At 52.5% G+C, this 111,811-nt stretch overlaps 3 protein-coding genes across 7 annotated transcripts in view; 2 read left to right on the top strand and 1 right to left on the bottom strand.

Moving 5' to 3' along the window:
* The first annotated feature begins 45,187 nt into the window (after positions 1-45,187).
* On the top strand, positions 45,188-97,770 carry ACOT11 (acyl-CoA thioesterase 11). 4 transcript variants are annotated; one of them, XM_046662569.1, is made up of 17 exons: positions 50,705-50,908; positions 52,094-52,285; positions 79,511-79,721; positions 80,634-80,703; positions 84,433-84,493; positions 85,075-85,173; positions 85,640-85,775; positions 87,463-87,619; positions 88,831-88,950; positions 90,250-90,394; positions 91,610-91,665; positions 92,440-92,506; positions 92,856-92,939; positions 93,596-93,729; positions 95,800-95,931; positions 96,619-96,745; positions 97,601-97,770. In XM_046662569.1, exons 1-17 carry the CDS (start codon positions 50,876-50,878, stop codon positions 97,754-97,756), a joined length of 1,980 nt encoding a protein of 659 aa, XP_046518525.1. In that variant the 5' UTR covers positions 50,705-50,875; the 3' UTR covers positions 97,757-97,770. The 4 variants fall into 4 exon arrangements, with proteins under 4 accessions (XP_046518528.1, XP_046518525.1, XP_046518526.1 ...); XM_046662572.1 differs by lacking the exons at positions 50,705-50,908; positions 52,094-52,285 and adding an exon at positions 45,188-45,446; XM_046662570.1 differs by lacking the exon at positions 52,094-52,285 and having other exon boundaries at positions 50,709-50,908.
* Positions 97,771-97,899: 129 nt separating this feature from the next.
* Positions 97,900-110,766, bottom strand: FAM151A (family with sequence similarity 151 member A). Of its 2 annotated transcripts, XM_046662573.1 has the most exons (8): positions 110,479-110,766; positions 109,252-109,395; positions 103,738-103,890; positions 102,515-102,674; positions 100,885-101,109; positions 99,991-100,130; positions 99,024-99,167; positions 97,900-98,585 (listed from the first exon to the last, which is right to left on the bottom strand). In XM_046662573.1, the coding sequence occupies exons 1-8, from the start codon at positions 110,603-110,605 to the stop codon at positions 97,912-97,914; spliced, it is 1,767 nt and encodes a 588-aa protein (XP_046518529.1). In that variant the 5' UTR covers positions 110,606-110,766; the 3' UTR covers positions 97,900-97,911. The 2 variants fall into 2 exon arrangements, with proteins under 2 accessions (XP_046518529.1, XP_046518530.1); XM_046662574.1 differs by lacking the exon at positions 99,024-99,167.
* An 864-nt stretch (positions 110,767-111,630) lies between these two features.
* Positions 111,631-111,811, top strand: part of MROH7 (maestro heat like repeat family member 7) — a 51,468-nt gene continuing 51,287 nt past the window's right edge. Inside the window, exon 1 of the mRNA XM_046662568.1 lies at positions 111,631-111,663. The gene's annotated coding sequence lies outside the window, so the exon portion shown is untranslated. The remainder of the gene's footprint in view (positions 111,664-111,811) is intronic.

The following is a 111,811-nucleotide window of genomic DNA, read 5'->3' as shown; positions in this document are numbered from 1 at the left end:
GCCCCCTCTGTCTCTTGTGGCCTTTTCCCTCTTGCTGTGGACTCGGCTGAATGTTGCCTGTGTCACCACACCTCTCTGGGCTCCCTCATCCAGATTAGTTTTCAAAGCTCTGCTCTGTCATTTCCTCAGCCAGAAAACTTGAGGGGTGAGCCCCTCCCCCATCATCTGAGGGCTAAAGCCCCAACTCTTGCATCCCCAAGGCATGGCGCCCCAACACCTAGCCCCTGGCCACTTTTGTAACTATCCCCCACCCCGCCCCATGCTCCATTCATTGAACGTTTGAATATTTGTTGAGCCCTTACCATGCGCGGGAATTGTGTGGGGTAGTCAGGAAATAGTTGAGGCACAAATGCCCAGAAACTAGTGTGTTTTGAGAGCTCGGGGGTTCAGGGGCTCTGAGGAGGGGCAGTGAATTGAGAGAGGGACTGGTTTCCTGTTTACTATTTAACAGCTGCCCATCCCGCTCAGTGTACAACCGCCCAAGCAAACCGTGCTCTGTTACAGACCCGCCGCTCTATCACAAACGCGAAGCAGGCAACTCGAAATTCGCCTTCAGCTGCCTCGGAAATCTGCAGGGGAACCCCTTTTAATCCCGCCCTTCCTACCCCATGCTCACCCCGACTCTGCCTTCCTACCCCCCTTTGGAGGACATATGGCCCCTTGAAGTTTTTGTTTGCTTGCAGGGAAAAAAAAAAAAGCAAACCCAGCTTCAGTGTGCAGGGTTTTTCCTTTTTTTTTTTTCTTTTTATTAAGCATCGAGAGACATAGCAATCTGCTTGCAGATACTGTACGTGCATAATTAATAAAATCTCATTATTTATTTATAAAGAGACACACGAGGAACTGGAGAATTAGGGCTATCCCCATTATCTATGAAGAGAGAACAGTGGGAGAGACAGGCAAATACTTTTTGAACATTAGATTCTTCCAGAGAAGTGAATCTTTGAATATGCAATGAATAAAGAGGCATCTACTCTTCTCCGAAGTGGTGCTCCATGCCCAGGAGGCATCAGAAAGCAAAACCTGGTTCAGGAGCTTAAAAAAGGAACCGGACCAACTCAGTGCTCACAGTGCCCAGCAAGATGGCTTTGGGCAGTTGGCAGGAGAGCAGGAGGGACGGTGGGTGGAGTGCCTGGCCGCAGGGAAAGAGGCTTGGGAGCCTGTCCGGGGTTCCTAGAGGAGGGGGTCTTGGGCACAGAACCCCGGGTAGGTGGGGGAGAAGCGGGCACAGTCACCCCAGGGGTACCACATGAATAACCCAGACGCTGGCCGATAGGAGCCCCTGGTTTCTCGGGTCCATTACAAGGCAGGTAGCATTAACTGGGAGGGGGAGGGGGCGGGGGGAGGCCGGGGACGAGGGGGTTCTAAATGCCAGCTCTACCCTTGGACCAGATGCCCGGCCAGGACTGCCAATATCAATAACTCAACTTATTATGTAACAGCCCCTGAGGCCAGGCGCGCAGGGGTCAGAGCCTCCCAGGCTTCTTCAGTCGGGGTGGACCTTCGCTCTTCTCTCTTTTTCCTTGAGACATGCTTTCAAATAGAAAACAGGCTTGTGCAGGAACCAACCCCATAGAAAGGGGTGGTTTGGAGAGATTTGCTCCCCCACCTCCTTCAAGCGCAAGCAACTCATGCAGCCGAACGCTCGGCCTTCCTGGGGCGGTGGGCTCCGGGAGGAGGGCGGGGAGAGGGCTGGGGCGGGGGCGGCCCAGGCAGCAGCCCCCGCAGGGTTACCCGGGCGCGTGCAGGGAAACGTCTCAGCAATTCCAGCGCCCGAACGGAGCGCGCGGGGGGTGGGGGCGCGCGGCGCGGGGCACCTTGAAACCGCCGGCGGCCGCGCGCTGATTGGCCGAGCCGCCGCCTCGGCGTTCCAGCCAGGCGCCCCTCCCCCCGCCGTCCACCCCGGAAGGAATTTCCTCCTCTGGCGGCCGCTATTGTTGTCCGCCTTCGCTGTTTGGGTCGGATCGCGTAACCATAGTATCCAAACTGTGTCCGCGCGGGGCCCCAGCCCGGGACCCCATGCCCCGAGCCCCCCAGCCCACCCCCCACTTTTCTTTTGCAGCCCAGTTATCATGACTTCATCGGACTCGAGGGAGCGGGGCGGGGGCGGGGGCCGGGGAGCTGGCCCGCTGCTGGCGGCCCTTACTTCGAGATGTTTTCAATTATAATATTTTAAAGTCTGCTTTGTGGGTTCGGGGCTTTTAAATCTCCTCCCCCCCCCGCCTTAAACCGTTGGACCAAACCTGAATGGGGTTTTCCCTTTACCGTCTTCACTGAATTCAGCCCCTGACTTTGCTCCTCATAGTTAGGGAGTGGGGGTGGGGTGGGGTGGGTGTGGGTGCTTCGCAGGAGGAGTCGTCCCCCAAACCCAGCCCCTCAGATCCCAGCCGTGTCCCGGCCCCCGGGCCTGGGCTGGAGCTGGGGAAGGTGAGGCTGGTGGTGGGGTCGGGGACGCCGGACCCTGCAGCTCCCCCGCCCCCCGTCCCGGTATCTTCTTGGCAGTGTTGGGGGCTCCCTAGAGATGGATCTGGGGAGGAGATGCGGGGTGGATGCCGGCCAAACGGGGGGGGAGTCAAAGGGATAAGGGGGTGACGGGGGAAGCAGCTGACACGTTCTTGGAAAAACAAGCCCCCTCGCCCCTCACATTTCTCCCTGGGATCTCTGAGCAGGTATCCCAGACCGCGCGAGCAGCCGGAGCCCGATACCTGCCCCCCACTCCTGCAAAAACAAAAACAAAAGCCCCGTCCCCGCGAAGTGCGCTCGGCCGGGCGAGGTGCGGGAGCCAGCAGCGAGTCCGCCTCGGGCGCGCCGCGTGCGGTGCGGGAGCCGCGGGGTCGGCCGGCGGCGGGGGCCGGGGGCGGGGGTGTCAAACATTCCCAGAACTCGAGGAGCTGCCGGCGCCCGCTGGGGCGGGGGCTGCGGCGGCGGCGGCCCAAGTTCGGGGCAACACTGCCCCCTAGGGGCCGCCGCCGGAGGTCTGTAGCCCGGGCGGGAGGGGCGTGGAGGTGTGGGTCTGGTCCTGGAGCCCACCTGGAGTACCTGGGCAGGGGCTGCAGTGTTACCCGGCGGACCAGTGACGGGCCAGAGGACGGCTTGCAAGCGCCAGATCTGGGGGTTGGGGGGACGTGTGTGTGGTGGGGTTCGAATGCTTGTTCTAGAATTTAAAACTTGGGCAGACAGCAGGCTCCCAGTGATGGACTGGACCTTTAAGATCAGTGGATCTAGTTTCCTCAGTGTGCGTGCGGGGAAAGTGAGGCCCAGAGAGGGGAAAGTCTTGCTCAGGGCAAGGACGTGAGGTTTGAGCCCAATCTTCCTGGGGTCCTGTGGCTTTTGGATTCCCCAAGTCCTCCTTCACCCCTGACCTGAGTGGCTCCTTGTCAGGCAGTTTACAAATGAGAATCAGAGAAGTCTTGATTTGCTCAGTCACACAGCAGAGTGAGAACTCAAGTCCTCTGTGTTTCAGCCCTCCCTCCGGGGCCTTGAACCGTGGGCTGTGGTAGCTGGCCCTTCCACTCTGGGTCCCAAGGGGGCTCTACACCCGTCCCTGCCAGCCAGGGTGGAGGTGGCTGCTCCAGGCTGAGGGAGCCCAAAAGAAGGGTGTGATCTGCTGAAACTTTGGCTCTGGGTCCCTAAACTGCTGCCGTCTGTGGGCCTCAGTTTCCCCGGCTCTACAGTGGGGGATGGGTAAGAGGCTCAGGCAGGCATCTCGCACCTCCAGTGCTTGGTGACACTGTACTGCTCCTCCTCTTGCGTCTGTCGTGCCCTCTCTTCTGTTCCCTCCTGCTCCCCGGTTGGGGTCTGCTGGGCCGTTTCGTCCGCCCCCCGCCCTTCCTCCCTCCCTGCAGGGCTTCTGCGGCCGCCCCTCCCCTGCCCTGCTGGCAGACGCGGAGCTGACTGCAGGAGGGAGCGGTGGGCGAGGAGCCAGCGGAGCGTCAAGTCAACCCCTTGGGAAAACGGGGTGGGGAGGCTGCCGCCGTCAGAGGGTGCAGCTCGCGCTGGAGGGGGCAGGGTCCCTGGGGGTTATGTGTGTCCAAGGTAACGATGTCCGAGCTGGCTGCTAGCCTCCTTCCTTTCTCCCTAGAGACAGGGGAGCTGCACTGGGAGTTGTTTCGGCTCCTCCCTCCCCTTGCCGCCCACGAACAATCAGGCACAAAGTCTGGTCCTTTTTCCCCTTACATATCTCTCCAGTCGTTCCCTTCTCCCCATTCCTCAGCCAGCACCCTAATCTGCAGGACTGCTTGTACCCCCCCCTCCCCGGGGGAGCTCTAAACAGGCCCCTCTGAGCCTTCCTCACACTGCCCTGCGCGGAGCTTTCTGAGTCCCAGAGCGTGTCCTTCCCTGCTTCAGTCCCTGCCGCGCCTTCCTTCTGTTGCTCTGGAATCAACCCTAGGCTGCCCCGAGTGTCTGTTGAGACCCTGTGTGACCTGAGCCTGCCCGCCTCTCCAGCCTCATTTTGGGCCTCTCTCTGATACATCCTTTGTGTCCTAGTGACATGCATGTGACTTCCAGAGCCTGCCCTGCTCCCTGGGCTCACACATGTCGTCACTGTCAGGTCCTTCCAGGCCTTGGGGATACTGAGGGGATCGAGACCACCTCTCCCTGCAGAGAACTCACAGACCATGGCGGAGACAGCCTGCATGGTCATATAATGATTGTTGGCAGAATGGGATCTTAAGAGGACCCTCACCCAGCCTGGGGGGAAATCAGGGAAGGCTCCCTGAAGGAGGTGATGCTTGTGCTGAGTCCCAAGGGAGGAGTAGGAATTGGTCAGATACCCAGAGACCGTGCAGGGAGAGGGAATGACAGGAGCAGGCATCAGCGTGGGCAGGCACAGCTCGTCAAGAAAGAGGATGACTCTTAGGGGCAGTGTAGCTGAAATGTAAGGGGAGAGGACGGGGGGAGACGTGTAGCTGGAGAGGGAGCCAGTGCCAGGTGGTCCTTGTGTGCTGGCCTGAGGAGCCCGAATCTCCTTGTGCGGGCCGTGGGGAGCCACAGCAGGCTTCTGAGTGCTGGCTGGGGTGCTTGCCAGGAACACCCTCTCTTGCAACCAGGCCCCGGGCATGCAGAAATGACTGTTTTTATTTACCCAGTCCACCTTCTTATTCCCTGCCTCCTTCCATAAAGGACATGAAAGGATCTAAAGAAAAATCACATATGGTTCTTGCCTTCAAGGAGCTCGTAGACAGTGGTAGATAAAGAATGAACTGGGTCAAGGCAGAGGGAAGAAAGCGGAGAGAACTTCCCAAAACACACACCTAGCGGCCCTGTTAATCCCTCCTTTAAACTCCTCCGAGGCTCCCTGGTTCCCTCAGGGGCAAGTCCCTCTCCTTTGTGTGGCATTCAAGGCTCTCGTGGTCTTCCCTGCTGGCCTCTCCACCTCATCTCAGCCTGCCCTTCACACTCCCTTTACTCCAGCCAATTGAGTGATTTGCAGTTCCCTCAGTACACCAGAGATCTGCGCCGGGGCTGGAGTCCTCTTCCCCAGTGCCCATGCTCCTTGCCTTTTCTTCATTCAACTGTTGGCTCTTTTGGGATGCCCTCAGGCATCACTCCCTCCAGGAAGCCCTCCCAGATCCCTGAAGCTGGGCTGCCTTTCTCCTCCGGGCTCCCATTGTGCCTGTGCTTTCTTTGATCGCACCGCCCATCCCAGCGTAGTTTCATCATCTGTGGGAGACAGGCGGCCTCTCTCCCCCTGTACCCCTGGGATTCCTGCAGGTCCTGCGTGCCGGGCACAGAGCAGATGCTCAGTCAAGTTCTTGTTGTTGAAGACTGTGTGCCAGCTGCCTGTGAAGAATAACAGTGACACATTTACTGCCTGCCTGCTGAGTGCCAGGCATGGTGCTAGCCACTTGTCATATTACTTTCTTCTCTGACAACAACCCTACAAGGTTGACATTATCCCATTTTATGGACGAGAAAACTGACTCAGAGAGGGGAGGTGACTATCAAAGTGACAAAGCTGTTTGTCGAAACTCATTGAATTCCTCGAAGTTAAGATCTGCACATGTAAATTTCACCTCAATTTTTAAAAGTAAAAAAGCAGGCAAGAAAACTACCATAGCACGTAATACTTATGTCTGAAAAAACCCTGAGAAATAGTTTTTTGTTATGACAAAAGAAAAAAAGAGAAGGCACCGCTGGCGAGAGGCAGGGCCGGAAGTTGATCCATGTACCTCGTCTCTAAGCCCTTGTTGGTGCGACATCACTCTAGTCCACTAAGCCAGCTGGAGGGCCCCAACAAGCTCCCTGAGAGCGGGTGGTCCTTAAAGATTGCCGGAGTCCCACCGACAGAGAAGGGCTGTGAGAAGGCCTCCAAGGTGGGTGTGAGCGTCCACGGCAGGTCAAAGCCAGAAGCTCGGGCTGATGGAGTCCCAGCATCAGAGGCGTGTCGGGAAGGATGAAGAGGAGGCTACCCAGATCAGCTGGGTCTGACTGTGGAGGGCTGAGATGCAGATAGAGCTGCGCTTGGTGTACAGGCGGTGGGAGCCATCGACCCCTTGAGAGCACTGACCCCAGCTTCTCTTGGAAGAATCCATTCTGGGGGGTGGCTGAGGGGTGCTGGTTGCTGGCTAGTGTGAGGCTGAATTTGGAGGGGCCAGAGCTGGGGGTAGGGGGGAATCCCAGAGCATGGAGACATACAGGAGAAGGGTAGTCTCAAGAGGAAGCTGGGGTTCAAATGCCAGCAGCCTAGTAGACACCCCAAGGCCACAGTACCACGGGAGCTGTGGAGGAGCAAGGCCAGGCTCATGGAGTTTGGCAGAGCTGCGACTGGGGTGAAGTCAGGCAGGGCAGTGAGGTGGCAAACCACAGCCGAGGCCTGGGGTGGAAACCTGATGCTCCCATTCGCTTCCACAGCGGCGTGACCTTAGGTAACACAACGACCTCTCTAAGCCTCAGTTTTCTCATCTGAAAAATGGGAGATATTAATAGTACCTGCCTCATAGAATATTCCAAAGATTAAGTGAGATGATGCATACAAAGCTGTGAATACTATGCCTGGCTCTTAGTGAAAACATAATATGTGCTGGTTTTGTTGCCTCCTTCTTAGTCCCTTAGCGCCCCATTCGTAGTCACTTCTCTGTCTCTTCTTTCTGTGAGCACCCACTCCAGTGAATTCCATAGATGACCCTAAATATGCAGTTATCTTTGTAAAATATGTAGCGTTGTTTTGGGTGCTGGAGGTCTCATTCTGCATCTTTCATTTTTACCCCCGCTCAACACTACGTGTTCGAGGATCTCTTTCTCTCTGCTTCCAGTGGCTGAGCAGGTTTCTAAGCAAACATCCGCCACATTTTACTCATCCATTCTGCTGGTGATGGGCTTCCCTGTTGCCTTGAGTTCCTTCCTCTCACGAATAATTCCTGGGAAAACACTCTTGTACACATGATGGGTGTGTCCCCTTGTGGACTTGTGTGAGAATTTCCCTGCGATATCCAAAAGTGCAATTGCTACATTATGGGACATACGCTTACTTGATTTTACTAAATATTGGTAGATTGCTTTCTAGAATGACTGAACCACTTTGCACCCCACCAGCGGTACACGAGAACTCCTACCTCTGGGCGTGCCTGTCAGCACTTGGTACTATCCACCGTTCTAATTTTTGACAATATAATGAATTTAAAGTGCCAGCACATTAGTTGTGTTTCTTGGGTTACTAGTATAAGCAGCTCTTCATGCACTCGTCAGCCATCTGGGCTTCTCCTTCTGTGAACTGCTTTTGTCCTTTGCACATTTTTCTGCCCAGTTTCCTGGTCTGTCTTCCTGTTGGGTGCTCCGTAGTCCGCATTGAGGGCAGCCTGCAGCACCTTCCTCAGAGCAGATCTGTCCTCTGGGGTGGGGTGGTCAGCCTGGCTTGAAGGGCCTGAGCTATGGCAAACAGCTCCCCTAGGTCCCTGGTGTCATTGCCATTTGAATTGCTGTCATTTCATAAACCTTTCGTGAGTGCTCACCCCGTGTGGACTCCAAGGACACACACAACCCAGGCTGCTCCTGCTTCTAAAGACTTGTTGTGCAGTGAAGGAGGCAGACTGGACAGAATAGAGTTATTCCAAAGACAGAGATGACACGTGATAGTCTTCCCCATTAGAACACGTCCCACTTGATGGTTCTGGCTTGGGAATGGAGGAAAATTCCGTCGCTGCATCAAGGAATCCATGCAACCTCTGAACTTGGAAGGCCCTTCATTTGAGCCTCCAAAAGGATGCCTGGGGGCCAGGTTTAGGGCAAGGGATCCTGGAGAACTGCTTAGCTGAGCTGACAAACATTTGGGTGGGGGCGGAGTTGCGAGGAAGGGGTGAGGAAGAGAGAGGAGGGTGGAAGAGGGGAGAGAGGAGATAGAAGAGTGAGGTATGTAGAGGGAAGAGGCCCGGGCATAAACCTCAGTTATAAATGGGGCTGTCTGATATTCAGTTTCGAGTCACCAGAGTTGCTCCTCTGTCTCCTTAAATCCTTGGCAAAGCCCACCTCGTCCTCATGTGCCTTAGGTGAGTGTTTTGTGGAAACTGAGGCAGGGGTTGAGTTTCTGTTGAAGCCTCACAGATTAGGACAAAGTTAGCACACACAGGCCAGTGAGATAGTCCAAACATTGATCAAATAGGGCAGAAGCAGGAATTTGGAATCAGAGGTGAGCCTGGAAGTGTAAGTTAGCCCTGGGGAGTTTGCAGAAATGTGCAGTGTGGAGGGGTTGACTCCCAGGGGTGAATGGAGGGTCTGCCATCTTACTTAAATCCGAGTGAGTTTTGTAGCAGATTGTATTTTCCAGAAATGGTCACAATAATTCTCCCATCCCATATGCTCCTCTTTCAATGTGACTTGACACCCTCCCATCAAATCAAGAGATGGGGTCTGTGTGTCCTCTCTTTGAAGCTAGGTGGACCTTTATAGCTGCCTTGACCAAGTGACTGTGTGAAGTGACACTACTCTCTTAACTAAGGCTGGGTCACACAAATGCCAGCTGTGTCTGCTCTGTTCTCTTGGGGAATTCATTGTGGTGGATGCCAGCTGCGGTGGCTGCCCTCACACCGCCATGCTGTGAGGAAGTGCAGACTCATTCACACAGAGAGATCATGTGATAAAGGAGAGTCCTGAGGTAAAGGGAGCAAGGGTGCTCAGCTGTCCCCAACGGCTCAGCCCTGTGCGCTTCCATCTCCAGCAGCCGTCTGACTGCCACACACAGAGGCCCCTGCACCAGAACTGCCCAGCTGCCAAATTCCTCACCCCCAGAAATCATGGGGGGAAGAATATGGTTGTTGTTATGTTGAGCCATGAAGGTGTTTTTTTTTTGAGGAAGATTAGCCCTGAGCTAACTACTGCCAATCTTCCTCTTTTTTGCTGAGGAAGACTGGCCCTGAGCTAACATCCATGCCCATCTTCCACTTACTTTATACGTGGGACACCTACCTCAGCATGGCTTTTTCCCTAGCAGTACCATGTCTGCACCCGGGATCTGAACCAGCGAACCCCGGGCCTCAGAGAAGCGGAATGTGCGAACTTAACCGCTGCGCCACTGGGCCGGCCCTGAGCCATGACGGTTTGATGTGATTTGTTACATAGCAGTAGATAATCCAGACAGGTTGTCCTTTATTGTCAGTCTTCCTTGGTAGACTCTAGTTAGTTTTTGTTTTCAGCTCTGTTCCTAGCACTTAGCCTGGAAGGTCCTGTGCTCCACGGATGTTTGTTGTATGAATGAATGAAAGTTAACAGACAGTATCAACATGGTGCTTGGGGAACCAAAGGGGTTGTGGGAGCCCAGAGGAGGCTCCCAACCCAGCCTGGGAGATCTGGGCAGGCTTCCTGGGGGAAGTGGTGCTGCTCTGAGGCCCTAGACAGGGCTGGACATGCAGAAATAGCTGTTTCTCATCTTCGGGTGCTGCTTATTTGTTCGTGGACCAAATGAGGCTTCCTGGCTTGGGGTGTGTCCGTTCTGGGGGTCCCTCTTCCCTCTCCCTGTTCCAGCTCTTTTTGCTCCCTTGCTCCCTGGGCCTGCGGGCTCACTCCTCCTGCCTCCTCTGACTCTGGGTCTGGGAGAAAATTAAGTCAATGGGGAGGGAGGAGTTGACAAATAGATGGTCTGGTAATTGAATTTTTTTTCTCTAGCCCTCTCTCCACCCCCCAGAGAGCAGGAGGAATTAGCTCTCTAGACGTGGTTTTCCCTGCTAAGGAGCTCTGGTGTTTCCGCCCCTCCCTGCCTAGACCAGTAGCGGCGGGGGGGGGGGGGACGCGGAGGGAGGGGAGGCCTGGGGGGGGGGGGGTGGCAAGCAGAGGCCTTCTTAGCATCCTCTAGGCTAAGCCTTGTACAGAGGAGGAAACTGAGGCCCAGGGAGGGGCAGGACCTGCTGCAGGTGCTAAGTGGGTTAGCACCCGAGCCAGGACCATAGGGGAAGGCCCACGGGGCCAGCCCTTGCACTGCTGCGGGAATGCGGGAGTAGGGGCTGGGGAGGGTTTGTGTGTAGCAGGGACAAAGTGGTGGCAGGCGGCAGGAAACCTGTGGCTCCTGGGTCCCTGGCAGGAGTCAGTCCCTTACCGTTGGTTGGGGTTTCCTTGGCTGGGAGGGGGTGGTGTTGGTAGGGTGGCCAGCCTGCTGGGCCCCCAGGAGGTGAACCTGCTGCTCTGCAGGCCCAGCCCCTCTGCAGGACCTGGCTGCCCGGCAGGTCAGAGGCTGGGCCATGGGTTTGGTAGTGACTTTGGGCAGAGGGTTAGCAGGGCTGGAAAGAACCCAGCCACATGCTCTAAATCTCACATTCTGAAAAATGGGATGGCCTCCCAGATCTCCCGGGGCTGTGGTGAGTTATGGAGGGCACGGGCTTGTGTGGGCCCTCCATCAATAGCGTCTTTTATTGCCTCAGTGGAGAGCTGAAGACACAGGCTCTGAGGAGGCCCTCATTCTGGGTCGTGGCTGGCAAGCAGCAGCAGCCGGATTCAAACCCCAAGTGGCCCTGGATCGCAAGCCCTCTCCAGCCACAGCCTTCTGGTCTCTGTGGGAGAGGTGGCCATGTGGGGGATGTAAGCCAGGCCTGTGGGGTGGGGTGCAAGCCTGGCTTGCTTGCAGGAGGGGGCGGGCGGGGGACCGCGGTTGTTCTGGGCTCCAGCCCTGGGCCCAGCGGGGGCGGGCGCCACGGCTGCCTTGCTGAGCAGCGGTGGCGGCTGCGGGGCTCTGGGAGCACTTGATTTATTAAGCTAATGTTCTAGCACATTTTCCCCATCCCGTAATGAGCTGTTTCCACCAGGGGGTGTCTGCAGAGCGACTGCGGGCTTCCGGCCGCTCCAGGAGGGAGGCAGGGCTGGCTGGCTGGCGGTCTGTAGGGGGCCGGGTGTCTGGCTGCCCAGGGAGGGGTGAGGTTGGAAAGTCTGGGTTGAAAAATCACCCCCTGATCGGCAGCGAGGTCTGGGAGGCTGCTGAGAGAAGTGCAGCCTGGGAGCGATCCCACATTTCTCCCTGTGCCATCCTGGCCCAGCCTCCACCAACCCCAGGGGCCTGGGAGGGAACCCTGCCCCAGCCTTCTGGCCCGGTTCCTCCCTGCTTGCTTGGCCCTCCCTCCAAACTTCTGAGAATTCTGAGCTCAGCCTGCCTACTGCCTGCATGTTGCCCCCAGAGCTGGCATTTCTGTGGCTTGATGGGAAGTTATGTCCTTTGCAGCCAGACAGATGTAGGTTCAAATCTCAGCCCAGCTGCCTTCTCACTCTGTGACCTGGAGGCGGGAAATCCCTGACCTCTCTGGCCTTCAGTTTCCCATTTTAAAATGGGCATAAGAAGCCATACTTTGGGGGGCTATTGTGAGGATCAGTGATAATGCATGGAGAGCTCTGCCCAGAGTGATAAGCCGGCCTTGACCCCTGGCCTGCTGACGCTGGGCAGACCTACAGTGCCTCAGAACTCCGGCCCGCCCACCACGTGCACGGCAGAGGCGCCTGGCCCCCCGACCCTGGGAGGGCCCCGCACATGCAGCAGTTACCTCTGGCAGGCCCTGCACTTGTCTGCTGACAAGCCCGGGTATCGCTGGCCTGTTTAGAGGCTTTCCTCACACGGGGCAGATGGTACTTGGTATTTTGGCTTTAAAAAACTGAATTCAGTTTTTCCTCAGCAAACTTGCATCCCCCGGAGCCTGGACTCTGTGCCGGATTGGGTGGCATGCTCAGTAGTAAACAGTTCCACATGGTGCTCGTACTTTGTGTTTGAGTCTTTATTGCCTCCTTTTTCTTTAGCACGTGCCTGGCGCCCAGAAGGCCATCATCAAGGGGCAGCGATCAGTGCTCTTCATGCTGGAGACGATGCTGTCCCACTGACCCCATTCCCCAGGAGGGAAGATCTCTTTTGATCAGTCCCCCGTGGCGTGGTCTGCAAGGCCTGCTGGCCTTCCCCAGGAACCGGGATCCCATTTTACAGAGCAGGGTGGGTGTGTGACCTGCCCAGGTGTCTGGGACATATGTGGCAGAGCAAAGACTGAAACCCAGTCTGCTGGACTCCTAAACCAGTGCTCCCTCCTTTCCTCTCTGGAGGTCACCGAGGGCGCCTCCTGGTCTCCAGCAGGTCCTCAGGACAAAGGTGACTTCTCTCAGCTTCTTCCTTGCAGTGGGCTCATCAGCCTTGGGGTCTGGGTGAATAGGGAAGTTCCTGGACCTTCTTTAGGAAGGGCTAAGTTTGGAGGAAAAGAGCCTTGGAAGGGCCTGCCCAGGACCCTGCTGGGCACCTGCACCTGTTGTCTTGGTTTTTGTTCCTCGCTGAATTCAGAACCTCCCTGAAGCCCCCACCCCCGGGAGAACTGAGCCACCCAAAAGCATTAACGAGCAAGTGGGATGGACTGAAGGCTAAAGCGGAGAAGGACCAGGCCGTTTCTGTTATGCTTTATGGCAAAGAATCTAAGCGAATCGGGCTGGATGTTCTGCTCCCCCAGGCCCCTCCTTGGCAGCCTGTGGGGGTTCCCGTCCTGCCCTCTCACACACTGCTCCCCGCCGTGGTGGCATCTCCCTTCCCTCACCTTTGGCAGCCTTCGCACAGGCTGTTCCCTCCTTGATGACCTCCCTCCGCACGGCTGGTGCCTGGGAGCGTTTAGTCCTCTCTCCGTCACCTCTCAGAGAGGCCCTCCTGCCACCCCATCACCTTCCCGGCTTCTGTTGTCCTTGCCTCATCATCTGAAGGGAGCTTGTTTATTGCCTGTCCCCCTCTGGAACTGAGGCTCTGTGAGAGCAGGCACTCGGGCTGCCTCGTGCCCAGAACACCCCCAGGAACATGTTGGTGAAGAGTCCACCTTAATTTCCTTTCTTCTCCGCTTCGCCTGTGCCCCAGCTCCTGCCTTCACATTTGCACACTGAATTCGCCTCAGGCCTCCAGGGACTTTCCGACACGGCATCCACTTCTCCCACTTTTGCTAACGCCTGTTGGTGTTTGCCGGTAACAGGCGCTACTGAGTGCTTTCTGTGGGTTACCTCACTCACGCCTCACAGCAGCCCTTGAGGTGGTCCTGTTATTGTCAGCAAGCCCGTTTTACAGATGAGGACACTGGAGCCCTTACAGTCCAAGTGGCAGGGCTGGGGCTGAAACTGAGATGGTTGGTTTTCCAGAACTCTCACCCCCGTTCGTCCAGGCCTGCCTCATGCTAGCCCTGCAGAATAGGGGCCTAGGTCCTCTCTCTCACCCCACGCCTCACCCCTAAGTAATTGTGGCTGCTTCTAGAACCAGCGTGATGCTCTCGCCTGTCTCTCAGAGGGCAGCTTCCCCACCACCTTGTGGAATGTGGACCAGCTCTTGGAACCCCCACATCCGCACTGCACCCCAAGTGGCTTTTCAGAGTATTTCTTCCAAACACTTGTGATGTTTCTTCCAAACTGTACGTGTTTGAATCAGTAAGGTTTCCTCCACCTTTTACACATTTAACAGAAACAAAAGTAAGAAAAAGGACAATGTTTAAGGAGATGGGAGCCTCTCCTGGAAGCCGATGGAACTGGGCCTGGACGAGGGACAGGCTGGCGTATGAAGCTGCCTGGGACCTTTTGTCTCTCTGTGCCTCCTTCTTTCCCTTCCTCACCCTCGTCCCTTTTATTTGTCCTCTCTGGGCTCCAAGTGGACGATGACCTCCCGTGGCTCCAGAGCCCTGATACACCTTCTGTTCCACATCCGGGAAGCCCAGTTCCCAGGGGGAGAGAGAGAATCTAACCAACTGAGCTTGGGCCAGTTAGGTCCAGCTGAGGCCCAGGTATCTGCGACCGGGGGAGGGGGTGTGAGGTACAAACATGGCTGTTATGGCCTGGGCTGAGGTGTGGGGGTGGTCGTGAGCCATGCAGGCAGCACTAAAAGTGCCTGCTGTGGTCACGAAGAGCCTTGAACGCTCAACCATCGAGGAACTATCCTCGAGGGGATGAGGGCTTTAGGTCAAGGAGCAGCTGAGTCCCACTGGAGGCTTTCAGGGCTTGCTTTGGGCTGCCTGAGGGTGGAGGTGGGCTGTGGGGAGACCGGTCAGGGGGCTATGACAGCCAGCTGCGTAAGGCAGTGAGGGCCTGGACCAGGGCACAGGACCCCCTGAGAGGAAGCTATGGCCCGCTCCGCCCTCTTCCCTAGGCTGGTTTTATTTCCTCCCAACGGGGTCAGCTCTAAGACTCATCCTTTGCTTCTGAGCACTTCCTTCATGCAGGCCCTGCCCTTAGACGCTCACTGCTGTGGGAGAGTCAGGACATGGACTTGTCCCTCAGTCAGTCTGGGGAAGTGATATGTGAGAAGTCAGGGTCAGATGAAGTGCTTTGGGAGATCCTAGGTGGCCACAATTACTTAGGGGTGAGGCGTGGGGTGGGAGAGAGGATCTGAGCCCTATTCTGCAGGGCTGGCCTGATGCAGGCCTGGAAGAACAGGTGGGAGTTGAATGCGTGGAGCTGTGAGTGAAGGGCTTTCCAGGTGGAGGGGATGGCATGGGCAAAGCATGGAGCTGGGAAAGTATGAGGGAGGGCTGGGGATGGCAGGCCATTTTCTCAGCAGGGCGTGTGGAGTTGCATCATGGGAGATGGAACTGGGGGAAGGCAGGAACCTTCCTCCGTGGACCATTTAAACACCGAGCTACGGGGTCTGGACTTTGTGCTGGCAGAGAGGCTTGCCACTGACTGAGCAGATGGTGGTGTGGTCAGTGCTTCCCTTCAGGCCTCTGACAGCATGGGTTCTATAAGTTAAACGGGGGGGAAAGGACTCAGGCCTTCAGAGTGCCAGGGCCTGGGGGACACACTGGTGCCTTGAAATCCCCACCAAAATGCCCCATATCCCAGGGCCTTTGGGAGCACAGCAGGGCGGTCCGTGAAGCCAGGAGAGGTATGTGCAGGCACAGGGTGGCCGTGGCAGCCGCCACATGGCTGAGGGCCTGCAGAAGCTGCTCATGGCTGGAAGGTAATTAACAATCGTAATCACGCCTGTCATGACATCATTAAACTCTGCTCGCACCGGCTGGGCGACCGATGGATGGGCCCAGAGTCACGGCTCTGGGGAAGGCGGCATCATTCGTCACTTGGTGGAAGAGCAGCAGTGGGAGCTCAGGTCTTTACACGTGGGGTGCTGGTGGGCTCCAAGGGACTGGCAGCCATCCTGGGCCGGTCAAGGCAGGTGAGGCTGGGCCTGGCCTCTGATCAGGTCCAGACTCTGTAGCATTTGACAAAAGGTTTGAGCTGGAAGATCTTGCAAATCATGCAATGGCGGTGCTCTGAGGTGGGGGCGGGGTGGGGGGGCACAGGCTATGGGGCTCCAGGCTTCCCTCTCCTCGCTTCAAACCTCTTTTCTCTCTCTAAACGGAAATTTTCTTATTGTGGCTTATACATGATTATTGAGAAAGAAAACCAAACAGTGTGGAGGAAGCATCTCTTCCATGATTCCATTCCCTGGATGTGATCATTGTTAGAAGTTTGGTTTACGTTCCAGCTCCCGAGGCTCCTGGAGCCCCACCCAGGTTCCTGCCGAGATTCTTCCTGTTCTGTCGGCTATCCTCGTGACCTCCCAAGAAATCCCCTGTTTTGCTTAGAAATAGTTTGATGCTTTCCTTCCAAGTGTGGTCGAACTCAAGAAAGATGAAATTCCTACCCCCTCCTCCAACCTGTCCCCCCCCCCCCCAGGCCACGCCCCGGGGCTGGTTCCTAGGGTCGCCTGCCACTTCATCCAGTGAGCTGAGGAACAAGCTGGAATGTCCCAGCCTCTGCTGGTTCTTTGTGTTGCCCAAAGCAGAGGCTGGACTCGAAGGCTCTATTTAGCCAGGCCCTAAGCATTTACAGATGCTGGCTCAAAGCCTGGGGGGTGGAGGGGAGAGGAGGAAGAGCTTAAGTGCTGGAGAAGGCAGCAGGAATTGAGGGGCCGTGCAGGGCAGGATGGGCACAGGGCTGTGGGTGTGGCCTGCACGGTCTCGCCCGTCTGCATTTCCCCTCGGGCTGAAGTTGAGGATGTGTCGGAATGAACACTCTCGGCCTCTCTTCACTCCTCTTGCGTGTTCCATGTAGGAGGAGAGGAGTAACCCATTTGATTGATAAAATTGCAGGGAGCCTGATATCCTTGAGCCAGGTTAGCCTGGGCAGAATTGCCGATTTAAAATGTGATGTATTTGGGGGGCCGGCCCCTCGGCGGAGTGGTTAAAGTTCCCTGCGATCTGCTTTGGTGGCAGGGTTCGTGAGTTCGTGGGTTCAGATCCTGGTTGTGGACCTGCTCCACTCATCAGCCATGCTATATGGAGGCATCCCACATACAAAGTAGAGGAAGACTGGCAGAGATGTTAGCAAAGGGCTAATCTTCCTCACCAAAAAAAAAAAAAAAAAAAAAGTGATGTATTTGGGGATAGAGGGTATCTGGTTACTTAATGCTGCATGGCAAATTGTCTGCAAACTAAGTGGCATGAGACAACCCTGTATTCTGCTCACAGCTTCTGTGGATCACAGCCTCGGGAACTTCTGGCTGGGCAGTCCTTGTTCAGGGTCGCCACAGGTGGAGTGCAGGCGGCCTCCGGGGCAGAGTCTGTCTTTTTTGGTGGTGGTTGTTGGGGTGGAGGCTGTCGTCCTACGGTATCTGCCAACAACTGGGGGTACGTGGAAGGCTCCCCACCCCATTCCCCAGTCTGGCCTCGCCAGTAATAAAGCTGCTTCGCTCTGACCCTCCTGGGGTTTCTGGTGTCCACAGGACGGCAGCGATGGCGGGCTCCCCGCCCTGCCCCAGTCCTGTGAGCTGGTGAGAGGAGTGTGGCCTGAGAGAGAGACACCGAAGGGCATGGCTGCTGAGCTTCACCACAGGACACCTGACAAGGGCTTTGGGGACATTTCGTGCTCGGGCCCCGTGCCTCCGCTGCCCTGAACTCTTGGGACGCTCTACCACACACTACAGTCTCTCTCGTGTTGGGGATTTAAGGCAAGTGACGGAAGAGGGGTGTGTTGGGGTGGACAGGAACACACCCCTCTGAGGCCTGAGGAGGCAGGCAGTGTGGACCGCCTGGAGGTGGAGAAGGGTCCAATTGAGCTTCCTGAGGTGGACAGCCTCCAAGATGGCCCCATGACGCATACCTCCTCGGGCAGTTCTCTCCAACGCTGACTCAGGACTGGCCTTGTGGAGCAAAAGAACAAAATGGAGATGATGATGGGGCTCTCAAGCCTGATCACAGAAGGCACTGCAGCTTCGGCTGGCATTCTTTTCTTTCTTTTATCATTTTTTCCCCTTTCTTTTCTTTCTTTTTTTTGGGGGAAGAATCGCCATGGGCTAACATCTGTGGCAATCCTCCTCTATTTTGGATGTAGGATGCTGCCACAGCATGGCTTGATGCGTGGTGTGCAGGTCCGTGCCCTGGATGGGAACCTGCGAACTCTAGGCCACCGAAGCAGAGTGCACAAACTTAACCATTACGCCACCGGGCTGGCCCCTTCTGCTTGGATTCTTGGCTTTCTTGCTCTGGGGGAAGCAGCTGTCGTGTCATGAGAACACTGTGGCAGCCCCGTGGAGAGGCCCATGTGGGGAGCAGCTGAGGCCCTTGGCCAGCAGCTAGTACCTGCCTGCCAACCATGTGAGGGGTCACCTCAGGGGTGGGTCCCTGGGCCTGGTCCAGCCTTCAGATGACTGCAGCCCAGGCCAGCATCTGACGGCAACCTTGGGAAATCCTCACCCGTGGAATTTGTGTGGATAATGAGCATCGTGTGGGGTTGCTACGTTTTGGCGTAATTTGTTACACAGCATTTGATGACTGATTCCTCCTACCTCCAGATACTGCCCAGGAAGATGGTCCCTGAGAGGGAGAAGGTGGGGGGCAGATGAAAGGAGACGGAAGGACGGCAGAGTCTCACACCCCCTCCTGGAGCTGGGGAGACACCCAGGACTCCCCACTGCTGGTTAAGGTCAGGGGTTCAGTAAAGTTTCCTGCGGTGAGAGCGGGCCAGGAGTGCTGCAGCGCAATCAGGCAGTTACATCTGTGTCACATGAGGAAGAACACGCAGCCTCCATGAAGGTCTCCAGCAGGAAACCAGCTCTGCCGGTGTGGAATGTCTCTCGTTTTTAGAGCTGGGGATTGGGGCGGGGGAGTGAACTGCCGCCACTTCCACTGACCTCCCCCGTCCGTCACCAGGGGATGCAGAGTCTCCACCTCCCCAGCACACAACTAGGCCCAGGAGAAGGTGCCTTTGACTTTGAAGATGCCAGGACTGAGGCCTTCACGAGATTCGAAAGGGGTTGTGGGACACAATGGGGCAAGGAGGAGGGAGGGAGGGAAGAGGCCTGGATTTCAGGAGGGGGAGGGGGTTGAAAGCTAGATAGAGAAGAAAAGCATTTGAAAAAAGCATTTTACCAGGGGGCCGGCCCGGAGGTGCAGCGGTTAGGTGTGCATGTTCCACTTCGACGGCCCAGGGTTCGCCTGTTTGGATCCCACGTGCGGACATGGCACTGCTTGGCATGCCATGCTGTGGTAGGCATTCCATATATAAAGTACAGGAAGATGGGCATGGATGTTAGCTCAGGGCCAGTCTTCCTCAGCAAAAAGAGGAGGATTGGCAGCAGTTAGCTCAGGGCTAATCTTCTTCTTCTTCAAAAAAAAAGGCATTTTACTAGAAAAATACTTGAGAATCATCGATCTAGTAAACCCCTTCGGGCTTCCTGTGCCCGTATTTTATGGAATAACGTTTGGGGGGGGTTACCCTTAAGTTGTATTTTCCCATAAGCAGATCCTGACACAAGGATTCAAAGGCAAGCCTGTTTGAGAGGTGACCTCAGGAAGCAGAGAAAGGAGGGGGCGGTGAGACTGGGCAGGGCAGCAGGAAAGGGTGTGGTCTCAGGTCAGTTACTACTGTGGGCAACTCAGGCCACTGGGGAGAACAGGCCCACCTTGTCTCGCCACCCTGGGGCCAGGAAGCCAGCACTGATCTTCCAGCTCCCATTGGCCGAGGCTGGGGCTGCTCCTGGGCCCTCCTGGGCTGTCTCCCCACTGGCCTAGGCAGGGAGAAGCCGGGGAGAGCTGAGCTGCAGGCCCTCAGCTTGTCCTGCAGTGAGCACAAAGGACATGGGCGGGGCTCTCCTGGGTCCCCAGCCTTGGAGGCCTTTCCCAGGCGGTCAGGAGGCCCTGCTGGCCCCGACTTCTGGCTGGTGGACAGCAGAACCTGTGGTCGGTGGTTAGTTCTAGACTGGATGCCTAGAGCGTGATGCCGCATGCTTGCTGTAGGGCCGGGAGGGCATAAGGTGGGAGTGGAGAAGAATTGGTTCAAACCCTGACTCAGTCCCTTACTCAGTATACACTTTTTATTAGATTTATCTCCTTTCTCAGCATCAGTTTCCTTAGCTGCAAAATGGAGCTGATACGTCCTACCTTGCCTACCTTGAACGCTTAGAAGAATGTTGTTGTGGGCGTTGGCAGCTTGTCCTCCAGCCCTCTGTCCATTTGCCCTTCTTCTGATAACATTTGGGGACCCACCTACCCCTATGCTCCGTCCAAGAGGGCTGCGTGGGCCCACCCGGGATCCAGCCAATCCGAGCGTGGCATTCCCCTGGCCACGTGATTGGTTCAGAGGTGGGCGTGTGCCCTGAGCCTATCCAATCAGAGTGGATCCCAGAGCTTCTGCAGGGGCTCTTGGGAAAGCTCCTCTTTCCTGGTGGACTTGAGTCTGAGAGAAGGGAAGCTGGTCATCTAGCGAAGCCACCACACAGGAGAGAGAGTAAGAACGCCCGCGAGAGGCGGGTCCTGGTGACTGCCGAGCCCCTGAGTCCAGCTGTGTCTGCAGCTGCACAGGACCCCTGACCTCTCAGTTGTGTGAGCCAAGGCATTCCCTCTGCTGAAACTGGTCTGTGTTGGATTTTCCGTCACCTGCAACAGAAGGGGTTTGACTGTTGGGAGTACTGGGCGTCATGTTGATGTGAGCACCTGTGAGCTGCGATTGTTTTTTTTTTTTTTTTGCTTAGAAGAATGGGAGCATCCAGTCCTGGACCAGAGGAGTGCTCTGGAGTGTTTGTTGAATAGGTGGATAGATGAGTCACCTCACTGTGTGCCCTAGCACCACTTTGATGTTGGACGAGGGGAGGTCAAAGGAGAGGCTGAAGAGGAGTGTTGGAGAGTTTTGTCTTTTTTTCCCTACAATCGGAGAAACTTTCATTCTTGTCTTGTGGGGGAGGCCAAACCCTGCTGTCATTCTGGCGATGGGGAAGGGTGTGAAGGGCCAGGGGGGCCCCAGGAGGGCCAGGAGGGCCTGCAGGAGGAAGTGGGAGTCGCTCAGCGAGCTCAGGGGGGTCGCCGTAGGCGTCTGAGCCCAGCCCCTCCAGAGCAGGGAGGAGGAGGGGGCGTGGAACGCGGGGGAAGGTGGGCTCTCCATCCGGACAGCCGGCTCCGATGCTTGTGTTTCTGGTGACAGCCTGTGTTGCTCTGCCTGCCTCGCCTGGCCATGAGCTCAGACCTGGTCCACCCTGCGTGCCGAGTGCCGGGCCTGGCACAGAGGTGCCAGGAGGGTGGCCCAGGTGTGGAGCAGAGGCTGACGGACCCTGTCCTTGAGAAGGACGATTTGTGTAGAGCCCCAAGCGTGTCCCCCGCTCCTCCCGTCGGTCCTCTTCTCGTCAGTCTTCAACTTGTCTTCTTGTCTCTGTGGCACAAAGCCTGTGAGCAGCCCATTTTCACTCCTTAAGCAGTTGGTCCCTCATCAAAGAGGTTAATTTCCCAAAAGCCCACCAGTGCAAGAAAACCCTGCTTCCCTTCCCCTGCCCCCTGCAGCGTGTGGTCATGTTGCTGTGTGGATTCGCCCCACCTTTGCCCCTTAGCAGCTGTGTGGCCTTGGGCAAGTGTCTTGGCTTCTCTTCAGCTGTAAAGTGAAGATAATTCATTCTTTGTGGTGGTTATGTGAAGATTAAATGAAATGACGTATGCGGAAGGGCTGAACACAGTGCTTGGCACAAAGTTGCATGCAATAAAAGAGAACTCCCTTCCTCCAGTCTCCACTGAAGGTAGGCCTTGATTGAGAACATTTCTGTGGATTAATTCCACATGACCTCATGTGTCCACGTGTGTGCATGTGCACTGTGCTCATGGGTATGTGCGTGCTCTGTTTGTGAGCACGTGAGTGTGTGCGAGCAGAAATGTGAATGTGCTACGCATGCTTGTCTGTGTGCACGCGTGTGTTTTCCCAGCACTATTAGTGGAAAGCCATAATTATGCTTTATGGCCGCAGCAGCCGCCACTCCGTCCCCCAGCCACTGAGCTGCCTCCCTCACTCCTGGGGGTGGGAGGAGCTGCAGCCGCGCGCCCTCCCTCCCTGGCCCTGCATGCTGCCCGAGCACCCGGCCACCCCATCTCCTGCCATATGCCTGTCTTTTACAGTTCTTTGGTGCGTGGTGCTCATCGAGTGGTTAATTAGCTAAATGAATTAATTGACATCCATACGTGTAATTAGCAAATGGTTATAAACAGCTATTCTCCTTGGGATGTCTAAAACTTTTAGGGGTCAGATGCTTGGGGTAAAGAAGAGTAAAGAAGAGTGACCAGTGTGAGTGCTGAGGACCAGCCTGGGGGGTCTGCCAGCTCCATAGCCTGGCTGTGGGGAAGAGGTGCCGGGAAGGAGGGAAGAGGTGCCGATGAGCCTGGTAGGGGGATGCTGGCTCCTATCACACGGGGAGTCAGGAGGCCTGGGTTCTCGCCCCATTCATGTGACTTTCTCTGTGACCTTGGGTCATTCTCTTCCCCTCTCTGGGCTGCAGTCTTCACTTCTAAGAGGGGTGAATGGGACCAGCTGGTCTCATCCCAGCTCTTAGGACTCTCCCAGCTCTGACATTCTTCCTTACCTAAGGCAAACTTTCCAACAATAAACGGGGCTGTGTAAAGACGGGGTGATGAGTCCCCCTTCTTCATTCCAGAGCACAGCGTCACCATGCTCTCCCACACCTGTAGGCTTTGGTACATTTTGCCCTCTGCCCCAAATGTCCCTTGTCCATCTTCTCTGCCTTTAAGACTGTCCAGGGCAGTGTGGTCCCAAAGAACTTTCTGCAATGATGAAAATATTCTATATCCGTGCTGTCCCGTATGGAAGCCACTAGCCACGTGCAGACGTTGAGCACTTGAAATGTGATAGTGCAACTGAGGGACTGGATTTTAAATTTATTTACTTTAAATTTATTTAAATTTAAATAGCCACATGTAGCTAGTGGTGGTTGTGTTGGACAGCGCAGTTCTAGATCCTTTAAGATCAGGTTCATTCATTTATTCATTCACTAATTCCTTCATTCATCCAACAAATATTTATTGAGTGCCTGTGGTGACTGGGCACTGAGGACACTGTTGAGAAGAGGCAGAGGTGACCCCTGCCCTCATGAAGCGTTTATGATGGGAAGGGTAGGTGGGAGGGTGGAGAGAAGAGCAAAGAAGAATAAGTCTGAAATCACAACAAGAGCTATGAAAGAAAGCCACAAGGGGCTGAGACAGAGAACGGGAGCCCAGGGGAGACCTGTAGCTGGGGTGGTGTCATTTAAGCTGGAACCCACGGGATGAGAAGGGGCCCTCCAGGGAGAGAGTGGGGAAGGGAGCTCCAGGTACTGAGGCCAGAAGGTGGGAAGAGCTGGTGAGTACAGCTCACCATGGGTTTGGGCTGTGAAGAGTGTGGGGAGAGGCAAGGGGTGAGGGCGGGGCCTGACAAGAGGCCATGGGAGGACTGTGGATTCTGCGGTAAGAGCAGCGGAGGACCCTGAGGGGGTCTAGGCAGAGGCGCGGCATAGCGAAGGTGCATCTTCAGAAGCTGACATGGCTGCCCCACTGTGCAGCAGGGAGTGGAGGAGGCACTAAGAGGAGAGTGGAGGGGAGATGTCTTTTGGGGAGGGGTCCTGGCCAGGGTGGTGCAAGGAGAGTTCACGATCACCTCTACCAGAAAGCCATCACTGGCTCCCCTGGCTGGACCAGGCACCTCTCCGTGACTATGGCACCCCCAGGCCTAACTCTGCCATGGCATTTCACCCAGTGGTCATCATGCAGATGTGGGCTTTCCTCCACGGGCCCGTGTCTGACTCTGTGTCCCCACTTCGACATGGGGCCTGGTGCAGAGTGGGTGCTCAGGCAGGACAGCCCCTCCCCAGCTCAGCCTGGGTGTCCTCCATCTCCTGGGAAGAGGCTGCCTGGGAAGCTGGCAGCGGAGGTGGGAGGGTGGGGAGGCTGCCTGAGCGCCTGCCTCCCCTCTCCCCCTCCTGCCTTCACGGGCTGCACTTGCATTTACAGAGCCTCCTTCCCATCCATGGCCCCAGGTGCTTCTCCAGACAGCCCGGAGAGGTAGGGGGAGCAGTAATCCTCATCTACCCACTTTACAGATGAGCAAACAGGAGCCCCGGGAGGCCACGTGCCCTGGCCTGGAGCAGGGGGCCTCAGCCTCTTTGGAGGTTACAGATTACAGAAGTTCAGTGTGTAGCTTTGGGGTCAGACAGCCTGGATGTGAATGCTGGCTGTTAATTTCTTAGCTGTGTAACTTCAGGCAAAGTACTTAATCTCTCTGAGCATTGGTGTCCTTATCCATAAAGTGGCGGGAAGAACTGCCTCTATTTCCCAGGGTGGTTGTGGGGCTGTAAAGTGCTCAGGGGCGTGCCTGGCACGTGGGAAGCATTAATACTGTGAGCAGTGGTTATTCGGGAATCCGATGGAAGTTCTGTACTTCCGCAAAGTGCCCATGCAGCTTCAGAAGTTTCCCAGAGCTCCTGGCGCCCAGCCACGGAGGCCTTGGTAACCACGGAGCCCAGGTCAGGAAAATGGAGTAAGAAAGACCCTAGCAGCAGAAGAAGTCTCTAAGGGATAAAGCGCCTGAGGAATCAAAAAAGTGCAAGACTAGAGTGGAAAACATTTAGCCCTTAGCCAAGGGCTTAAAAAAATTACAGAAGGCTTAAATAAATGGAAAGACTAACACTGCTAAAGCTGTCAATTCTCCCTAAATTAGTACTATATTAATATATAAATATATTTAATGCAATTCCAATCTAGTATTCCAATGGAGATTTCTTTGGAATTTGACAAATTTAAAAAAATTATTTTATTGAGGTCATATTGGCTTATAACATTGTGTAAATTTCAGGTGTACATTATTATGTATCGGTTTCTGTAAGACTACATGGTGCTCACCACCAATAGTGTAGTTTTTTCTGTCACCGTATGTAACTGCCCCTTTACCCCTTTCGCCAACCCCCCACCCCCTTCCCCTCTGGTAACCACTAATCTGTTCTCTTTATCCACGTGTTTATCTTCCACATATGAGTGAAATCATGTCGTGTTTGTCTTTCTCTGTCTGGCTTATTTCACTCAACATAGTACCCTCAAGGTCCATTCACATTGTTGCAAATGGCACGATTTTTGTCTTTTTTTATGGCTGAGTAGTCTTCTATTGTGTATATACACCACATCTTCTTATGCATTCATCAATTGATGGGCACTTGGGTTGCTTCCATGTCTTGCCTGTTGTGAATAATGCTGCAATGAACATAGGGTGAATAAATCTCTTTGTATTGTTGATTTCATCTTCTTTGGATAAATACCCAGTAGTGGGATGGCTGGATCATATGGTATTTCTATTTTTAATTTTTTGAGAAATCTCCATACTGTTTTCCATAGTGGCTGCTCCAGTTTGCATTCCCACCAGCAGTGTATGAGGGTTCCCTTTTCTCCACATCCTCTCCAACACTTGTTATATTTTGACTTGTTAATTATAGCCATTCTGACAGGTGTAAGGTGATATCTCATTGGGTTTTGATTTCATTTCTCTAATAATTAGTGATGTTGAATATCTTTTCATGTGCCTGATGGCCATCTGTATGTCTTTTTTGGAAAAATGTCTGTTCATATCTTCTGCCCATTTTCTGATTGGGTTGTTTGTTTGTTCGTTGTTGAGTTGTATGAGTTCTTTTTATTTTTTGGCTGAGGCAGATTCGCCCTGAACTAGCTTCTGTTGCCAATCTTCCTCTTTTTGTATATGAGCCGCCACCACAGCATGGCCACCAACAGATGAGTGGTGTAGGTCCACGCCCAGGAACTGAACCCGGGGTGCTGAAGCGGAGTGTGCCAAACTTAACCACTAGGCCGCCGGGGCTGGCCCAGAGTTGTGTGAGTTCTTTATATTCTTTGGAAATTAACCCCTTGTTGGATATATGATTTGCAAGTATTTTCTCCCTGTTGGTGAGTTGCCTTTTCATTTTGTTTGTGATTTCCTTTGCCTTGCAGAAGCTTTTTAGTCTGATGTAGTCACATTTGTTTATTTTTTCTATTGTTTCCCTTGCCTGAGTAGACATGGTATTTGAAAAGATACTGCTAAGACTGATGTCAAAGAGTGTACTGCCTGTATTTTCTTCTAGGAGTTTTATGGTTTCAGGTCTTACATTCAAGTCTTTAATTCATTTTGAGTTAATTTTTGTGTATGGTGTAAGATAATGGTCTACTTTCATTCTTTTCTATGTGGCTGTCCAGTTTTCCCAACACCATTTGTTGAAGAGACTTTCCTTTCTCCCTTGTATGTTCTTGGCTCCTTTGTCATAAATTAGCTGTCCATAGATGTGTGGGTTTATTTCTGGGTTCTCAATTCTGTTCTGCTGATCTGTGTATCTGTTTTTGTGCTAGTACAATGCTGTTTTGATTACTGTAGCTTAGTAGTATATTTTGAAATTAGGGATTGTGATGCCTCTAGCTTTGTTCTTTTTTCTCAGGATTGCTTTGGCTATTCGGGGACTTTTATGTTCCATATAAATTTTAGGATTCTTTGTTCTATTTCTGTGAAGAATGTCATTGGGATTCTGATCATATTGAATCTGTAGATTGCTTTAGGTAATATGGACATTTTAACTATTATTCCAATCCGTGAGCATGGAATATCTTTCCATTTCTTTATGTCTTCTTTGATTTCTTTCAATAATGTCTTATAGTTTTCATTGTATAGGGCTTTCACTTTCTTGGTTAAATTTATTCCCAGATATTTTATTCTTTTATTCTTTTGTTGTGATTGTAAATGGGATTGTATTCTTGACTTCTCTTTCTGCTAGTTTGTTATCAGTGTATGGAAATGCAACTGATTTTTTTCTTTTGGTGTTGTATGATATATACATATTTACTTTTTATTAAGATTATGATAGTTTACAACCTTGTGAAATTTCAGTTGTACATTATTGTCAGTCTTGTTCTTGGTGGCCCACTTCACCCTTTGTGCTCACCGCCCATCCCCCCTTTCCCCTGGTAACCACCAATCAGTTCTCTTTGTCTACATGTTTAACTTCTACCTATGAGTGGAGTCATGCAGCATTCGTCTTTCTCTATCTGGCTTATTTCACTTAACATAATACCCTCAGGGTCCATCCATGTTGTTGTGAATGGGACTATTTTATCCTTTTTTATGGCTGAGTAGTATTCCACTGTATATATATATATATATATATATATATATATCATATCTTCTTTATCCAATCATCAGCTAATGGGCACTTAGGTTGCTTCCATGTCTTGGCTATGGTAAATAATGCTGCAATGAACATAGGGGTGCATGGGACTTTTGGAATTGCTGACTTCAAGTTCTTTGGATAGATACCCAGTAGTGGGATGGCTGGGTTATATGGTATTTCTATTTTTAATTTTTTGAGAAATCTCCCTACTGTTTTCCATAGTGGCTGCACCAGTTTGCATTCCCATCAACAGTGTATGAGGGTTCCTTTTTCTCTACAACCTCTCCAACATTTGTCACTTTTTGTTTTGGTTATTTTTGCCATTCTAACAGGTGTAAGGTGATATCTCAGTGTAGTTTTGATTTGCATTTCCCTGATGATTAGTGATGATGAGCATCTTTTCATGTGTCTATTGGCCATCCGTATATCTTCTTTGGAGAAATGTCTGTTCATGTCCCCTGCCCATTTTTTGATTGGGTTGTTTGATTTTTTGTTGTTGAGCTGTGTGAGTTCTTTATATATCATGGAGGTTAACCCATTGTCAGATATATGACTTGTAAATATTTTTTCCCAATTAGTGGGTTGTTTTTTGTTTCAATCCTGTTTTCCCTTGCCTTGAAGAAGCTCTTTACTCTGATGAAGTCCCATTGGTTTATTCTTTCTATTGTTTCCCTTGTCTGAGAAGACATGGTGTCCAAAAAGATCCTTTTGATACTGATGTCAAGGAGTGTACTGCCTATATTTTCTTCTAGAAACCTTATGGTTTCAGGTCTAATCTTTAGGTCTTTGATCCATTTTGAGTTTATTTTTGTGAATGGTGAAAAATGTGGTCAATTTTCATTCTTTTACATGTGGCTGTTCAGTTCCCAGCACCATTTGTTGAAGAGACTTTCTTTCCTCCATTGTATGCCATCAGCTCCTTTGTCAAAGATTAGCTGTCCATAGATGTGTGGTTTTATTTCTGGGCTTTCAATTCTGTTCCATTGATCTGTGCACCTGGTTTTGTACCAGTACCATGCTGTTTTGATTACTGTAGCTTTGTAGTATGTTTTGAAGTCAGGGATTGTGATGCCTCCAGCTTTGTTATTTCAGTACTATGTTGAATAAGAGTGGTGAGAGTGGGCACCCTTGTTTTGTTCCTGTTCTCAGAGGGATGGCTTTCAGTTTTTCACTATTAAGTATGATGTTGGCTATGGTTTGTCATATTTGGCCTTTATTATGTTGAGGTACTTTCTTTCTATGCTCATTTTATTGAGGGTTTTTATTATAAATGGATGTTGGATCTTGTCAAATGCTTTCTCCGCATCTATTATATCTTTTGAAATGATCATGTGATTTTTATTCCTCATTTTGTTAATGTGGTGTATCACATTGATTGATTTGCAGATGTTGAACCATCCCTGCATTCCTGGTATAAATCCCACTTGGTCATGATGTATGATCCTTTTAATGTATTGCTGTGTTTTGTTTGCCAATATTTTGTTGAGGATTTTTGTATCTATATTCATCAACAATATTGGCCTGTAGTTTTCCTTCTTTGTGTTGTCCTTGTCTGGTTTTGGTATCAGGATAATATTGACCTCATGGAATGAGTTAGGAAGCATTTTGTCTTCTTCACGTTTTTGGAATAGTTTGAGAAGGATAGATATTAACTCTTCTTTGAATGTTTGGTAGAATTCTCCAGAGATGCCATCTGGTCTTGGACTTTTGATTTTTGGGAGGTTTTCGATTGCTGTTTCTATCTCTTTACTTGTGATTGGTCTATTCAGATTCTCTATTTCTTCTTGATTCAGTTTTGGGAAGTTGTGTGAGTCTAAGAATTTATCCATTTCTTCTAGGTTATCCAATTTGTTGGTGTATAGCTTTTCTTTCTTTCTTTTTTTTTTAAAGCTTTTATTTTTCCTCCCAAAGCTCCCTGGTACATAGTTGTGTATTTTTAGTTGTGGGTCCTTCTAGTTGTGGCATGTGGGATGTGGCCTCAGCATGGCTTGATCAGCAGTGCCATGTCCACACCCAGGATTCGAACCAGCGAAACCCTGGGCCGCTGCAGCAGAGCGCGTGAACTTAACCACTCAGCCACGGGGCCGGCCCCGGCATATAGTTTTTCATAGTATTCTCTTATAATCTTTTAGATTTCTGTGGTATCCATTGTAGCTTCTCCTCTTTCATTTTTAATTTTATTTTTGCACCTTCTCTCTTCTTTTCTTAGTGAGTTTGGCTAAGGGTTTATCAATTTTATTTTCTCAAAGAACTAGATCTTAGTTTCATTGATGCTTTCTATTGTTTCTTTAGTCTCTATTTCATTTATTCCTGCTTTAATGTTTATTATTTCCCTCCTTCTGCTGACTTTGTTCTTCCTTTTCTAGTTCTGTTAGGTGTAGTTTGAGATTATTTATTTGAGATTTTTCTTGTTTGTTGAGGTGGGTCTGTATTGTTATGAATTTCTCTCTTAGCACCACTTTTGCTGATTCCCATAAGAGTTGGTATGTTATGTTTTCATTTTCATTTGTCTCCAGGTATTTTTTGATTTCTCCTTTGATTTCTTCATTGATCCAATAGTTGTTCAGTAGCATGTTGTTTAATTTCTACGTATTTGTGACTTTCCCCAGCATTTTCTTGTGGTTGATTTCTAGTTTCATAGCATTCTAGTCATAAAAGATGCTTCATATGGTTTCAATCTTCTTAAATTTATTGAGGCTTGCCTTGTTTCTCAACATATGGTCTATCTTTGAGAATGTTCCATGTGCACTTGAGAAGAATGTGTATTCTGCTGTTTTGGGATAGAATGTTCTCTAAAGATCTATTAAGTACACCTCCTCTAGTGTTTCATTTAAGGCCACTGATTTCTTATTGACTTTCTGTCTGGCTGATCTATCCATTGATGTAAATGGGGTGTTGAGGTTCCCTACTATTATTGTGTTGCTGTCAATTTCTCCCTTTGGATCTGTTATTACTTGCTTTATATATTTTGGTGCTCCTGTGTTAGGTGCATATATAGACATAACTGTTATGCCCTTGGTGGAATGTCCCTTTTACCATTATATACTGCCCCTCTTTGTCTCTCTTTGTCTTTTTCATTTTGAAGTATGCTTTGTCTGATATAAGTATGTCAACATCTGCTTTCTTTTGCTTGCCTTTTGCTTCGAGTATTATCTTCCATCCTTTCACTCTGAGCCTATGTTTGTCATTTTCCTGGAGGCAGCGTATTGTTGGGTCTTGTTTTTTAATCCATCCAGCCACTCTGTCTTTTGATTGGAGAATTCAATTCCTTTACATTTAGAGTGATTATTGATATATGAGGGCTTAATACTGTCATTTTATCTCTTGTTTTCCAGATGTTCTATATTTCCAGTGTTTCTTTTTCCTGTATTTCTGACTGCCATTTCAGTTTGGTGGTTTTCTCAGTTTTCTGTCCACTTTTTTATTTTTAAAGGATTTTATTTTTCCTTTTTCTCCCCAAAGCCCTCCAGAACATAGTTATGTATTTTTAGTTGTGAGTCTTTCTAGTTGTGGCATGTGGGATGCTACCTCAGCATGGCTTGCTGAGTGGTGCCATGTCTGCACCCAGGATCTGAACTGGCAAATCCATGGGCTGCCAAAGCGGAGTGTGTGAACTTCACCACTTGGCTATGGGACTGGCCCCTCAGTTTTCTCTTTATTTATGATTTGTGGCTCTGCTCTGATTTTTTGTTTGGTGGTTACCATGAAGTTTGTATAAAAGATCTCATAGATGAGACAGTCCTTTTCTGATAGCCTTTTATCTCCATTAGCCTAAGCCTTCCTCTTCTCCTTCTGAATTATTGTCGTCCAAAATTATTCTTTTTTTGTATTGTGAGTTTGTGACTAAACCGAAGTGTTTATAATTATTTTTGATGCTTTCCTTCCCTTTATCTTGTATGTTATAACTAAGTGTTTGCTAACTTGTTCTGATAGAGAACTGCAATTTTCTGATTTTGTCTGTCTGTTTATCTCCTTACTCAAAGCTTTGTAAACCTTTGCCTTTTTGTTGTAGGTAGGAGGGCTTCCCTCATCATTTCTTGAAGAGAGGTCTCGTGGTGATGAACTCCCTCAGCTTTTGTTTATCTTGGAAAGCTATTTTTCCTTCATCATGTCCGAAGGATAGTTTTGCTGGTTAGGGTATTCTTGGCTGAAAGCTTTTCTATCACTATTTTGAATATATCATTCCATTCTCTCCTAGAATGTAAGATTTCTGCTGAGAAATCTGCTGAATGCCTGATAGGAGTTCCTTGTAGGTTATTTTCTTCTGCCTTGCTGCCCATAATATTTTTTCTTTGTCATTGACTTTTTTTTTTTCTTGCAGGGAAGGATTCGCCCTGAGCTAGCATCTGTTGCCAATCTTCCACTTTTTTTTTCTGCCCAAATACCCAGTGCATGGTTGTAAGTCCTTCTAGTTCTTCTATGTGAGCCACCACCACAGCATGACAACTGATAGGCAGATGGTGTGGTCTGTGACTGGGAAGTGAACCCAGGCTGCCAAAGCAGTGAGAGCACTGAACTTTAACCACTAGACCATCAGGGCTAGCTCTCTTTGTCATTGAGTTTTGCCAGTTTTACTGTTATATGCCTTGGAGAAGGTCTTTTTTCATTGATGTAATTAGGAGTTCTATTGGCTTCATGTACTTGTAAGCCACTTTCTTACCCAGATTTGGGAAGTTCTTAGCTATTATTTCTTTGAACAAGCTCTCTGCTCCTCTCATCCTCTCTTCTTCCTCTGGAATACCTATAATCCTTATAATCCTTTTCCTAATTGGGTCAGATATTTCTTGAAGAATTTCTCCATTTTTAAAAAATCTTAGGGGCTGGCCCCATGGCTGAGTGGTTAAGTTCATGTGCTCTGCTTTGGAGGCCCAGGGTTTCACTGGTTTGGATCCTGGGTGCGGACATGGCACTGCTCATCAGGCCATGCTGAGGTGGCATTCCACATGCCACAACTAGAAGGACCCACAACTAAAATATACAACTATCTACTGGGGGGATTTGGGGAGAAAAAAAGCAAAAAAAAAAAAAAAAAAGACTGGCAGCAGTTGTTAGCTCAGGTGCCAATCTTAAAAAAAAAAAGAAAAGAATCTTAGTTCTCTCTCCTCCTCTACCTGAAACATTTCTGTATTTCTGTCCTCTGATTCACTAATTCTGTGCTCTATAACATCAGCTCTCTTTTTTATGATTTCTCAATTATTTTTTATCTCATTAGTTGTGTTCTTCATATCCAGAATTTCTCTTTGTTTTTTTTCAGAGTTTCAATCTCTTCGGTGAAGCATTCCTTCTGCTCATTAATTTTGTTCTTGAGCTCATCAAACTGTCTTTCTGAGTTTTCTTGTAACTCATTGAGTTTCTTTACAACAATATTTTGAATTCTCTGTCATTTAGATTGTAAATTTCTGTGAGTTCAGGATTGTTTCTGGAGACTTGTCATTTTCCTTCTGCTCTGAAGTGTCTCTGTAGTTCTTCATGGTGTTTGATGAACTGATCCTTTGCTGGCAGAGTTGTGGTAGTACCAGGTCACAGATGCTACCTGCCACTGCTGGGGGGTGGGCAGGAGCTGTGTTTTCTGATCCTGCCCCATCTGCTGGCAGTTGGGTGGGTGAGGCTGCTTTGTGTTTGCATGACCTGGCTGCAGCCGCTCTACAGGTTGTGCTCCCATGGCAGGGCCTCTGCACTGGGTGGGCAGGTTGCGCACTGTAGGCAGGGCCTCTGTGCTCAGTGGATGGGTCACTGTCATGTGGGTGTGGCTGCTGCTCTCAGCAGGGGACCAGCTGAGTTGCTGTGCTAGGCAGGAGGGGTGCCTACGTGGGGGCTGAGCCACCATTTGATGGGTCCCACGGATTGCTGTGCTCTGCAGACGAGGCATCTTCTGAGTGGGCAGGGCACTTTTTGCCTGTGCCATGCTGTCAGTGGGCACCTTTGTGGGGGCTGAGCTGCCACAACTTGATATAGAGTATTCCTACCAGCAGGGCTGCCACGGCACAGTGGGTGATCCTGCAGGCTGGGCTACAACTGTGAAAGCATTAGCATGGGCCAGGCTTCCCCTGCCTCCTCTTACTGTAGTGCTGGCCACTGTGTGAGGATTCATAACCTAGCTTGCTCCTGCCAGGGAGGGGGAGGTGTGTGCTCACCTAGTTCCACTACCTCCTGGGATCCAATCTGCCCACTTTCAGATGCATGGCTGCATGAATCTCTCAGATGTCCTGCTGTGCAGGGAATCCTCTGCTGGTATGAATGCTCATTTAGTCGTCACTTGGGAGAAACAAAGGGAACAACTCACTCTGCCACGATGCTGACATCCTGGAATTTGACATACTGATTCTGAAATGTATGTATAAGAATAAATATCCAAAAATTAGCTAAACAACTTCTGAAGATGAATAGGGTGGGTAGACTTGCCCTACCAGATGTCAGTATTTATTATAAAACACTAATAGTTAAAATAGGGATTGGTACAGGAATGGACAGAATGACCAGTGGAACAGAATTGAGAGCCTAACACAGACCTCTGCATTTAATTGATGTGACAGAAGCAAAAGGCACTCTAGCAGGCAGTTAAAGTGACGGCAGGTTCTGGAGGCAGACTGCCTGGCTTTGAGTCCTGGCATTGACACTTACTAGCTGTGTGATCTTGGGAAAGTTGTTGAATCTCTCTGGCCTTGGTTTCCCCAGTGGGGAAGAAGAGGCTACTCATTACATGGTAGTGGATGACTTAGTTGCAGATACGAACAATGTAAGGTGAACTGTGGACTTTGGGTGGTTATGATGTGTCAGTGTAGGCTCATCCTTGGTGAAAAATGTACCATTGGTGAGTGATCTTGACCACGGCGGGGCTAGGCATGTGTGGGGGCAGAGAAATCTCTGTACTTCCCTCTCAATTTTGTTGTAAAGCTAAAACTACTCTAAAAAAAGTCTTAAAATAGATAAATAAGTAAATAAATCAATCAATGGATGTCTGTCAAAACCAGTAGAATGTACAACACAAAGAGTGAGCCCTCACATAAACGATGGGATTTGGTTAATAATAATGTATTAGTATTAGTTCATCATCTTGCCCTACTAATGGAAGATGTTAATAACAGGGGAAACTGAGGGAGAGGAGTGAGGGGGCACATGGGAACTCTTTCTACTTCTCACGTAGTTTTTCCTGTAACTCTAAAACTGCTCAAAAAAGTAGTCTCATATTAAAAAACAAATAAGTGGATAAACAAATGAAGAGTAAGTGAATAATAAATAAATGTAAAAGATAGCTGTGGATGTCTTGAGCCAAGGATTTTCATTAATCCAGTTCTGTGTATCTGAGAGTTATTAAAAAAACAAGCAAGTAAATCAAAGACAAATAGATTCCTGGACTAGAACCCAGACAAATCCAAAGCAATGAAACTAAACAAAGTCCTCCAGTTTGTGCCCACTGTCAACTGCACAAGCAGAACGCGGAGATGAACAGGGGCGCAGAGAAGGCTGGTTTTCGGAATTTCCACCGGCTGCAAGCTCAGAGGGAAACAGCAGTGTAATGTTTTTTTTTTTTAAAAGACAACAAAAACATAATCTTAGGCTGTTTTGATAATATTATTACTAACTTTGGGTTTGAGATGGTGGACTCACCATTTTTATTTATTTTAAAAATGTTCCCTCCTTAATAAGAGTCCATTAAAACAACAGTAAAGGAAATTTAAAAAGTACAAACGCACAATAATGAAGAGGCTGGAAGGGATAGGCATCAGCACCTACGAAATTTTCGCCATCAACCAATATAAAAGACAATTGACGATATAAAAAGACATAAAACAGGTGGAGGAAGAGGTGTTGCCTTGTGCACCATGGAGGGGGACATAGCCAGGAGGGAAGCCTGTATGTCTCGCAGAGCCCAACAGAGTCCACAGTTCAGAAGTGCCAGGTACGACTGAAGGTGGGCATAGGACATGGGTGGAAAATGAGGGATTTCATGAAAATCCTTGTTGCCTCAGAATGTCCAGAAGCTAGGCGTCTACTGTACAGGGAAACCATGGGAAGACTCTTCAAGTTGGATGGCCCCAGAAAAAAGATCTTTGCAAATAGGTATCTGGGGTCTCGATCTGCACCTAGGCACAGCATCGTGGCTTGTCCCTGTCCAGAATCCTGAAGTCTGTCTATCACTAAACCCCACCCAGGTTCACACCCAACCCATTGTCTCGTTCTTAGATGTGAAGTGACCACTCATCAGCAGACCTTTGAGGAAAGTCTGCATGTGGCACAGATCAGAAACAGTCCTAGAGGAGAACAGAGGTCATTCAGGGCGCAGAAGAGAACTTTAAAATGCTCTAGTCAGTGTCCTCAGACTCAAAGCCATATTGGAGTCATAAAACAAGAATAGGCCACTTTGGAAAAGGAACAAACTAAACAGCAACAACAAAAAGAAAGTGTCCTTGAAAGATAAAAATATGATTGTCCAAATAGAAAAATAAAATTATTGGGTTAAAATGAAATGAGGGAAGGCACATATCATTTTCATTTTATTGGTTAAAGCAAATGACATGGTTCCACTCAACTTTGAAGTGGGTAGAGACGTGCAGTCCATTCGTGTATCTGGAAGTTTTTGTGAAATAATTGGGAGTAGTTATAAAAACAACCACAGGCCACCCTTCTGGTCTCCAAAATCCATCTCAATTGCCCCAGCACACAAAATACAGCATATCCTCCCTGAGGCAGATAACTCCTAAGTCCTTTTCAACTGTAGCATCAAGCCCAAGGTTTCTGGTGATGCATGGAGTTCTCTAAGTCAGGTCCAGAGGTGGCTCATCTTATTTTCTTGCTGAGGAACATTCATCCTGAGTGAACAACTGCTGCCAATCTTCCTCTTTTTTTGTATGTGAGCCACCACCACAGCATGGCCACTGACAGATGAGTGGTGTAGGTCTGCGCCCGGGCAGCAAACCCAGGACGCTGAAGTGGAGCGTGCCAAACTTAACCACTAGGGCTGGCCCCAGATGTGGCTCATCTTAGCCTGAAGAAATGAGATAGAGAAATGATGACATGGTACCTGCTGCTCCCTCAACCCCAATATAAATGGTGGAACTGGAATGTGGTAATTATAAGAAACACTCTTATTCAGAAAGGGAAGGAATGGGAGACACACAGCAGAAGACAGTGGTTCCCAGCAATTCTGAAATTCTGTTGAGCAGACATTTTTAGGCCGCCTTCCATGGAGATGGAAAATATTCTTTGGGTGGGTCCAGCTTCTCTCCCCTGGGAACTGCTCTTTTATGCATTGTTCTCTGTGTCCTCTCCAGGGCTCTGTAGGACGTCCTCTTCCATCATCCTCCTTGGCCACATCTTGAAAGTATGTTGGGGAATATACCCAAAGTGGGGACTGAATCATTTTCTCAGTGGACTTTCTGCCCATAGATGGCTAGGGACCCAAGGGCCATTTTATTACTTGAAGAGTTATGGTCTATTAGATCAAGCTGGTAGTTCTTTTGAGACTAGAATTCTCTTGAAAGCTTAGCTGACTTCTCATCTGTTTGTTTCTGGTCAGTTCCATATGCCAATAAGCCACCCCCACACTTCTTTTCTAGACAGAGAACATACCGATTTGCTATATTTCTTTGTTTTCTCACCCCATACCTCCTTGATTTAAATGTGGGTCTTGGGCCAGCATGCTTTGTTGGGTGTGCTGGTTGTTTTCCCATTGAGCTCCAAGCTCAGCTCCAAGCTCCCCCTTGTATGTTTTGGTCTGCATTGACTGGAACTCAGCAAGCCACCGTTCCCCAGGTGTCATTGCCTGTTGGCTTCCTGTTGTGTTCTTCCAATGGAAGGAATTGGCAGGAGATGGGAAGGTAGCAGAGGGGGAAGCGGGCCTTCCTTCCTAATTTCAGCACTTCCCAGCATGCCTCCAGGGGCAGAGGACAACTGGGCTTTAGCCTCCAGCTTCTTTCAGCACTTTCAGCACCAGCTACCTCATGTCCCCTCAGAAGTTTCAGTACCAGCTGGTCTCTTACTGGTGTGAAGACCAGTCCCCCAGAGGTCCCATCACCCCCTAGTTGGTGTCTCCCTGAGATGTCCACACACAAGTCATGTGGTACCTCCTCAGAGATCTGAGTAGTAGTCATATGGGGCTCCCCTCAAAACACTCAGGTCTGGTAACCACCTTCTTCCTTTTTATTCCTCAGTCCTAAAGATGAGAGCTGCCTTTGGCAATTAATAGTATCTGATTATCTCAGCCCTGGGAGTGGTAGCTGCTTCTTGTATTTACTAATATCTGAGTTACATCAGCATCTTCTTTTTGTTATTTCAGACTTCCAGCACCACATAACGCTAATTTCCTAAATGAAACCCCCATCCCCTCTGTCTGAGACTCCTAGTGTGGTTTCTGATTTTCTAACTGGACCTGATAGAGTAGAGCCACATCTCTAGTTCCCTTTTACTGGGTTATTTTGTCCAGTAAAGATTTACTGGGTGCCACGCCCTTGACTGGACCTTTACTGTGAGATGCCATAATAGAGGTTTTAACGAGGAGGTGATGGCAATGCTTCTCTTCTCACTTAGCCTTTTCACTCAAAATTCTTCTCGGGGTTTCACCCTTTATAGAGTGGGGTTGAGAAGCAATCCTGCAGGTCTCTGAATGACTTGACTCTATTCTATTTCATTCTTACTTGCAAATTGGCCAACTCTTTTCTTCAATCATATCTTTCTTGGAGTATCTTGCCAATTACAGCCAACAGCAACCAATACACACTACTGATGGCCTATTTCCAACCTCTTTCATTGAACTGCAAGTTTATTAGGTCCATGATCTGCCCTCCCACTTATTTTACCAAATCTTTCACCACTGCTTCCAATAATGATTTATTTGCTCTTCCCAGCACTAATGACCATCATACCAGTAAGCCTAAAGAGCAAGCAGACTAAACTGAAACAGGAGGGTGGAAGGCTCTGTGAAGAGAAAAGGTGGATCTGATAGATCATCTGAAATGATGGAGCAGTGAAATAGACAGCCACAAGTGTCTTAAGAGCACAGAGAGGTGTGCCTGTCCAGATGTGCTGAGTGAGAATAAATGAAGGAAAACAGTACAAGAAAAAAGAAAAGTAACTGCAAACTCCAGGAAAAACAAACAGCTCCATAAGAAAGCAAATGTGATGGTACTCAGTTGGCTCTGAAATAACTAACATTCTCCTAGCTGATAATAATGTAAACACTGTGTATTAGAATCAATCTAAAATCTTTGAAGACTTAATTATGGTTACAGAATGGAATTTAAAGTTAACAACCTCAGCAATTTAAAAATTCAGACAGGGAAGCTGAGAGGTGGAAGAGGGAGAGGAGAGCTAAAGGGGAAAGTAAATTCCCTAATATCTTCATTTTACAAAGTGAGGAGTCAAGTACTACTGTCTATAGATTCTGAAACAATGGAAAAAGTGTATGTGTATTACTTAACTTTACAAAGAGAACCATAGAGGAGCTAAAAACATTGACGGAACACTGTTGAGGTGAGGGGAGAGAAGAGTTATGGCAGTGGTATATGGTAATTCATCACCTATCATGGAAGGACATTTATAGATAATGTTTAAAACTGATAAAGCAAGAAATTGCTGTATAAGCACATTATTTATAAAAATGTAGATAATAACTAAAAGAAATAGCTAAAAAAGTTAAAAAGTGGTTGCCTCTTGGGGGCAGGACTGACGCTTAGGAGGAGAGAGGTAGAGTACAATTGTTTTCCATTATAAATCTTTCAGTATTATTTAATTTTTAAACTATATGCATATATTTCTTAGGTAAAAAAATCATTAAAATACAATTATGTTTTTGAAAGAGGTTTTACAAACAAATGAAGAAACTGAAGATCAAGGACATTAAGTGACATTCTCAAGGTCATAGAGTTTATTAGAGGCAAAGCTGGATTCAAACACAGATTCTTTGACTTTCAGTCTAGGGTTCATTTCACTTGCTTACACTGCCATTCAACAAACATTTGTTGAGCACATACTTTGGGCTGGCTGTGATGTCAGGTGCTAGGGCCGAGATGAGTCAGTCCTTACACCGTTCATAGCTGCATACAGTCCAGTGCAGGAGGGCAGACAGTTCAACTAATCCTTACAAAGCAGTGTGATTACATGATCATGTGATCGTGTAAAATTTGATAAAGTAAGCTATTTTAACCACAATCAGTTGAGATTGCTGTCTCTTTCCACTTTGACTTCCCCTTCATAATACTTCTTTTGTGTTGGGTGGTGTTGAAATGGCTGTGGGCTTTTGTAATGTGACTAAAGGAAAGTTGTGTCAGAAATACGTTTAGTATGGGTTCAGTGGGATATATTTATGTCGTTCTCAGTCATTTCTGCGTAGAGTTAGGTTGTTGTTAGTCATCCTAGTGTTGGAATGAAATAATAATAAATGCTCAAGTAATTCAAAAGAAAGCAGGAAAAGAGGAACAAGGGCAGATGAGACACCCCCCCCAAATAAATAAATAAAACCACAGCAAGATGGTAGACTTAAGCTAACCGTACAAATAGTCACATTACGTGGAAACAGCTTAAATACTCCAACTAAAGGGCAGAGATTATAAGGTTGGATTAAAAGAGCAAGACTTAAATATGTACTATTTATATGAAATGTACTTGAAATATAAAAACACAAATATGTTAAAAGTAAAAGTACAGAAAAGATGTATTATGTTAACAGTAATCCAAAGAAAGTGGATTTAGGAGCAAAGAATATTACTAGGAACAAACAGGGCCAATTCATTAATCAGCCATAACAATTCTATGTGGCTATGCACTTAATAACAGAGTGTCAAAATACAGAAACAAAACTTAATAGAAAGAAATTGTAACACAAGATTTCAATACCTCCTCTCAATATTTGATAGAACACCTAGACAAAAAAATCACTATGAATATAGAAGATTTGAACAACACTCAACCAACTTAACCTGACGGTTACAGAATACTCTACCCAACAAGAGCAGAATATGCATTCCTTCCAAGTGCACATGAAATATTACCAAAGACCATATTTGTGCAATAAAACAAGTTTGATATTTTTAAAGAGTTTTAATCACATAGAATTAAATTGGAAATCAATAACAGAAAGATACCTGAAAATTTCCACATATTTTAAGACCAAAAAATACACTTCTAAAGAAACCACAAGAGAGATTAGAAACTATTTTGACCTGAATGAAATGAAAATACAATATTAAAATTTTGAGGATGCAGCTAAAGCAGTGCTTGAGGGAAATATATAGCATTAAACATTTATGTTAGAACAAAGGAAATAAATTATCTAAACTTTCACCTTTATGAAACCAGAAAATGAAAGCAAACTGAACTGAAGTAAGCAGAAGATAGGATATAAAAAAGATAAGGGCAGAAGTTAATAAATAAAAAGCAGGAAAACAATAGGAAAAATAAATGAAACAAAAATCTGGTACTTTGAGAAGATTAGTGAAATTGATCAACCTCTAGCCAGCCTGATCAGGAAAGAGAGAGAAGACATAAGTTACCAGTCTCAGAAATGGTAGAGGGAATATCACTACACACTCAACAGACATCAACTAGATAATAACGGAATGCTACACATAACTTTATGCCAGTCAATTAAAATTTTTTTTGATGAAATGGAGAAAGATAGAAAGTACCAAAGCTCATTCAGGAAGAAATAGATAAGTTAAATAGCTCTTTTATGTGTAGTTAAAAAGCTTCCCACAAGGGTAACTTTACATACTGATGGCTTCACTGATAAATTCTACCAAACACTTAAGGAAGAATCTACAAACTCATCTGGAGAATTAAAGAGGTGGGAACACTTCCCAACCCCTTCTGTGGGGCCGGCACTACCCTGATAGCAAAACTAGATGAAGACATTACAAGGAAAGACATCTGTAGGAGAACATCCATAATGAACCTAGATGCAGATTCTTAACAACATTTTAACAACTCAAACCCAACGATATATAAGAGTATATTATCCTAGGGATGAACAGTTGGGTTAGCATTTGAAAGGTAAGCAATGTCATTTGCTTTATTAACAAATTAAAAAGGATAAACTGTATGATCCTCTCGATAGATGCAGAAAAAGCATTTGATGAAATCCAATATCCATAAAAACTTGCAGGAAACCACGGAGAGAAGAAAGCGAACTTCTTCGACCCGATACAGGGCCTCTGTGAAGAACCTGCCCCCAACGTCATACTGAAGGATGAAGGAGCCAAGGTCCTCTCCCTAAGATCAAGAGCAAGCGAAGATGTTGGGGTCTTACCATTTCCATGTAATGTTGTGCTGGGGCTTCTGGTCGGGGCAATCAGGCAAGACAAAGAAATAAAAGGCATACAGATTGGAAACGAAAAGGTAAAACTGTCTTTATTTGCAAACAACATGATCATCTATGAAGAAAATTCTAAGGAATCTACAAAACGCCACTAAAACTGTGTGTTTAGTAAGTTTCAAGATATATCCTTAACATACAAAAAACAATTGTATTTCTACATACTAGCAATTTTCTGATTGAAATTGAAATTTTAAAAGTACAGTTATAATAAATAAATATATGAAATAGTAATAAATCTGACAGAAGATATGCAAGACTTGTAGCTGAAAACTAAAAAACATTGCAGAGAGAAATTAAAGAAAACCTAAATAGATGGAGAGATACACCATGTTCACAGGTCAAAAGACTCAATATTATTGTCAGTTCTTTCCAAATTGATAGATTCGACACGATCCGAATAAAAATACAAGAAAGTTTTATTATTATTATCTTTTTTTAGAAATTGACAAGATGATTCTAAAATTTAAATGGAAATGCAAACGACTCAGAATAGCCAAAACAATTTTGAAAAAAGAACAAAGTAGGAGGACTTACACTACTTGATTTCAAGATTTATTATACGTTACAGGAGTCAGGAAATGTAGTCTTGGCTTAAGACAGACATAGAGATCAGTAGAAAAAGTAGAGTCCAAAAATAGACCGACACATACATAGTCAGTCAACTTTTGATAAGGATGCCAAGGCAATTCAATGGGGAAAATGATACTCTTTTCAACAAATGGTGCTGAAACAACTGGATAGCCATATGTAAACAAATGAACCTCTATCTTTACCTCACACCAAATATAAAAATTAACTTGAAATAGATTGTAGCCTAAAGGTAAAAGCTCAAACTATAAAATTTCTAGAAGAACACATGAAAGAAAATCGTAGTGATTTTGGATTTGGCAAAGATTTCTTAAATAGAACACAAAGAACCAATGCGGTAAAGAAAAAATTGATAAATTGGACTTCATCATAATTAAAAATTTGTTCTTCAAAAGACACTATTATGAAAATGAAAAGATGAGGCACAGACTTGAAGAAAATATTTGCAAAACACATATGCAACAAACGACTTGTATTTAGATATGTAAAGAACTCTTTTATTTTTAAAAATGTTAAATTGTGGTGAAATATGCACAACATAAAATTTACCATCTTAACCATTTTTAAGTGTACAATTCAGTGGTAAGCATATTCATATTGTTGTTCAACCAATCTCCAGAAATTTTTCTTCTTGCAAAACTTAAACTCTATGTTCACTAAACAACTCCTCATTTCCCCCTGCCCCCAGCCCCTGGCACCCCCCATTCCACTTTCTGTTTCTATGAATTTGACTCCCCTAGGTACTCCTATCATGGAATCACACAGTATTTGTCCTTCTGCGATAGACTTATTTCATTTAGCATAATGTCTTCAAGGTTCATCCATGTTGTAGCATGTATCAGATTTTCCTTCCTTTTTAAGGCTGAATAATATTCCACTGTATGGAATACAGACCACATTTTGCTTATCCATTCATCAGTTGGTGGACATTGGGTTGCTTCCACCTTTTGCCTATTGTAATGTATGCTGCTGTGAACACGGGTGTACAAATATCTCTCAGAGAGCCTGTTTTCAATTCTTTTAGCTATATAAAGAACTCTTATGACTCAAATAATAAGAAGACAATCCGATTTGAAAAATGGGGAGAGATTTGAGGACATTTTATCAAAGAAGATGCACAGATCATAGCAAATAAGTAAACAAAAAGATGCTTAACAACATTAATGAACACGAAAATATAAATCAAACCCACTCATATGCCATTAGGAGTCCACTAAAAGGACCAAGAATACACTGACCGACCGGACCAAGTGCTGGTGAGGATGTGGAGGAACTGGGATCCCCACACGCTGCTGCTGGGAGTGTGAAATGATACCACCATGTTGTAAAAATTTTGAGAGTTTAAAAAATGTTAAACGTACATCTATCATATGACCGAAGGTTCCACTCGTAGGTATATCTAAGAGAAATGAAAGGATATGTCCACACATAGATTTGCACATGAATGTTCATATCAGCTTTATTTGTATAATAGCCAGTAACTAGAAACAACCCAAAGCCCGCCAATAAGTGAATGAATAACCGAATTGTGGTATATCCTTATGATGGCGTTCTATATAAATAAATAAAATAATATTAAATAAAATAATAAGAAGTAAAACAATATAATAATAATAAATAAGTCTATAAAAAGGAACGGTTATTGCTATGTGCAACGATGTATATGAATTGCAAAGTAATTACGCTGAGTGAATGAAGCTAGACAGAAAAGAATACATACTGTATGATTCTATTTATATAAAATCCTAGAAAATGCTAACTAGTCTGGAGTGACAAAAGGCAGATTATTGTTTACTAGGGTTGGAGGGAGGGGGCAGTGTGGGGCAGAAAGGAGAGATTACGAAGAGTCATAGGAAACTTTGGGGGTGATGAATATGTTCATTACCTTGATTGTGTGGTGGTGTTTTCATGGACACACACACACACACATATGTCAAAAATATACATACACACATATATGTCAAAAATCATCAAATTGTATACTTGAAATATGTGCAACTTATTGTATGTAGTGATATCTCAAAAAAGCTATAAACAAAAAGAAAGAGATCAGGTAAATAAATTCGAGTGGATCTATAAGGAGAAATACCATGTAGCAATGAAAATTATGAAAAGGAATTTATGATAATTGTTGAGAGAAAAACCAGATTGCAAAAGAGTAAATCCATATGGTCACTTTTTTCAGGTCAGCTGAGTATCTCCAGGATTCACTGTGTGATTACAAATAGTGTCACATTAAAATTAGACCATAGTTTATGGCAGCCCAGAGCCACCGTGTCTGCGTGGGAATTCCCTTCCCTGCAAAGCCCACCTGTCCCGTATGTCTCTGGGTGTCCCTGCATGTGCCCCACCTGCATTCGGACGTCATTTACGTTGCTGACAGCTGGGGCCCTGCCGAGCTGAGGTTCCTGCTTCCGTGCAGCTGGCTGAGCCAGAGGCAGGCCCCTTTACTGCCCAGGCTGTGCCAAGGCCCCATGCAGGGGGCGCCCATCATTCCTGCCCTGACCTCCCACCCTTAGGGTGCTCCAAGAGCATGGCTGAAGCAAGGGGACAAGGGGAAGTGCCTCAGCTTATTGTCCAGCCAGAGGACCCCACAGGAGGTTGCTTGGGCCCTAAGGTGTGGGGAACTCAGCAGGGTCTCTGTGTACAGACTGTCTTTTCCTCTCCAGAGCGGCTGGGGCAGGGTGAGTTCAAGTACCAGCCTCCTGAGATGTCTGGAGGACCAATCCCCCAGCCTCCCCATCCTGGTGTGGAATGCACCCCTACTGCCATAGTCCACCTGCCTTGCACACTCTTTCAGGGAACACCATCATCCTTTGTCAGGTCCCTTTTGAGTTTGCCAGATGAGCCTGTATCCCAAACATGAGCACTGATGGAAATTTTTCTGGATGGCTCCTTCATGCCTATCATCCTCTCATCTAGCATATATTTCATAACCTATCATGTTACATAAGGTAATGTGTATTTACTCACAGTGGGGCAGGAAGGGGTCTCCATCGCTCCCTTTCAGGTTACATCTTCCAGCTCTGGTCTAGCTGGAAGCTTATAGCCCAGAATATTAACAGTGATTCTCTCCAAGTGAAGGGATTGTGAGTCGTATTCATTTTCTTTGTTCTTTTCTCAACTGTCCATTTTTATTTTTTTCTATCAATACCCATAAAGGCAAGAACAGTGTGTCCTGCTCAGAACCTCCTCCCAGCGCCCAGCTCAGTGTTTAGCACACAGTAGGTGGTCAAGAAGGGTGTGAACGAATAGCAAGCGTTACTTTTCGAGTCTGTGAGCGGCTGGTTCAGCAATCACAGGGAAGCGCATGCCCCGCTCCACGTGGATCCTGCCGGTCCGGTCACCGGCATTTCCGCCTCTGCCCGGCGCCCAGGATTGGCGCTGCCTCGCGGGGCAGGGCGTCTGGCCCCGTCCCGGGTGCCCTGGCCCTTTGTGATCCGCAGGCTCCGCAGCCCATCCGTGCTGGAGAGGGCAGCGGTGGGGGTGCACAGACTCGTCCCGGCCGCTGCCTCTGTGCCTCTGCCCCGCCTCTCCCTGCGCCTCCCTCCAGCACCCCCGCAGCCTCCCCCATCAGGCTCCGCTCTGGGACCTCAGATGCCCGTTTTTTGAGCTTCTCCCTGCGGATCCGCTTCTCCGACGTCCCCAGCAGGCTCCCTGGCCTGACCTTGTAAGCTGTTGGGTCTAGATTGTCCCACCACTTGGGTAAGCCCCTGCCGCCCTCAGCCCCTCCCCCATCTCCCTGCCTGGGAAGGGCCGCATTCCCTGGGATACCCGTGCAGCTGGCTCCTCCCCGGCCCCAGCACCCTCCCTAGGCAGACCTCCCTCTACCCGGGACCGGGCTCCAGACAAGCCAGGTGGTGCCTGGTGCACTCCGGCTGGGGCAGGCTGGGGCATGAAACATTTTGGGATTGAACTGGGATGGGCGGGTCTGTCACTAGGATGGGGGAGGCTGGCCCTGGGGAGAGCCTAGGGGCACAAGACAGTCCAGAGGGTGCGGCCAGTGGTGACTCACTTGGCCATGGGGTGGGGCAGGGGATCGCTAGCCTGTGTTGTGAGCAACTCTGTGGCAAGGGCCCAATCCAGGAAATCAGGCTGGGTCTAGACCCCCAGCATTTGGGCCAAGGAGGGTGTTCTGGCCCACACACCCTAGAGGAGGTGGTGAGAGATGGGGAGGGTGGGTAGGTTTGGTCTGCTAGGCAGGGTGGAGTTCCTGGCTGGTGGACAGCTCTGTTCGTGCATCCTGAATCTGGCCTCCGTGACTCGTTGGCATTCCCTCCTCTCCATCCCCTCCAAGCTGTGTCTTCTCTCCCCTGCACCACTGAAGAGGCTCCTCACTGCTCTCCTCCCCCGGTTCTCCATAAAGGGCTGTGGATCTGAGGGGGGCCTGGCCTTGAAGCAGCGTTGAGGTCACCTCTACTTCCGCTCTTGCTGGTATTACTACCCGCTTCCTTCATTCCTCCCTTCTGTCCCGCTCACCATTTATCCCACAATTTCCTTTCTTCTGCCATGCCAAGCCCAAGGAGCCCCTAGAAGGACTGAAAGTTCAGCTTGGAGGGCAGGAGAGGACAGCGACCCTCTTGCGTTCATTTGTCCCTCTGATCATTCCTTTGCACGTGTATGCACCTCCATTCGCTCACACCATCCTTGTTCTTTCCTGTTCAATTGCTCGTTCCGCCGTCTCTGGACACTCACTGAGCAGCTACTCTGTGCAAGGCCTCAGGTGTTTGGTGAGGGGAGGGCAGGAGGCTCCATTCCTGCTGCGGGCTTGTTCAAGGTCAAGAAGGAGAAATTAGCACAAATCAGCCCAATTTAAGAGAAGAAGCAGTGTGTGAGAGAGATAGTCTGTGAAGTGTGTGTGTATTTGTGTGTGTTTGTGTGTGGGGGACAGAGGATACAGAGGAAGAGGATGTAATTTCCATTTTGGAGGGACCCAGAAGGCTTCCTGGAGGTGGTGCCGTTTGAACCCCGCCTTGATGTGGGGGTAGAGGGTAGCGTTTGGATAGAGAGTTGTTAGAGGGCATCAGGGTGGAGGGAACAGCAGGAACAAGGAAGCCCCAGGTGTGTGAGGGAACAGTGGGAAGCTCTGGCCAGCTGTCACAGGCCAGGGAAGCAGCATTGTTCTGGGAGATCCGGAGCCACCATCAAGACCCTTGTGGCTCTTAGAGCTCTTTAATTGTATAGGCAGCTGAGATGGAGTGAGCTCTTCAATCTTGGAGGTATGTAAGTGGAGCCTGGGATAGTAGGTGTGTATGTGGGGAGGAGAGCTGTAGGTTCTGGCCATGGAGGGGTTCAGCTAGGACAGTGTTGAAAGTGGGAGTTGGAGTGGATGATGTCCGAGGTCCCCTCCTACCCGGAGAGTCTGTGGTCCTATCTGGGAAGGCTAAAGGACCCGGCAGAGGGAATTCCTGGGAACTTAGTTATCTATTCACTCATTCATTCCCTCATTTGCTCCTAGCCGTGCACTTCTTCCTGCTTCATTTGGTCACTAAGCCCTTGCTCCGGGCAGACCCTGTGCTGAGGATCAGATGACTTAGATGAGGTCCCCATCTGATGGGGGAGACAGACCCATACCTGACAGTGACAACCCAGTGTCACTGTGGTGTGTAAACGGAGATCACTTAATTGTGTTTATCACTGAGTGGAGAGGTAGAGGTGGCATATGGACCTGCAGAATTAACACAGATGTTTGTCCTCCAGCCAGGAAGGCTCCATCCGCGGGGACAGATGAAGGTTGTAATGTAGGAAAAGAAATGTTCGCAGGAGAAAATACTCCCGGTTCACAGTGTTTGAGGGGCAGGCTTTCTGCAGACACAGGGCTCCCCAGAGGCCCACTTGAGGACCAGGCCTTCGGGCTGAGGGCATCACGAGCTCACCCCACACCTACTGGATTCAAGAACCTCTCAAAAATTCCTTGGTTTTTGTAACCTCTGAGCAGGTTATGCTGAGTAGGGTTACACTTGTGGGCTCCGGATTTAGATTAGGGTTCAAATCCTGGTGCTAACTCTTAGCGACTGTGTGATTTTGGACAATTGACTCTTTGCTTCTGCTTTTCCTTCTGGAGGGGAATAAAAATCATAGCACCTTTCTCTTAGGGTGAGGCCCAAGGTGATAATGCACGTACAGTGCTGGGCACGTGAGAAGAGCTGTAGTGACAGGGCTGTAATGAGAATGACAGTGATGATGATGATGACGGTGATAGCCTGTCAAGAGGTACCTTTAGAATCTCTGGGCCTCATTCTTCCCAGCTGTAAAATGGAAGGCTGACCCAACTCACCGGTCCCAGAATGTGATCCCTCGACCAGCAGCATCAGCATCGCTTGGGGTCTTGTTCTAATGCAAATTCTTGGGCTCTGCTATAGCTGCGCTCTAGCAATCTGTATTTTAACAAGCCCTCTGGGTGATTCTGATGCAGGCTGAAGTTTGAGAACCACTGACCTGGCTATCACTTAAGACCTCGTCTTGGTCGTCTTTCGAGGACTGTGATTCACCCAGGCGTGTGTCATGTTTCCTGCATTAGGGCCGTGGTCTCAGGGCTGTTGGGGAGGGGCCACAGAGATGAGTAAGATGTGGTCTCAGCCCTCGGGGGCTCCCAGGTGAGTTGGAAAGGGAAGGCGGACATCCGTGGAAATACTCCTTGGAGTGACAGACCAAACAGAACTGCTGAAGAGACGCACAGTCAGTTCTGTCGTAGATAGCAGAGGAGAGAGAACTTTGTGGGCTGGGGGGGCCTCTGCAGAAAGATCTAGCCCTGTGTTGCTTGTTCCTCATGGTAATGTTGATTCAGCCTTGCTGGAAATCCTCTCTTAAGTCTAACTGAAGGCTCTTGTGTTTTTATGCCTTGTGGTGGGGTGGGGTGGGCGGGGTTCCAGGTTGGAGGTTAGGAGTGGAGGTTCTAGACAACTTCCTCACTGTGTGACTTTGGGTGGCCCCCCTCTCATTCTTGGGCCTCAGTGTATCCATCTGTCAAATGGGACTAGACTGAATCCAGTGAGTCTGAGACATTATGGACCTCTGGAGCGAGGGTAGGGGTGGGGACCAGAAGGTCTCTGGGTTTCCATTCCCTCATCTGCATGGTGAAGACCCTGAAATTGTCCTGGCCACCTGTCTGGATCCAGTGAGATTAGGGACCCAGAGAGACAAGCTGTCCCCTCTCTGGGCTGGTTTCCTCATGACAACTGTCCTGTTCGCTTTGCGTGGCTTTTATCGTGTCGAGCACACTCTTCGTTCATAGAGGTTTCTTTTTTTTTTTTTGAGGAAGATTAGCCCTGAGCTAACATCTGCTGCCAATCCTCTTCTTTTTGCTGAGGAAGACTGGCCCTGAGCTAACATGTGTGCCCATCTTCCTCCACTTTATATGTGGGACGCCTGCCACAGCATGGCGTGCCAAGTGGTGCCATGTCCACACCTGGGATCTGAACTGGCGAACCCCAGGCTGCCAAAGCGGAACATGCGCACTTAACCTCTGTGCCACTGGGCCGACCCCTCAGAGGCTTCTTGATGCCTAAACCCTGTTGCTTGGCATTCGAGGCCCTCCTCAACAGGTTCCCAGCTTTTATCTGCAAGATGGGGGTCCTCACTTCTATAACTCCGTCCTGTTCTGTTCCTGTTAGGCCTTCCACCTCATCCCTCTTCTCAGCCTATCCAAACTCATTCCATCTTCAGGCCAACTCTCGCACTGCCTCTTCCAGGAAGCCTCCCAGATTGCTCCAACACTCAGTACCATCCTTAGGTCATCTGGCATTCTTTAAGGTGTGACTTTAATTTCTCGTTTGTAGACACTGAACTGCTGACAGCCATAAGCTCTTTGAGGGGACGGCCTGAGCTCACAGGGCTAGACATTAGAGTCCTTGACTCGTAGAGTGGGGCAGCCCAGGGAGAGGGTGAAACTTGCCCAAAGTCACACAGTGACCTTTAATGAAAGAACCAGAACCCAGGTGTCTTAAGCCCAAGAGAAGACATTATTAGGTAGTGAACTAGAGGCAGTGAGGGGCAGAGGCCTCAGAGTCGGGCTGACCTCTGTTCTAGCCCAGCTCTGCAATCGACAGCTGTGCCACCTGGGGCACATCACCTGCCCTCCCCCAGGGCCCTTCCCATGGGGTTAGAATAAGGACCAGCAGGAGGCCTGGCACACAGTAGGTGCTTGGGTATTGTGAGGTGCTCGTTGTTATTCCCATCCACTTTCCGTCCCAGCTCCCCTGCCTGGACCTCCCCTGGCCTTCTTTCCTTGGCCACCAAGCACTTTATTTTGTCAGCCTGTCATGGGAAGTCCAGCATGCGAGTCAAGGCCTCCGCACTCAGCCTCTTGCAGAAGTGAGAGGGGGAAGGGAAAATCCTGGTGGTCTCAGTCAGTGGTGGGTACAGAGGGGCTGGGGTGGGTGCCCAGGGGGCTGAACCCTGTGGAGCCAATGGGGTGGGATTTGGCAGGTGCCCCTTTTAGAAGAGTCATGCCTCCTATTTAAGTGTAGGAGTGTGCCCTGTCCTGGCCAGCAGCTGCTGGATGCAGGCGGCCTGGTGCGGTGGGGCCGGCAGGCACCGCTCCCAAGAGTGAAGAGTCCTAGCAGGTGTGTCTGATATTTCTCTGGGAGGCTGCCGGCAGCTCCCTGGCCCCCCGCCACCTTGTGGCCTGACCCCTTGTGGACGGATGGAAACCTGGTGCCCTGTTTGCCAGTCTGACTAGCCGGGGCCAGGGAATTGGAGACTCCTAGCCTCTGGGAGTGTCCTCAGAGCCAACATGCCCCCTGGGGAGGATGTCAGGGGCTGGAAGTGGGGGTAACTAAGTTTGCTTTGACTGGAAACAAAGTGAATGCCCGGCTAGGTGCCCAGTGGGCAGGCACCAAGCCCCCTGACGTGGCCATGGCCCAGCTGGCAGCCTTTCTCCTCCCTCTCCACCAGGCGGGCACAGGAGCATGCCGTGCGGGGGCTCCAGGAGAAGGGGGGCAGAGGGCAGTTTGAGCAGAGGCCAGATTTGGTGGTAACAGCTGGGCTCCGGAGGGGCGGGAGCTCGGGGGAGGAGCAGGAGAGCAGGCTTCATTTGGAGCTGGAGCCAGGCTGTTGCTCAGGTGACCAGCGGCTTGGAGGGCACCGCCATCGGTGTGGCCAGCTAGCGGAGTCTCGGCAGCGGCAGCGCAGCGATGATCCAGAATGTCGGAAATCACCTGCGAAGGGTATGGAGGGTGGGCTAGGGGCAGATTGGAGGCAAACAGAGGGGGCTGGAGGCTGGGGATCCTGAAAGAGGATTGAAGTTTCCATTTTAAGTCAGAAGCTCTACATCTTCTCTCTCATTTTCCACGGGCCATTTTGCCCTTCTCTTTGGAAGGAGAATTCGAAGAACCCTTGGGCTGGGTTATTATAAGCGACAACCCCCAAACAAGCCCCAGGGACCGTTGGCTCCCCCAAGGGCTGGCGGTGTTGAGTGGAATCATCGGCGGCAAGTTCTTTGCGTCTGGAATTCTATTCTAGGATGTCTGTGTGTCCCTGCTGAGTTCTGCGCGTGTTTCTGCCGGCCGTCTGAACTCCGCCGCTCCTGGTGTTTAACTCTTGGAGTTCAACTCTCACAGTTCTGGGCTGGATGGCCACGGAGCTGAGAGAAGTTACAGGGCTGGGGGTGTGCGTGCGAGTGAGTGAGTGTGGTGAGGTGAAGCCGGGGTTGCCTGGGGACAATAACCTCTTTGGAAGAGCAAGTACAGGACCGAGTGAGGGCTGCTGGGAAGGTGTCCCGCAAGGTGACCTTGCAGAGAGCTTTTCCCTGGAACCTCTTAACAGGGACTTTGGAGCAGAGATTAGATGCTGAGGCACGAGACAGACCCAAGGGCTCAGAGGGACCAGGCAGGGGGCCTTTGATCTGGTGAACGGAGAAGGGCTCAGGACAGACTGGCAGAGGCTGTGCTCTGTGTAGAGTGGGTGTCCTCTGGGGATGTTTTTGGGAAAAGACTTTTTAAAAGGGGGCCAGGAGAAATAAAGCAATCTTTTATCCGTGCCCTCCCTCTGTCTGCATGACCGCCCCTCGGCTCTGACCTTGGCCCCTCACCAGGCCCAGGGTACCTTCTCCTCCCTGCTTCCCTGCCCCACGTTCACCCCCCTCCGGCCCCCCTTCATGGCGTGGGTGCTACTCAAGGGCAAACGCGACTCCCTCTCAGCTGTTCAGAGGGCTGCCTTCAGGATAACGTTCTGGCTCCTCAGCTGAGACAACAGGACCCTGGTGGTCTGCTGCCGCCCGCCTGTCCCTCCCCCTTCCACCTGCCCACCACTGTGTGTTCAGTGTGGCAGCCACGCTGAGCTGCCTGCCGCTGCCTCAGTGACCACCTTTGTCCTCTCCTCCGTGCTGTCGTACATATTCTGCTTCCTCCTAGAGTGACCCCCAGCCGGCCGCGCCCTGTGCTCACGCCCCCTGGAAAGTTCCTCCTGAGCCCTCAGATCTCAGCTCAGATGCTGCCTCCTCTGGAAGAGCTTCCCTGATTTTTCAAGCACAGCCAGCCTCTGTGTTAGCCCTTCTCACACTGGGTGGTGTGCTGGACTTGCACATCCGTCTCTCCCACCAGCCAGTGAGTTCCCCGAGGCTGCTGTTGGTGTGCCCGGCGCAGGGTTGGGTGTGGCCAGAGCCCTGGGGATGCCTCGTGAATGAATGGGCCCAGGTGGGGTCTGAGCAGAGGGCCTCTTGCTCCCGGCCCCTGAGTGTGAGCGCAGGGTGGAGAGCATCTTGTAGGTGGGGCTGTGTCTTCTCTTGTGCCCTGTCATCTTTAACCCTTCGTGACTCTTTTCCCATCCGCCCTCATCGGTAATTAGGGAGACGGTGGGGGGGGAGGGATGGTGGCGGGGGAGGGATGCATCGTTGGCATCATTTTACAGCGATAACAATAGTAGCGAATCCTTATGTAGGACTGACTGGTGCTAGGCTCGTGCCTGCAGCTTTGTATGTCTTAACTCTGAGAGGTAGGTGCAGCTATCGTCCCCAAATTCCAGATCAGGAAACTGAGGCTCAGCGAGGTTGAGGACTTGCCCAGGATCACACGGTTGGAAGTGGCTGAGCTGGGATTTGAACTTGGGCAGCCTGGCTCCTGAGTTTGAGCCCTTAGGGGACCTGAGGCTCAGCCCAGTGAAAGCCCGCAGTGGGATTCCAGCCCACACAGCCTGACTCAGATCCCAGCAGCATTCTGCTTCCTCATGCTGTGGCCCCTCACCCGAGGCTGGGAGTGGAGGTGGGTGTGGGGCCTGGAAGTTGGGCCCCAAGGTGACATGGTGACCTCATGCCTTGACCACCCTGGCCTTGACTGCCACCTTTGGGCCACTGCCTGCATGGCAGATCTCCTTGCCTCCCTTGTTTCCTCCTGAATTCCCTGAGGTCCCCAGGGATACAGGAGGGTGGGGACCATTTACTGGGCTGTTACCGAAGTGGTTTTTGATGGAAAGCAAGCAAGCTAAAAAAACTCACCAAGCTGCCTTCACTGGGGACAAAAAAAATCAAGTTAAACCGGGGACAGAGAGGGCCTCAGATAACCCACAAGCCCCGCTTGGTAGGGTTCGGGCCTGGTCGGTGTCCTGCGGTGCTGCAGACAGTGAGTGTTCTGGAGTTGGCGGTTCTGACTCTTGCCCACCGCGGGGTACCCAGTACATGCCGAGGGATGAAGGAGTGAGTGAGGTGCTCAGTGGTGCCAGGCCGGGGAGGGCGGGTGCTGGAGGGGCGCTGAGTGCCTGTCCGGTGGTGCTGGAAAAGTCCCCATCTTGCCTCCGTCCTTGCCTCTCTCAGACCCTTCTCCTTCCCCATCCAAGGTGGCGTCTGTACCGGGCACTGAGTCCGCACTCCTGGGCTGGCAGGACCTGCCGGCACACTGGTGGGAGGCTGGGGCTGGGAGCCTCTGCTCAGCCTGAGTTCTAGCCCGGTCCGGGTCAGCTCCCGGTGGGGCCTGGACTCTTATTTACTTTGGAAATGGTGATGGGCTGTGTGTCCCAGGTCTTCTGAGAGGCCTGCGCCCGGTGGTGCTGCCCACAGGGCAGTGGACGATCAGGAACGGCCGTGGGCATCTCTGCACGTGTTTTCGCCTCCACAGCCCTGCACTGCTCCTGCCCCCCGCGGTGAGCCCACTGCTCCCCCACGAGCCCAGGACAGTGGAGGGCTCCCCCTCACCCCAGACCCCCACTGGGGCCTGGCCCAGACTGCGGCCAGAGTTAGGGCCCAGTGCTGGCCACCCCTGGATTGGAATCTTATCTTCACCCAGTTAGTCACATGTTGCCTCGGACCCGTGCTCCGCCCCCCGCCGGGTATTCTCTGGGGTCCCCGCCAGCACTGACATCCCAGGGCTCATTTGTGAAGGGTTTGTATACCACCTTGAGGTTGATCCTGACAGTGAAAGGCAGGGGCCCAGCTCCCTTGAGACCCTGCTGTGTGGCCCAGGAGGGGAGACTTGCAGACTTACAATGACATACCTGTCATATAGAAGGAGCACAAAGACTTTTGGATGAATGAGTGACCATGGGAGCTCAGAAGGGGGCTGAAGTGGTCGCAGAGGGCTTCCTGGAGGAAGAGGTGAGCCTTAGACACCAGGCTTCAGCCTGCTCAGGGTCCACGTGTGAACCCCAATCTCAGCCATGGGCAGACACCCTTAGTGTTCTTAGTCTGTCTGGAGGACTCGTCTTCATCCTTCAAAACCCTGCTTAGCCATCATTTCCCCTTCAGATGCCCATCCCATCTGCTCCCGGAATTAATGGTGTTTCCTTGGGATGTTGTACTGACTTTACTTGTTCTCTCTGCCGCGATTGGTTTGTGTCAGGGCCTGAGTACATGGTGAGGAACCTGGGCTATTGTGTGGAGCTGACAGCTGCTGGGGAGAAATGGTGAAAAGGTGGTCAGATAAATACCCAATGACACTCTGTGCTAGGTGCTGTGAAGAGCAATAATAATAAGAGTAAATGCCATCTAAGTGCTTCCCTCAGTTTCCTCAGTGGTCAGTGACAGGGTTGGTCAGATGAGATGGCGAAAGCTAGCTTTTTGTCGAATACCTACTAAGCGTCAGGCATATTTAAACTTCTCAACAGCTCTGCAAGGGGCTGGTGTTCGTCTGGTTTTACAGATGAGAAAACCGAGGCTCTGCTGTTGAGTCCGTTTGAGCTGGTTAGAGAATCCAAAGTCTTGTCTGACCCCAGGCCGCAGCTGGGCAGGGGCCCTGGTGCTGCGGCTCTCCTTGTCCTGGGCCGACCTGGCTGAGCCGGCAACTGACACCTCTGCCTCGTGCGTGCTCTGTCCTGTGGCTCCAGCGACAGATGGTGCTGCCGGCCAGTCCTCTGCCAGCTCCCTGGCTGTGGATCTGCGTGCGCCTGTCCTTCCCCAGGAGCAGCCTCCTTGTGGGTAGGAGGGGGCATCAGGGCAGTGACAGAAAGGATCAGAGAGTCTGGCACTTTGGGACCCATCCTCAGGTGCCCCCAGGCTGATGGGGAGACAGAAGAGGTACAGACCAATGATGGCAGCACAGTCTGGCCAGGCTGTGACAGGAGGAAGCCCAGAGGTGGCCCCTCACCAGCCTAGGGGCCAGGGCAGGCTCCCTGGAGGGGGTGATGGGTTAGCTGGACCTTGAAAGCTTTTCCCGTTAGGAAGGCTGGTCCCGGTGGAGGCACCGTGCGTGAGATGTGGGAAGGAGCCTGTTCCATGAGGAATGAGGAGAGAATTCCACAGTGACCCCTTCAGGAGCCCCTCCCTGGCCCCCTTGTCCGTGTAATTGTATGTCCCACCTGGGGTTTCTTTCTTTCTTTTTTTTTTTTTATTAAGATTATGATAGAGTACAACCTTGTGAGATTTCAGTTGTACATTATTGTTAGTCATGTTGTGGGTACACTACTTCCCCCTTTGTGCCCTCCCCCCACCCCCCCTTTTCCCTGGTAACCACCAATCAGTTCTCCTTGTCTATATGTTAACTTCCACCTATGAGTGGAGTCATATAGAGTTCGTCTTTCTCTGTCTGGCTTATTTCGCTTAACAGAATACCCTCGAGGTCCATCCATGTCGATGCGAATGGAACAATTTTGTCTTTTTTATGGCTGAGTAGTATTCCATTGTGTATATATACCATATCTTCTTTATCCAATCATCAGTTTCTGGGCACTTAGGTTGGTTCCATGTCTTGGCTATTGTAAATAATGCTGCGATGAACATAGGGGTGCAAGGGACTCTTGGGATTTCTGATTTCAGGTTCTTAGGATAGATACCCAGTAGTGGGATGGCTGGGTCATAGGGCATTTCTATTTTTAGCTTTTTGAGAAATCTCCATACTGTTTTCCATAGTGGCTGCACCAGTTTGCATTCCCACCAACAGTGTATGAGGGTTCCTTTTTCCCACAACCTCTCCAAGATTTGTCGCTCTTGGTTTTGGATGTTTTTGCCAATCTAACGGGTGTAAGGTGATATCTTAGTGTAGTTTTGATTTGCATTTCCCTGATGATTAGCGATGATGAACATCTTTTCATGTGTCTATTGGCCATACTTATATCTTCTTTGGAGAAATGTCTGTTCATGTCCTCTGCCCATTTTTTGATCGGGTTGTTTGTTTTTTTGTTGTTAAGCTGTGTGAGTTCTTTGTATATTATGGAGATTAACCCTTTGTCGGATAAGTGGCTTGTAAATATTTTTTCCCAATTAGTGGGCTGTTTTTTTGTTTCAATCCTGTTTTCCCTTGCCTTGAAGAAGCTCTTTAGTCTGATGAAGTCCCATTTGTTTATTCTTTCTATTGTTTCCCTCAACTGAGGAGTTATAGTGTCCGAAAAGATTCTTTTGAAACTGATGTCAAAGAGTGTACTGCCTATATTTTCTTCTAGAAGACTTATTGTTTCAGGCCTAATCTTTAGGTCTTTGATCCATTTTGAGTTTATTTTGGTGTGTGGTGAAAAAGAATGGTCAATTTTCAGTCTTTTGCATGTGGCTGTCCAGTTTTCCCAGCACCATTTGTTAAAGAGACTTTCTTTTCTCCAATGTAGGCCCTCCGCTCCTTCGTCAAAGATTAGCTGTCCATAGATGTGTGGTTTTATCTCTGGGCTTTCAATTCTGTTCCATTGATCTGTGGACCTGTTTTTGTACCAGTACCATGCTGTTTTGATCACTGTAGCTTTGTAGTATGTTTTGAAATCGGGGATTGTGATGCCTCTGGCTTTGTTTTTCTTACTCAGGATTGCTTTAGCAATTCGGGGTCTTTTGTTGCCCCATATGAATTTTAGGATTCTTTGTTCAATTTATGTAAAGAATGTCCTTGGGATTCTGATTGGGATAGCATTGAATCTGTAGATTGCTTTAGGTAGTATGGACATTTTAACTATGTTTATTCTTCCAATCCATGTGCATGGAATGTCTTTCCATCTCTTTATGTTGTCGTCAATTTCTTTCAAGAAAGTCTTGTAGTTTTCATTGTATAAATCCTTCACTTCCTTGGTTAAATTTATCCCAAGGTATTTTATTCTTTTCATTGCGATTGTGAATGGGATTGAGTTCTTGAGTTCTTTTTCTGTTAGTTCGTTGTTAGAGTATAGAAATGCTACTGATTTATGTATGTTGATTTTATACCCTGCTACTTTGCTGTAGTTGTTGATTATTTCTAATAGTTTTCCTATGGATTCTTTGGGGTTTTCTATATATAAGATCATGTCGTCTGCAAACAGTGAGAGTTTTACTTCTTCATTACCTATTTGGATTCCTTTTATTTCTTTTTCCTGCCGAATTGCTCTGGCCAACACCTCCAGTACTATGTTGAATAGGAGTGGTGAAAGTGGGCACCCTTGTCTTGTTCCTGTCCTCAAAGGGATGGCTTTCAGTTTTTGTCCATTGAGTATGATGTTGGCTGTCGGTCTGTCATATATGGCCTTTATTATGTTGAAGTACTTTCCTTCTATACCCATTTTATTGAGGGTTTTTATCATAAATGGGTGTTGGATCTTGTCGAATGCTTTCTCTGCATCTATTGAGATGATCATGTGGTTTTTGTTTCTCATTTTGTTAATGTAGTGAATCACATTGATTGACTTGCGGATGTTGAACCATCCCTGTGTCCCTGGTATAAATCCCACTTGATCATGGTGTATAATCTTTTTGATGTATTGCTGTATTCGGTTTGCCAGAATTTTGTTGAGGACTTTTGCATCTATCTTCATCAGTGATATCAGCCTGTAGTTCTCCTTCTTTGTGTTGTCCTTGTCAGGTTTGGGGATCAGGGTGATGGTGGCTTCATAGAATGTATTAGGGAGTGCTCCATCTTCCTCAATTTTCTGGAATAGTTTGAGCAGGATAGGTATTAAATCTTCTTTGAATGTTTGGTAGAATTCTCCAGAGAAGCCGTCTGGTCCTGGACTCTTATTTTTGGGGAGGTTTTTGATTACTGTTTCTATTTCTTTACTTTTGATTGGCCTATTCAGATTCTCCATTTCTTCCTGATTCAGTTTGGGGAGGTTGTAGGAGTCTAGGAATTTGTCCATTTCTTCTAGGTTGTTCAATTTGTTGGCATATAGTTTTTCATAGTATTCTCTTATGATCCCTTGTATTTCATTGGTATCTGTTGTGATTTCTCCTCTCTCATTCCTAATTTTATTTATTTGAGATTTCTTTCTTCTTTTCTTGGTGAGTCTGGCTAAGGGTTTGTCGATTTTGTTAATTTTTTCGAAGAACCAACTCTTTGTTTCATTGATCCTTTCTACTGTCTTTTTTGTTTCAATATCGTTTATTTCTGCTCTTATTTTTATTATTTCCCTCCTTCTACTGACTCTGGGCTTTGTTTGTTCTTCTTTTTCTAATTCTGTTAGGTGTCATTTGAGGTTGCTTATGTGAGCTTTTTCTTGTTTAGTGAGGTGAGCCTGTATTGCAATGAATTTCCCTCTTAGGACTGCTTTTGCTGCGTCCCAAATGATTTGGTATGTCGTGTTCTCATTTTCATTTGTCTCCAGATAATATTTGATTTCTTTTTTAATTTCTTCAATAATCCGTTGTTTGTTCAGAAGCGTGTTGTTTAGTCTCCACATTTTTGCTCCTTTCTCTGCTTTATTCTTGTAGTTGATTTCTAGTTTCATAGCATTATGATCAGAAAAGATGCTTGATATTATTTCAACTCTCTTGTATTTATTGATGCTTGCTTTGTTTCCCAAAATATGGTCTATCCTTGAGAATGTTCCATGCGCACTTGAGAAGAATGTGTAACCTGCTGTTTTTGGATGAAGTGTTCTATATATATCTATTAAGTCCATCTGGTCTAATTTTTCATTTAATTCTATTATTTCCTTGTTGATTTTCTGTCTGGATGTTCTGTCCATTGGTGTTAATGGTGTGTTGAGGTCCCCTGCTATTATTGTATTGTTGTTGATGTCTTCTTTTAGTTCTGTTAAGAGTTGCTTTACAAATTTTGGTGCTCCTGTGTTGGGTGCGTATATATTTATAAGTGTTATGTCTTCTTGGTGGAGAGGCCCTTTTATCATTATATACTGTCCCTCTTTGTCTTTCTTTATCTGTTTTGCTTTGAAGTCTGCTTTGTCTGATATTAGTATAGCGACACCTGCTTTCTTTTGTTCATTATTAGCTTGGAGTATTGTCCTCCATTCCTTCACTCTGAGTCTGTGTTTGTCTTTGGGCTTGAGGTGTGTTTCCTGGAGGCAGCATATTGTTGGGTCTTGTTCTTTGATCCGTCCTGCCACTCTGTGTCTTTTGATTGGAGAGTTCAATCCATTTACATTTAGAGTGATTATTGAAATGTGGGGGCCTACCTCTGCCATTTTATGTCTTGTTTTCCGGTTTTCTTCAATTTCCTTTGTTACTTGTCCCATGGTTTAATCTGTTCTGCTGTAGAGCTGCTACTCTCTGTTGTTGTCCTTCTACTTATCTCCTCTGCTCTTGGTTTTGTAGCCCCTTTCCTTTTTTTTATTTTTCAGGAATGAGGGTTTTCCTGAGCATTTCCTGAAGAGGAGGTTTTGTGGCAATGAACTCCCTTAGTTTTTGTTTATCTGGGAAAGTTTTTATTTCTCCATCGTATTTGAAGGATATTTTCACTGGGTAGAGAATTCTCGGCTGTAGGTTTTTGTCCGTCAGATTTTTGAATATATCATTCCACTCTCTTCTAGCCTGTAAAGTTTCTGCTGAAAAATCTGCTGATAGCCTGATGGGGATTCCTTTGTAGGTTAATTTCTTCTGCCTGGCTGCCCTTAGTATTTTCTCCTTGTCATTGACTTTTGCTAGCTTCACTACTATATGCCGTGGGGTTGGTCTTCTTGCATTGATAAAGTTTGGAGGTCTATTGGCTTCTGTCACATAAAGTTCCATCTCTCTCACCAGGTTTGGGAAGTTCTCAGCCATTATTTCTTTGAATAGGCTTTCTGCCGCCTTCTCCCTCTCTTCTCCCTCTGGTATACCTATAATCCTTACGTTGCATCTCCTAATTGCGTCTGATAATTCTCGGAGAGTTTCTTCATTTCTTTAGTCTTACTTCTCTCTCCTCCTCTGCCTGCAGCATTTCTATATTCCTATCTTCCAAATTGCTAATTCTTTCCTCCATATTATCAGCCCTACTGTTCATTGCATCTAGATTTTTCTTAATCTCCTCTATTGTGTTCTTCATTTCCAGTATTTCTGTTTGGTTCTTCTTTATAGTATCAAACTCTTTTGTGACATAGCTCCTAAACTCGTTGAGTTGTCTATCTGAATTCTCTTTTAACTCATTGAGGTTTTTAATGATGGCTGTTTTGAAGTCATCGTCATTTAGGTTATATATTTCATTTTCTTTGGGATTGTTTTCTGTGTATTTGTTATTTTCCTTCTGTTCTGGAGATTTAATATATTTTTTCATGTTGCTTGATGGTGTAGATTTGTGCCTCTGCATAGAGATAGAGTTTAGTTACTGCTTCCACTTGTTTCTACTGGTGTGGTGGGGGAACAGCTGTTTATACTGCGCCTACCAGGAACCCTATCAGCTGTTGCTAACTGGGCCTGGCCCCCTGCTCGTAGTCACAGTGATCCTGTGGGTTCCCTCTTCAGCTGTGGGGGCCGTCACAGGGGGACCTCAGGCTGCTGGTGCCTACTGTTGCAGACCACCTAGACGTGCTCCCTCCTTAGGGTCTGCAGCGGTGTTTTGGGCTTTTCCAGCGGCCAGGGGCAGGATCACTTATATTTGCAGCTCCATCACTGTCGGCACCCACAAAATCTCACTTGTCCACTATGGGTCACATCAGAGCTATGGGCATCTTCTGCAGTCTGTGGTTAGCTCACCTAGCTATGCTACTTTTGTCCCAGGGTCTTCCAGCCTTGTGGCTGCCGGATGGGTGCTCTCTACTAGTGCTGTGCAGAGGCTTTCCCTGAGGCTGCCGTGAGACTGTAGGGTTTCCCCCTGGGCCACGGAGCCGGGTCGCTGGAACTCCACCCAGCGCCAGTCCTCTCCCCCAGGATCTCGGGGAGCCCCTTGCCCTGTCTGGGGGATAGCCGGAGACCTTGAGTTCAGTGGCAGCTGGCCGGCTGCTGCCCTGCATGGGATTCTCCTCTCCGGGACCCTCCCGGTGTTGTGGATGCTGGGCGGGGCCTCTCCGCTTATGGCAGGTAGAGACTCTGCCTGCTGCCGGGGTGGAACTCTGGAGTAGCCCCCTCAGGCCGCAGAGCCGGTCGCTGGAGCTCCACCCAGCCCCAGTCCTCTCCCAGGAGATCTCCGTTAGCCCTGAACCCCAAGCCACAATAGCCGCAGTTAGTGGGTCTGGCGGCGGCAGCTGGCGGGCCGCCGCCCCATTTGGGATTCTCTCCGGTGCCTCCCAGAGTTGTGGATGCTGGGCAGGGCCTCTCCGCTAATGGCAGGCAGAGACTTTGTCTGCTGCCCGGGCGGAACTCCGGAGCTTCCCCTCCATCCCTCCCCCTCCCCCCCGCCCCCCCGGGCCGCGGAGCTGGCTGCTGGAGCTCCACCCAGCCTGCCTGGGGTTTCTTTAACACTAATAATTTGCCCTCAGCAAATCAGACGTTAATCGACTAATGTCAGTAGACATTCAGTATTAAGCATCTCTTTTGGAGAGGAAGCCCAGTGGGTAGAGAGAGCTTTGGTTGTGGGAAGAGCAAAGGCCCAGCTCCCGCACGGGCAGCAGAGTGCCTCAGGTGGCTCCTCCTAATAGTCCGGGGCTGGGTCTCCCTTTCTGTGCAAGAGGGATGATTGTCCTCACAGGGCTTTAGTGCAGATTCATGACGTTATGGACACAAAACCATTGTGTAACGTAGACAAAGGCCTGGAGCATGGTAGGTGCTCAAAAAATTACACCGGAGGGTGAGCAAAAAGGGGAGATGCTGGCCAGAGGGTGCCAACTTCCAGCTATAAGATGAATAAGTTTTGGAGACCTAGTGTACAGCATGGTGACTACAGTTAGTGATGAATTGCATACTTGAAATTTGCTAAGAGAGTAGATCTCAAGTGTTCTCACCCCCCTCACAGGGTACCTGTAAGGTGACGATGTATTAATTAGCTCGATCGTGGTAATCATTCCACCCTGTGTAAGTAGACCAAAACATGACATTGTGCAACCTACATATATGCAGTTATTGTCAGTCATATCTCAGTATACTGGAACAAAACGGTGTGAGATCCTGGGACTCTGGAGAGATGTGGGACCTGGTCCCTGTCCTCCAGGAGTTTCCTTTCCCCTCATGTGTACACCACTTCACAGTCTAGGAAGCGCTGTGCCTACTTTCCTGTGTCTGGTTGTTCAGAAGCCCAGCAAGTTGACATGCTGGCTGCAGTGCGTCTGCTGTGGCCTCGAGTGACCCGTCACTCATCACTTGGGATTCGATGCTTGCTGCTGGGTGGCTGTGTGGAACTCTGGGCCCCTCCGCTCTGTGTATCGGTCTTATTTGTGACCTCTGGAACAGGCTGTGATCTGCCCTGGGGGGGCGTGGCCCGGCCAGGCGTGGCCCCGCTCACAGGTCTGAACCGGTCAGAGGTCAGGAAGGTGGCCCTTAGGCCTTCCTAAAGCAGCCTCAGGTTTCCAGCACACGCCAGAGCTGAGCGAACCAGGTGGGTGTCAGTTTCCATTTGATTCCTTCGAGGGGGGTGGGGAGACCCGGCTCCTCTCCTTCTACTGCCCCCAATGAGCTGTGGGAGGGACAGACGGGAGGTCTGCAGTCAGAAGACCCTGGCTGGTTCTGGGCTAGTGGCTACCCTTTCCCAGCCTCAATTTCTTCATCTGTAACATGGGGACGTGGGGGTAGTGATGGTCCCTGTCACTTGAGCACGGTAGCGCCATGCTGGTGGTTAGATAGAGAAGACGAGTTTGACGACATTGAATGGCGTGCCTACGGGCTTGGAGAGCAGTGTTGTGCTGGGAGAGAGCAAGGGGCCAAGGGTTAAATGACTTTGTCATTTAAGGGGAGAGGCGAGGGGAGGGCGAAGGCTTCCCGGCAGCCCTCCACCCCCACCCCATCCTGTGGGCCTCCTGTGACTCCCGTTTACCCGGTCCCACCCTCCCTTGGTTTGAAGAAAAAGGTAGGGCTGCTGCTCGGAGAAGGTGGGTCTCACTGTGCAAACCGGTTCTCAGCTGGGCTGACAGGAGGCTGGGAGGCCCTTCTGGTCCTGCTCCGCCCTGTGGCTGGGCCGCGTGGGATGATGGGGTGGTTGGGGTGCTGAGATCACCGCAGCCCAGATGGCATGGACCAGTCAGAGACCACCCCTCTCCAGCTCTTTCTCCATGTCAGCTGGAAGGCAGGAGCAGGAGGCAACTGACGGAGGGTCAGCGAAGTGCCAGGCTCTGTCTCAGAAGTCCTATGGGCTTGCGAGCTGATGTCCCTCCAGGGCTGGCGCCCCCTGCAGTACCCCTGCCAGACTCTAGAGTCAGAAGACCCTATGTCCAAGCCCCCCTCTGCCTTTTACTGGCCGTGTGTCCTTGGGTGGGTCTTTCCATGTTCCCTGTTGGAGTTTCTTTTTCCTCAACTGCAAAATGAGGACTCCTGCTTCAGAGTGGAGTTGAGAATCAAGGGACCTCCAAGGACTAGGCCTGGCACACAGCAGGTGCACAATACTTGGCAGCCATAGATTTCTTTTTTGTGACTTTTGTTTATTTTTTTATCGCGGTAACATTGGTTTATAACATTATATAAATTTCAGGCGTTCGTCATTATATTTCGATTTCTGCATAGACTACATCATGTTCACCACCCAAAGACTGATTACCACCTCTCACCGGACAAATGTGTCTAGTCAACCCCTTCGCTCTCCTCCCTCCCGCTTTCCCCTCTGGTAACCACCAATCTCGTCTCTGTATCTATGTGTGTGTTTGTTGTTGTTGAGCCATAGGTTTCTAGAAAGGGCTCTTTGAGCGTCTTTGAGGTCCGTTCTTCGGTGGCCACTGTCCTGTAGGCAGCTCACTGGCTCAGGGGGACCCCTCTCCTACTGGTTCCATTAGCACACAGATGATCTCTAATCTCTCCCGGCCTCTAGGTGAACAAAACCCGTCCCCTGTCCCCATGTCCCCTTCCACCTGTTCCCCGTTTCTTTGCTCCCCTTTCCCACAACAATCTCTGGGAGAGTTTTCTGCGGTCCTGCTTCCACGTTTTACCTCTCATCCTTTCCCTGCGTCACTCTAACTGGACTCCTTCCTCCCGTTCCTCCTCGCTTCGCTCTCCATCTTCCTTGACCGCTCAGCACCCCTGGAGGAGCAGGTGCCCCTCCTCCTGGAGATCCGCCCCCTCCTGGTGCTCCGTCCACCTCACCTGCCCCAGCTCCTTCTCGGGCTCCTTTGCAGGCTCCTCCTTCCCACCCGGCCTCTCAATAGTTCTGTCTTCACTCTCTCCTTGGATGAGGTCTGTTCTAGTTACTGTGGCTGAGTGACAACCTACCCCCAAACTTAGTGGCTTCAAACAAGAACCATTTTATTATATCTTGAGATTTTGTGGGTCTGGAACTTAGGCAGGGCTTGACTAAGTGACTCTTCTGCTCTATGTGGTGTCGATGGAAGTTACTTGGTGGTACCCAGCTGGCGGATGGGCTGGACTAGGGCATCCAAGAAGGCTTCACTGGTATCTGGGCCATTGGCGGGAATGGCTGGCAGGTTGGGCCTAGGTGGTGCTGTCATGCCGAGCCTTTTCCATACGATGGTCTCCGCCTGGTCAGACTTCCCACCTGGCAGCTGCTTCCACCACAGCGAGAGTTCCAAGAGGCCTGGGTAGGAGCTGCCAGGCTTCTCGTGACCTAGTCTCAGAAGATACCAGTTGAAATGTTACTCCGGGTGACCCAGATTCAAGGAGAGGGGATTAGACTTGGCCTGTCATAGGGAAGAAGAGCAAAGAATCGGCAGCCTCTTTGACCACAAGGTCGCAGCATTCTGTGGATCTTAAAATTCCTCCTGGTGCAGCCTCTTCTCCAGTGAGCTGTAAACTTGAGCATTCAATTGCCTCCTTGACATCTCTCTTTAAGAGTTTAATAGGATCTCAAAAATTCTTTTTAAAAAAAATTATTTTAGGGGCTGGCCCAGTGGCGTAGTGGATAAGTTCGCACATTCTGCTTCGGTGGCCCGGGGTTTGCCAGTTCGGATCCCGGGTGCGAACATGGCACCGCTTGGCAAAAGCCATGCTGTGGTAGGCATCCCACGTATAAATTAGAGGAAGATGGGCAGGGATGTTAGCTCAGGACCAGTCTTCCTCAGCAAAAAGAGGAGGATTGGCAGCAGATGTTAGTTCAGGGCTAATCTTCCTCAAAAAAAAAAAAATTATTTTATTGAGGTCATATTGGCTCATAACATTGTGTAAATTTCAGGTGTACATCACTATGTTTCAGTTTCTGTACAGACTGCATTGTGTTCACCACCAACAGTCCAGTTTTTATCCGTCACCATATCGGATCTCAAAAATTCTTAATTCCGCCCCTACTCCTTTCTCCCCTGGTCTCCCCTGACTGGATCACCAACACCACCATCCACCAGCCGTTTGTCCACAGCCTGGGTCCAGCCTGCATCCTCACTTTCTCTCTCTCTCACACATGGAACTTGTGAGCAAGTCGCGCCAGCTGCACCTCCCAGATGGTCCCTGGTCCATCATCTGTGCCTACATTGTTACTAGTGCAGCCCAAGCTCCATCATCTCTCCTGGGCCTGCAGGGGCCCGTGGAGGAGTCTCCCTGCCTCTTCTCACCCTGACCCCACCCCACCCGGCAGCGTGGTGATCTTAAAATGTAGGGCAAGTCACCTGCCTCCCCACTTATGGCCTCCAGTTCTTCCCATCACACTGGAGAAAAATCCAAACTCCACTGGGACTTTCTAGGGCCTTGGGTGACGTGGACCCTGTCTGTTCCCTGACTGCATTTCCTACCGTGGCGTGCTCCCTCCCTCATGCTGCGCTGGCCACCTGGCTGCCCTGCTTTCCCTCTGGCAGCCAAGCTTGTCCCTGTCCCTCCTTGGGATCTTTGCAGGCTCTGTCCCCTGCCTGGAACCCTGCACCCCCAAGTCTTGCACAATTGCTCCTTCTTGTCATTGACTCAGATCTTGGCCTTGAAGCCTCCTTGATTGCCCAACCTGAATTGGCTCCTCCCCGCCCCCACCTTCTCTCTTTCTCAGTCTGCTCTTCCTTCCTTCCTCTAGCTCTTTCACTCTCTGAAATGGGCTCATTCCTTTGTTCATTGTCAGAGAACAGTCTGTGTCTTTTTGTTTGTTTGCTTGTTTTTAAGATTGGCACCTGAGGTAACATCTGTTGCCAATCTTTTCTTTTTTTTTTCTTCTTCTCCCCAAATCTGCCCCGTACATAGTTGTATATTCTAATTGCGGGTTCATCTGGTTGTGGCATGTGGGATGCCACCTTAGCATGGCCTGATGAGCGGTGCCATGTCCGCGCCCAGGATTCGAACCGGTGAAACCCTGGGCCACCGAAGTGGAGTGCATGAACTTAACCACTTGGCTACGAGGCCGGCCCCAAGAGTCTGTGTCTGATTCAGTTCTGGCTTCCCAGCACCTTAAAGGAATGAATGGGAGTTTTAAAAAACATTGATGTTGATCCCTAGCCAGAACTGGCCTCATTCTAACCTTGTCTGCTCTGTCTGGTCTTGTTTTCACGCCTTAATAGGATGCTTCCTGTCCTTGGACCCAGGCAGCCCTCGGATTTGCTGCCGGAAGCCTGTCACCCAGGCCACATGCACACTGACCCCCTCACTGACCCCCTGGTGTGGTGTCCATCCCGTGCCACTCCCTGTCCCCTCTGTTCCCGCTCTCAGGGCTGGGCCTCACACTGCCTGCCATACCCCAACTGGAGGCTTTCTCCTCCCTGCCACTGAATCGTCCCCGCCCTAAACACGCCCACCCCTTCTCACAGCAGGAGCCCTGAGCGGCCGCAGGGTGCCCGTTGGGTTACAGAGGAGTTGTCACTGTTGAGCTTGTGGACAGCTGAAATCATGAGGCTGTTTTTGCATAAACAAGCGTTAGGCTGGAGCCGCCCCAGCGTACAGACAACTTAAAGCAGAGCAACAGCTACAGAAACTTGAATGCAGGCGGATCCTGTGAATCTGGTTGATTTTCATCTGCTTGCTTGTATGTTTACGTGTTACAGTGTTTCAGGTGGCCTCCTGTGACCACACGTGTCTTCATTCACGCCGTTTGATTAAACGTTGAACAGAGCAGACAAACGTGATACCCTGCTGGAGACACCTCCCAGGTTCCATTAGACACCCGTTCACTGAGCGCTCACAATGTTCTGGGTCTGTGCAGATGCAAAACATGCAAAATATGTCTATTCCTGCCCCTCTGATGCGTCCCTTGTGCCTGGAATGCCTTGTCCCCAGTGAACCAGAGCTGATTTCCAGTGATCGCCACCTTCTATTCCAAGAAGCCCTTTCCTTTGTGAGGGGTCTTCAGCCTTTCAGGGGCCCAGCGCTTGTCGAATCTGGTTAGACTGTGTGTGGACATCTGTGAGGGGGCTCCATGGAGCGCCACAGACTCCGTCCTGTTCAGCATCTTGATTCGTGGTGGATCTGGAGCCCTGCTGGGAGGCAGATTGCATGTGCCCCAGTGATGGTCACAGAACAGGCTAAAACGGGGCCGGTCTGACCCCTGCCGCTGCTGGGAGCTTCTCTGCAGCTCTCTGTCCACCTGAATGGGGGTCTTCGTCCTCAAGCTTGGCGTGGGCTCTGCAAAGGCCGCCTGGCCCGTCATGGCAGACATCGATTACCCCCAGGGACCTGTGCAGGCCCTTCTGGCAAGGATGACTTCCTGTGTTGTTCAACAATGCCTCGCTTTTAACAAGATGAAGAGCTGACACTTTTCGAGCACTTTTAATGGGTCAAATCTTGTTCTAAGCACCTTGTACATAGAATCTCATTGGATCCTCTCTATGACATTGTTATTCCCATTTTACAGATGTGGAAAGTGAGGCTGAAGTAAATGGCTTAAAGTTATCCAGGGAGATAGAGGTGGGGCCAGGATTCCAGTGCAGCCTGTTTCCACTGGGCCTTGTTGCCACCTTCCTGCCAGCCCTTGTGTCTTCCTGTTTTTTTCCCTTTTTCTCTCTCTGCTCTGCTTATCATTTCTTTGACAAACCTTCCTCAAGGTAGACTCTGGTTCCTCCGAGGCAGTGTGGGGCATGCGGAGGTGGGCTGCGATTAGGACGGGGATCCTGCACGGAGAGCTTGAGGCTGAGGGCGGCACCAGAGCATGGTGAGTGCTGGGGCGGGGAGCTGCTGGTGCACCTGCTCAGCTCAGCAGCCCCTGCCAGACCAGGCCGGGCCCAGCTCTGGGTCTCACCCTTAGACCTGGCAACTTGGGACCTTGGACGCAGCCCCTCTAGAGTTGGTGTCCCCTCACTAGGCCTCGTTCTGAGGCCTGTCCACTTCACGTGCAGTGTGAGGGAATGTGTTCTGTGGATGGAGCCACAATTCCTGCTCTCACCTCTCTCCTGGCTTGGGAAAGGTTCCTTCAACACTTTAGGAGAGAAAAAGTCCATGTGCTGTGCGAGGGGAAGCTGGGTGAGGTGGGAAAGAAGACGAGAGGTCTGCGGGCCTGGGCAGCAGGAGAACTGGGGCGTCTGGGGCCGGGGGGTGCAGGGGACAAGAAAGGAGGGGCTGCCTGAGGGGCTGAGGGAAGGGGCCCTAGCTGCTTGCGAGGGCAGGGCACCATCCTCAGCAGGAGGGGCCTGCAGGGGCTGGAGAAGCAGCTGGGGCCTCAAAGGGGCCCCAGGGCTGCCAGCTTCCTGGGGCAGGAAGTCCCTGCTGCGGCCAGGATCCCCAGGCTGAGAGGACTCTGGCCTGAGGAATGTGTGCAGCCGGGAGCCTGGAGGCCCTTTCCTGCCTCATTCCTCTCTCTGCTGAGAGAGAGAGAGAGAGAGAGAGAGAGAGGGAGAGAGTGTGTGTCCTCTCTTCTTGCTCTGTTCTACCAGCCTCCATTCTTTGACCTCATGGTTTTTCTAGTCTCTCTGTCTTTTCCCTCCCTCTCTTTTTCTTCTCTCCCCCTCTCTGTAACCTCTCTCCTCCCCCCTTCCCTCTTCTCGTTCTCTCTCCCTCTTCCCTTGCCCTCCTGGAGGGGACTGGTGAAGCCTACAGCTGGTGTGCCCAGCTCCAAGGTAAACGGGGTTGCTGGCAGGATGGCCAGGCCTGGCCCCTTGCCTGGTGCCCGTTGCCATGGTGACCCAGAGGCAGCGTCAGGCAGCGGCCCTGGCTGTCTGGCAGGGAGGACATGATGAGGAGAGAGGCTGGGCCTGTTCTTCATACTTCCTGAAGAGCCCACCCCATTGCCAGGAGCTCCAGCACATGGGGGTGCTGCCTGTGAAGGTGGGTTCCGGGCTAGATGCTATCAGAGGGGCTCCCTTGAGGGGCCATATAGTGGGGTGAATTGCACTTGAGGGCAGACTGCCTGTGTCAGATCCCTCCTGCCTCTTTATGGGGTCTGCTGGAGGAGGGGGTGGGGGGTGGCAAACAGCCCCAAGGGAGGAGGCCACAGGGAGGCAGCTGTCAGCTGGCGTAGGTGGGATGGTAAATGGAAGAACTGACAAGCAGCCCTGCTCCTCAGTGCAAGGATCTATATCAGAAGGGAGTGAGCCACCTGTCTCTGGCAGCAAGCAAGCTCATGATGGACAGTCACTGGAGGGAGTGTGGTGGCTGAGATTCCGGCACCTGAGAGGGGCATATCTAGCTGATCTTGAGGTTTCTTTGTATGCGTGAGAGCTAAGGATTTACAAAGTATGGTGTTCAGACCAGAGAGCTTGTAGCTTCCTTACTGGGGGCGGCCACCTTGCCGCCTCCCAGTATTCTGGGCTTTGAGCACCCAGTAGGACAAGTGCCCTGGCCCTGGAGTATGCTGGGAGGAGGTACTGTTTCTGGCAGAGGACGTGAGGCCAGCCAGGGAGGGGAGCTTCCCTGTGGGTCCCAGCCTGGCATGTGGTGAGGGAGGGCCTGTGCCTGAACAGATGCCTGGGAGACAGCGGTAACCTCCTGCGCATCAGACGAGGGAGGCAGTGACAACAAAGTGGCCGAGCAGCCTCAGCCTTTGAGTTAAACAGACTTGGTTCAAGTCCCAACCCTGCCCTTCACTGGCTGTGCGATTGTGCGTGTGTGAATGTGCAAGTTACTCACCCTCTCAGAGCCTCTGTTTCCCGTCTGTAAAATAGGACTAATAACAACGTTCAACTATTAGGGCTGTTGATTGAAAGAGTTTGAAAGAGAGAATGTGTAGAAAATACTCCACACAGTGCCTGGCACACGTTAAATCCTTAAGCAAGGGAGAGTGGTTCCTCTCAATCTCCCTGCAACCCACCCTTCCGGTCCTATGAACGAGGAAGCTGAGGCCAGAGACATTAAAACACTTGCTCCTCTCACATCGGTCGTTGGTTCTGGGGAGCCGGCAGGGACAGCACCCAAACAGTACAGACAGGTGGGAGGGGGTGTCAGCTGAGGGTGACTGAAGCCCCCGGCCCACACAGCCAGTCCTCTTCCTGCAGGTTCGTACCTGCTCCCACTGGCCCGGCCTCTGCTGGTGTAACAGCATCTCCTGTAGCTCCTCTCTCAGGTCTGTCTTCCCACCTAGACCTTGGCTCTGCGAGGGTGTGGCCCGCTCAGGCTTGTCGCTGGCAAGCCCTGCTCAGACTCTCGCTGGGGCGGAAGGAGGGCCGACCCACTGCGGTTTACAGAGCACCTCCCGCGTGCTCCCTCCTGTGCTCTTCAGGACCACTCTGCCAAGTGCTTATTAGTCTCACATTGCAGAGGAGGAAACGGTCCGTGGGGGGTGCTCAGCTGTTGCTGAACCGTGGGTGACCGCGAGGGGGGAAGCAAGTCGCCCAAGGCCCTGCGCTTCTGGGGGTAGGTCTGGGTCCCCACTCAGCCCACCTGAAGCCAGAACCCACTGTCCCGCACCGCCTCCCTTCTCCACATTTCCACCTCCCAACAGGGGGAAACCAAGGCCACTGGAGTCTGGTGGTTTAGGAAAGACAGGTCCCCGTCCAGCCAACTGCTCCCTTGAAGCGAGGCTCCCTCACATGTGCACAGCCCTTCACAGTTGGCCGGGAGCCAGTTTTGGGATCTCCTTTAATCCTCATACTGCTCGTGGACGGAGATGGGGTGGGGGTGTTTGTCCTCAGCTTCCCCATAACTTACCCAAGGTCTGTCTGACTCTAGGCCCTTTTGCTTAAGACCTTGGACAGAAAGCCCCTGTGCCTCAGTTGCTCCACACCTCCTGGCAGTCAGTTGTAATCACTCTTATGGTAGGTGAGAGGGCTGCAGTGTGGACGGAGGCAGGAAGCCTGTGCTTCAGACCAGCTCTGTGGTTCAGAGCAGGGGGACCTTGGATAGGACGTGGGCTGTCTCTGGCCTCAGATGCCCTGTGTACCCTGCCAGTGACAAGACCTCAAATACATGCCATGGGTCAGATGGGACATTATGGGAAAGCACTCAGGAAATGCCTCCCCACCCCCTCTGGCCCCTGGCAGGCTCCTCAGTGGGTCAGGGGCAGCTCTCCTGATGCCCCAGCGGAGGGCAAGTGTCAGATTTCAGACAAGGTTATTTTTCCCCCGGGGGTGGAGGCAGGCAGGTGACTTTTGGGCGCTCTGTTCTAGAGTGGGGTGAGGGGCTGGGTGGGAACAGCGCCTCCAGAGGGGAACCTGGCTTGACCTCATGGCCTGCGTTCCCCCTGCCTACCGGGGTGACACTAGTGGGAATGGGGACCCACTGAATGAACTGATTCATCTGGTCCCCAACGAGCCAGGCTCTGTGTTGGGCCCGTAGAGACCAGGAGGAGAGAGAGAGCTCCTGCCTGGTGTCTCCAAATCCTCCCACAACTAAATGAACGTTGTCATTCAGTCAGAGGGAAGGGGCACAGTGCCAGGAGCACGAGGATGGGCAAGAGACGATGGAGCTGAGGGATGGGTAGGCCTTACAGAGGAGAGGGAGGAGTGCTCTAGGCAGAGGGGTGGCATGAGACAAGGCCTGGCAGTGGGAGGGGAGCGGGCCTGAGGAGTCTGGGGAAGCCATGAGGCTGGGCATGTAGGATGAGCAAGACGAGGGTGGCAGGGTGTCTGCTTGGGGCCTGGTGGACCTCGTTAAGGACTTCCTCCCATAAGCCAAACCCTTTCAGGGTTGGAAAGAGTCTTGGAGATTATCTAGTTAAATGCCCCATTTGAGAGATGAGGAAGCTGAGGCCTAGACAGCTAATGAGAAAACCTACCGTTTTTACCATGTGCCAGGGATTGTGCTAAATACTCTGCTTCCAACATTTTTTTAAATGTAGTTGGCATTTTACTTTTAATTTGATTTAAATTAGCAGACTTACCTGATATTTGTCTAAAATGTTCTTTCTCAAGATTAAAAAAGATGATTTTTCAAGGTGAAATTCACATAAGGTACAATTCACCACTTTACAGTGAACAACTCAGTGGCATTTGGTACATTCACAGTGTTGTGCAGCCAGCACCTCTGTCTAGCTCCCAAACATTTCTGTCACTCCCAAGTACGACCCCTCACCTGTTAAGCTCCTCTGCCGGCCCCTGCAGCCACCGCTCTGCTTCCTGTCTCTGTGGACGTATCTGTTCTGGACATTTCATGTGAATGGAACCCTGCAATCTGTGACCTTTGGTGTCTGGCGTATTTCACCTGGCGTAATGGTTTTGAAGTTCATCCATGTTTTAGCATGTGTCAACACTGTGTTCCTTTTTATGTCTGACTGACGTTCCAATCCGTGGATCCATTGATCTGCTAATGGATATTCGGGCTGTCTCGACCGTCTGGCTGTTGTGGCTGCTGTGAGCATGTGTGCACAGGTACTTGTTGGAGCCCCTGTTTCCAGTTCTCTTGGGTGGGCACCTAGGAGTGGGCTTCGGAGTCTTTTGGTAGTTCTGTGCTCACCTTTTTTGAGGAACCGTCAAACTGTTTTCACAGTGGCTCAAGCGTTTTGCACTCCCACCAGCAGTGTATGAGGCTCCTTTGTCTCACGTCCTCACTGACACTTGTCCTTTTCCGTGATTACAGCCATCCTGGTGGGTTGATTATCTTTTATAACCCTCCCTATAACCCCAGGTTCTCTCCTTGTCCCCATTTGACAGATGGGGAAACTGAGGCATAGAGAGGTAAAGTAACTTGTCCAAGGTCCCCTGGGGATGATGATCTGATAGCAGTCCCATTTATATTCAGCTTTACAGGAAGGCACGGGACTGAAACGCCCCATGAAGCTCTGCTTCCAGAGGGGAGATGGGGCCGGACTCAAGAAGGCTCATCCTTAGCTCGGAATTTCAGTTATGTCCCCTACCCCGCCTCCCTTACTCACTGGATTTGGGGCTCAGGGCAGGATTAGAAGGTTGGAGGCCCTCCCATCCCCCTCTCTGTACTGGGAGCGCACAAGAGCTAGGCTGGAATGCCCACTGCCTCGCCAGCCTGCACCAGGCCGTGGGCTCTGGACTGGGACTCAGGGTCCTGGTGTCTGTTCTCTCCTCTGTCACTGGCTGGCTGTGTGACTTGGGGTAGTTTGCTTCCCCTCTCTGAGTCTAGGATGGGAAGAATTTCTTCCATCTTCCCCATCTCCAAGGCCTATGGAAGTGCTATAGTGATATAAACGCGGACTTTGGCTGGTGGGTCTGGGATTGTCTTAAACTCCACCACTTCCCAGGTGCTTGGAAGCAATGTACCGGCTCTCAGCCTTGGTTTGCTCATCAGTAAAATGGGTAGAATAACAATGCCTCACAGGGTAGATATGAGAGTTACTGAGATGATACGTGTGAAAGCTCCTGGCATGGGCCTTGATACAGAGTAGGTGTTCAATAAATGATAGCCAAATGAATGGCATACAGGAGGTGCTTAATAAAAAACACTGGGTTAATTTTCTACCTTTCTCACTCCAAAATCTTGAAAAACGTTAAGTGCTAGCACATCCTGTAGCTAGAAGTAAAATGAGGATGTTCGTACAGGGCGCTGGGGACCATTATTTATCTTCTAGAATGAAGATGTGATTTGATGTTGTGTGACAATCAGAAGCCTATGGAACAGCCCGCTGGTGTCCTTCTCCCAGCCCTCACACTGGCTTCATGGTCGAGTGCTCCCTCTTTTTGCCAAAGAGTTTGGTACCTACTGCTACCCTTTGTTGCCTTGTCTGCTGAGAATCTCAAGGCCAAATGCAGTTCTCTATGGCAGCATCTTTGTGCTACTGGATTCCTAATATAATCCTCTCCTTCCTTATTTGGTTCCTTAGCTCCGTTTGCATTTTGGCTCCCAGTGCACATGTGGTCTGTGTGTGTCCTTGTGTTTGTGCAGGCTGCCTCCGAGCCTTTTCTGGGAGGGAGGGAGGGGATGGGCCTGAAGGGGAGTTTAGGATGTTGACAGATTCTCCTGCCTTGCTGGTGGGGAAACCACCGGAGCCTGTCCTGGTCTCTCTGAGAGTCCGGAGCCACCCTTGTGAGGATGGGGCATCCAGTGTAGGCAGCTCCCTCATGCTGCTCGGAGGGGCCTACCCCTGACAACCAGGCCCCATTCCCCGGGGGAGAGGCGGTGGAGTGGGGTGGGAGAGAGGAGGGAACGTGGCCTCTGCAGTCTCACCCTGGGCTTGCATCTCTGCTCCACTCTCACTGGCCTTTTGCAGTCTCAGACCCTCTCGAACCGGCTACTGGTCTGGCCCTTCACCGCGAGGTTGTGGTGAACTCACGGCGAGCGAGGGCTGTGTAAACAGCCCATGTGAACTGTGTTGGGTTTCTCCCAGCTGTATCTCTGCAGGAAGCCCACACTCAGCTTTATCATGCTAACAGTAAGAGCCCTGTGAGTGTTAGTCATATGGAAGGCGTGTGCTAGTGGCTTTAACACTTGATCTTGTTTAATTTCATCCCACGGTGACCCTTGGAGGTAAGTATTACAATCCCATTTTTACGGACGAGGAAACTGAGGCCCACTAAAGTTGAGCAGCTAACAAGTTAGTTTGGAGCCGGACTTGTTCCCAGGCCTGGCCAACCCTAGGGCCTGTGCACAGCTGGCCACGGCGGGTTAGTTGAGAGGTCCCTGAAGCCTGCTGCTCCCGCCAGGGTGGGGGCCTCCCCTGCTCTAGGCCTGCTGTTCCCAAAGGTGGGCTCTTGGGCTCCTTTCCCGGCCAGTTGCTGTAGGCCACGCCCCTCTGAGTCTTGCGTGGCACCCCTCCCGGTGTTTCCACCCGCACAGGTACCTAGAGCTGTCCAACCTGCTTCTCTGTGCCCTGCCGGCTTCCAGTCCTCTGCACCCCAGACCGTCCTTGTTTTCAGGTCTCAGCTCCAAGGCTGCCCCTGTCACTAGCCATTTGCTTTCTTTTTGTCTTCTGTAGGCATTTATTCGGCACCTGCTCCATGGCAGGCCTGAGTCCGTCCCTGTCCTGTGGGAAGCGTGTCTGCTGCAGGAGGTGGCCATGACACAGTGACCACGCAGCTTGGTCAATGCTGTCATGGAGACAGGCAAGGCCGCCGGGGCAGGGCGGCCCCAACCCACCCTGGGAAGAGCTGGGATAGGGGTTTAAAGAGGGAGAAGGGAGGACTCACCTGGCAGACAGGGCAGGTAAAGGGATCTAGGCAGAAGCAGCATCCGGGCGACAGAGGAACAGACAGGCACGAGAGTGGTGCTCTGAGGAACTGTGTGTGGCCTGGAGCTGGGAGGGCAGCTGCTGGGGGTAGTGGCAGGAGCTAGGTAGTAGCTAGAGTGGTAGTAGCTAGAGTAGGGCCTAGATCCCGAGAGTGGACGGTAGCCATCGAGGAGTCTTGAGCAGGGGAGGTGCCTGGTCAAGCTTGCCCTTCAGAAGGTCTGTGTAGTCCTAAGGGACAGAGCAAAGTCCCATGATGAGAGGGGTCATGAGGACTGGCCCTGGTCTCCCTGAGAAGCAGGATGCAGTAAGCGGTGGTTGCTGAGTTGGTGGGTTTGATTTGGGAAAGTGCCCCCTGGTGCTGCATGGAGGTCAGAAGGAGGGGGAGAGCCTGGAGGCTTGTGGACAGGCCGTGGAGACGTCCAATGGACTGGTGGGGCCGGGCCTGAGCGCGTCCCAGCCGGGTGTGGACTGGGAGTTGCAGGGGGTGGGATCACGGGGACTTGGCTCCTGGGGGAGGGAGGAGACCCGGCTGAAGTCTGTGGATGGGGCTGTTGTCAAATTGCCTGGAAGGAGCCCTGGCCCAGGAGGGCTCATCCTGGCTCCCAGCTGTGTGCCCCGGACCAGCCTGTCCCTCTGTGTGCCTCAGTCTCCCCAGCTGTGAAGGGACTGGGCGAAGTGGCCCCTCCTGCTCTGACCCAGCAGGTCTATGACATGGCTCTGGCCCTGGAAGAAGGACACAGAGGCCATGGTGTGGCCAGCTGAGGCCTAGCCTGGGATTATCAAATCTGGCAGGTCTGCTGTGGCCTGGGGCCAGCGCCTGGCATGGCTGCCAGCTGAGAGGGCACATCGCTGACCCCCAGATGCCCTCCTCACCTTCGTAGCGGGCTCTGCTCTCCCCGTCAGCTGTCTTGGCTCAGCCTGACTCTGTCCAGGGCCCCTGCTCTCCACGTGACTGGTCCTGGGAGGAGCGGCCTGGCTCTGGGGCCCCATTGGCCAAACCCTGCCTGGGCCGCACACACCCCTGGCCCCCGGGCTGGCTGCCTGCCCACCTTGGGACTAGGAGGCCTGGCCTGGCTGCCCGGACGTGGGCAGATCTCCTTGGAGCCAGGGAAGGAGCTGGAGTCTGAGAGGCTGTGCCTCGGACCACCTGTGCTGCTCTGCCGCCCTCCCTGTGCTCTGGCCCAGGGGCCCCGTGCCCCTCTCTTTGAGGGGAATGGAGGGGCAGCCACAGTGGGGCTTGTCCCTCCGTTTGCCCGGGGGGGTAGGAGCACAGCCCTGCTCGGAGGGGCTCAGTATTTCCTCTCTGACAGGGTGACAGGCTCCTTGTCTTCCTCACTGGAAACCTCAGAGCCAGGGCGGGGGTAACTTGGGGATCGTCAGTCTCCCTCTGCCCCTGCCTCGTGAGTGCCAGCTGAGGCTCAGGAGGGAACAGCCTTCCTCAGGATCAGGTAGCACCTGAGGGAAAGCTAGGATTTGAACTCAAGGCTGTCTCTTGTGGTCCCTCCACAAACATTTGATGAGGTCCTACTGTGTGCCAGGTCCTTCTGAGCATGAGCACTAGAGTAGGAGCTTCTCACAGGGATGGGCCCAGTTTTCTTTGTGTTCTCAGTGTTTGACCCAGGGCCCAGGACAGAAGAGGTGCTCGTGAATGAATGAACGAGTGAGTGAATGAATGAACAAGGCAAAGATCCTGCCTCCAGGCATGTTGTCTCCATGAGGAAAGTGGGGCTCCTTTTCACAGAACAGGAAATAGGAGGCTGGTGGGCGTGGGGATTGACCAGGTAAGAAGCAGAGAGAGGGTTAGAACTCAGTGTCTTGACTGCTGGCCGGGGGCCGAGCTTTTTGCTCCTCACTTCCCTGATCTGTAAAACGGGGTCAGCAGCCCTCACCCTCTGCCCCCCTTGTGAGGACCGGTGAGGCGGTGGATGCGAAAATCACTTGTAAAGCTGGGACGCCGTGTGTGGGGCCTCCCTGCCTGCACATCCAGAACTACCCAGAAACCCCGCACGTCTGCTCCCTTTCTTCTGCCCACATTCCCTCTGCATCTTGTCTCCCCCATTTCTCTAGCTTTCTCCAGCGCTCCTTTCTGGAATGTTCTGTGCAGAACCCCTGGCTGTGGCCGGGGTTTGAGAAGAGTGTGGGTGAACAGCGTCTGCCCGCCTCCTCCCTCTACAGTCTCCCACATCCAGAAAGCCAGCCACCCAACCCACATCCACACAGGCCCCCATGCACACCAGGCTGGAAATGCCGTGGCAGTGGTTACCATGGTGACGGGTCCTGCTGCTTGGACCGCAGTGGCCTGTGAGCTGCCTGCCAGAGCCTGCAAGCCTGGTAGCCTGGCAGCCCGCAGGTCTCCACCCTGGCCGAGAGCTCCTGGGGCCCTCATCTCTCCCCTCGGTGCTCATGCTGGGCTTGGCACCCAGGGGCTCTTAGGAGTGAGCTGTCTCTCTGGGAACCCACAAGCTGTTCTGGGTCAGATAGGCCTTGTTCAAATCCCAGTCCTACCACTCAGGGGTCAGTGACCTTGAACAGGTCACCTGTAGCATGTTTTGAATTTATTAAATGATCTCCGGGAGCCTCATGGGAGGAATTATCCAGGGGGGACAGACCCCAGCATGAGAGCTGTCGCTGCCCTGCGCGTCACTGCCCCATCCTGCAGCTGTGGTGGGGTCAGGACTGGTCATGGCACTCTTTGCTGCTGCGTGCAGGCCTGGGCCCAGGAGCCCCTGCAGGCAGTGTAGTGTGGCGGGTGGGACCTCAGACTTGGCAGCCAGACCTCTGGGGTCGCAGCTGGGCTTTGCCACTTACTTGGGCCTCGGTTTCCTCATCTGTTAAATGAGAATAATAATGAACCTACCTCAGGGGTTTGTTATGTGGATAGAAGTGAATTAGTCCATGTAATGTGCTTAGAAGACTGTTGATACTTAATAAGTGCTGGAGAAAAGCTAGCGGCGACTGTCATCACCACAATTGGCACTGCCATGAGAGCTGGATCCCATGTGCCTGCCCCTCCTGTCATTTGTCCCACGCATGCAGGTGCACCCAGCTCTGTTCACAGTCTTAGCAGGGGGAACAGGCCAGAGAGACGGCATGGCAGCTTGGCTCCTTGCCCCCACCCCAGCCCTCCCAAGGGGCTGCCAGCCCCCCACCCCTGCTGCCTGGGGGTGAGACAAGCTGGGCCCTGAGCAGAAACTCGGCCTGGTTTCAGTTTGCGTACATGAGTTTGAGAATTTTTTCTGCTGTTCTCCAGCTGGCAGCTGCTGTAGCCCTGCCCGGGGTCAGCCAGCTGGTCAGTGACTGCCCAGGGCCCTCCAGGGCAGGGGAGCCAAGTGCTCGAGAGAGATGGGCACCCCCTGGAGGCGCTGCTGCTAATGTCATCTGAAGAAGGAAGGGGCCCTCACGGGGTGAAATAGGAGCTGCTTCTTGAGACACTGTCCAATGAGTCCCCAGAGCCACTGCTAGAGGGCTCACCAGGCCTCCCTGCCCAGAGGGACAATCTTTCTAGGGTGAGGGTAAAGCAGAGGTGAAACTTTAAAAAGCTGGCCCACAAGCTGAAGGGAGGAGGGCTGAATCTCCGCACGGTTCCCCTCCCCTCCCGTCCTTGAGTCCGAGGTTGTGTTAACATGAAGTCGTTGGCCAAGAGGAAACTGGGCGTAAGTGGCTTCCAGGGAGCCCCTGGGCTGAGACCCTGCGCTGGAGGGTGGCGGCCGCTCTGGGAGTGGGGCGTGGTGGGAGGTGGCCCTGGGGCGCGGCCCTCAGGTCTCCGGGACGGGCACACGGGCAGCGAGCTGACCTCCTCGTCCCCGCCTGGCCCAGGGCCTCTCCTCCGTGTTCTCCAGCCGCTCGGCCCGGAAGTCGGCCTCCCGCGCCGAGAAGGACGGCGGCGCCATGGCGGCCGGCGAGGGCTACCGGAACCCCACGGAGGTGCAGATGAGCCAGCTGGTGCTGCCCTGCCACACCAACCAGCGCGGCGAGCTGAGCGTCGGCCAGCTGCTCAAGTGGATCGACACTGCCGCCTGCCTGTCCGGTGAGCCGCCCGGTGGCCGGCCTCCCTCCAGGGATGGTCACTGTCCCCCCAATGCCACACCTGGCCCTCGGCCCGGCCTTTGCACGTACTGCTCCCCCTGCCTGAGGTGCCCTCTCTGATTTCTCAGGGTTCAGCTCAGGCCGACCCTCCCTCCTGAAACCCGCACAGCTGTGTGCATTGGTCCTGTACCAGCGTGTCCCTGTCAACACAGCAGGGCCCTGGTGGTGGCTACCCCCAGGCTGGCCTGAGGGTGCTATGAGCGCAGCCCGCTGTCTGCCCTGGAGTGCTCCCTCCACGGAGTGGAGCTGACCAAGCTCATTGCTGTGTTCCGGTGGCCCAGTGTTCCCCAGCCCACAGGGAGCTCGCAGTCTGGTGGGGCACAGACAGGTGACTGACTGCCCCCCAGCACTGTTTGAGGGGGCTGGGAAAGGGAGGTGGAAGTGGGGCTGTGGGAGAATGGGCCAGAGGCCCTGACCCCGCCCTGGGGACAGAGAAGGGATTCCAGAGGGACTAAGGCACGTGAGCAAGTCTGAGGGTAAGAGTGACTCAGACAAGGAAACAAAGGAGGGCGAGGTTGACCGGCAGAGGTCCTGTACCTGACAAGGCCACGACATAGAGGACCATGGCGTGATCGTTCATTCATTCAACAGCTACTTACTGAGTAGCTGAGTGCCTACTGAGCACCAGGCACTGTCCAGCACTGGGGCACAGCCATGAAGGAGACAGGCAAAAAGCCTTGCCCTGGAGTAACTTGCAGTCTAGCAGAAGGGGAGACACCAGACAGACGAAACCCTGATGTGCAGTGGGGCCAGGGCGTGGTGACTGGTGGAGAGAGGGGAGGGGGTGGGGTGCGGGCAGAGGCCTGCGTGCCAGGGCGGCTGCTGACACACGGCTTTCTTCTCCCGATGCCAGCGGAGAGGCACGCTGGCTGCCCCTGCGTCACGGCCTCCATGGACGACATCTATTTTGAGCACACCATTAGGTAAGTGGCCCCCGTGCTGCTCGGTCCTTCTGGTCACCCTGCTGCGACCCCAGGGCCCCCTCTCCCACCTCCCACCTGGTCAGCCTGTGTGCTGCCTGAAACCTGACTCTGCTGACCGAGGGCCTTTACAGATGCGGTGACCCGTCTGCAGGTCTCAGACAGCTGTGGGCTAGGGCTGGGTTCCCTCGGCCAGGGTGGGGCCAAGGAAGTTGCGTCAGGTTTGGAGGTGGACGTTGCTGAGCAACATCATGGGGTGCTGTGTGATTTTGGGGAAGTCACTCTCTTTCTCTGGACCTCAGTTTTATTATCTGCAAAATGGAAGGGATTAGACTTCATCACTGAATACCTTTTAGAGTTTGGACCTTCTCTGTGGGTCATTGGTCACTGGCCTGTAGGGAGGTCCCCAGACAAGGTGCCTTTGCAAAGCCTGAGTCAGAAGCTTGGGCCATTCAACCTCTGCTCACATACCTCCAGGGATGAGGAGCTCACTACCTCCAAGTTTTTGTTCTGTTTTGTTTTGTTTAATATCTGTCCTGGTTAGAAAGCTCTTTGTTATGCTGTGCTGAGCTTTATCTCAGCATGGCTTTGCTGGGACCCAAGGAGCGTGCTGAGCCCTCAGCCCAGGACAGGCTTCAGGGGCTGCACACAGTGCTCTTGCCTCCAGGCCTGCTCCTAAACTTGCTGTCAGTGTCTAGGACATCAAGTGCCAAGGGCCTATTCAGGACTTCCTGGGTGCCCGGTGTCTCATGGTTAAGGAAAAGTCTGGCCGGTCCCAGTGTCCGTGGATTCAGTCATTCATCACTGCTCGCACCATTTCCAGACAAGGGCCCGCACGGGGTGTGGGATGCACAAGGTCACCTGGAGCACGGTGCCCAGGAGCTCCCAGGCTGCAGGGCGACAGATGTAGAAACAACATTTCAGTTCAGAGGGGTAAGTTCCAGGCTAAGAATGATCTCTGACATATGGGTGCTTTGTAATACTTTCTCTAAATATCTTTTATTTTAAAATAGTTTTTTGATTTACCAAAAATTTGTAGGTAGTACAGAGAGTTCCCATATACCCCACTGCCAGATCTCCTGTTATAAACAGCTTACATTCGTACGGTACTGTACGGTACTGTGTTGCAGTTAATGAACTGATACTGATACATTATTTGTAGGGCCTTTTTAATACGTAAACTTTTTTAATCCTCAGAACAACCTCTGAGGTCCTGGCCAAACACTGGGCCGCCTGCAGCGGAGCGCGCAAACTTAACCGCTCGGCCACGGGGCCAGCCCCTGTAGGGCCTTTTTAATACATAAACTTTTTTAATCCTCAGAACACCCTGTGAGGTCCTGGCCATTAGTATCTTCATTTTACAGTGGAGAAGACTGAGGCCCAGAGAAGTGAAGTAACTTGCCTAGGGCTGTACAGCTAGCGGAGGACCCAGGCTGTACCACCAGCCAGGCAGTGTGGCCCCAGAGCTCTTGCTCTTAACTGCTGGTCTCCATTGCCTGTGTGTCTAGGGGTGGATGTAGTGGCACAGAGGGTAGTCAAGGGGGCTTCCTGGAGGAGGTGTTTGAGCTGGCTCCAGTACTGTGGGCACTGTATGTAGTGACACTTCGAAGGGCAGTGGAGCTGTGTCTGAGCCAGCTCTGGGTCTCTGCTGCCAACACAGGTTCTGGCACTTGGAGGAGCTAGGGTTAGCCGGGGCTGGGGTGGGGTGTGTGTGTGATGGACGGATGGGCCGTGGGACCCCGCAGAGAGAAGGTGAGTCTGGGCAGAGGAGGGGGTGGGTGGAAGGGGACGCCCAGAGGGTCCTGGGAGGGAGGGCCAGCTGGGGAAGGTTTTTTGTTTGTTTTTCCTCTCATCATTTAAAAATATTTCAAAATGTATCCCTAACGGGTAAGAACTCTTTTTAAACTAACCTCAATGCTCTTATCACACCTCAACAAAATTAGCAATAATCTCTCACTAAATATCCTGTCAGCGTTCGTTGCCCCACTGACTCATGAATTCGTTTTTATTTCCTTTTTCTTTATAGTTATTTTTGTTGTTCAAGTCAGGATGCAAATAAGCTTGCAACTGCTTGCTGTCTCTTGTCTTTTTTTAAATCTGCAGATGCTACACCTCCCCCAGCATCCTCCCCCCACCCCCATCTCTCTTACTCTCTTTTTCCTTGAAATTTCTTTGTTGAGCAAACCTGGGCATTTTGCCCTCCAGAGTTCTCCCTCATTTGAGTTTTGCTGTTAGCATCACTGTGGTGTCATTTAACATGCTCCTCTGTCCCCTGAGAGTAAACTGGTCCTGGGGAAGGGGCTGAGCAGGGGCCAGGCTTGTTCATGGGAGCTGCCTCTCTGCGATGTGGAGAACACCTGGAGGGGTGCTGGGGCGCTTGGGGCTCAGGGGACCCCAGGAGGCTGGCAGTGACCCTGGGGAAGGAGCCAGTTTTGGCCTGAGCTGAGGGTTGGAGGGCAGTGAGGAAGGAAGAGCAGCTCAGGGGTCCAAGCGGGTGTCTGCTTGGCTTTGGGGGAAGTTAGAGCGGAAAGGGGTGGGGGGGGTCACAATTTTCTTTCATTTTTTTAGCACCACAGGAAATAGACTTTCATTTTTGTTTGGAGGATCATGGAAGTTTTTTTTCTAAGTTTTTATCATGATAACTTTCAAAATTATAGAAAAGTTGAATAGTGCAATGAGCGTCACCACTGGATTTAATAATTAGCGTTTTCCTAAATTTGCTTTATCTACATATGGATAAACAAATGCACATACTTTTCTCTCCATTGAAAGTAATTTGCAGACGTCACAATACCTCATCCCTCCACACACCAGCATGCATCTCCTAGAAATGACAGGCCCCTCCGTGGCTGTTAGAACTGCTAAAAACATGAACGGAAGCGAAGTCAACACAGGGCAGGCGAGGTGGCTCCCCGGGGATTCTGAGTGTTCACCTGGATGTGGGCATCGTTCCAGAGGGACAGGCTGCGACTGCAAAGAGTGGGGCCAGTGGAGTCAACAGAATCGGTCCAGAATCCTGGCTCTGTCACTTTTTAGCTGGGTGACCCTGGGCAAGTGGCTACCCTCTCTGATGCTCAGTCCCCCTATACTACCTGCCAAGCTTGTTTGGAGGCTCAGATGAGGTAGTGTGCAGTTCCTGGCACATAGTAGGCATTCTTTAAATGTCTTCATTTCCCTTCCCACCCTCTATTCATAGCCCCCTGCACTTAGTAGGCATTCAGTAAGTGTGGTATTCGTTAATTCGGTAGGCCACTCTTATGGAGAGCCGACCCTGTGCCACGTGCTAGGCCTTGAAGAGTCAGCGGTGAGCAAAACAGACATGACCCTTGCCCCAGTGGAGCTTAAGGATTGTGGGGAGACAGTGGTTAGTCTATTGGAAGAAGTGTCGGGAGGGTGAACCTTATGGGGCACGAGAGGGCAGGGAGGGCTTCCCTGAGGAGGGGGCTGTGGAGCTGAGAGCACAGGGAGGCTCGAGCACTCATGGGAAGGGGGAGCGGGGAACAGGGGAGGTGAATGAAGTCGCGCCCCTCCTCTCGGCCTCGGCTTTCCCGCCTGTGAAGTGGGGCCGAGGCTGTCTGCTCTGAGGCCTCGGTGACATTGCAGATGTGAGTGGCTCTCTAAGCCGTGATGTTCTCCGTCCACTTCCCCTCAGCAGACTCCCTGCCAGCGTCTGAGGCCCCTGTTCCCTCCCTCCTCCTCTCTGGAAGGCTCACGCCTGCTCTCTCTCCTCAGTGTTGGCCAGGTGGTGAATATCAAGGCCAAGGTGAACCGGGCCTTCAACTCCAGCATGGAGGTATGTGGGCAGCACTGTGGGGTGGGCGGGCGGGGTTTCCACCTCCTCTGGGCTCTCAGCCCCCAGGCCCCAGCCGGGTGTGCACACGCACGGAGCCCAGGCTGAGGCAGCAGGTTCTGAGACAGCTGGCGGGGTTGCAAGAGTCCCTTGGATCTAACTGTCCAGCACCCAGAACACAGAAGGGAGAGCTGAGGCCAGGAAGGGACTTGCCCCGGGTCACCAGGTCACCAGGTCACCAGGTGTCTGTCCTTTTAGTTTAGTGAGCACCTTACTTGCTTCAACCCCTTTCATCAACAGTCTGTTTTTAACCTTCTCGATAACGCTGTGAGGGAGGTATGATCATTTCACTTTACAAGTGAGGAAACCGAGGCCCAGAGAAGGGAAGTGACTTGCCCAAAGTTTCCCAGGGAGCCAGGGGGAGAGTCAGAACCCACCCCAGCTCTCTGTCTTCCTAGATTTGGTGGGTGCTACAGGAGTGCCCGAGGCCAGGCCTGGGCAGGAGCCGCTGTCTTGTTGTGCGGTGGGGCCTTGGGTTGGTGAGCCCTATTTCTTCCCTCCTCCATCTTACTCTTCCCCTGCAGGTGGGCATCCAGGTGGCTTCCGAGGACCTGTGCTCTGAGAAGCAGTGGAGCGTGTGCAAGGCCTTGGCCACCTTTGTGGCTCACCGGGAGCTCTCCAGGGTAGGTGGCCACACCTGGCCGCTCAATGCTGCTGGGCCACCTGGGTACCTGTCATGGCGGGCCTGGACCAGGGCGGTGATTCTGGGGGTTGGTGGAGGCATGGAGGTGGGGGCTGCGGGAATCCCACTGCCATGGAAGCCCAGGCGCCTTCCCGCTCTCCTTCTCGCTCTGCTTCCCCCTCTCCCTGTGCATCTCATGGGAGGATTCTTCAGATCTCACCATTCCCTTTCGTGTCCTGCAGCGACACCCCCTGCCCGCCATCCACTGTGCCTTTGCCCAAGAAGAATGGGGACAGTTGGAGGGTGAATAACATGTGTCAGTCGACATGGAGACAGGAAGATGGGGTCAAAGAGGGGAAAGCTTGTGACCAAGAGCCCTAGGCGTGAGGTGGTGGCTGGGGGACAGGCCCTCGTGCTATTTCGGGGAACTTGGCCTGAGCACCTTCCACCTCACCCCCTGCCCGCAGATGAAGCTGAAGCCGATCGCGCCCCGGACGGAGGAGGAGAAGACCGAGCACAGCGTGGCGGCCGAGCGCCGGCGCCTGCGGCTGGTCTATGCAGACACCATCAAGGACCTCCTGGCCAACTGTGTCATTCAGGACGGTGAGTGGCCATGGGTGGGGAGGACAGCTGGCATCCTGCTTGCCCCCCTCTGCCCTGGACCCGCCCTGGGCAGAGGAAAGAAGGGAGTTTCCTTGGGACTTGGGTCCACCCACTGGTGGCCTCAGGCCTGGCTGGCCCTCTTGCCTCAAGGTCTCCTTCAGGGAAAGGAGAGTGTTGGGGCCTCTTGCCCAGCTTCCAGGAGCCGTGAAGGTGGAGTTAGGACATATGGAAAATCCGTTGTTGTCCACCAAATGCATTTGAGTCTCTAGGATTCAAGGTGTTTAAAAAGGTAGTATTGAGCTTGGCCTTGAAGACTGATTTTTTAAAAAGAATATGGATAGGTTGGTAGGTAGGCAGATGATAGATAGATAGATAGATAGATAGATAGATATGGGGATGGAGATAGAGATAGAGATGACAGAATGAAAAGCAAGACTCTCTCCTACCCTGGAACCCAGGCTTCCTCCAGAGGTACGACTGTTCCTCGCTGGGCATCTTTCCAGAAGTACCCCTGCATATTCAAGCACATTGTGTATTATTTAGCTCCCTCTTTTTCCAAAAAGGGATCATACACACTGCTCTGTATGTTGTTTTTTTCCCCTTAAAAGTGTATCATGGAGCGTGTCCTGTGCCAGCACACGGGGATCTGCTGTGGGCTGCTGGGTTGTTGATGGGTGGGGAGAGGAGGCGTGGTCTCCCTGACGGAGGGTGCAGGCTGGGCGCAGGCCCAGAGTGGTCTCCCTGACGGAGGCCGCAGGCTGGGCACAGCCCCGTGGGGGGGCCTTGGGTTTGGACACTGATCTCCAGAATGCAGAGTCTTCCTTGAAACGTAAGGGAGGCAATTTTAGGACAACTCAAAGGTTGTTCAGCTGCCCAAAGCGGGGAGACAGCAGGTGGAAGGAGCTGACCCTGTGAGAGTGGTGAGCTGTGCTCTGAATTCCGTGCCCTATTTACATGCGGCCTGAGCCATGGCTGGGCGGGCCTGGCTCTTCCTACCATCGTTGAGGCACCCCGGAGCCATCCATCCCACCGCAGCCCTCCTAGGTCCCTCCTGTTCTGACAGCCCTTCTACTCAAGGGTCAGTCCAAATGCCTTCGCCTGGCATCCGGGCCCTGGGCTGACCACTCGGCCTCCTCTGGTCTGTGCGTTTCTTGCCCTCTGCCCACCCTCTGGCCTCTGCTGCTGAGGATAGCCTAATGCCATTGCCTCCGAGGGACAGGGCATGTCAGAGCACAGGGAGGGAAGAACGATCCTCCTGAGAGTGTTTACTGAGCCGGGGGCCACGCACTCTAGAATTGCGATTGCATTTCATCTTCACAGTCCTAACGGGTCAGTTTTGACCTCTGCCCTTCACAGAGGAGGAAATTGAGGTTCAGAGAGGTTGCTTGACTTGCCCAACGTCGTACAGGCTGTGTGGGGTGGAGCTGAGGTTCAGACCCAGCTGTGTGTTGTCTCCAGGCTGGTGCTCTGTGCACTGCTCTATAGGAGCCCCGTCTCCCTCATCCCGTCTCCTCCCGTCCCTCATCCAGGTCCAGCCCACGCCTCATGCACACGAGGGGCTGAGTAAATAAGACAATCTGGGTGGGGGCGGGGGTGGTGGTGGGGGTCCGGGCTGCTTGTGGGGAGGCTCTGCCCTTGGGAACCTTCTCACCTTGCCACCTCCCTCCCTCTGCCCCTCCCTGGCTAGATCTGGAGAGCAGAGACTGCAGCCACACGGTGCCGGCCGAGAAGACCCGGGTAGAGAGCGTGGAGCTGGTCCTGCCCCCGCACGCCAACCACCAGGGCAACACCTTTGGGGGCCAGATCATGGCCTGGATGGAGAACGTGGCCACCATCGCAGCCAGGTGAGGGGAGAGCGCACGGCCCCTGCCTGCCCTCCCTTCTCCCCTCTTCCTCGTGACCATCTCCGTCTGGGGGAGAAACCCAGCTTGGCTCCAAGGCTTCAGAAGCTTGGCTGTTGTGTTGTGGGTAACCCAGAGAACCAGAGAGGAGTGATCTTCTATGAGCTGGCCATTCCTTCCTTGACTTCAAGAGCCCTCCTAGTTGCCATTGCCTGCATAGGAAGTGCCAAGGCCCTGGGCCCGGCACTAAGGCCTCCGCTTGGCCCGGCCCTGCCTGCTCTCTTCCTGAATCTTCTGCTCCCTGCAGATCGAGCTGGTTGCGCTCCCCTTCCCGTCCTGCACGTCCCCAGCTCCTGCACCTATTCCTAGTGTGACCTCCGCCATGCGCCCCCGCTCTTCTTTCTCTGCTAAGATCCTGCCCACTCCTCCATGAAGTCACTCTGACTCTTCCCTTCTTCAAGAGGTGACACTAATCCCTATAACTTCTCCTGTAACTTCTGTGCCTGCCCAAGGCTGGTTCTACCCTAATTATTGGGGTATTTTTATGGTTATGATAACTGACATTCACTGACACTCTTATACCCTTGTGACTTTGTACTTGCCGTTCCCTCTGCCAGGAGTGCCCTTCCCACCCCCACGCCCTCCTTGGCCAGGCAATTTCTTCCTCACCCTTTAGAGCCCGCCTTACACGGCCCTTCCTCCCCTCCTCTGTGTTTAGATGGGGACACAGTGCGTAAGCAATGCCATTTTGGGCAGCCTGGGCTATGAGTGTGATAAGACCTCAGAGAAGGGTCAGAGCCCGGGTAGTCAGGGAAGTCTTCCTGGAGGAGGAACACTTTAGCTGGGCCTTGAATGACAAATAGCCTTGGGTAAGGGGTGGGCTTCCAGGTAGCAGGAACAGCAGGTGGTAGGGTGTAAAGGTTGGAAGGAAAATGGGGAAGGGGTTTACCCCAAGCCCTGCCCTAGGCTTTCTTCTGTCACCTCAGGCTCAGCTGTTTTCCACAGGCCTTAGTATTCTAAGCTGTGTGATGGGCTTTAGTTCTGTTCCTCTGGGCTGACCTGTCGCTGGGTTGGGTGGGAGTGAGTGGGCCAGAGGGCAGTGGATGTGGTTTCAGGCTGGGTCTCGGGATGGGGCAGGGGTTGGAGGCTGGCCCAAGTCTGTGACTGAAGCACTGGGGGCATTTCCTGTCCCCCCGACCCCTGGCCTCCTCCAGCCGGCTGTGCCGTGCCCACCCTACACTGAAGGCCATCGAGATGTTCCACTTCCGGGGCCCATCCCAGGTTGGGGACCGCCTGGTGCTCAAGGCCATCGTGAACAACACCTTCAAGCATAGGTGAGGGGCCGGGATGGGTGGGGCTGGGGCCCCCTGGGGCTGAGGGCTCTCTCTGACCCTAGAAGGGACCTGGCTGCAATCCTGCCAGGACCCCGTTGCCCTGCAGACGAGGTCTGAACCCTGCTGGCTGCTGGGTTGCTTCACTGGCACCAAGATTCCACGCGGGTGTCCCCTCTTCTGGGCCCCCTGCCTGGGTCTCCCGTTGTCTCGGATGGTACTGCGTGCTCAGCGTGTCTCATCTCTCTCCCTGGCTCTGCCTCTGGCCTCCAAACTATGAGTGCTCACATCACAGGGCCACCTCCTGCCGGTGCTGTCATTTATCAAACCCTTTCCCACCCTTTCCCTAAAACAAACAGTCCCCAGAGCCCAGACCCTTGGAATGAATCCTGATACCTCCATGAAAGCTGACTTTAAATATGTAGCTTTTTTGGTGATTTCAAATATTTGGTGATTTTCAATGATGGTGTAGTCATTAGAGTGAGGGATCTGGAGCCAGGCTGCCTGGGTTCAAGTTTGGCTCAATGCTTAACAAGCTGTGTGACTTTGGGCAAGTTACTTACCCTCTCTGAGTCTCAGTTCTTTCACCTGTAAAAGGGGACTCGCTACAACTCCCTCAGAGTTGTGAGGATTCAGTGAGGCGTTGCTGCGGAATGCCAGAGGAGACGTCTAGTGAAGCACCATTGCTGCCTGCTGTTATTGTTGTGATTATCATTATTCAAGGTCTGGCCAGCATAGTCTGCCGCCGTGCAGGGGAAGGCCCTGCACTGGGAGCGTGAGGCCCGGTTTCTAGTCCGGATTCTCCTCCTGCCCGTGTGCGGCCTGGGGCAGTCATTGCCCTGTGCTGGGTCTCAGTCTCGCCGTTGTTGATGTTCTTGCTGGGTGCTGTCAGCGCGGCTGTCGCGCTTGCTCGGAGGTGCGTGTGCACGGGGCGTCTTTCTAATGGGGCCTGCACTCCACCTCCTGGCGCCTCTCCCTCCACAGCCCTCTGCAGTTCACCCTTGCAGATTTCCTGTACGTGCTGGTGGCGAAGCCTCCCAGCTGCAGCCCACGGGGGTGTGGACCAGGGGGTTTATTCATTCTGTGCCCCAGTGGTGAGCACAGGGCCGGGCACGCATAGGTCTCTCTAAACATTGAGGACAGGGACAGTTCTGGGTTCCTTCCTGCCAGTGGGACTGTGATCTGGGCTGCTGGAAGAACCACAGGAGTGTGTGTGTGTGTGTGTGTGTGTGTGTGTGTTAGGGAGGGGGCGTGGCCTGGGAAGGTCTGTCCCGATGAGAGCCACCCCCGTCGTCCCCTCAGCATGGAGGTGGGCGTGTGCGTGGAGGCCTACCGCCAAGAGGCTGAGACCCACCGGCGACACATCAACAGCGCCTTCATGACCTTTGTCGTCCTGGACGCAGACGACCAGCCTCAGACGCTGCCCTGGATTCGGCCGCAGCCGGGGGTGAGTGGGGGCAGCACTCTGTCCCACTGCCAGCTCCCTCTCCTCCCCGCCCAGGGGTGGGGGGGCCTGCCCTGCCCCTCTGCTGGGGCCCAGCCAGCTCTGAGTGCCCTGCTGTGGACCCCGGAGATGCCCCTCGGGCCAGGCAGGCCCCTCGTTCTGCCTGTAAGAGCTCAGCCAGTGCGTGTGGGCCGGGCCCGTAGTTGGGTGTAGCAGGGGCTCTGAACCTGCAGAGTTGGAAGCAGGTGGGCTGGAACCCACCTCTGCCATGCGCTAGCACGTGCCCTCTGCCAGCTTCCATCCCATCTCTAAAGTGGTCGTGTCTGCGGTCCCTGCCTCTCGGGGCTGTGGGGTCTGTGGTGAGTGTCATGATGATGGCGACAGGAGAGCAAATAGCACAGGTATGAGAGGCAGGCCTGGGTTCAAAGGCTGTCTCAGGAGATGCTCCCTTGTGCCTTCTGGGGGCCAGGGAGTGACCTTGCAGAGGTCGCCCTCTCTCTGTGAAGGTCCCCGCCCTGCCTGCATAGGCTGTGCAAACCTCTCGCCCTGTAGCTGGGTGTCGGACGGTCAAGGGTGGGCGGTGGGTGGAGGAGCGGGGAGCCTGGCAGACAGGGGTACAATGCACAGTGCACAAGGTGCCTTCAGGCCTTCACCATTTAATGCTCACGAGGGCGGCAACATTAGAAGTAGCGGTTAAGAGGGCGGCTCCGAGGCACTACTTGGTTGTTGGTTCTGTTCCTGACTCTCCTCCTTACCCCTGAGACCGTGGGCAAGCCCCTTAACCTCTCTGTGCCTCAGTTTCCTCCTCTGAAATGGGGACAACATGAGTACCCGCCTCGGAGGGTTGTTGTAAGGCTTCGATGAAGTTGCACACGGACAGCATTTCAGTTGAGTGCCTGGGCAGAGCAGTGGCCAATGAATGTGGCTCTTACTAGCATCATAAGTGCCCTTTGGGGATCCCCTTTCGCAGAGGAGGAAGCCGAAGTCCAGGTGGTGTTCCCAGAGTCACTCGGACAGTCTGGGGGAAGCCAGGCTGGAGCTCAGTTCCTGGCACTTTCCCGTCCATCTTGCCTTCATCACGGCTGCCCCAGTGAGACCTGAACGCCCCTTTAGGGCTGCAGGGCCTCCTTGGGCCCTTGCGGGGCAGACAGGAAGCGGGGCAGGGGGCAAACTGGTTGTCCCTCCTACAACACAGTCTGTCTCTGCTTCTCACCCCAGGATGGCGAGCGGCGGTACCGAGAGGCCAGTGCCAGGAAGAAGATCCGCCTGGACAGGCAAGTAGGGCTGGGCAGTGGGAGTGGACACAGGCTCAGGGCTGTCGCCCTGCTCCCCGGGTCCCAGGGACTTGCGTTTCTTCAGTGCCGCCCCTGTGCTGGGCGTTGGGCTGGGCCCTTTGCATCCATGCAGCTGCATCACACAGAGGTCTTACTGGACCCCTGTCCTGGCCAGGACACTGAGGACAGAGGGATTAGGCGTCCACGGGCACGCAGATAGGAATGGTCGGCAGACTGAGAATTTGAACCTGGCCAGGTCTGGCCAGTTGCAAACCTTGTGCCTTCCATCGGCTCTGATGCCTGCTTGGTAGATGCAGAGAGAAAGGCCCTCAGAGGAGACACAAAGCCAGGTGTGAACGCCGCCGCTGCGAAAGCTCTCCGTGGGCTTGATCATGCTGCCAACACGCCGGGGGCACCAGCGCTGTTAGTGAGAGAAAGTGTGCATTTCCCGGGTGCCCTGTGACAGCCCTGTGAGGCGGTGTGACCACCGATCCTGTTTTACATATGAGGACACTGAGGCACAGGGTGAGGCTGCTGTAGCCAGAGTTGACAGCTCAGCAGGGGTGGGGCGCTGAGCCTTCACCGGCCCCTTTCCTCCGTGCCGTCCCCGCCTCTGACGGTATTTGTCTTTTCTCACCGCTGTTTTTGGTGAGCCCATCGGTCTCCCACCCACTGGGCTCAGCACAGGGCCTGGCACACAGCAGGCCTGAGTAAAGTCTGTCGAAAGAGATGGGCTTCCAAGGGACCATGGTTGTCATCTTCCCTCCTTCCCAGGAAGTACATCGTGTCCTGTAAGCAGGCCGAGATGCCCCTGTCTGTCCCCTGGGACCCGAGCAACCAGGTAAGGCCCTCTGCTTCAAGGGGACAGTCCTCAGGCCTCCCCTCCTGTCTGAGGGGGTCTGGAAGTCGGCCTGAAGGGGACAGGATGCAATGCTGTGCCTCAGGACGGGGCCAGTTGGCAGAGGGCCTTCCCGTGTCCCTGTGTGGCAAGAGGGAGCCGAGGCCCTGAGAGGAGAGATGACTTGTGCAGGGTCACACCGTGAGCCTGGTCAGGCCTGGGCCTCCTCCCCACAGCCCGGGACTCTTTCCATAGCGCCACTGCCCTGCACGGTCCGCGCTCCTCTCCCCGCCCCAGCGTGGCTCGGCCGGAGCCCGAGCAGAAAGCTGAGTCTGCGGTGCGCTCCATGCAGGTGTACCTGAGCTACAACAACGTCTCCTCCCTGAAGATGCTGGTGGCCAAGGACGACTGGGTGCTGTCCTCGGAGACCAACCAGGTAGCTGGCCCCACTCATCCAGCCTTCCTTTCTCCCCTGAGCAGCCAGAGGCGGCTGATTGCAAGCAGCAGAAACTCTCTCAAACCACTCCTGTCAAAGGGGCTTTCTTAAAAGGAATCTGATGAGATCATGAAACCAGCCCAGTGATAGCAGCATACCTGCCCCACCGGGCGCGGAGTGGAGGACCCCGTCCTCCTTCCCTGCTGGCCCGCCTTCGTGCCCAGGGTCTCCTCGCTGCTGCTCTCAGCCCAGCTGCTTCCTCCCGTCTGCCCTTCCTCCTCCACTGCAGGGATGAGGCCGGGAAAGACTTGAGCTCTGCCAGTCTGGCCTGTACCCTGGGACCAGTCGCTTCCCCACCTGTGACATTATGGAGTTGAATAGACTCCTGGCTCTGAGGATCCATTCCATTGTTGCCTCAGTCACTGCTTCTTAAGACACCTTCCTGTCCACTTGGGCTGAATTCTCTCAACAGCTCATTTTGCAGGGGATGCGACCGAGGCTCAGAGAGTTTGGGTCCTTTTTTCACAGTCACACAGCAAGTCAGTGGCAGCCCTGAGCTTCCAGCCCTGGCCGCTAGCACCTCAGTCAGCCCACCCCACCACCCCGCACAGTCTGGGGAGGGGGTGCAGGAGCACGGCTGCCCTGTGTCCATGTAGATCCGCCTGTACACTCTGGAGGAAGACAAGTTCCTCGCCTTCCACTTGGAGATGTTGGTGCACGTGGACGCAACCCAGGCCTTCCTGCTGCTGTCGGACCTGTGTCGGAGGCCTGAGTGGGACAAGCACTGCCGGTGAGGCGGGGCGCCTGCGAGGTACACTCGCTGCTCAGGCCCGGTGGGTAGGGCGGGCCCTCAGCTGTCTCCTCCTGTTGAGCCATCCTCCATCGTGCTCAGCCCTGCTGGCCTTTCCCTGGGTGTGGGGGGCGCTGTGTTATGCCTCAGGAGGGGTCAGAGGCAAGGGTGTTCTGAGCCCCCAGGAAGGGGACTGAAGCTCAGGTTGGAGTTGGAGGCCTGCGTTTAAGTCCTGTTTCTGGCCCAACTAACTGTGTGACCTTGAGCAAGTCACTTCCTTTCCAGGCCTCAGTTTCCCTTCTCTTAAAATGGGTACTTGAGGTGTGGGTCATGGATTTGCATCCAGGGATAGATCAGTGATGTCCAGACCGTGTTCTGCGGAGTTCTACGTTCCCGGAGTGGGCTTGGGGACCGCAGCGGTGTGGGAAGGCCGACGGGCGCTGGGCCTGCTCCCGGGTTCAGGGTAACAGAGAACGGCCAGTTTGCTGCTTTTACCGAGTTTGCTGGGTCTTCTTAGGGATGTGTACACGAATCTGTTATTTTTTAATGTACTGAGTTACTGAATATAAATATGTTATTCCTATAAATACATTTGTTCCCTCAATTTACTGTTTCTTCATGTGAATATTTTCTTCTTACGTTTAGTCGAGGAAGATAAGTACATTCTTAGGAAAATAGCCAAAATGTCAGTGTTTAACATGGAAATGTTAAAGTTGAAACTGGTGTTTTTTCAAATTCTTTCTTTGAAGTCATTTTCTGTTATGCCGACACCCTGCTTTGGGGGGGTTCTGTGATGGTTTCTCCGATGGCTTATTAGGATTCCTGAGTGTATGCATGAGGAGCGGCTGTGCATTTGGAAATCCAGCGAGCTGGTCATTTGACAAATTGGCCTTGCCCGCCCTACCCCCATCTATCTCCACCAGAGCAGGCCTGCTTGCAGCTATTTCCTCATGGGCTTTCTGCTGAGGTTTCTCTGCAAAAAGGGCTGTGTTTCTTTAAAGAGCCCTGGTCTAGGTGACCCCAGACATTGCTGTTCTAGAGGGGCTTTTCCAGAGGCGACTCAGTGGTCGATGTTGTGGGGAGGGGATGGGCGTATGGTAGGAAGGCTTCTTGGAGGAGGCAGGCTGGTGTGGGCCTTGAAGGCTAGATCAGATCTTGATTCTTTGGGGGTTTGGGGGTGTGTCCTGAGGGGAAGGGGCACCCCTAGCTTCTTCCCCCGACCCTGTCCACAGCCGCCCTGTTCCTGAGGCAGCCCCGAGGGTGGGCAGGAGAGTGAGGAGAGGCTAGCAGGCTGGACATGGTCATGCGTGTCTCTGTGAGGGGCGCTTGTGTGTACACGTGTTTTGGTGTAAGCCTCTGTGTGTGTTCCCGCCCGGGCCTAGGGGGCAGAGCTCTGGCACCTGACAGCCAGAGCGCCTCCCGGCCGTGCTTCCTTATTAGCTCTGTGGCCATGGGCAGGGCATGTCCCTGAGTCTCAGCCCCTCATCTATGGCGTGGGGTACCCAGAGTACCTATGGCAGGGGCTCTTGTGGGATTAAGTGAGAGTACACGTGGACTCTTAGAACAGCGCCTGGCACATGGCAGGCGCTCACTAAGTATCAAGTATGACACTAAATCACACATGTGCGTGGGGCGTGTGCACCAGCACAGACATGGACAGATAGGCATGGATCTGTGTGTGCACCGGTGGGTGTCCTTCCATGTGTCTGTGCCTCTGTGCCTGTATGCCCACAGGTGTGCAGGTGTCCTTACGTGTCTGTCTGTTCTTGTGTCTGTGTGTGCATGCATTTGTTTGTGTATATGTGTGTGTGTTCCCTGATGTGTGTGTTGGGGGGGGGGCGTGTGCATTTGCCTGTGTATGTGTTTATGTGTGCTCCTGTGTGTGTGTGTGTGTCTGTCTTGGCCAGGCCTTCCCGTGGTCCCTGCAGGGCAGTGTAGGGGTGAGGTGTCCCCCAAGCATCTGCTCAGGGAGGCCGAAGCGTGGGTGGGCCTGGGCCAGACCGGTTCTTATACCGGAGAACCAGCGCAGAGAACCAGAACTTGGGCTCTGAGCTCTGGGCCTCCCCACAGGAGCGTGGAGCTGGTGCAGCAGGTGGACGAGGACGATGCCATCTACCACATCATTAGCCCCGCCCTCGGTGGTGACACCAAGCCCCAGGACTTTGTGGTCCTGGCCTCTCGGCGGAAGCCTTGTGACAATGGGTAGGTGCCTGCCTGCTACAGTGGGAGGCGGGCAGGGCTCACCTTCCTCCCCAAGGAGGGGACATCAGCCTAGCGTTAGAAGTCTGCTTCCTGTTGGCCATGGGACCCCAGGCCCCACTTGGCCTTTCTGGGCTGCTGTGGTAAAATGGGGGGCAAGGGGACACACCTCCCCTCTGGTCACTGTGCTCTAAGGTCACCGTGCTCTAAGGCAGGATGGTCTCTGTCCTGTGGTGGCGAGGCTGCCTCACCCCCGGCTGTGAACAGGCTGTTGCTCACATGGCTACCTCCTTGGCCTCCATCCTTTGGAAGCCCCGTGTTGACTGGAGGGTGGCAAGTCTGCCCGCTGTGCCATGGTGAGGATGCCAGCACGGATGGCATCACTTCCTCCAGAGACAGGCACAGAAAGATGAAGCACGAACATCCCAAAGCACACGGCTCCTCCCTGGGCGTCGGCAGTAGAGGGGCTTTTCCAGAAAACCTGCAGTGAAGTCACGCTGGTTCTTGGCTCATTCAGTGCCGCTAACCCACAGGCGCCTCCTCTCTCCTGCTGGCCGGGAGCCTTTGAGTTTGTGTGTCCTAGACTCTGGCGAGGGCCTCAGTGCCAGGGGGGCTCCAGAGCCTGGGTCAGTGTCAAATAGGCCTCACTTTCTCTTTCTGTGCCCCCTCCCTGCCCTTCCTCCTCTCCAGGGACCCCTATGTCATCGCTCTGAGGTCAGTCACGCTGCCCACGCACCGTGAGACCCCGGAGTACAGGCGTGGGGAGACCATCTGCTCGGGCTTCTGCTTCTGGAGAGAGGGGGACCAGTTGACCAAGGTGAGGCCCAGTGTCTCCTCTCCCGCTTCCACCTGGATCCGCCCCAAGGCCACGCGTGTGTCCAGAGCTGTACGGCTCAGACAATTCCAGACCCGGGCCCCCCACCCACCAGCTGGCTCCCTCTTCCAGCTTGGGAGCGCCTAAGAGTGTCAGGGGCTGAAATGAACCTTCCTTAGGGTCTAATCTGTGCAGAGAGAAGTCTGAGGCCACTGTGGTCTGGGAAGAAGCTCTGGATGCTGAAGGCAGAAGGCCTGGGTTCTGATCTAAAATTCGCCTCCTTGTTTATTTATGGATATAAACTTCTGTCTAGGAAGGCTTAAGATGGCTTCCAGGGCCCATAAAACTCAGCGGGGCAGTCAGTGTTCATTGCAAACATGGGGAGGAAGCTGAGAGTGAGCGGGGGTTGGGGGGTGCTGCAGCTCCTCATTCGCTGCCCGGCTGCCCTCAGGGCCCTGCGCCTCCCCAAGCGGGGTGCTCAGCCTGCATTTGACAACTTTAATGCATAAACAGATGAGCTTCTCAGAACGACCCCTGGGCTTATTTCTAACTTGTTTCTATGGCCCTAGAGTCCCTTCATTTAAATGGGATTCCATGCTGAGCTCTGGGGACCCAGTCCCTGTCCTACAGGGCCTCCCAGCTGGCAGGAGAGACGCACGATGACAGTACAGTGTGTGGTGACAGATGGAAGCCAGGCTGTCAGCACCCAGAGGAGGAGGGGTCAGGAAAGCTGCTGGAGGAGGTCAGCCTGCCAGGCATGCAGCCTTCGAAGGCCCCGGTGCTGGCTCGCGCTTGCTGCCTCCCAGCAGGTGCCCACTCAGCACGCCCCGCCCCTGAGCGTGGCTTCGTCTCCTGCAGGTGTCCTACTACAACCAGGCCACCCCGGGCTTTCTCAACTACGTGACCACCAACGTGGCCGGCCTCTCCTCGGAGTTCTACACCACCTTCAAGGCTTGTGAGCAGTTCCTCTTAGACAACCGGAACGATCTGGCCCCCAGCCTCCAGACCCTCTAGGCACCCTCAGTGGCCACCTCACGCCCACTCCCACTCCATCCTGCCCCCAAGGACACATGTGCAGTGCATTGAGGAAGATAGAGGCATTTATTCCTTCCTGCCTCCCCGTGGGAAGCCTTGACCCAGGGGTCCGCCAGCTCAGCACCACAAGGTGGTCAGTTTCTGCCAACATCTGCCAGCAGGTCTTCACGGTAGCTCTGGGGCAGCCTGTAGTAGACGCGGGTCCTGTCCACAGCCCTGGCTGCCAGCAGCACTGCCCGCACAGATGCATAGTTGCCCCCTGCAGGGCTGTGCTCCACCGTGACGGTGGCCCGGGCGGAGGCTGCCAGCAGCCTGGCCACAGCTGCAGCCCTGCTCCAGCCCAGTGGCCCAGCCTGCAGCTGGAAGGACACAGGTTGCCAGAGGCCCTGGCACAACTCCAGCATATCCGTGAGCAGCTGTTCCCTGTAGCCACTGCCCAGCACCTCCTCAGGCCAGCCTGGGGCCACTGTCACGTGGGGGAAAACCTCGGCCACAGCTGTAAGCAACTCCCTGCCAGCCACGTGACCAGGGACAACAAAACTCCCGTGGGAGACTGTGGCCCCAACCCACACAGGCCAAGGCAGGTGGCCAAGGGTGGAGAGGTGGGCCAGCATGGCCAGGGATGGCCGGAGGGCTGTGGGTTCTGCTATGTGCAAATGGATGCCCCAGCGTCCAGGGTGCGTGGCAAGCTGCAGCAGGCAGGACTCCAGCGTCAGGGCAGGGCCACCTGGAACACGTACGATAGGCACAGGGTCCCCAGCTGCAGGCCCCCGGAGGCCAATGTTCAGCAGGATCATGCCTTCTCTGTCTGGAAGAGGGAGTGGAGGCAACAGTGTCGGGTTCAGGTGAACATGGGGGTGTCAGAGGCCCTTGTTCCAGAGAAGGTGGCATGGTGATGGGAGCAGCCAAGGGGGAGGAGCTGGGGCAAGGTCTGTCTGGGATCTGTCAACTGGGTCTGGGCTCCAGGTAGAAGGCTGCTTTATAAATGTGCCTGGGACTCATCACACCCCATGATAAGCCGCTAGCTCAGCTCTTGGCCTTGCCTGTGACTGAGCCCTGGGGCCTGTGCCCCCACTCCTGCAGCACCGTATGGCTGAGGACTCCAGGGCGAAGGCCGGGAGCCCCATGCTCTTGACGCTTTGTCCTCCCCTTCCTCGTGGCCAGCCTGTCCCCGTGGTAACAGAGACCCGAGCAAAGGAAGCCCTGCAGTTTAGCCTGGAGCCCCGGGGCTGCAGGCAGACCTTACCCGGGACTTGAACCGTTGCTGTTCTTCCCTTGCCCTGGACTTCAGGAACCAGCCACTCCACGCTCAGACCATCCCCCCTGGGAAGCTGGAGAAGAGGGGCCAGGCTGCCCCCGGTATAGTAGCTTTTCTTCCTTGTCGTGTTCACTGTGGGCCCCCAAATTGCCAGGATGAAGTGGTCCCCATTCATGGGGTGCCGTCTGTGTGCACGGCTCTCCATGCATTCTTTCTAAGCCTCACAGCAAGCTGCCAGGTAGCTCTAACTCCCGCGTCGTAGGCTATAAGAAGTGACCCGCCCAAGGTCCTACAGCCAATAAGCAGAGTTGCTGGGATTGGAACCTGATGGAGCCGGGTCCCTCGGTCCCAAAGCTGGTGTTCCTCCCCTCACCTAGATGGCTCCCAAGGCAGGAGCGCGGAGTCTGATGCATCCCCTTTGAGGCGGCTTAACTGCAGGCCTCCTAGGTTTGCAGACAAGGGAATGAGGGCTTTGGGCAGGGAGCAGGGAGCGTCTGCAGCGTGGATTAGCAGGTGCGGTGGAGGGGCCACTCTCTGAGCAACCCGCAGAGGAACGCACTGCGAGGGGCAGTGGACGGGCTTTGGAACTGGCTGGGTTCCAGCGTGAGCTGTGTCGCACACGAGCTGAATGGCTTTGTATAAACACTTAACTGTTCTGGACCTCACTTTCCCTATCCCTGAATATATCTCCTATATATATAACATACATAGGGGATATATTTTATATATATATATATATAAAATCGAATCCCTGTTTCGTGGACTTATGAAGCTGGGTAGCATACCGTACCAGGGTCTGGCACACAATAGGTGCTTAAAATGGCTCCTTCCTCCTATTCCACCCAGCATTTTCCCCTTCCGATGCCCCGCCCTGCCAGCTCTGCTCGTGTCCAAGTGCTGCCCTTGCAGAATCCAGCCCACTGCCCTTCTCCACTCTTCCCAGATCCCTCCCTACCCGCGAGCTGCTTGAACTGCGACAGGACAGGCTCGAAGAGGTCATAGTAGACTTGGTGGGTGGCGCTGTTGTCCCGGATGTAGAGGAGATCGTCCACTGACACGGGGTCCGAGGCACCCTGCCACAGTGTCAGGCTGTACCTGGGACCCAGAGAGCCAGCTCAGCACTTGCCAGGGCCCAGCAAAGCCCTCAGCCCCACCCTGTGCTCAGAACTGGACCCTAGCTGGGCAGGGGCGGAGGCCCTTCTCCCTGAGCACTGCCCCCTTCCCGAGGGCGGAAGAAGCCACAGGGGCTTCAGGAGGCTGACTGCAAGCAGAGGCTGAGAGGGAGGGAGGATGGCCTGCCCTGCCTCCTCACTGGGATCTAATTCAGGGTCCTGACTTAGGAAAGTGACAAGGACAGAAGGGATGGGCACGCGGTGGGGTAGATGTCAAGTATGAAGAGGGGAAGGGGCAGCCTCTGGACTCCTGTGGGGAGGCTGAGGAAGTGGTGATGGGCAGACTGCAGGCCTGGGATGGGGGTTCCTCAGCCCCTACAGAGCCATCCTGGGGCGGGTCTGCAGGTGCAATCTATGTAGCCCCAGGGGCACAGCTGGCTCCCATGGGAGGAAGCCATGGGGAGGCAAATCGTGTCTCAGTATAAACACTTTCCAACAGGCAGGGAGTCAGCCACCAATGGATGGGCTACCTCAGGTGGTAGTGAGCTGCCCGCCACTAGAGGCATACAGGCAGAAAGCAGGGACATTGTAGCTGATGTGAGCACTAGAGGGGGTCGGACCAGGTGATCTTTAAGCCCCTCCCAGCTGTGAGCATCTGAGGTCCTCCCAGGGGCATTAGTGCCTGGGAGTGGGTTTGGAGGGAGCAGGGTCAGTGGCAGGGGCCTGGGCGTTTTCACCTCTCAGATTGGCCCAGCAGCCAGCTGAAGTGGGGCCAGGCAGCCCGCGCCATGACAGCCCGCACGGGGAAGGTGACCCTCTGCGGCAGCACTCCCACCAGCCCCTGCATCTCCTCCACCATGGCTCGGGTGTATGTCCCGTTTGGGAGCAGAGGCTCGTAGAGAGTGGTCCAGCCCGGAGACAGGGTGGCCTCAGGATACTTCTCCTGAACCAAGGCCAGGAACCTGCAGAGAATCAGAGACGCTGGACTCTGAGAGGCTCGCTGGCCCCTCCCTCACCTCCTGGGTCCCCATCACAGTGCTGAGAAGTGGCAGGGCCTGTTGAATGTGATATAAGCAGAAACCTAAAGAGCGGAAGTGGCTTGTTCAAGGTCCCACAAATAGGGCACGGACTTGGAGTCGGGGAGGCCCGGGTTCAGGTCCTGACTGTGGCCCTGGCAGCCCTTCAACCTCTGATTCTCAAAGATCCCTTCCAGCAGGACAGCGCTTCTTAAACATCCCCCTATGGGCAGAGCAGACGCAAGCCAGGGCCAGGGGTGGGCTCTGGGCCTTGCCAGCTGCGAGCCTCTGAAGCTTCAGGTTTTATTTTTAAATTTCATGCAAATTTTAGTAGGCAAATGATGTTACCCTCTCCTCGTCCCCAAACTGTTGGGTGAAATCAGTAGTCCAAGAAGACAAAGCATATTTATCTTGGGCCACTGACTACATTTTTCACACTGCTGCTCTCCAAATGCCCCTCAATTTGAGAATCACAACAAATATCGGCTGGCTGCACTGTCGGCTGGTTGGCTGGACGGATGGATGGTAAAGAGCGTGGGGCTTAGCATCGGCGAGGCCTGGCTTTGAATCTTTGCTCTGCCGATTATTAGACTTGGGTGGGTCATTCAACTTTGATGAGATAGTTCCCGTATTAGAAGTATGAAGGTAATAGTACCCACCTCATGCTCATCGTAAGAGTTAGTGGTATTCTACAACTAAAGTGTGCAAGACGGTGCCTGGGACGCGCGATAAACATTCAACAGACTGAGCCTCAGTTGTCAGTTTTCTCAGCTGCAAAATGGGGGCAGGCACTTCTAACCTGGTGTTGCCATGTAAGGATCCAATCAGACACATTCTCTCTTTTACGTGGCCCTTCTTTGCAAACTGTCAAGCACCATGCGGTGGGTGTATGTGAGGGCTGCTAGTGGCGGTGCTGGGTTTCAGAGAGGCTGGGGAAGGCTCAGCGCTTTAGACTCTTCTAGCAGGCCCAGCCCTGCCCTGGTCACTGGGCCCGTCTGCTGTCCGGGAATTCCCAGTGTAGTAGGCATGACAGACCTGTACTCCGACAATGACAACCCAATGAAATCAGGGCTGTTAGAAGGAGGTGTGGGTACTGAGGGCCCCAGAGGAAGTCCCTCAGCAGCCTGGGATGTCAGGGAGGTTTCTGGAGGAGGTAATGACAGGGCGAGGGTTCACCAGGAAATGGGAGAAAGGCATTCGAGGCAGAGGGAACAGCATGTGCAAAGGCTCAGAGGTTAGATTACGTGGTGTGGCTTGAAGCAAACTCAGCAAAGGTCCCCTGAGCACTTCCTGTGCAAGATGTGGAAAGAAGAGAGCTGCACACAGCTGGGGCGGAGAGGTGAATGCTCACCGCGTGGCATTGACCTCAACTGAGATGGGCACATTGGGGCCCCTCAGGATGTCGGCGTTGATCCACACAGGCCTCCGGACTCTCCCGTCCTCTGTCAGCCGCCGCAGGAGGTCCAGGGAGGGGCCCACAGCCTTGAGGCTCTTGAAGTCCAGTTTGATGCCTGTGGGGAGGGGGCATGGGCTTGGAGAACTGGCCCCTTCTCAAAGGAAGGAGGAACTGGAAGACGTGGCTTCTTGGGGCAGAGAGCGAGTACGGTGTGTGGGGGAGGCAGGAAGACAGGGGCCAGGGTCCCACTGCGTGTGAAGAGGGCTTTCAAAGAGGCAGAGAGCTAACCTACCAAGAAAGGACCTCCCTCTGCAGGAGTGAGCTCCTGGCTCCCGGGGGAAGCAAGCAGAGGCCAGCCAAGAGCTTGGGACTTGGGGCTGGAGCCGGGGTTGTCAAGCGTCTGACAAAAAGGGACTGTGATTCTCAGACAGGGCAGGCTCAGGGAGGGGGTCCTGGGCCACCAAGCCTGTGGGGAGGCCATTCGGCTGTTGGGAAGGGGCGTTTGAGTAGGGGAGGGCCATGCTGTAGAAGGAGGACCCAGCGTGGACCCATTCTACTGAGGGTTGTGAAGAACCGGGATGAAGAGGGGGCAGGAGCTGAGGCTGGGAAGTTAGAGGGGGCTGTTGGAAACCATGCCAAGGAGATCACACTTCGTCCTGAGGACAATGGGGAGCCGTGGAGAGTTAAAGCAGGGAAGTGACATGACGATCAGCGTTTTGGCAAGCTCACTGAGGTAGGGCTGAGTGTGGAGGTGGGGCTGAGTGTGGAGGTGGGGCTGAGTGTGGAGGTAGGAGGTCCAGGAGAGGTCATGTGGCTGGATCTGGATCAGGGGCTGGGTTAGGGGTTAGAATTGGGAGGTGCAGCCGCTGAGTGGGGGTGGGGGTGAGGGAGAGGGAGGCATCAGGCGACTGGCCGGGGCTGTGCAGGGGAGGGTGGAGTTAGACTTTGAATGCTGCAGGTCTGTTCTGTGGATGCGGGCACTCTGCAGTTTACCCTGTGCTTCCACACCCTAGCTCACCTGCTCTGCCTGAGCCCGCGGCCTTGGAAACGGGGGTGGGGCTGGAAAGCCGAGCCCAGGAGCCACACATGGTGGGCTTGGACCTGCCTCCCAGTGCAGGGGTCCCTGCACATTCGGCCTGAGGCCCAGAGGGCCGGGGGGGCCGGGGCCAGGTTCCTACCCTTCTGAGAAGAGGCGAGCACAGCCTCCAGCCAGTGCTGCAGGGTGTTGTCGCTGTAGACGGCCGGGGGGTGCGCCATGACGGGGACCCCTGTCTCGTTGGCTGTATTGAGCCCCTCCACCGTGACGTCTGCCTCCAGGACCATGGCGTTGCCTGTGCAACAGGCAGAACGAGATCAGCTCCTTTCTCTAAAAGACAATTTTACTCACCGGCACAGTACTACATGTTTTTAATAGAATATTTGGAAAATACAGAAAAGCAGGAAGAAGAGAAACCGTCGTCCACATTTCCATCACAGTTCACTTTTGGATGTATTTTCTTCCATTTTTGTCTGTGTATAGTTTTTACACAGTTGAGACCTCCCTGCATTTATAATTTTTAATCTTTTCTTTCAATGTTATGACACATTTTCACAGTCTTTTCTATGACTCGTTAAAAAAAAAGAGCTGATGCCCTGCCTGAGGGTGCTCGCCGTGGTTCGCTTCACCACTCCCTAGTCCTGAGACGGATCGGTCGTTTCTCAGTTTTTGCTACTAATAAATAATGCTGCATCTTTTATTCTGCTGTTTGGATTATTTCTGATCCCAACTTGTGGAATTTGAGTCAAGGCAACACAGGGACATTTTGAAAGCCCATATTATCAAACTACCGTCCAGAAAAATGGCTCTGATTCATGTTCCTGCCAGAAGTGCGTGAGCTTGCCCGTCTCGCTGCATCCTGACAGCCTGAGGAAATCGTTATTTTAACTCAGTCAGGTGGTTGTCGGGTGACCCTGCCCTCGAGAGCCAGTCTTGGAGGGAGTGGGGCCTTTCCAGTGGGAAGCAGATGCTCGGAGACCCTGTGAGGAGCCCTCTGGGCCTGGGGGGTGTCGTGGGGGCGGGAGGGGTCGCTTTCAGCTCCCGTAACTTCACAGAATGTTGGCCTCAGAGGGGCCTTTTCTCCCCGGTTACCCTCAGCCTCCTGACCCGTCCTCTCACCTCCAGCCCTGCTCTCCTCCAAGTCCATTCTCTACACAGCCACTAGAATGAGTGTTCTAAACACATGCCCGATCGTGTCACATCTGTCAAAAAACAAACACAAGCGCCACATCGTTGCCCTGAGAATCGAATCCAAATTCCTTCCCCTCGTCTTTGTGGTCCCGTGTGCCCAAGCCCTGGCAAGCTTTCCAGTCTCACCTGGAGTCCCTCTTCACTCAACCTCTAGGTTCCAGCCACTGCAGCTTCTCCAACATAATGTGCACACAAGTCACCCAGGAGCAGTCAAGACGCAAGTAGGTCTGGGCGGGGCCCGAGATGCTGCGTTGCTAACAAGCTCCCCGGTGACACCCACGCTGCTGGTCCGTGGACCACACTTTGAGTATCGAGGCTCGAGTTTGTCTTGTCCTCCCATCTCTGGGCTCTTACATGTGGCTGTTACCTTGACAGCACTCTTTCCTCTACAGCTTTACCAGGCGGCCTCCTGCTCATCTATCGGTGTTGGCTTAAAATAGCTCATCCTCAAGCCCCACGCCTGATGGAAGTCAGGTCTCCTGCCTCTTGCTTCTCCTTTGAGGGCTCAGGCCCCATGTAAGGCGCACTCAGCCTCCCTGAGTGTAAGCGCCGGGGAGCAGGCTCTCGGGCTGCCCTGACCATCACTTGGATTTCCAGGGCCTCGACGGTACCAGGCCTAAAGGGGAGCTTCTGGAATGGTTGTTGAATGATGAACGGCTGAATGAATGAATGACAGAAATGTCCAGATCAATGATCCCGGTCCAGAAAGGTGAAAGAGCTTGCCCAAAGTCACAGAGAACTTTTGCACATCTCTCTGAAGTCTACGTGTCTGGATTTCTAGGAGGGGCAGGAAGCTGAGTGTCAGGTGGTCCCCCCGCTGCGCCAGGCACTCGCACTGCCCCATTTCATGCTTGTGTTCAACATCCCTCTCAGAGTGCGGACTCCGGGTTCCTCAGGCGCAGGATGGAGACGAGCTTCCCTGGGCTGCGACCGCAGGACATGGACATAAAAGCGTGCTATAAGCCGGGAGGGGCTTTATGCGGGTGGCCTTTATTTTTATGGCTTGAACACAGTCCTTTCTTGTCTTAACTTTCGGTTCCGTGGGACTGCAGAGAGAGGGGTCCAAAGGGTTGGACCCAGCGAGGCCCAGAGTAGCCAGGCCCAAGGGGGACAGCTGGGCAGATGAGAGGGTAGCTCAAGAGAATGGATGCTGAGGGGTCTCCTTCCCCATCTAACAGGGGCCAGTTCATTGTTGGGGAGGTGAGGGTGCACCGGGAGGGGGTCAGGGCTGGGAGCCAGGTTTCTGAGTCCCTCTGACCCTCTGCTGCTGCAGCCTCACTTGATTTGCACCAGCTGCCTCCCTTGAGACACCGTGAGCCCCTTGAAGACAGGGTCACATCTTAGTCATTTCTGAACCTTCCTCCTGAGCTTGGCCCAGAGCAGGGGCCCAGCAAACGCTTGGTGAACTGGATTAGAGACTGATGGAAAGTACATCCTGGACCTTGCCTCCACCTGGATCCAGCTTCTTTCTGGGAAAGCCTTCTCCCTTGTCATTAAAAGCTGTTACTTGCCTTGTCGATGCTGCATGTTGGGGCCGACTTGCTTGGGTGGGCGTGTGAAGAAGGAACAGGATGAGGGCAAGATCAGGTTCCCGTGGCCACAGCAGGAGCCCTGGTCCTCAGAGGGCACGGCCAGCTGGGAAGGAGTGCTGCTCTCCAGAGAGAGCAGACAGGAAGTTAGCAGGCCCGCCCTCCCCGCACCCCCACAGGCCAGGAGCTGTGCACTTCTCATGCAGGCAGGAGAGCGCCAGGCCAGGGTGCAGACCCTGGACAGACTGCTACCTTCCAGGCCCAGCCCGAACACTTGCAAGCTGCATGAACTTGAGCAGGTTCCTTGACCTCTCTGTGCCTCCTTTTCCTCATTTGCTAGAATTAAATAATAAAATATCCTTGGCTAGGCATTCACTGTTAATTATTATCTGCATGGCGTAGCTCATTTAACTAGGGTGACCAGACGTCCCCATTTACCTGGGCTAGTTCGGTGTGTTTCTGCTGTCTCAGCATAATTATGAATGATCTCTTTCACAGTCAAAAGTGCCCTGGTTTGGACGATAAACGACATGGTCGTCCTACCACCGCACATTTTACGGCGGGGAAAAGGGAGCTGCAGACAGGTGAAGTCGCTTGTCCCAAATCCCTCCTCTGGTCAGTGGCGGAGGTAAAATCTGAACCCAGTTCTGTCTGCTTCCCGGGGCTTCGCTCTGGCCTGGCGTCTCTACGTGGATGGCCAGTCATGTCCAAGATGCCTTCCCAACCTAGCCCCACCACTGGCTCACGCTCAGGCGCCCCACCCTGGTTGTGGTGCCACCCTCTTCCCAGAGACCTACCCCAGGACCTGGCAGGACCCTCAGGGAGAGAACTGGGCTGGGGTCCTCTCTGGACCCCTGAAGCTCTGCTAAGGGTGCCTCTCCATGCTCTGTCTGCTGGGTGCGGCCTGGTGGGGGCTCTTGGCTTGCTTCTTGGCCAAGGTCCTGGCTTGTGGGGCCAGATCCCTTGTCTGCTGCCCCAGGATGAGCCGGTGGTGGGGTGAGGGGATGGGTCCTCTTTGTCTCCCTTCAGGCCTCACCTCCCAGATAAGAGTCCTCTCACTCTGGCCTGGTCCCCTCATCAGGGGAGAGTTCTCTGTCCTCCTTATCACCAAGATCTGGCCATCAGCCTCCCATTCAGAGGAGACCTCTGAAGCAGCAGCAGACTGGCTCCATCCAGCCTGTGATGGCCTCTCCTCTGCTGACCACCAAGCCTGCCTCTTCCAGGAAGTCCTCCCTAGGGACTCATTTATTCTTTCTTTCAGCAAGCCTTTACCAGGCACTTACTCCCAGGCCCTCTGGTGTGGTGACTCTGCAGGAATAAGAGCGAGAGGCCTGGAGCCTATCTTGTTCTGCTTCAGACCTGCTGTGTGACCTCGGATGAGACTCTCTCCCACTCTGGACCCCACTTTCTTCATCTGAAATTGAGGGATTTGGGCTGAGCAGTGGTTCTCGAAGTGTGGTCCTAGGACCGGGAGCATCAGTGTCATCTGGGAACTTATTCGAAATGCAAATTCTTGGCCCCAGAACCACTGAATCAGAAACTCTGGGGGTGGGCTGGCAGTCTGTTCCTTCTGAAGCATGCTCAAATTTGGGGGCCTTTCTTTCCATCTTGCATTTGTTTTTTTCTGAGGAGGATTTGCCCAGAGCTGACGTCTGCTGCCAATCTTCCTCTTTTTGTATGTGAGCCGCTGCCACAGCATGGCCACTGACAGATGAGTGGTGTAGGTCTGCGCTCGGGCACTGAACCCGGGCTGCCAAAGTGGATCACACAGAACTTAACCGCTAGGCCACCAGGACTAGCCCTTCATCTTGTATTTTTGTTGTTAGCGCTGTCAAGTTGATTCCAACTCCTAGCCACCTGTGTACAACAGAGCGGAACCCTGCCCAGTCTTTTTGCACCATCCTCTCACCTGCTGACGCTGTACCAGACAATGTTCCCCTGCTGTTCGTGGGGTTTTCGTGGCTGATTTTTTTGGCAGTAGGTGGCCAGGTCCTTCTTCCTGGTCTGTCTGAGTCTGGAAGCTCTGCTGAAACCTGTCCAGCATGGGTGACTCTGCTGGTATTTGAAATACTGGTGGCAGAGCTTTCAGCATCACAGCAACACACAGCCACCACAGTATGGCAACCGACAGATGGGTGGTGTGGTGCCCTGATCAGGAAGGAACCTGAAGTGGGCGTTGAGACCACCGAACCATAATCACTAGCCCACCAGGGCCGGCTTCCGCCTTGTCGGGTTACTACTTTAGAGTTTATGAGCACGTTCATGAACATTGTCTACTGAGCTTCCCAACAGCCCCGAAGGAGAGCTTGTCTTCTCTGCTGAACCGGGTCAGACGTTATGCAGCGGTTCAGAGCATGGGGGCCGACCACTCGGGGTTCCTGTGTTGGCTTAGCCACTTGCAAATAGTGTGGCGTTGGGTAAATTACCCAACTTTTCTGAGCCTTCGTTTTTCTTCTGTCACATGGTACCCATGAAACAAGTTGTCCGTGGTCGTAGGAGAACCCACGTGGAAGGTGTGTGTGTGCCCCACGGTGAGCAATCCCTGACCGGTTGCCATAATCACCCTGCATTGGAGACTCAGAGGCGTTACACAGTTTGCTCAGGTTTTTACAGCTCGTTTTGGTAGCACTGGGCCTGAGACTCACATTTTCTGGCCTCCTCAGGCTTTGAGGGCAAAGGCCTCCTTAGCAGGGACAGCTGTCACCTGACAGGTCGTGGGAGGGAGGGCGGTACACGATGACTTTGGAATCAGACATCTGGTTCAAATCCTCGGCTCAGAGCTTATCAGCTGCACAAGCTGAGCCAGTCACTTAACCTCTCTGAGCCATCATAATCCACCTCATAGGTCATGTTGTCTCATCCCCACTTCTGCCCTCCCTCCATCTCCTCTCCCTCCCCCCACCCCGGCCTGTCCCAGTCCTCGCAGCTGGACTTACCACTCAGGGCAGCCCCCATCTCTTCCTGGCTGTTGGCAGCGTGGTACCAGGTGACCAGCAGGCCATCCCGTTGGCTGATCTGGCCCTGGCTCAGCAGGTAGTCCAGCATGTCAGCATCCGGGCGGCAGGCCGCCTGCTCACAGCCTGGAATGAAGGCCGAGGGGGCTGTGAGCATCGGTTTCCGCTCCAGCCCAAGACTCCCACCCATTCACCCCACTACCCCTCCGTGGGCTCCCAGGTGTGTTCAGCATGCCATCTGGCAGAGAGACAGTGGGACCCCGGAGTTCATCAGTGCTGTGAGAGAGGGAAATACTAGGCTTCTGGGCACAAGGAGGTCCCGAAGCAGCCTGGGGCCGTCAGGTTTACAGAGAAGGGCACATTTAAGGGGGACCTTGACGGATGGTGTGAATTTGACGGAAAAGGGGGACTAGGTTGGTCTGAACAGAGAGAACAGTATAAGCAAAGGCTTGGCTGTAAAAAAGAGAGTGGCTGCCTAAAGGAATGGCCATTGGCCTGTTACGGACAGATGCTGAGGAGCAGAACAGGGCAAGCCTGGAAAGAGGGCCGTGATCAGGTTGTAAATGGCGTTGAATGACAGCAAAGGAGTTGGGTGTGCGCTGAGGGCAGCGAGCAAGGTTTCTTTAGAAAGATCTCTCTGACTGTAGAGCGACCTGGGCTGGCGAGAGCAGGCGGGAGACAGGGACGGTGAGGGAAGCGGAAGGCCGCTGCAGGGACCAGGAGGAGACGGAGGCCTGGGAGGGGAGGGCAGGGCCGGCGGGGATGGAGGGTGGAGGGTCCGAAGGCAGAACCCTCAGGGCGCAGGGACTGAGGCTTCAGGCTGAGGCAGAGGAGGCATGCAGGCTCATCCCAGGTCCCCGTGGGAGCAGAGGCACTGGGACGAGCAGGCATCCGAGGGAGGGGATGAGTTCAGCTCCGTCTGCTGAGTTTGAGATGCCCGCATGACCCCCCAAGAAGGAACGTCTACTGGGGGCCCAGAGGGAGGTTTGGGCGGAAGACTGAGTTTTGGTGGTCTTCGGGCAGCTGAAGCCTCGTGGAGGAGGAAGGGAAAGAAAATTAATGGAACCTTCTGCTGGGGATGAAATTTTGGTGGGTATGTGGGACGGAAGAGGAAGGCATCACAGCTGTCAATGGGGACAGAGGCTTGGTGGGCACAAGGAGTGAGCGAAGGGGGAAGCCAACCAGATGGCGTGATGGGGAGGCCCCTACCTGGCCGAGTCTGCTGCTGCAGCGTGAAGCCCAGGACCATCCCGATGGCGAACACCAGAGCCATGCTGGCACTGCCAGCGAGGGCCCACCTGGTCTGACTGTCTGCACAGCCCTTCCTGCAGGCCATGATGCCCTTCTCTGGGAGCTCCCCCAGTTCTTCACTGCCCAGAGTTCTCGGAGGCTCCCTGCAGCTGGGATCTGGTGGGAGGCAGGAGCCCCCAGTGGCACCCACTTCTCCCCGGGCCAGGCCAGCCCCTGCAGGCCGGGACGTCCCAGTGTGGAGACAGCTCCCGGGCCCTCCTTCCTCCTGCCCTCCTCCTCTTCCCTCACCCTCTGGGGATCTTAACAGGTCAAGCAGAAAATCTCGCCACCCCCTAAGTGACCCCTGAGCACGTGAGGAGGCAGCAGAGTATGTCGGACTGAGCGCCTGGGCATCTAGAATCCTACACGCAGGGAAACTAGTTTCAAGAGTGAGGATAAAATAAAGAATTTTTTTGGCAAACAAAAACTGAAAGAGTTTACCAGTAACAAACTCTTATTAAGGAAATGCTAAAGGCTGTTATTCTTCAGGCAGAAGAAAATTGATCCCAGGTAAAGGCTCTGAGATTCAATTTAAAAAATGGTCAGCCAAGATGTTCATAAGGTACTTTCTGAATCTAAACAAACACTGACCCCATGAAACAAGAATGTCTCATTGGTAGGGTTTAGAACAGAACTGGACTGGAATAAAGGGTGACAACAGTGTGTCAGTTGGGAGGTGGCTGACTGGGGTTGAACTCTTCCAAGGTCCTTGTGTGTTTGGCTTTTGCTTTTCTGAAGGTGGACAGCAGCACGACTCCATTTCAGACTTTGCTATGTGAGGCGTGCGTGTCAAGATGACAAGAGTAACCCCGAAAAATAGATACAGAGTATGTAGGTTCCAAACAAACAGAAAAGGGCGAAAAAGGAGTTGGGGAAGGCAGGTGAATTCTGCACTCCTAAAGAAGGTGAGAGAGGAGCAAGAAGACGTGAAAGAGGAGAGATTCCACTCCTGATACGCAAAGGAGCCCCTGCTGGGCGGCCGCCCTGGGGATAACACTGTGAACTCTGGACCCAAATGAAGGTCTGCAGGCTGTGGAAAGAGATCAGCAGCAGGGGGAGCCTAGCGGGGAGCCGACATGCAGAAGGAACCAGGTGCAAAAAAATGTAAAATCTCACAAACCTAACATTGAACCACAGAAGCCAAAAGCTGTAGAGTGTTGGTGTATATTCCATTTCCATAAAGTAGAAAAACAGGCAGATCCAAAGGACGGTGCTGGAAGGCAGGGGAGGGGCTGCCCTTGGTGAAGGGATG

This window comes from Equus quagga, chromosome 5 (assembly GCF_021613505.1).
Source record: "Equus quagga isolate Etosha38 chromosome 5, UCLA_HA_Equagga_1.0, whole genome shotgun sequence".
In the NCBI taxonomy this organism is placed as follows: Eukaryota; Metazoa; Chordata; class Mammalia; order Perissodactyla; family Equidae; genus Equus; species Equus quagga.
This window is presented reverse-complemented; position numbering and strand designations above follow the sequence as displayed.

Bases quoted from the DNA above. Each gene is read 5' to 3' on its own strand.
- FAM151A (XM_046662573.1), bottom strand. From the start codon at position 110,605: ATGGCCTGCAGGAAGGGCTGTGCAGACAGTCAGACCAGGTGGGCCCTC. The intron at 100,131-100,884 runs GTGAAAACGCCC...TCTGGGTCCCAG, and splicing joins CTGCTGGGCCAATCTGAGAG to GTACAGCCTGACACTGTGGC. The intron at 98,586-99,023 runs GTAAGGTCTGCC...TCCCTCTTCCAG, and splicing joins AGCAACGGTTCAAGTCCCGG to ACAGAGAAGGCATGATCCTG.
- ACOT11 (XM_046662569.1), top strand. From the start codon at position 50,876: ATGATCCAGAATGTCGGAAATCACCTGCGAAGG. The intron at 80,704-84,432 runs GTAAGTGGCCCC...CTCTCTCCTCAG, and splicing joins TATTTTGAGCACACCATTAG to TGTTGGCCAGGTGGTGAATA. The intron at 91,666-92,439 runs GCAAGTAGGGCT...CCTCCTTCCCAG, and splicing joins AAGAAGATCCGCCTGGACAG to GAAGTACATCGTGTCCTGTA.